Source organism: Cupressus sempervirens, chromosome 10 (genome assembly GCF_028749045.1).
Source record: "Cupressus sempervirens isolate cs-2001-9-10 chromosome 10, ASM2874904v1, whole genome shotgun sequence".
Taxonomy (NCBI): Eukaryota; Viridiplantae; Streptophyta; class Pinopsida; order Cupressales; family Cupressaceae; genus Cupressus; species Cupressus sempervirens.
The window spans coordinates 540738235-540882413 of record NC_143127.1 but is presented as its reverse complement, the minus strand read 5'-3'; the positions used below and the strand labels follow the sequence as shown (position 1 = coordinate 540882413).

Here is a 144179-nt window from a genome sequence, read left to right as displayed (position 1 = left end):
ATATCTTGTATTGGAGAGTATCTCTAGACCACATTTTGAGTGTGGATGTGATATGGAGACCCTACTGTCGGATGATAGAGTGGCCTAATATTCGATTCCAAACGAGATACTCATAGTAGTGAAAGCTACTAGAAGGTGATCAAAATAATATAGTGGTGTCATACTACTATGATTGGGTGATGAGATAGTCCATCCTAGTATAGGGAGTTCCTAGAGAAGTACTTTGCTATGTGCATCTGACGAGGTATTTTCAGAGACTCAGTGCCATATGTCAACCATCGGTAATTAATATAGAGAATAGTGATGCCAATGATACAAAGGATATAGAGGTACCCTCAGATGTGACCTACTCAGGCATGAGCTGAGATTACATCAGGTCTAGGTGCTTCAGAGAGGACATGTTGGGATAATGGTACAATAGAGGAGGATAAGGATATTGGAGATGAGGAGGATCACATCTCCAAGGGAGATCCCATAGAGAAGGAGAGAAAGGAGGAGAGAGCAAAGGAAGAGAGTAGAGGAGATGCCCCCAGCTAGTGACATTGGTGCAAATGTACACATCTATCACATATCACCATTAAGATCACAATGGCCCCCATGTACCCACATAAAGACACCATTGGTAAGGCCTAGACACAATGAGCGTAGAGGGAGTAGTCACTCTATGCCCCCACCATCTAGACCTTTTAGTGATGTCCAAGAGGGAGACCCAAGTATGAAATAATAGAATATAATTAAATAAGTAACTTGATTTGAAAAATATATGAATTTGATAAATGTAACTTTTATTCTATTGCTAGCATAGTGGAGTGGAGGAGTTTTGTATCTAAGGTTTTGAAGGATACATGCATATCTTACTAACTACTAGTGAGAAAGTGAGAGTCCTCTCTTGGCTATAGAGATCCTGGAAGACATACTGATATCTTTGCAATTTTCCAACAAGAGTTAAGTATGTGCAAAGAAAGGGAGGAGAAACTAATAGCTAAGCTATAAAGTGCCCGAGAGTTCTCACATGGTATGAGAATATCCAAGAGCCATACACAAACACACGAATCTACATCCTCCTATTATAGACCAGAGAGATATGGCAGCCATTGGCCATTAGAGCACAGTGATAGGCATAGTGATAGATAGGGTCATTGGCCACATATGTATCAAAACTTAAATCACTTTTTGATGAATGAAAAACTTTCTTTACTAATTAGTGTATATGAGCAATGTTAGTATGCTAATAGAAACCAAATTTAAATAAAGCTTCTACAAACTAAACAAAATTCATAAACTTCAAGATAGACTAAGATGAACTCTCAATTGAGAATATGAGCCATTAATGGGCTCTCTCAATGAGAAGTTCTCTTGTTGAGTGGCTTTGTCTAAATAGATAGGATGTATGCTCAAGCTTATGCTTCAAAAAAAGGGCTTCAAATGGAGTTGGAATTTGGGTGTGAGTGTATGGTTTTGATGTAAAATGGCTTCTTAAAATGGCATTATGACTTTACTTCATGGATTGTGTTGTTTTGCAAAAGGGAAGGATCCAATTTATAGGCAAGAGGCTTGAGGGATTGAGGGCTAAGATGCAAGGATGGGGAAAAGCTCATGGAGGGCTCAAATTGCATGAGAAGAGAGCACATGGATTGTGTTTCCTTACAGCCAATCAGGGAGTGACACATGTCACAGGGTGAGAGGATGGAGGAAAGGGGAAGGATGAGTCAACAAAGGAGGCTCAAGGGATAAAATCTTCATAAAGACCCTCATAATGGCTTGTAAGAGCAATGAAAGGGCTTGGAAGAGTCATTTATGGCCTAGTAGGCTTCATAAAGTTTTATGGTTGGGATATTTTGAGGGAGATGAGAGGAATTTCGACTTGGGCTTGATTAGGAAGGTTTTAAGCTTACTTAAGATTGTGCAAATGATTAGAGGATGGATTAGGATGGTTTAGGATTAGCTTAGGGATAGGCAAGTGGATGGCATTTAATGAGGGTGGGTGAAGGAGGAGATATTTGCTAACTTTGGCTTAGGTTAGTAAGTCTTAACCCATGTTTAGGGAATGTGACAAGGTTAGGAGGGGATTAGGATTAGGTTTAAAGACATCTTCTAGAAGAGTCTAGACTTTGGATGAGGATAAAGACTTTCTAGAATAGTCTAGAACTTCCTAGGATGAGGATGAAGACTTTCTAGAAGAGTCTAGAACTTCTTAGGATGAGGATAAATTAGATTTTTAGGAAATAAATAAAGTTTTATTTATTTCAAGGGTTTGGGTTGAGGAGATATTTATTAAAACTTTTTTAATAAACATGAGGATTAATATTTAATCTTAATTAAATATTTTGAGTTGGGATTAGGGGTAGGAAATGATGGGATTAGCCTTTAGTCATGATTAAAGAAGGATTAGAAGATTTTGGAAGAGGTTAGTGGTCTTAAGGAAATTGGCCAAATTTTGGGCAAAAAATAATTTTTTATTTATTTTGGGTTTTTTGGTCAATTTATTAATTAAATAATTAATAAATAAGGAAATAATGTTTAAATAAGATTTAAACATTTTTGGGAGGGATTCCTTAATTAAATATTTTTAATTAAGATAAAGGGATTTAATGGTATAAAAATTAATTAATTAATTAATTAATAAATGATGATGTCATCAGAAATTTTTTCAGAAAATAAAAATACTTTATTTTCTAAAGGATTTAGGTGTCTACAATTAGTTCTATATTTGATATAAAACTTAATAGAAAGAAAGAAGGTTACATAAATATATTCAATATGTGATTTTTATAAAGCTAAATAACCCATAAAACAAAGTCTATAAGGAATATATAAATACAAAAAGAAAAGAAAGAATAAAATTAAGGATAATAACATTTTAGATGCATATTATTAATAGGTTCCTTAAAAAAAAAACCATCCATATCAACAAGGTTATAAGCACCTAAATCAAAATCTAGAATAACAACAAAAGGTCAAAGCCAATTAGGGCTAAAATTTCCTTTTTCACCAGGCAAAGCATTCACATTTCATTGATTCTCATATAAAACTAAATCACCAATAAAAAATGTTCATTCAATTATCTTATTATTGTATTGCTTGTGTATAGATTTATGATAAGCATTTATATGTTCTAATGCATTTATTCATTGTTCATCCAACATTTCCAACACTTATAAACATTGTTCCTGAAAAGTATCTTTGTCAATTATCCCATGAAATGAAACATGCAAAGAAGGTATTTCTAATTCCAAATGCATAATAACATCAATACCATAAATGATATTGCAAGGGGAAGTACTTGTGGTAGTATGACCACTCATCCTATAAGCCCATAAAGCATATGTTAATTGAGTATGCCAATCTTTCATATGCTTGTTAATTATTTTTCTTAGAATCTGCTTAATGATTTTATTTGATGCTTTAGCTTGACCATTAGATTGAGGATAATAAGGAGTTGAAAATTTATGTTGAATTTGATATTTCTCCAAGAATTTTGTGACTTCTTTGTTTTTACAAGAAGTACCATTATCTAAAACTATCGCTGAAGGTATACCAAATCATGTTATGATATTATTAAGGATGAAATCACAAATAACATCCATAGCTGTTGAATGAAGAGGAACAACTTCAACCCACTTGGTGAAATAATCTATAGTAGTTAGAATGTAAGTATGCCCTTAAGAAGAAGGTGGTGAGATTTTTCCAATAAGATTAAAACCCCAAATACTAAAAGGCCATGGAGAAACTTGATTATGAAGCTCACGAGTAGGAGCATGAATCAAATTACTATGTAGTTGACATTGAGGACATTTCTTAACAAACATAAAAGAATCTTGTTCCTTCATTTGCCAATAATATCCCATTATAATTAATTTATTAACTAGAGATTTTCCACCAAAATGCCCTCCACAAGAACCAGAATGAGCTTCTTCCAAAGCTACTGAAATTTCAATTCTATTGAGACATCTTAATAACAATCCTTCGTAAGAGCATTTGTAAAGCATATCTCCTAAAATGATGTAACACACTACAAGCTTCCTAATATGATTATGCATGTTTCTTGTTGCTAATTTAGGAAAATTACCATCTTTCAAAAAAATGCAAAATATGGAAATACCATTCATCCAAATGCAGATTAAAACAATTAGAGGTAACCTTTTTAGAAATTTCATTGTTTTTAAGAGTTTGTATAGTAAATTGAAACTTTTCAGCATTATTTTCAAGGGACACCAAACAAGTTGTGCTTGCTATTGCATCCACATGTCGGTTATCTTTTCTAGGTAATACTTGAATCATATAAGAAGAGAATTGTGAAAGCACATCAAGAGCCAAATCTCTATATTGTATCATTTTATCATTCTTAGTTTGATAACCTCTTTTAATTTTTTCAACAATCAATTGTGAATCTCCATATATTTGCAAGTGTTTGATGTTAAGGGATGAAGTTGCTCGTAAACCAGCTATAAGAGCTTCATGCTCCACAATGTTATTAATACAAGGAAAAGTTAATTTTTATGATAAAGGGATTGGCTTTTTTAGGAGGAATTAAGATAATACCAACACCATAACCTATTGTACATTTAGATCCATCAAAATAAAATTCCCAAATATCATCTTGTTGAATAGTTAGAATAGTATCATCAAGAAATTCTATTTAAGTAGAACATGTTTTTGAATAAGGAAAGAAGCTTCAAATAAATAATACATTAAATCTTGTCCCTTAATAGACTTTTGAGAAATGAAATTAAGATCAAATTCTATAAGTAACATCACCCACTTTTCCAAATAGCTAGAGAGATTGGTTTGTGAGAAAAGATGTTTCAAAGGTTCAAACTTGACAGTCACATTGACTTCGGCATTTATAAGATAATGCCTAAGTTTCTGACATGCATAATCTATAACTAGACATTATCTCTCCAAATATATGTATCTTATTTCATAATCAAGTAAAGTTCAACTAATATAATACACAGGTCTTTCCTTCCCATCATCATCATCATTTTGAGCTAACAATGCACTCATGACCTTTGAAGTCACTAAAGTATACAAATGAAATGGCTTATCAAATTTAGTTGGTTACAAGATAGGAGGATTTGCAAGGTACTCCTTAGATTTCTCAAAAGTTTTCTTACATTCATCATTCCAAGAGAAAGTAGTATCATTTCTAAGCAAGGAAGTAAAAGGGATTGTTCAATCAGCTAACTTAGAAATAAAGTGACGAATAGCTTGTATCTTTCCTTGTAAACTACATAGCTAAGAAATATTCTTAGGAGGCATATTAACAATAGCATCAATATTTTCAGTATCAAATTCTATGCCTCTCTTAGATATTATAAATCCTAATAATTTACTAGAGTCTACTCCAAAAACACACTTCTTAGGATTCAATCTCATGTTATAGATTCTAATCCTTTCAAATATTTTTTGTGATATAGTAACGTGATCTTCTCTTTGTATAGACTTTGCTAAGATATCATCCACATAATCTTCAAGGATCTTATGGATGTAATCATGAAAAATCAAAGTCATAGTGCATTGATAAGTTTCTCCTACATTCTTCAACTTGAAAGGCATCATGACCCAACGAAATGTTCCCCAAGGTGTTATAAATGTAGTTTTAATTGATCTTCAGGAGAAAAAAAGATTTGATTATATCTGGAAAAGCCATCCATAAAAGATAACAAAGCATGACCTGTCGTTGAATCCATGATCATATCAATATTAGGTAATAGAAAATCATCCTTTAAGGATGCCAAATTTAAATCTCTAAAATTAGTACACATCCTTATCTTATTTTTTTCTTTTGAAATAGGCACAATGTTTGAAATCCAATTATAGTAATCAATAGAATGAATAAATCCAGAATCCAATAATTTTTTGATTTCTCTATTGACTAATAAAGCAATCTATGGATTCATCTTTTGAATTTTTTGCTTCACAAGTTTTATATTTGGTTTCAAAACAATATTATGGGTATGTGTAGGATCATGGTGTGCCAAAAAGTGGCGATGTGAAAAAAATAGAGTTTGAAAATGTCTATAAGTGTTTCAAAATTTGCTTTGACTTTTTTCCACCCAACCTGATACCAAAGCTAAAAAGTTAGGACCAAGTCTTATCGACTATTTGATTACATATCAGATACCCAATAATATCGAGTATCCAATTTCATAACTGATACCCAATATCTATGACTTTGACTTTAAAAAAAAAAAACCCGCATTGTTTTATATTGTGTTTTGTTGTTGTTTGGAGCACTTGTTTTTGATATCCAATCTTAGAATAGGTATATGATATTAGTGAGTATTTTTTGTTTTTTTTTTTAATGTTTTCAATAAATTTTAAAATAAATTGGTTATTTTAATTGAATTTGTTAAAAATTAGGTCTTTTTAATAGAAATTGTTGAAATTTAGGTTGTTTTTAATAGAAATTATGTTTTTCAAATTAATAGGAATGGTTGATCGAAATGATGATATTGAGGCAAGAAATAATGCTCCTCATAACCACCTACCAAATGATCTAGTGCCCCCTCAAAACTACAAATGATCCCCTACCCCCTCAAAACCCTCCTTGAATCAAAGATTTGATATTTAAAAATCTTGCTGAATTGAGGGCTTTGCAAACCACATATAATACTATACCCACATTGGCTCCTATGTTATCTATGTTAAACACCATAGTGGATAATATTGAAACTCTTACCAATGAACAAAATGTCTCTCTTTGTTGGCATGATGAAATGCATGCCACATTTGATGATGGGTTGGACTATGATGAGGTTGTGGCCCTCAATATAAGTAAATATGATTTGGTTGCCCTTTTGCAAACCCAAAAACTAGTATACAAGTCAACCGCAAAAAGCCCAAACTATCAATTAAATGGTGCACAAATGATGCTATACGTGAGAACTTTTGGGATCATTGGTGGATGGTTTTTGACATCCCTCCACACAACAATTTAGAGGTGCCATTTTATTTCCTTAGAAAATTGTATGCAGCATTTGTGTTGGGCCTCAAGGTGAACTATTGGAGCATGAAGCCCAACATGGGTGTGGGAGGAGGAGCTCCTCAGGATAGACCCTTTGCCTAATGGAAGAAAGATGGCACTTTTGTCCCCCTACTGATGTCTCCCCCCTCCTTGAGTGTAGCATCCTAATATCATTGCAGAGGCTAGCTCTTAGACTATTATAGCCATCCATAGATTGAGTAGCCTATTGATATCCCAAGCTAGGTTAGTGCTACCTCCCTGTGTTGATGATGTTGATGCAAGTTCATCATCGATGAGCTCATCACATGTTTGTGTGCCCCATACTTGCATAACGTGCAAGCATATTTGTCTAGGTCCCATAGGTGATATTTCTAAGTATCAGTTTGTATTTAACGAGGATACACCAGACACACGTACAAAGGCTACACACCCTAACGCGAGAGAGGAGGGGCATGCAGAGGCATGGACTCCTTCTGTGTTGGTATGTGTATACATTATTTTGTTATGACATATGCATTTTAAAGTTAATCTTTATAATAGAGTAATTTTAATTTTTAACCCATATTGACTTATACATATATGTGATCTTCATTCATGTTTAGTTGATGACTAAGAAGGAGCTCAGACAGGTTGATGATGTCATGCTCTTAGCTATTTCATTTGGCCTTGAGACATCTATAATACATTATGTTGTGTTGTCATTTTTTTTCTATTTGATATTGTAGCATATATGGTTTCTAATCTTCCTTTTTTTCTTGCAGGTATCACCTATTAGTGGGGGATAGAGTGCGAGGGATGAGGCAGGACCCATTCACAAGGGAAAGATAATTAGGTGCTTTCTATTTGATTAAATATCAATGCATTCTTGTAAAATGTTTGTGGTAATAAAAGTTAATTACATTCTTTATTGTATAGGGTGTGGCTACTAGTGATGAGCCCATGCAAATTCCTGTTGTAGACGCTTTGGCATTTCCATTTGCATTGAGAGCCCCATTATAAATAAGTATCATTTATTTTTTATTTTTCTTATTTTCATAAATAAAATCAAAACTGACTTCCATGATATTAACAACTAGTATTTTGTATCTCATAGGAAACACCTAGTGCACAAGAGGTTGGATGGCAGAGTTTTGTGTCTTTGCTAACGTAGCCATTATATCCTAAGGAGGATTTGACACAGGTAAGTTGTAGTTTGAATTCTTGATTATATGTTATAAATTTAGCATGCTATGAATTATAATGTTATAGTTTAAGTTGTATATTCACCTAACAAACATATTTGAACATATACAGGCCACAATCAACAAGGTACAAACATTGTCGAGGACATATGAGAGGACTCCTGACCAATACAAGAGGTTGATGAGAGAGGTATTTATGATAAAATTTTAATATTATAAATCTTCATTAAAAAAAAGATCATTATGCATTTGAGTAATTCAATGTTAGATACAAAAAATCATATAAATTTAGTAGTCTAACTTTGGGTTTTCTTTTTTTGTCTATGTAGGAGGCATTTGATCCACCTAGTGCAACAAAGAGGTTGCATTTTGATCATCCACCAGCAATCTAGGATAGTATAGTTGTCATAGGATGTGTCATGAGACATTTTGAGATGGAATATGCCATATTGTTTATAGAAACATTGATATTATATACATTCCAATGGCATGATCAGCCACATTTTGTATATGGATCTATGTATTTTGATATATATTTGTGTAATTTGTCTATGGATACATATATTTTGATATATATTTTTGTCATTTATGTGCATAGTGATATACATATTAATTTAGTATAGTATTGCTCAATTCATCATGGATCATGCGTATTGTTCATGTTTATGGAATATCATTTATTTTGATCATGTTTGTTATATTCAATTCAAATGCAATGATTTGTGAATAAAAATTTAACAACCTTTATTATCAAATTTTGATGCAATGTTTAATTTGAAATGTTATCATATATGTTTAATTTGAAATAATATCCTCAATTCACCTCCTTTACCTTGGTACATCAACCTTACAAAAAAAATGAGAACACGTGCTATTATGAGACTTTACTACACATTTGTCTTACCAAGCCCACATGACATTTTGGCAATGTAAGAAAGATTCAAGGCTTCCATCAGCATCATGACATTGATATGTATGAGTTTGGATCAGCCAACAACTCTAAAATAACTAAAAATCAGTATCTCAAACAAATTTCAACTAGATGTTGTTGTTAGTACATTAAAATCATAGTCATAGCAAGGTCATTTCACACCTTATATAGGTGTTTCCAACCTTGTATGGTTGTGCTCAAACCCCTAACTAACTCTTTGCACTCATTTTGCAATTTTGAAACTTTTGCAATTTTAAGCAATTTTTGCTATAACTTAAAATTCTTAATTAGAAAAGTTCACCAAACTTGGAAAGGGGTCCTATTAGGTTAATTTAGACATTCCAAGATGGTTTTTACCCTTGGTCAACTTTTCTACCACTTTGGTCAACCTCACCCCTATTGAACAACTTATAGGCATAATAGCAATTTAGGAGCAAAAATCCACTTAGCAACTAAGTTAACCATACCTAAGGACTTAATAGGCCTTATTAAATCACTAGTGAACAAGAAAGAAGCACTAGATACAAACTAGACTACCTAGGTACTCCTCCTCTAGGGTGGTAGTGGACAATGGAGGCTCTCCACAGCCAGAACAAGGGTGTTGCCCATCCAGAGCTAATGGAGCTAACAATTCAATGCCAAGATCAGTGTTTTCAAAGTTATGTTGTGATGCACCTATGAACTGAAGCACAATGCAAGTTTTGGCATCGAACGAGATCACTATGCCAAATCCAAATGGAATGTGATCTCTCAAAAATGAGATAGATTATTTTAGGCCTCAGCATGACCATCATGTAGCATTTGACATTTCATCAATAGCCTTCATGAGCTCCAAGTTACGACCCTCAAAAGATTAACCAATGATCCCTCTCAATGCATTTTAGGACAACATATGTCACCCATTTGCTTGGTTTGAATGTGTTGAGAGGGATCATAGGTTAACCTATGACCCCTCACAATGGATTTCATGACAACATATGTCCCTAGGGGCCCTAGAGCCCATAGGGACTGATTTGGGTTGTTCCAATGTGTTGAAAGGGTCATAGGTTAACCTATGACCCCTCTAAATGCATTTCATGACAACGTATGTCCCTAGGGGCCTTAGAACCCCTAGGGATGCATTTGGTTGGTCCAAATATGTTGAAAGGGGACGCATTTCATGACAACATATGTTCTTAGGGGCCCTAGGGCCCCTAGGGACCCATTTGGTTGGTTCGAATGCATCAAGAGGGGTCATATGTTAACCTATGACCCCTCTTGACACATTTCATGACAACATATGTCCCTAGGGGCCCTAGGACCCCTAGGGACACATTTGGTTAGTTTGAATGCATCGAGAGGGGTCATAGGTTAACCTATGATTCCTCTCAATGCATTCCATGACAACATATGTCTCTAGGGGCCCTAGGACCCCTAGGGACACATTTGGTTGGTTTGAATGCATCAAGAGGGGTCATAGGTTAACCTATAACAACTTTTGATGCATTTCATAACAACATATTCCCTAGGGGCCCTAAGACCCTTAGAGACACATTTGGTTGGTTCAAATGCATCGAGAGGGGTCATAGGTTAACCTATGACCCCTCTCAATGAATTTCATGACAACATATGTCTCTAGGGGCCCTAAGACCCCTAGGGATGCATTTGGTTGGTTCAAATGCATCCAAAAGGGTCATAGGTTAACTTATGACCCTTTTCAATGCATTTCATGACAACGTATGTCGCTAGGGGCCCTAGGGCCCCTAGGGACCCATTTGGTTGGTTTGAATGCATTGAGAGGGATCATTGGTTAACCTATGACCCCTCTCAATGCATTTCATGACTACAAATGTCCCTAGGGGCCCTAGCGCCCCTAGGGACACATTTGGTTGGTTTGAATGTGTCAAGAGGGGTCATAGGTTAACCTATGACCCCACTTGACACATTTCATGACAACATATGTCCCTAGGGGCCCTAAGACCCGTAAAGACCCATTTGGTTGGTTTGAATGCATTAAGAGGGATCATAGGTTAACCTATGACCCCTCTCAATGCATTTCATGACAACATATGTCCCTAGGGGCCCTAGGACCCCTAGGGATGCATTTGGTTGGTTTGAATCTGTCGAGAGGTGTTATAGATCAACCTATGACCCCTCTTGATGCATTCTATGACAAAGTATGTCCCTAGGGGCCCTAGGGACATATGTTGTCATGAAATGCATCAAGAGGGGTCATAGGTTATTCAATACATTTCATAACAATATTATATTTCATAATAATATAATATTGTATATTTTAATATAATAATAATATAATACTATATATTTTAATATAATAATAATATTTTATTAGAATATATAATAATAATAATCATATATATTACTAGATATTATATTTAATAATAATAACCATATATATTATTATATATAATAATAATCATATAATATTACTATATATATTTAATAATAATAATATTTATCATATATATATTACTATATTATATTTAGTTAAAATAATAATTATATATAACTATATTATATTTACTAATAATAATCATAATAATCATACATATTACTATATATAATAATAATACTATTACTATATATAATAATAATTATAATCATATATAATAATAATAGTCATAATCATATGTAATAATAATGCCCACACTTCCCAAATTTTCATTTCCCTCTAATATGAGTTGTTTCACTCCAAAAAAATTAATGTGAGTGGTTTCCTTCCAAATTTTTGGCAATTGGAAAATTTGGACTTTTCAGGTACCCAATTTCGTATTGGGTATCCGATCTATAATCGGATACCCGATTAGGCTTGGTATTTACCAAACCTATTTGGTCAACTCAAAAAATGTGTTTGAGAAGGGTTTCACTGACACTCAGACTATGAGTAGCCATTTGACAATATTATTTTCATCAAAAATTCAATGAAACAAAAAAGTTTTTTTATAACAATCTCAAGATTTCATCGATATAATTGCTATCAAATTCTGAGTTTGATAATTATTTATTTATTAATTTTCAATGAAGATGATTGTAAAGTGTTGATTGACATACTAATTGAAAAATAGCTATGACTTTCAAACGGTATAACATTTTTGAAATCCAGGCATAACATAAATAGGCATATTCAAGATGACTGGACCTACTTTAATAGTAAAGGTAATAATGCCCAAAATTATTTTTGCAATATTATCAAATCCATGTATAGGGACATTATCAGGTTGAATAGTAGTAAGATCAACCTTCATGCTACAAACATTAAGCCCAGATCCTTTATCAACAAATATTCTTTGAATGATACTCTGATTAATAGAAAAAACAACCATAATAGCATCATATTGATTCTACACCTCAAGAGAAGGTAAATCATTATCAAAAAACACAATAGGAGGTACAGAAGGCATAGCATGCATGCAATCCAAAATAGAATGAATGTTTTGTTGATTAGGAGGCAAAGCAAGAAGAGTAGATAAAGCTTTTTGCAATGCCTCATAATATGTCGGAGAAGTTTGAAGTAACTCCCATAAAGATATCTTAGTAGGAGTAGAACAAAATTGATCAACTAAGTTATACTCCTTAAAGGTAGAGGAAAACTTAGGAGCTTGAGGAAGAACAGGTTGAGAAGGCGGCAAAGAAACCATGATAGAGGGTTGAGGGTTATTCCATGTGTGATAAGCATGTGAAATGGAATTAGTGTTATCAAAGAAATCCAAAGGATCTCTAGCTTTACCCTTAATTGTTAGTCGAGGACATCCTTTTACCATCATCAAAGGTGTAGGATATATCATCTTAGGTTTGTCAATGTTGCATATAGTGGAACATGAAGGCACACACCCTATGGTAAAGGTCAATTGAAGAGGTTGTGGAGGAGAGTGTTCAAAATAGGAATAGGATCAATGGAGATCTTATCTGGACCATTTTCATCCTCACTACCATGTACCTCATTAGGGAATTTATCCTCTTTTACAATAAAAACCTCATCAAAGTATTCCAAAGAAGAATCATACATATTGAAATACAAAAAGCATGAAAATGTAAATGTTTTTGCATTTTTAAGAATTTTTACAAAAAATAATTATTTTTGAAACATACAAATGAAATAAATCTAATTAACATGCAAGATCTAACACAAAATGAAAATCTAACACCAAAAAGAAAGAGTTGTCTATCGTGGGTTCACTAAAATGAATAGGGTTAAAATGGATCTCTAACAATGTGTAATACATTCACCACTATTCATATATTGTTTTAGAGTTGATATGGAAAAAGTAATGGATATGCTTGAAATTAAACAAGATAAGATACCTACTTTAAAATAGCACCAATAAGGAAATACCTATTTTTTGATGCCTATGCATAGTTTCTAGAAAATCTGTAATTTATTCTGGCCTGGAAATGTTGAGATAGAGAAAGCCCGAAAAACTTTTATCTTTCTAATGGTAGGTCGACCTTGACCCAGTTGGTGGGGCACAATCTTACCCCAAGGCATGATTGTGCCCCAAAAAGTCAGCCTTGACCTACACTATTCTGATGAAAATTTCGTTCACAAATCTCAGAATTTTTTTGAAAAGGGTATCCAAATTTGTACTACAATCTTTGAAACAATGGTTTCATATATCTTAAAATGGGGTTTTAGGGTAGCTATATAGGGTTTTACTTTAGTCAAACCCCCATTTTAGTGATTTCCACCTCCACAAATAGTCGAATATAATAGAATGTGTGTGTGCATTGAATGTGTAATGCCAAGATCTAATCTACTAGATTGAAACCCTAGCATGAAAATGTGTGAGAAAGCAATGCATAGACTTGAATAAGATAAGAAAGTATACCAAGCCCCCAAGGTTAAATTACTCCTACCAAACTCATAATCTGTAATTGCTACCCCATTATTGTATCTTTGAATGCTTGAACATTGATAATGATGGATCAAGGAAGATTAGATCTCTCCTGCTCCAAATAGATGTTCACAATGGTATAAAACTACTTGATATCCACAAAAGCTTGATCTTCTATATCATTCTCTTGCAATCTTGCATCTTCATAGCATCCTCTCTTGATTCTAGTTGTCCTTCTAGTTCTCTCTAGCTGTAGATAGATGCAAATGAGAGTCTTTAAATAGAGGCTTCAAGGTGAGGTTCCTAGAGTAATGTGAGGACCCATAATTCAAATTTGACCTCAAATTATGGTCCAATCATAATAACCAACTAAGGAGGGAAAATAATTAAATGAATCTTGTATTAAGCCTCTTCTACATTCAAAATTGAAAGCTCGACATTGATTTCGGGGTCCTCCAAGACAAGAATTTGAAAAGGGGGATCAAATCTCGAAGATAGTCAAGGTTGACCTCAACCCTGACCTAGGTTAGGGACAAACTCAACCATGCACTAGGTTAGGGTTGACCTAGTTGACCTTTTGCTAGGTCAGGGTCGAGCTAGGGGTCAAAACCCAACTAGAGCAGAAAGCAAAAAGTCCTGAGGATACCCGAAAAACTAGAGATGATATAAGAATATGAATTTATACCAAGAATAGACACACAATCATAAAATAAATATGATGAATTCTATGAGGACCTATTCCTAAATCCTACCTAGGAAATAGATCCATAGATGAGGGAAATTAAGGAGAATCTTCAATATCCTAACCCTAATTTCACCTAGAATGAAGGAATCACGTGCAGAATGCATCCTAAATGCAAATATATCATGATAAATGTACTAAAAGAGGGTGCTAAACCTACCAAGATGGAATTTCTTCCATTTTAAGATGATACAGCTCAAATTTCTAAAATCTACACAGAGTCTTATATCTCCATTATTTTTTCTCTCTAGGACAAGATTAGAGACCCATGTGGACTGTCTGATGGGTTTTATGATTCCATCATCTCTCATTTTAATTTGTTCTTCCTTCATTTTTTGGGCTAACATTGGATCAATGGGTCTTTTATTTTAACTAAAGGGCTTAGCATTAGGTTTCAAAGGTATCTCATGCTAGAAGAGGTCTTCTCTATAGGCTTTTAATTCATCATAGGACTAGGAAAATACATGTCTAGAATTTCATAGTAGAGATATCAATTCTAATATTATTTTAGGGGATAATCTTCTACAAATAAATATTTCCTTTGGATAGTGCTTATTCCCAAGATTAGTTTTCTCTACTTCCTCTTCTATGGCAGTTGGTTTATAAGCTTTGAGACTTTCATGCTCATCAAAATATCTCTCTAATGTAACTAATCCCTTCAATATCTTATTTAACTTTAGTTACACCACTTCCTTCTCAAACAAAGTTTCCTTTCCATCTTGAGATTCCACAAATCCATTCCAATCAATGCTTTGATCCTGATATTGTTCTTCACAAGTCAAAACCTTGAGTAATTCTCTGTCATCATAAAAAAAAATCTTATTGTGCACACTATTTGGTACATATGGCATGTTCTTCATTTTAACCTATATAATTTCCTCAAATGGAATGTTAGTCTGTCAGATGGCTATATTAGCCATTAAGTTGGCCAAAGAATTGTATACCCTATCAACCCATTTAATTATTAGTGCATCAAAGAATTCAATTAAGTCCCAAACATAATTTCTATATCACTTTAACCTATAATTTTTGGTGATAAATCTATTTCTAATCTAATAAAAAATCACCAAAGACATAAAGAATCTTGATCTTATGCATTTTTGCAAGATTCAATCCTAGGATTAATGCTTTATATTTAGAGATGTTGTTGGTACACTCAAACTTAAGTAAGAATGACTCCTTGAAGCTCTTACAAGAAGGAGATATGAAAATAACTCTTGCCTTATAACCTTTTTTAGTTTAAGCTCAATCAAAGTACATCTTTCATATCTCACCACTTTCTTCCTACAAGTGCACTTCTTTAAGATTATCAAAATTTTGGGTAGGCTTATTTGTACTTGCTTGAAAATTGTCCATATCGGCTAGACAAAGGTTGATTCCACACATGGGATCAAAATACTCTACCAAATATGTTGATCTTGGTTTTCTTTCAATTTTGACATTTCGTCCATTTATTGGGATAGTGGCATATGACATATCCACTAACTAAATTTTATCATTTTCTAGATAGAAGCATTTCATAGTAGGCTAGTACTTCTACTACTGTGGAGTCTATCTTATATGATACTTTTGGACATGTGGGGTTCATCTAAAATAAACACTTCTTAGTATTCCAACTACAGACATGGACCAATTATCCATTGCATAGTGTAAGAATGCTTTCTACACCCAAGTTTAAAACTTTGAAAACTCACTCCATGCAGGAGAGGTTCCCTAAATTGTCCTAGTGTTTTAGTTGGATTTTATTGCTAATGATGATTTTGTAGATTATGCCTTGTGAAGAAGTCAGAGTCCCAAGGTTATGTTGAACCTGACCTTGAACCTTAAATTTTGAAAGTTCAAATTCAAAGATTCAAGGTTCAAAATTCAAGTTTAGTCCTAATAATTAGAGGTTTGAGTTTCACACCTACCAATCAAGTGATAAAGAATTTCCAATTTGAGTTCACAACTTAGATTTGGAGTATATATTGAAGGTTATGAGTGAGTGATTTAATTCCACCAATTCATCACAAGTTTTGTTTCAAAATCCAATATGCAAATTTGATAGGTTCGGGTTCAAAAGCACAAATTTCTAATTCATGGGATATGAATTCAATGGTATGGGTGTGAGACCAAAGTAAAAATACTATTAGTTCCCCATGCATTCATCCATATCATAAGGCTCCAAGCTTAACTTCCACTATTGTCTTTGAAGATGTGAGTTACTTACAGGTCAATGTAATATAATAATTTATAAATTTGGAGGATCTAAAAGTAATGTTTGTATCAATCCATAATATCAACTTCCATTATTGTCTTTGAAGATGTGAGTTACTTATAGGTCAGTGTAATATAATAATTCATAAACTTGGAGGATCTAAAAGTAATGTTTGTATCAATCCATAATATATGGAAATCCATACTTGAAATTGACACTTAAAATTCCAATTGGAGCAACCCAAGCTATATCATGCCCACACATACACAAGTTTGCGGCCATTGGTTCATTGATAAAGGAAAGAATAATTGTGATGATAAAAGCCTCGCATTTGAACCATAGGATAGAGATGAATATTAGTTCAAATCACTTCATATTGGGTTCAAAAAATGGAAAATCACATCGAGCTATTTGATAGAATGCCAACTATTTTTTTTTCAAACCAACATGATCCCCAAAATAGGATAGCATTGATTTAGTTTGGACCAAATTGTTCAAAAGTCATAAAACTATATGTATCAATAACATATATGATGAGAAAGTGATCAACCTGTGGCTCATGGGTTAAAATAAACTATATGTTGATGAACCAGTGATGGGGCTCACTGTAATGGAAAAAGATTAAAATTCTCATGATGTGATGAATATAAGTTGCTTCCTCTCTCATGGTGGTTGAAGTTTATGTTGTTGAGCCATGAATACAGAAATAATGCAAAAGTACATGATCCATCTGACAAATGTCCAAGAATATGAATTTAACATAATGTTTAAAGTCCATTTGGTAATAGTGTGTATAGTCTAAAAGAAGAGATGATAATTATGGCATTGTGTCAAGTTTTTCTAAAATATCGTATATCGAGCTCAAATGTTAAAAGACAATAAGCATCACCATGAACCGCAAGGAAGAATTGGGGCATTAATCTAATGGGTAAAATGGGACATCTCTCTAATAATCACTAGATTTTTGGATTCATGGTCAAATTTATAATTTGAGTTGTGTACACAAGGTCTTAGAGACTTCCAATGCCAATACATAGAAGCACTATTGAAGCAAGTAAATGAAGTTCTTAAGCTAATGAACCAACCCAATATCCCACATAATTTCCAAGGAAGTTGTGCTTATAAAACCAAACTTTGTACCAATGAATAATGTTTCTTTGGCTTTTGATATTTGAATAAGGTGGTCGGTGACAATATGATGTAGAAGAGATATGAAAGTGATACCTCAATTAATAGAAGATGGATCGAAAGATCCCACGGTTTGTATCCTATTGGGGTCATATTTTCATTTTTCATGAAATCCAAATGCTCCAGTTACCAAAATAATATCATGGTAATAATAGCTTGATGGAGTATACAAGTACAACATGTCACCAAAGTTGAAGCCCATGAACAAGATTTAGGATGTATAGGAGTGTGCATGGTTTGAAATATGTGATACATAGGGAAGACACATTCCCATGAAGTTCCTCCCTCTAACTACATAGTAGCCAAAGTTTGATGCACATGGTCATGGCTATGAAAAAAGATTCCCCTAGTGGCCCCCATATTATGATTGAGAAAATGTGTAAAGGTTATTAGTGCCTTAATTCACAATGATATGTTGATGCAAAGCTAGTTCTAATGTGAGATTCATCAAGTAGAAAGATGAGAGTAGAAAATTTGAGCACATAATAAAAAGATGCCTAAGTGGTCAAGTTAAAAAGGAATTGGAATCAAGAAGCTCAATGTAATCATGATGTTTGAGCTCTGCCCCTCAACTGGTGTTCCAACATGATCTAGATGAATAGAGATATCTCTCAAAACTATTCTACAAAATGTGTTTCAAATTCCAAAATTCAAGTTACAGATTATGGGGATGATGATATCAACATCAACCTGGAAAAGATTTATGTGGAGGTCCATGGTATTTTGATTCATATTACACAAGTCTTCAAGGGTCATAGTGCCAAAACATCTTTTGAAGCATCGATGACAGTTGCACGATGACACCCAAAAAGAGAAAAATTAGAAAGGTTGGAATGATTCTTGAGATATAAATAATTATGCCCCATATATTTAAGATTATCATTTCTAAGTATGAGTAAAATATTAGAAAGCCAATAAATTTCTAATGATTAGGAATGGAATTAGTTATTGGGTCACACAAATCTCATTAGGCATAAAATGAGATTAAGTGTTTTCCAAGATTCAGTTACAAAATAGATAAGGAGGACTGTCTATTTATTCCAAAGTTTTAGAGGGGAGAGGGGTTCTTCTTCTTTTGTCTTGGGAGTTCTTTAACTATAGGAAGAGGGGGAGAATAGTATCTCGATTGTAATAAAGGGAAATATAGAGGAGTTATTTTACTTTTCTACAAAGATTGTGATGACAAAGATGAAATGATAATGGTGTAGTTTTTTCATGCTTTTAAATAAAAGGAGAATATGTGTACATGCCAAATTTTGAGGTCTGGGTACTTATTTTCTTTTGGTCGAATGTGATCTTATGGTCTTTTCTATCTTATTTCAAACACAATTTTGTCATATCATAGCTTGTAGAATGAGATATTTAATTCCTTTTGTTTTCATTTGCATGCAAAAGGCTCAATAAGTGGTCCTATGGATGATGTTGATCTTTCCTTATTTATCTTATCATATTTGTATAATCATGTTCATTCCATGTTTATGGATGACTGTGAAAATGCCTTAGTATCTTTAGGCTAAAGATACACTTATCATTTAATTCATTGCCTATTTCTATAAGGGGGCTAAACCTCACAATTCAAAGGAGGGTTATCAATCCAATGATAACTTATCCAATTGTTAGTAGCAATTGTGCCTTCAATTGGGCTTTTTGAGTCATTATTTATATTTTTTCTCAAAGGACAAATATGTTCACCATGTTTTCTTTCCTTGAATATCTAAAGGTACCTCCTTGAGGACAGAGGTTGGCAACTCTAATTTAGTTTGGTAAAAGAAGTCTGGTGTGTTATGGCTTTGGTTGTGGCCCAACCATGGGGGGCTCAAATTGGGTCATTCATTTTACCCCAATATTCAAACCTACCTAAAAGATCAATGGAATATCTCCCAAAGTTTTCTAGTAATACAACTCAAGACTTGGATGATCATATTAGAGTGGTTACGATTACATGTGGGATTCTTGGTGTCTAGGAAGAGAACAACTTTGTAAGATTATATGTTGGGAGCCTCATTAGAAGTGCAACAGATTGGTTTTAGAATTTTCTAGATAGTTGGATTACTTATTGGAATAACCTTGAGGTAAAATTTCTTCAAAGGTTTAGGCTCATTGTTGATGTTGCCAAATTACTATTAAATTTCTTTCAAATACAGATGAAGGAAAGTGAAACTATGAGATATTTCATTGATAGATTCAATAAATGTGTTGATAAGATCCCTCAAGCTTGTCAACCAACTAAAAATAATCAGTTGTGCATTTTCATTTCTGCCCTACAAATCGAAATTAGATTCTTGCTTTACCACCTAAAAGTACAAAGATTGCGAGATAGACAAAAGGAAGCTATTAGGTTAGATGAGGATATGATCATTAGTGGAGTAAAATGTGCTAAATCTTTGCAAGAATAAATTTTTCTATATGAACAGTAGTATCATCCAAAGGTAAATCCTAAACATAAATTGCTTGTTCTCAAAATAGGAAAACCAACCTCTAATGCCCCCTTTTGTCAAAATCCGATAGTTTTTAATGAAAAATATTTCTTAATACCTCTTGTGATTGAAAAAAATCCCAACAATGTTTCTAGAATATATCATCTACGTGTTGACTATGATGATGAGGATTTTCAAAAGCCCACATCCACTAAAAATAATTCCTTTCATATGAAAAAATGTTGGTGTTTGTGCATTGAAGGTAATGATTAACATATTTTTCAATCAGGTGATCTAATGATCAATTTTCTAGATGTGCCTCTTGTAGAGGAAGAACTCGGTGAAATTAAGTTGAATGCAAGCTTACCAATAGCTACCTCTTATTCAATATTTGAATATTTTTCTTTTAAAGTTCTTAATGTAGTTTCAATTGTTAATATTGATTAGGAAAGTATGGTGGATCAACATGAAAAAGGAAAGATTCATGGGGAAGAAACAAAAGGTATCCCCAAGTTGATGAAGAGGCAAAATATAAAACCTTTTTATTTGATTATCCACCATGATCTTAAGAGAAATGGTCACAACCTAGAATACTAGAAGAACAAGAAGACTCTCTAAAAGGCATGCTTGATCATGCTACACAACTAGAAATAATAGTGACCTACTCAAGTATATCTTTTATACAACACATATTTACTAATGTTGAATCAATTGGGAACTTTTTGTTGGATGCTTATTTTTTAGCATTAGCGTCTTTTAAATTTGATACTTTTGCTATGTATTTGGCCAGTGACTTTGACAAAAAAAGTGTAATGGGTCAGCAAGATGAAGAAAGGTGTGGGGGTGACAATACTAAAACGGAAAAATTCTTGCATGTTGATTATAAATGATTTTAGTTTTATCACATAGAAAATAATGAAGGGTTGCTACAGCCCAAAACTAAAAAAATTAAAATATGCACTAAAGAAAACTCTTTTACCCTTATACTAACATCTTGCACACAATCTAAGTTAGTAGTGTTAAAGTTTGATGATGAAGATGGGTTAATTGATACCATTTTTATATTGGAGTCTTTTTTTTAGTTTAGGCAGATATGGACCAGCTCATTCAAAGTTGTCTCGAAGTGTTGCAGCCATAGTTCTATAGGATGGAATGACCTTATTTGGGCCTAACATGTCATTCCAAAGGTCTACCCAACACTTCCTCACATCTTCTACTCAATGATTTCTTGGAGTGACGCATCTCATTTGCCAACCTCTTTTTCACTCTAGCACATACTTTTATCAATTCGTTAATGGTTTTCCATGAGCATCCAAGTGCGTTCTTCAAGATCTGGGTTGTTCACCCTATCCTTTGTACATAATTATTTTTTTGTGCCTAGAAGTAGCTTGCTTTGTCGATTTCAATTTTAGTTTGCTGGTAGCTTAGGTTGTTTTGGTGTTGTTCCCCTTTTCTCTCTCTTTGGAAGCAACCCCCATTCCTTTATTTCTCTTGACTCTGTTTTCCCAATGGCTAAGCACTGGTCTCCTACCAGAGGCTTTCTAGATTCTTCATGTACTTCATAACCACATATCCCTAGTTAGAGCCAACTATAAGCATGATTTCAACACCTAAGTTTAAAATTTGGAAAATTTACCCCATGGAGAGACTCCCTAAATTGTCCTAGTTCTTTGGTTGGTTTGTATTGCAAATGGTGATTTTGTAGACTATGCCTTATGAAGAAGGTAGAGTCCTAAGGTTATGTTGAACCTAAACTTGAACCTTAAAGTTAAAAAGTTCAAAGTTTCAAGGTTCAAAATTTAGGTTTAGTCCTAATAATCAGAGGTTTGAGGTTCAAGTTTCATACCTTCCAATCAAATAATGAAAATTTGTCAATTCAAGTTCACAGCTTCGATTTGGAGTATATATTGAAGGTTACAAGTGAGTGATTTAAGTCCACTAATTATTCAATACAAAAGAATGAGCTCAAGATACTGAGTTTAAAGGCCTCCAAGTTTTGTTTCAAAATCTAGTATGCAAATTTGACAGGTTCAGGTTCAAAAGCACAAATTTTCTACTCATGGGATATGAAGTCAAAGGTATGGGTAGGAGACCAAAGCACAAAGACTAGTAGTTCATGTGAATTCATCCATATCAAAACACTCCCATCTCAACTTGCACTATTGCCTTTAAAGATGTGAGTTACTTACAAGTCAGTGTAATATAATAATTCATAAACTTGGAAGATCTAAAGTAATGTTTGTATCAATCAATAATATATGGAAATCCATGTTTGAATGATTCTTGAAATATAAAAAATTATTCTTCATATATTTAATATTATCTTGTTTAAGTATGAGTAAAAATATTAAAAATCCAATAATTTTCTAATGATCAAGAAGGGAAGTACTTATTGGGTCTCGCAAATCTCATCAGGCATAAATTGAGATTAAGTGTTTTCCAACATTCATTTACAAAACAAAATAGGAGGATTGTAAATCTATTTATTCTAAATTTTTAGAGGGGAGAGAGGTTCTTCTTTTTTGGTCTTGGGATTTTTATAGCTATAGGAAGAGGGGGAGAATAGTATTTGGATTGTAATAAAAAGAAATATAGAGGAGTTATTTTACTTTTCTGCAAAGATTGTGATGATAGAGATGAAATGATAATGTTGTAGTTCTTTCAACTTTTAAATAAAAAGAGAATATTTGTACATTCCAGACCCTAAGGTCTAGGTACTTATTTTGTTTTGGTCTAATGTGATTTTATGATCTTTTCTATCTTATTTGAAATGCAATTTTGTCAGATCATAGATTGTGGATCCTATGGCTCATAGCTTTTGCATGCAACAGGCTCAATAAGTGGTCCTATGGTCGTTTGTTGATCTTTCCTTCTTTATCTCATTGTATCTTTATAATCATGTTCATTCCATGTTAATGGATGACTATGAAAATGTCTTAGTATCTTCAAGGTAAAGATACATGTATCATCCAATTCATTGCAAATATTTCATGAGGGAGTTGTACCTCAATTCAAAGGAGGGTTATCAATCTAATGATAATTCATCCAACTATTGGTAGAAATTGTGCCTTCAATTGGGCATTTTGATTCATTATTTATATTTCTTCTTGAAGGAAAAATCTTTTCACCAACACATAGCACATTCCATAAGGTGTATCTACTATTAACCCTAACTCGCTCATAACATCTGCATACATAATATTACTACAACACCTGAATCAATCATACAATTTATTGATTAGTCTATAGAGTCAAGTAAAATGAATCCTCTTGTGGTGAGTTCTCATTAATATTGGTTCCAAGATATATGATTGGTGACCCATTAATAGTTTCCCTTTTTGTATAGTCTTCATCAAGAATCTCATTTGCCTTAGATAAATCATTCATAATTTCTTTCACATATTCATGAATCTTAATTATTTCAAGAAAAGGAACTACATTTTTTATTTGAGATAAAGGATTGGAAATTAATGAGTGAATGCTTAATTATTTCTTACACATTAGTTTCTTATTAGGAGGGTTTGATACATTTGAAATAATCATTTCATCTTGGGCATGATAAGAATTTAATTTTGTTTTATCCTATCCTTTTGTAAATTGAGATGTGGTCTCTTAATAGGAGCCTCTAAAGGTTTTCACATGTTCTAATTTATAGTTTTATTTCTTAATCTATGATTGCCTATGGCTTAATCCACAACTCCTATTTTTTAAGCCCTCATTTCTTTGTCATTTGTTATTCTTATCCTTGGGATTTCATCTTCATCAAAGAAAATATGTTGTGAAGATTTTTGCCTTTCTCTCACCACATTGACATTAGCAATGTACTCATCTTCAAAAGAATCCTCATTTCCTAAAATAGGTCTTGATGATCATGTATTCACAGTAGGTTTTTGAACATCTTGATGCTTTCCTTCTTTGAATATGTTTTTTGCAATCAAGCACCACTTAGGCATATGTGGAAATCTACAGACTTCACACTAAGGGTTGTCTTCAACATAATGATTACTTTTCTTTAGAGGATCAGGAGTTTCATTTCTCTTTATTGGTCTACCATCCTTCCAAGTTGTGTTGTACAACATGTCCTGGAGACTAAACCTGTCTTGCTTGAAGTAAGTTCTACCATTCATGTTAGATTTTAGGCCTTCATTTTTTATTTTCATGGCATGAAAATCCTTAATCATGCTTAGTAAGATATCAATTTTATCTTCATCTTTACTCTATTTTTTTATGAAGGGTGCTCCCCTTAATACCTAAACACACAACAAAAACATAGAAACAACATGAATTAAAAGAAAAAAATATGGGGTTCTTATTATCACCACAAATGTAGCATTATAGAATTACAATATGAAAACCCACATAGATGCCTTCCTTACATCATTATGCAAGAAAAAGCTATGTTTATCACCTTTAATTGCCCTAGACAACCTATGGGCCTTCCTTATATAAGCACTTTTACCACTCAAGAAGGTTTTAGAAACTAATCCCTAACCCTTGAAGTCAACCAACATCACGTTATATCATTTCATTACACTTTATTGCATAGAATCAACTCAAGACAATTTACAAATTAAATTTTCAAATGGGTCTACTTTTGGAGACCATAACTAGCAAACCATTGACTGGATGGGCTATTATGAACCCATTCTGAAATCCTTGACTAGAAATCTAGAATGGTTGATTGCAAAAGCATTTACTAGCCAAGGTTTTTTTTGTTTTAGAGCCATTGATGACTTCATCACTAAACATGAAGTTTGGATAGCCAAAACTCATACTAAAAAATCTACTATAATTGCACTAATACATATGATATGGTAATGAAACTCATATGATAGGTTGATATGCCTAAGATGAACATCCATGTATGATATTAGAACAATCTGATCTAAGAATCATAATATCAACTTACTAAAATTAGCAAGCTCCCTCAAATAGCAACTGTACATAGGAATATCCCTTATTGAAAACACAAGTATGGAAAATTAGAAATAGAAATATTTATGGGTGATGTAAGATTTCCCTTACACTCAGGACACTCCTACATCAGATACCCAAGGTAATTTGACTAGTGACCCTTTCATGTCTCAGGTAGTCAAAGGAAACCAACATGGTCAACCTCCTCTCATGTTATCCATGATGAATCCTCCACTAGCTTCCCTTTCCATCTGACTAGATACTTTTCATATGTTTTTTTTTCCCTTGTGCTTCTTCCCATGCGACTGTCCAATATTTCCTCAATCTCCTTTGTAACTGAAGTAGATGTTGGAATACTCCAATGTGCTTCTACAACTTCATCATCACCTCTTTCATTATATTTTTTCAAATTTAATATGTTAAATACTAGTGAAATATTCAGTTCAACAAGCAACTCTACTTCATAAGCATTTCTAGAATCATGCTTTTTTACTATCTTGCATGATCCAAAATTCTTCATTTTCAACTTATTATATGTACCTACTAGAAATATCCCCTTCCTCAAATGAACCATGACTCCATCTCCAATCTAAAATTCCTTATACCTCATTTTGACATATGCCTTATCCTTATATTATGTACTCATTTTGTAATGTGTTACACACCTCCTCATGGATGCTCTTTAGGTGTTCAACAAAATCTTCCACTTCAACACTACTTATTTCTCCTTTATCCAACTACCTTAATTTAGAAACATTTCTAGGACTTTTCCCATGTACAATTTGAAATGGTGATTTACTAACACTCCTATTGAAAGAATTATTTTATAAAAATTATGCCTGTGGTAAGATCATATCCCATCCTTTTGGATTATCTACAACCAAACATCTCAGGAAATTCCCCAAACTATGATTCACAACTTCCATTTTTCCATTAGTCTATGGATGATGTGATGAACTAAACTTAAAATTTGTCTTTAATTTCTTTCACAATATATGCCAGAAATACCCAACAAACTTGGTATCTCGATCATAAACTATGCTCTTTGGAAGACTATGTAGTCTCACCACTTCTTTGAAAAACAACTCTGCTACATGAGCAATATCACTAGTCTTCTTGTAGGGGATGAAATGTGCCATCTTTGAAAATTTGTCAACCACCACAAATATTGAATCATGCCTTCATTGTGTCCTTGGTAAAACAAGAATGAAATCCCTGTAATCATCTTCCCATGGCTTCTCAAGTACAAGTAATGGCTGATGTAACCCCATATTTTTCTTGACTTTTTTCTCCATCTAACATTATCTATGCAAACTTATTCACATCTTTCTACAAATGTGCCCAATTATAATTCTTAGCAACCAATGCAATGGTTTTATCTCTACCAAAGTATCCAACCAATCCTCCACTATGCTTCTCCTTAATAAGATTCTCTCTCATAGAACTTCTAGGGATGCACAACTAACTTCCCTTGAACAACATGCCATCTTGGATTGTGAAATGCAACCACTTTTCCCTATCAAGTGTGACATGTTTTGTATAAGTTTTGCAAGCCTCACCAAAATTCGGATCCCCTGGATACAAATTCTTGAGTTCCTTGAACCCAACTTCCTCAATCTTCAATGCCTCAATTCTTGATAATAAATGGAATACTTTCTTTTGGCATCATTCAATTTTGCACTAAAATAAGCAATAGTTCTACCTTCTTAGCTCAAAACATCTTATATTGCAATACCACTAGCATCATAGTCTACTTGAAAAAACCTTATAAAGATATGGAAGTACTAAAATAGGTTTACCCATAACTTTTTGTTTCAACATATTAAAGCTCTTATCTGCTCCTAAAGTCCACTTAAATTTTAAGTTCCTATCTCCTCTCATTATTTTAGTTAAGAGTCCACAAATACTTCTAAAACCTCTTATAAATGTTCTTAGGAAACTAGTATGTCCATGAAAAGGTCTTACCTATATTTTACTCCTTGGAGGAGGCTATTCAAAGATAGACTTGACTTTCTCAAGGTCCATTTTCAAACCTCTTGATACTAAAAATCTTGAGCACACCAACTCCTTCACGAAACTACACTTCCTCAAATTTATCAGCAATTTTTCCTTCGGCAACTTATCAAACACCTTACGAATGTGAATTGAATTCTTCTCCAATGTCTTATTAAAGGTCAAAATAGCATCTAGGTAAATAGTGACAAACTTACCCAGAAACTCTTGCAGCACCTCATTCAAGAGCCTAATGAAAGTGCTCAGTGCATTTGTTATCCCAAAAGGCATGACTAATTACTCATACAATCCTTCCCTTGTCTTGAAGGAAGTCTTTCACTCATCTCATTTTCTAATGTTAATATGATGATACTCACTCTTCATATCTATCTTTTTCAAATACACAACTCCACTCAAATAGTCCATAATATCATACATCTGCGTGTTAGTATAGTTTTTAATTTCCTAGTAGGTTATTTATTTCTCCCTATATTACTAGGTTTTTTCTACACTTTTATTAATCTCACTTAGGTTAATAAAGCATGTCTTATTAGGTGAATGGTTGCGAGGTGTCACCTTGCTACATGTGAGCATCCATTAGCTATCTTGGGAAGATACTTTTCTATCTTTAGTCTGATAGATGGTTGCTCCTCACTGGTCAGTGTTGCCATTTGTTTAGTCTGATAGATGGTAGCTCCTCATTGGTCAGTGTTTCCACCTCCTCCCTCTTCCTAGTCTATATAAGCATGCTACCTAGCTTGTATTTGCATCTCTTGTTTTTGCATCCTCTTAATGTTATTTTACTTCTAGCATTTGTAGTACTCTCTTGCAGACTAACTCTGTGTTGCTATTTTGATTTTGTATCATTTGCATTCATAGTTTAGATATCTATTCTTTGCCCTGATCTGAGTTATTAATCTTTTTAGATTCTAACATGGTATTAGAGTTATTCTATGTGCAAAAGTATATTTTAGTTTCCTTATTTGAGAGATTTGGGGGGGCTAATAAATCTTATCATAAGTTTTTGAAAAACCTAGTATGCTCTTCTCTTGCATCTTTAGATGATCTTAAGAATCAAAAAAGTTTGACAAAAACATTTTTAATCTCTGGGGTTTACATGCATTTTATGAAATCTAGGTGATTGCAGCATTTTTGGTTATATTGGCAACATTTTTGGTTGTTCCAACATGTTCAAGAGGCTTGAGAAAGTTAGATTTGGCTTTCATTTCATCGAGATCAGAGATCATCATACAAGTTGGGAATTAAGGTTTCAATCTCAAATCTGACAACCAACTTGCATATTTGGTATTTTCAATCAATATTGCAAGTTCTAGCATGCCATTTATTGACTTAGGTAGTTGATTCAACCTTTGCATGTCATTTTTGGTTGCTAGGGTCATTTTTTGATACTAAAGGCATTTGATTTACACTAGAGCTACATCTTCTATACATCAGTAAGAAAAACTCTTTTTGGATTTCGTTCATAGCACAAAAAACCATCTAGGTATCTTTTAGTTTTTTTATGCAATCTATATATTTTTTAGAATTGAGCATGGAAAGATACAGTCGTACCCCTCTCTATTGGCAATCACAAATTTGAACGCAGTTTTCAAATGCCTTGTTCTTTCTCATACAGACTCCGATTCTAATGATTCTTGTTATGATTTTGGCTATTTTTTATGCTCTATCCACTAGTGTAGTCTTTTTTTTATTTTTATGCATAAATTTTTCATAAACTACATATTCTTAGTCATGACTATGCACAATTCTTGTTTTGGAAACTTCAGAGGATCATAATTTTATCATACAACCTCATATCAAGGTGATTCTTTTTTTTAAAGTGCATGATTTTTTGAGTAGATCATAGTGGTGCTATTTTTTTCTTTGAGTATTGTTTCAAAGTTTCACTTTTAGCATATGCTCTTCGTGAGGGTTTTGTAATGCATTGAAATCAAGACCACTTACTATTTCTTGCTAGTCATAGTTGTAAATGCACTAATATAAAGTGCCAGATCATATTTCTTTGGTTGGGGGGGGGGGGGGGCGGGGGGGGGGGGGGAGGGGGGTAAGGCAGGTATTTTATTTGATTGAGTAAAAAGGGGGGGCATTGTCATGGCTGTCTTCTCTTCTTTTTAGCATTTCTTCTTTGCATTTCTTCATCATGAATCAAACAAATATGCCCATCCTAACTCAATACAATTACTTTGAGTGGAAATCACGCATGACAATTCACTTAAGGAAAGCTATATTTTTAGCATTTCTTCTCTGCATTTCTTCATCATGGATCAAAAAAATATGCCCATCCTAACTCAATACAATTACTTTCAGTGGAAATCATGCATGACAATTCACTTAAGGAAAGCTAGATTAAATAGGATGACTATGGGACTTGAAACTAAACCTGATAAAGATGAAGATGAGCCTAAGTGGTTTAACAAATGTGATAAGGCATATGAAACATTGTGTTTGTCTATTTCTCCTGACTTGTTATTTCACATTGAGTCTTTGGATACACCAAGTGAAATATGGACAAAACTAGAAACACTATTTGGCACACAAGATTCAATGAGGGGTCATATGTTGGAAAATGAACTAATTAGTTTAAGTCTAGGCAATTTCAACACAATCCAAGATTTCTTCACTAAATTGAAATCACTAAAGTTACAATTAAAATAATGTGGAATTAAAAAGAAAGATGAATAACTAATTCTTAGTATTCTCTCTAAGCTAAGTTCAGAATATTCTATGTTTTTCTCTACTTTCTATGCTACTAAGGGTGCACTTGGTACTCAATTCACCAGGCCATCTTTAGATGATTTTATTGCCAATCTCACTCGAGAATAGGACAAGCTAATCTAGATGGGAACTCTTAAGTCCTCTAAGTCACATGCGTTGGCTGCCAACCAAGGCACAAAAGAACAAAAATGACAAAGTAGTAACAACAATAGTAAGGATAAGAAACAAAAGAATAGCAAGGAGAAGAAGGATCAGATACTAGTTGCTTCAAAAGCAAGTATTGATACCCCATCTTCCAAGGTCGATAAGCCTAAGAAAGAAAGGGTCCAATGTGCCTATTGTAAAAGACCTGGTCATGATGAACATAAATGTTTGAAGAAACAAATTGATCACTTGACACACATTCTTGAGAAGGATAATATCAGTGTTCTTGAGCCTATCAAACAAATTTCTAATGAAGGGTCTAACAAGGCAAAAGAAAATAGCAAGGGGAAAGGAAAGGGCAAGGCCCTTGTTGCAGTTGCTTCCTCACCATCCACTTGGGTTCTTGATTCAAGTGCTTTGCACCACATGGCTTCATCCAAGGAAGAACTTGTATCCTTGGAGCTGTGCACTATGCCTTCTATTTTGTTGGGTGATGGCACTCCTATTGAGGTGTGTGGGAGAGGGTATGTTGATGTGGGGGATGGCACATTCCATGATGTTCTTTGTGTACCCTCATTATAAACTAATCTCTTACTTGTATATTAGATCACTCACACAGGTTTAGACAAGTGGGTTGAGTTCACTTCCGATTCAGTGGAGATAAATGAGTTGCATAGTGATTCTATAGTTGTAGTTGGGAGAGTAGATCATCGGTCATGAATCCATCTATTTTCTCACTTTGTTCTTGATCCTCCTTCAACTATTTTTCTCACTCACTCTAATGATGTGAGTAAATTATGGCATGAGCAATTTGGCCATCTTAACTTCTGTTACTTGCATCAATTCAACTAGCAGAGCATGGTTACAGGGTTGCCTTTAGTTAAGTTCTCAGGTGGCATTTCCCAAGGTTGCATTCTTTGTCAGCATCCTAAGGAAAAGTTTGACAAAGGTAAGGCATGGACAGCTTCATAGATACTAGAGTTAGTTCATAGTGATCTGGCTAGTCCATTCAGCATCCTTCTTTTAGCAGGGCTCAATATGTCCTCCCATTCATTGATGACTTTTCTTGATATACTTGGGTGTACTTTCTCAAACAGAAGATAGAGGTATTTGATCATTTTTTAGGACTTCAAAACTTTTGTAGAGAAGCAATCCGAGATAGCCATCAAAGTTTTACACACAGACAATGGTGGTATGTTAACCATAAATTTGAGAGATTTTGCACTTTTGAGGGGATTGATTTGTACCATTTAGTTCCATACACTCCTTAGAAAAATGGTGTTGTAGAACAAAAGAATAGATCCTTGAAGGAAATGACAAACTATATGATTCACTCTAGATCTCTTACACCACAATATTGGGCAAAGGCCATTAACTGTGCTTGTTATATCAAGAACCGTGTTCCTCACCAAGTCTTGAAGGGAGTTACTCCTTTTGAAGCTTGGAGCGGTCACAAACCATTAGTTAAGAATTTTCAAGTTTTTGGCTCTCCTGCATGGGCCCACATTCCTACAAAGAAATGCAAGGCCTTGGATCTGCAAAGAAGACCTTGCATATTTGTAGGTTATCCTAATAGTGTGAAGGGTTATCAGTTTCTCCACCCTACTACACATGATTTGTTCATTGAGAGGAGTGTTCAGTTTGAGGAGGGATCTCCAAGATCACTTTCTATCACTTCTTAAACTCCTTCTACTTTGATATTGGAGTCACTTGGAATACATGAAAAATCTTCTAATGAGTCAGATTCACCTGAGCAGTCTTCTACCTCCACTTTCAATGCAAAGAGTGATTCAGAGGACTCACCTCATTCCTCTCCTAGTCATCATTCAAAGGTTGATGATTTCCCTCCACATTCTCCATCTTCTAGTCCACTTTGGGCTAGACAAACCTTGCAATGTGCAGGTGATTGGGTTGGGGATCCATTAGACACCAAGCGGGCTCATTCATAGTTCCAAGATGCTCCACATGTCTTCATTGCTACTACTCTAGATCCATAGTCCTTTCATGAGGCTTCTAGTATTTCTGAGTAGGATATAGCTATGCAAGAAGAATATAGTTCCTTGATGAGGAACCACACTTCGGATCTTGTTCCTCTTCCTAAGGGAAGAAAACTTATTCGATGTAAGTGGATCTATTAGACAAAATTTGTAGTAGATGGTTTAATTGACAAGCATAAGGCTTGCTTGGTTGCCAAAGGATTCTACCAAGTTCTTGGGATTGACTACTCTGAGACTTTTGTGCCAGTGACCCAAATGAATTCCATTTGACTTATTCTTGCCATTGTTGCAACTAATCATTGGGAAGTAAATCAGATGGATGTGAAGAGTGTTTTTCTTCATGGTGACCTTCATGAGGAGATCTACATGGAGTAACCACAGGGATTCCTTCAGGATTCTTCACTTGTGTGTCATCATCAAAATTCTTTCTATGGCCTCAAACAGGCTTCTCAGGCCTGGTATGCCAAGATGGACTCCTTCCTTCTATTAGTTGGGTTCACTTGGTGCCATTCTAATCCTAATGTCTACATTCTGCAATAGGGTGATTCACTCCTATTTTTAGTTTTGTATGTTGATGACTTGTTGATCACATGAAGTTCTTTACCCACCATTAAGGCTGTCAAAGTTACCCTTAAGGAAAACTTTTTATGACTAACTTGGGCTTGTTACATTACTTTCTCAAGATTGAGATCTTTTAGTCTCCTTCCACGATCACCATCACATAGTCCAAGTATGCTCTAGATTTACTCTCGAGGTTTCATATAGCTAACTGTAAGCCTGATCTAACTCCCTTCCTTTCTAGAGTCAAACTTGAGACTCAGTGTTCTTCTCCACTTATTGATGGCACTTTGTACTGACAACTTGTTGGGAGTCTCATTATCTAACTCATACAAGACCTGACATCTCATATGATGTAGGCATGGTCTCTTGATTCATGCAGGAGCCTCATGAGCTACATTGGAAAGCAGCCAAGTGGATCCTTCACTATATTTAGGGTTCTCACAGTTGTGGGATTCACTACGCAGCAGGTATTGAGCTTAATTTTGGTGGGCTACATAGATTCAGATTGGATGGGTGATTCTCAGGATCGCAAGTCTACTTTAGGTTATAGCTTTTCACTTAGTTCAGGTCATGTTTGTTGGTCGAGTAAAAAGTAATCTGCTTTTTCTCTATCTTCTACTGAGGCTGAGTATTGAGGGGTTGTAAATGCTACCACTGAGGCCATTTGGCTTCAACATCTTCTCACTAAGTTTGGTATCCAAATGGGATAGCCATCAGCCATATTTTGTGACAACTAGAGTGTCATTCAATTCTCATGAGATCTAGTCCATCATTAGCAAATCAAACACATAGAGATCGACATGCACTACATGTGGGAGCTCATCCATGGTTACATCGTCGACCTTCACTATTGTCTGACTTTCGAGTAGTTTGTTGATATCTTCACCAAACCCTTCAATGAGAGAAAGTTCCATGATTTGAAACTAAGGTGAAAGGTGTGACTTATCTGATATAACCATTTCAAGTCTTTGATTGGTTGAATTTGAATTGTTTTCCAGTTGCTTTTATAGGACTAAGGTGTTTGTATGATTTGTTCTTGGTGATATCATGCTATGACATATTTGACTTAACCATTTGGAGTCTTCAATCAGTATTTTTGGGATGCTTTCCAATTGCTCGTAGAGAACTGATGTGTTATTGTGAATTATCTTTTGATGCTTTCCAGTCACTTCTATAGGACTGAGGTGATTTTATACGATTCTTTGATTTATACTTTTATGAGCCTAGGGTAGGTTATCTAGATGTAATGTCGGGAAGTGGCTTGTAATGGAGGCTGGGGCCTTAAGTCTTTGCTAGGGTAACCCATTGTAAGTTGTTTGATAAGTGAAAAGACTACACTAAATGTGAATAAAATAAACCTAATAATATTCTTTGTATGTTCTTGCCCAAGCCTCGAGTGCTAGTATAGACTAGGATGGGAGTAGAGAGAATGCTTGGTTGTGACCATGCATCGTTAGTATGCCTTGCTAGTACGAGAGGATACTAGTGTTGCATAGGGATCACTAGGGGGTCAGGGTCCTAAGAGACTGCTAGGGTAACTCTAGCATGATTCATATGATGACACTTGCCCACTTACATAGTAGGTTTCCTACATGTCTTTGTGTGCCTTTGGGTATAGATGTCGATTTATCTTGAAACCTTTGAGTTAGATTACTTTTAGGGTTTCCTAGACTTAGAGGTTATTTTTTATATTTGGATTGACATCTTGTTTTGGACTTGAGACTATCTCCTCAACGTGGTGGGAGTGGGCCTTTTTGGGTTACCACGTGGTTGGATAGTAGTGCTTTTTACTCTTACTATTGAGATCTATCCACAGATGCCATGGCTAGAGTTTCCTTGTCTATATTTCCTTTCATTCTATCTTCATGCATTATGATGGATGGTTGTATCTTTATGATGGATAGTTATGTCTTTATGATGGATGGTTTCACTTATTGAATTGTATTTTGTTTCATGGATCTGAAAGGGATGATGTAACCTACTTTTATAAATGTATATTCTTTTAGCCTTTCATACCCTATGACATATACTATGGATGATTGAGCATTCCAAATTTTATTGCCATGTGGCATTCAGAACAAATTTATATTATTTAAATGGACTTTGGACTTTTAATTATTCTTTCATGTGGATGTGTTATTTATTAGACTTAGTATTAATAAAAAATTGAATGTGACTCAATGTCTTGAGATCCTTAAGGAATGTAATCTATTATGTTTGCTTATGTATGATTGTATTTTATTTCTTATACTACTTTATGTTTGATGTGTATGTTTTTCTTTCTTTTAAAAAAAATGTGGGAAACTTAATCAAAACTTTAGGTTAATTATTTTGGATCCCTTGGTAGGGCATTACAGATTTTGTATCATTTGCATTCATAGTTTAGATATCTATTCTTTGCACTAGTTATATGGGTTATTAATCTTTTCAGATTCTAACACTATGACAATGAAAACTTATACTTGATTGTGATCTTATTGATACCTCAAGATTCTATATGCATCCTCCACTCTCCATTCTTCTTAGGTGCTAATACTTCATGAATAGCACATGGACTCTGATTTTCTCTAATCAAACTCTTTTGCAACTTGTGAACTTGTATGTTCAACTCTTCACTTTTTGCTAATGTCATTCTATGTGTTGCCTTATTTGGAAAACTAGATCCTAGAATCAAGTTCATCTAGTGACTAATCTTTCTTACTGGAGTAATCTATCAGGCACATTATCTCATACAATATCTAGAAACTCTTCCAATAAATTTGCAACTTCTACAAGTACCTCCTCTACTTCTTCTTTACCTTCTTTTAGAATTCCAAGAAAATATATATGCTAACACATCATACCCTCAAGAAACTTCTTTCCATTAACAAAACATACCCTAGAAACATTGTATACCTTTTCATCTATAGCTTTCAATGGCTTTAGCTTATGCTTTAAATTCAATAGTGTTAACGTTTGTTTTAACTATAATAATTCGATTGGACTTAGCCAAATCTAATTTTACCAAACCTACATAAGTTCCAAAATTAGTTCCCATTGATCTAAGAATGTCCTCATACAAAAAAATTCAATTGGAAAATTTGGTAATAAATAGGATTTTCTACCTCAAATTTAGCCAATTTTTATGGGTAATAAAAGGGACTCCAATCTAGGAATTTAACGGGATAACCTTTAAAAACTAAAGTATTACCATATAAAAGTTCATACTTAAGATATATTTTATGATAGGGTAAATAAATCAATTCATTTTTCATTACTGTTAAGTTAACATGCTTACTTAGCCAATTTTCCACCTAATATGCCTACATCCTTAGACCTGTCTAACGAGCAAAAAGGCCTTGGTCTTGACATCTCCTCTGAATCTATCTAACCAGTTGGAATGATATATGTATTGCCTTTTTCTCAAGTTATGATTCTTCCTTTTGGAATCTAAGATTATCTATTAGTCCTTGAGATAGGACATCCTTCTTGTTTTTGGATTGTTGCAACATTGTGGAACCATTCTTTCTTACTTCCTTTTTTTTCTCCCAAAGATTCAATCCTAGGATTAACACTTCATATTTAGATATGTTGTTAGCACACTCAAAATTCAATAAGAATGAATACTTAAAGCTCTTACCAAAAGGAGATATGAAAATAACTCTTACCTCATTACCTACCTTATTGTAAGCTCCATTAAAGTACATCTTTCATATCTCACCACTTTCTTCTTGCAAGTCCACTTGTTTAAGATTATCAAAATTTTGGGTACGCTTATTTATACTTGCCTAAAAATTGTCAATGTTATCTTGACAAAATTTTATTCCACACATGGGGTCAAAATATTTTACCAAATATGTTGATCTTGGTTCTCTTTCAATTTTGATATTTCAAGCATTTATTGGGATAGTGGCATATGATAGATCCAACTGGACATATCCACTAACTAAATTTGATCATTGTCTAGATAGAAGCATTTTGTAGGAGGCTAGTACTTCTACTACAATGAAATATTTCTTATATGATACTTCTAGACATGTCGAGTTCATCTAAGATAAAAACCTCTCATTATGCCAACTACTGGCATGGACCAATTATCCATTTCATAGTGTAAGCATGCTTTCAACACCCAAGTTTAAAACTTTGAACAATCACCGCATGGAGAGATTCCCTAAATTATCTTAGTGTATTGGTTGGCTTTTATTGCTAATGATGATTTTGTAGACTATTCCTTGTGAAGAAGGCAAATTCCCAAGGTTATGTTGAACCTAATCTTGAAACTCAAAGTTCAAAAGTTCAAGTTCAAGGTTTCAAGGTTTAGACTTCAGGTTTAGACCTAATAGTCAAAGGTTCAAAGTTTGAGTTTCACACCTCCCAATCAAGTGATGAAGAATTGCTAATTTGAGTTCATAGCTTAGATTTGGAGTATATATTGAAGGTTGTGAGTGAGTGATTTAAGTCCAGCATTTGATTGGTGTAGAAGAATGAGATCAAGATACAAAGTTTAAAGGCCTCCAGGTTTTGTTTCAAAATCCAATATGCAGATTTGACAGGTTTAGTTTCAAAAGCACAAATTTCCTATTCATGGGATATGAAGTCAAAGGTATCGGTGTGAGACCAAACAACAAAGACTAGTAGTTCATGTGCATTCATCCATATCATAAGGCTCCAAGTTGAACTTTCATTATTCCCTTTGAAGATGTGAGTCACTTACAGGTCAATGTAATATAATAATTCATAAACTTGGAGGATCTAAAAGTAATGTTTGTATTAATCCATCATATATGGAAATCCATGCTTGAAATCAGTGCTTAAAATCCCAAATGGAGCAACCCGAGCTGTCTCATGCCCACACATACATAGGTTTGTTGCCATTGGCTCATTGATAAAGGAAGGAATAATTGTGATGATAAAAACCTCACATTTGAGCCATAGGGAAAAGGTGAATATAAGTTCAAATCAATTTGTATTGGGTTCAAAAAATGGAAAATCACATTGAACTATTTGACAGAATGCTGACTATTTTTTTTTTCAAACCAACATGCTCCCCAAAATAGGATGGCATCGATTTGGATTGGACCAAATTGTTCAGAAGTCTAAAAAATATATGTATCAATAACATGAAGGATGAGAAAGAGATAAAATGATGGGGTACGTCATGAGCTTACAACAATGATCTCCCTATGGCTTTTGGATGCCAATAAACTATATGTCATTGGGTCGATGATTGATCTCACTATAATAGAGAAAGGTAAAAAAGCTAATGATGTGATGAATATAAGTGAATTCCCAAAGCCACACCCACAAGGTTCCACTCGTGCCCAAGATGGACCATGCATGTATAGTAGATGTTTCTTCCTCTCTCATGGTGGTTGAAGTTAATGGTGCTGAGCCACAAATACAGAAATAATGAAAAAGCACATGATCCATCTAACAAATGTCCAAGGATATGTATTGAACATAATGTCTAAAGTCCATTTGGTAATGGTGTTAATAGTCCAAAAGAAGAGATGATAATTATGACATTGTGTCGAGTTTTGCTAAAATATCACGTATCGAGATCAAATGTTAAAAGACAATGAGCATCGCGATGAACTACAAGGAGGAATTGGGACATTAATTTGATGGGTAAAATAGGAAATCTCTCTAATATTCTCTAGATGTTTTGATTCATGGTCAAATTTACAATTTGATAATTATGGCATTGTGTCAAGTTTCGCTGAAATATCATGTATTGAGATCAAATGTTAAAAGACAATGAGCATCGTGATGAACTACAAGGAGGATTTGGGACATTAATTTGATGGGTAAAATAGGATGTCTCTCTGATATTCTCTAGATGTTTTGATTCGTGGTCAAATTTACAATTTGAGCTCTGGACACAAGGTCTCGAAGACTCCAAATGCCAAGACATAGAAGCAGTATTGAAATAAGTAAATGGAGCTCTTAGGCTGATGAACCAACTTGATATCCCACATAATTTGGAAGGAAGTTGTGGTTATAAAATTGAACTCTATAACAAGTGAATATCGTCTCTTTGACTTTTGATATCTAAATAAGGATTTTGGATACAATATGATGTAGAGGAGATATCAAAGTGATACCTTAATTAATTGAAGATGGGTCAAAATATCCCATGGTTTGTATCCTATTGGGGTCACAATTTCATTGTTCATGAAATCCAAATTCTCCAATTACCAAAATGATCTCATGGTGAACAACTTGATGGAGTATATGAGTACAATATATCACCAAAGTTGAAGCCTATGAACAACATTTATATGTATAGGAGTGTGTATGGTCTGAAATTTGTGATATGTAGTTTTGGTTGATTTGGTGTTGTTCTCGTTTTTTCTCTCTCTACAAGCAGCTCCCATTCCTTTATTTCTCTTGACTTTGTTTTCCTAATGGCTAAGCATTGGTCTCCTACTAGATGCTTTTTGGATTCTTCATGTGCTTAACAGCCACATATCCCCAATCAAAGCCAACTATAAGCATGCTTTCAACACCTCAGTTTAAAACTTTGAAAATTGACCCCATGTAGAGATTCCCTAAATTGTCCTAGTGTTTTGGTTGGTTTTTATTGCTAATGATGATTTTGTAGACTATGTGTTGTGAAGAAGGAAGAGTCTTGAGTTAATGTTGATAAACTATATGTTGATGGACTAGTGATTGGGCTCACCATAATAGAGAAAGATAAAAATGTTCATGATGTGATGAATATAAGCAAATTTCCAAAGCTTCACCCACAATGTTTCACTCATCCCAAGATGGTTCATGTATATATAGTAGATGTTGCTTCCTCTCTAATGGTGGTCAAAGTTAATGGTGTTGAGCCACGAATACAAAAATAATGGAAAAGCATGTGATCCATCTGACAAATGTCCAAGGATATATATTGAACATAATGTCTGAAGTCCATTTGATAATGATGTGAATAGTTCAAAAGAAGAGATGATAATTATGGCATTGTGTCAAGTTTTTCTGAAATACAGTATATCGAGCTCAAATGTTAAAAGAGAATGAGCATTGCAAGGAGGAATTGGGGCATTAATCTAATGGGTAAAATGGGATGTCTCTTTAATATTTTCTAGATGTTCGGATTTATGGTCAAATTTATAATTTGTGTTGTGGACAAAAAATCTCAAACACTCCCGATGCCAAGACATAGAAGTAATATTGAAGCAAGTAAATTGAGTTCTTAGGCTAATGAACCGACCCAATATCCCACATAAGTTACAAGGAAGTTGTGGTTATAAAACAAACTTTGTAACAAGTGAATATCATCTCTTTGACTTTCGATATTTGAATAAAGTAGTTGGTGACAGTATGATGTAGAGGAGATATCAAAGTGATACCGCAATTAATCAAAGATGGATCAAAAGATCCCACGGTCTATATCCTATTGGGGTCACAATTTCATTGTTCATGAAATCCAAATGATCTAATTACCAAAATAATCTCATGATGATAACAACTAAATGGAGTATACGAGCACAATATGTCACCAAAGTTGAAGCCCATGATTAAGATTTATATGTATAGGAGTATGCATGGTCTAAAATTTGTGATATGTATGGAAGAATGTCATGCCCAAAAACTCAGGGCAAAAACACACCAACAACTTTATTTTAAAGGTAAATAACCGCTATGTTTAATACATGTTACCTTGAAAGTTACAAAAGGTTGACCAAGCGTTGCAGTGATTTTTGGTTATTTTTAATAAGATGTAGAGTTGACATTTTGACCATACTATACAAGTTCAAGAAACTCAAGTCATGGTGTTATAGGAACACTAAGTTTGGGTTGAATAAACCCTAATTTTTTTACTAAGTCAATTTTAATTTGACCCTTCTGTAAGTCACATTATTTTAGTTCATAAAGTTTTGTATGTTCTATTAGGTTATCAAGTTATGTCATATTCATTTGGTGTGTCAGTCCAATCTCCTAGGTGAACCGGTGTCATCATTTCAGAATATTCGTCTAATTACCTTAATACTTTGTTTCCATTATTTAAATGAACTTTTAAACTAGTTAAAATCATTACATATATATATATATATATATATATATATATATATATATATATATATATATATATATATATATATATATAGCATTCTTTTCATCCTTAGATCACATCTCTAAACACTATCGAGTTATCAACCCAAGGGTTCTTGCAATATCCCTTCAATTTCACAACCTTGGAAATTCAATTTAATTGCATACTTAGGAAAACATATTAAAACATCAAAACACCATCTTTAAATTCTTCTCCATTAATATAATATAATTTCCTATATTATTTCAACATTTAAAAATCCTATCCACCTTTAAACATACACATCTAGCATAACTCTCATCTTATAACACTATCTCAATTTCACTCCTAAAACAATTGTTCATAACTTATCAGCTTCCTTAAAATCTTATTATAATCTATTGAAATAAGGTTTAATTTCCAAAAGCCTCATTAAAAATAATTAAATATAAAAACTACTACTAACTTATAAACTCTACCATCCCCTAACATTTTCATTTTAATATAATTAAATATTAAAAATGAAAATGAACACTTTTAATTAAAACCCAAACATTATTAAATAAATCCTATACTTCTCACTCATTCTAACTTTATTATTTAATATCTCAACCTTGTTACTAAACAACTAAACTTGGTTTCAATATTCTCACATATATTATTACGCACATCTAAATATTTACATCTAAATAAAATTACTTAACTCTAACTCACCAAAACTAATTGCTAAACTAATCCTAATTAATTAAATGCTTGAAAACCACTACTAAATCCTAACCCACGCTTTAACAATTTTTAACACTAATTTAATTACTAACTAAACATAACTTAACACACCCTAACACCCACTTACAAATCCCTAACTAACCATCAATTTCTAACTAACCTCACCCCACCACATGTCATCCTATCTTGGGTGGTCTCCAAAGCCTCCCACGCTGCCTAAGGCTGGAGGTTCTCTGCCCAAGGTAGCCAATCTTATCCCTCGTGACTTGAAATGCATGGGCTCTTGCTTGCAAAGGTTTAATGATTTTAGGATTAAAAAAAAATTTTGTAAACAAACATCACAACTCTCCAAGTCAATGTGCCATAAAGTGGGAGGACTGTGAAGTGGAATGTGACATTATCTTGCAAGTACACAGCGACAAGGGAAGTTATGGTTTTAAAGTTTAATGGGTGACTTTGAAAAGGTAATTGAGTGTGATGATTTTTTTTTAAGTATTAATCTCTTTCTTTTGCATTTTTTTATTTTCTTTTTTATTTTTCTTTCTAATTTATCTCTACTTTAAATTTGAGAGAGGATATTTCATAGAATATTCTTTGGTTTTACTTTTTGGCATTAATATTTTCCCATATATTTTCCAAGAACAATCGTGTCATGCCCAAAATTCAAAGGGCAAAATCACACCAACCAATTTTTTTTTTTTCTTTAACTTAAATTTAATCACACTACTAAGTTCAAAATGTTTAATTACACATGGTAATACATAGGCAAAAAGAGAACCCGGTATGTGATCTCCTATCGATGTCCTATCATTTCTGTTTAAGTTTATAATCAATGAGAAAAGAAGATCTCTATATCTGAGCATTTGTTATAATATTGATTCCCACATTTGCTTCACTATTACTTAAATTTAAGGCAATATATTATAATTAAACTGAAAGAATCAACTTATACTATGCTCGCAATACTACACAACTATCTAGATAAATCTTCAACACTTAGTATTTTATCTAAAACTCTAACTTAGTTTTACAACCCTTACTAATCCAAGACAATTTAAGATAGATTAACACTAACATTAGATTTTTAAAACGATATCGTCGCCAACATGAAACCATTTAACAAACGTAAGTTAACTAGATTCTAAATAGTGCAACTAATTTTAATAACATTAAAAATATTTTAATAACATTAAAAATATTTAAATTCAATTATCCCAACATCTGATCTAACACCCTATTGACTACCTACATCTAATACTACAGTAAAATCATTTAATAAAACAAGTCTTAATTTTATTAAGTTTAAAACCTATCTCCACTAACATAACTTTTAACATACTAGTTAGTTTTAAATCTATGAAGTTCCATCACAATTTAATCCATAACTTTCATTACTAACTAACACTTTTAATTAAGACTTATATATTAAACATAAGACTTGACTAACTATAACCGATTTAAAACTAAAGTCTAAAATTACCAATTTATTTAAAACTAAACTAAAATTCCTCATCCATAAAAAAAAGACTTAACTAAAACATACTCCACCCTACCTATCCCAACTACCCACCAACCCTACTACTCCCCTTGGCCACTTGGCCTCACGCAAACCCAAACCACTCGAGTGCTTTCCCATCACTGTGCACTTTCACCAATGCTTGGAAAGCGCAATCTGATCTACCCAAAAGAATGTACGCAAGGGGGTTTGGCTAAGAGGTCAACACAGTAATAAATTCCATCCTAAAACTAACTCTGCACACATGTTATCTGCCCTCCAATCAACGTACAAGGAAAGGCTTCATTTGTTGGGTGATGGAAAAAGGTAAGAAATAATGGGTTTTGAAATCTTTTGTTTATGAAAGTCAATGTACAAGATTTTCAAAACTACCCAAATATAATGCATGGAGAAGGTACGCCCAAATGGCAATAGGTAGAGAACATGAGTAGGATAGGTTAGCTAAGGTTTGGGGAAGAGGGGAGGGGCAGGAAGCATTTAAGTCATAAATTTTTATTCTTGGGGTCTAAAGATATATATAGGACATTACTTCCTTTCTTTATTTTTATATATATTTTTAGTATATTTCCTTTCTCTACTTTATCTTGGAGAGGTTGAAATTAAAGAAGCATCAAGAGAATATTCTCTGTTGTCACAAGGGGAAAAATTAACTTCCTCATACAAAATTCAGAGAGCCTTTTGGGCCCCTGGGAGATATCTTTTTTTTTAGGACCTTATTTTCTTAAAGTGTCAAATTTGTTTTGAGAGCAAGCTATTACTATTTTTTATTTTAATAAGAGGGGGAGAAGTGTTCTATCAAATTCTAAATGCGCTTAAGGCGACCATATCAATCACATAACAAGAAATATTATTAATTCTTTTTTAATGCTGTTTCATGATAATACTAATGAAATTCCAATTCAATACAAATTTCCTTTAGCATAGTTTGAACTTATAATTGCAGGATTTTATTACGTCGGGATATTAGATTTAAACTAAACCAAATGAATACAATTACAAAACATAAGGATGTTGTGCAGAGGTAAAGAAAATGTCATCACATCTACTATCCAGTAACATACGCAGAATTGAAATACTCAAATCTCATATGCAAGAAACATTACTCAATCCTTCTCTTCTATTAATCAACCTGGTTCAAGGCTCCATCGGGAAAGAACCAGTAAGAAAACCCGATGTCTTTGCCAATACATCCAAAATTCAATTACATTTTACAAGTATTACAATTCAAAAGAATTCTCTTCAAAATCCTTCAAAAGTGCTCTCTTGTAATACCTTCAAACTTCAGAGAAACACAAGGAGAAGACAAGAGCTGACCCGGTGAACCATCAACAACAATTCAAGCATGCGCCTTAACCCAGTTTTGCACAATAGGTCCAGACATAGAACCTGACTAGGGGGGAGGTGGATTTTCCCAATGGGAGACGTCAATCACCATGCCATAACATAGCCCTTTCGAGGCTAAAACTTCAAGAACTTTTGTTCTTCTACAAGGCCCTTTCGAGGCTAATACCACAAGCATTTCCATTCCTTTCCATATTCAAGAATTCACAATATCAAACAAGGCATGTGATGACAAGTAGGGGCCCATACACCCTACCCTCTTTCCCTCCTCTCACTATGAGAGGATACTCTACACCATTGAGGTCCAACTAAGGCCCTACCCTCGTACATGGCCACTTCTTTCCTATCCAAGGGTGAGTAATGCCAAAACAATCCCTATGAAATCCCCTAAAAAAAAACAAATCCTCAAGACAAGCATAAGAATGCATCAAGAACAACCAAAAATCCCTCCAAATCCATCCCAACACACACACAAGCAAAAACTAGAACAACACAATACTTTATACAAGATTCAAGCATGAAAAACATGAAGAACAAAACCAAAGAGTGAAGAACTCCTACCTTCACAAAATGTTATGGCAAAATGGTAAGTTGAGAAGAGCCTTTCCCTTTTTTTTTTTCCTGCAATCTTCAAACTTTCTCTCAAACTAGAGATTGGGTAACAACCCCAAAACTCCTCCAAAATCCTCTAAGTATCATCCCTAACTCAACTAGACTTCAAGCAAACTCAAGATGGAGTTTGAGTCACCAACACATGTAGATGACAATCAATTTTCACAATCCCTCAAAAATAGGGCTTTTGAGTGACCTTAAAAGTCAAACAAGGAGGCTAAGGGGGTGGAAAGCACTCCCCACCCATACCTTTACCCCGAGGGCCCTTAAATATAATGCTTTTAGGCCTTAAAGACTTAATAGGAACAATTAAAAGCTAGGAGAATAGTAAGACCAAATGACAACCTTCAAAGAATTAAAATACAAAGATAGCACAATTTAACAAGGGGTTCAGTTCCGTCCTTCCATTAGGTTTCCCGGATAAATATCTTGTACACTCATTGCAGACATCAGTAGGTTCAAGAATCACATGCATTACGTAATTTACGTATCAGGAAAATCATATCAATTAAAACATCCATTTTTCTAATAATCAATTGTTTATCTAATTCTACTCATTTTTCGACTGTTAAAATTGCATAATCAAAGTGTTAGTTTTGCATTCATTTACTTCATCGTCGTACATGTTCATAAAGCATTAAATGACGAAAACAATTATCTAAAAGTAAAGCATCACACATCATAAAATAGCATAATAATGTTCAGTGCATCAAATAGTGTCCTGACATATTGAATCATGAGTACCAAAATAATAATGTATTGTCTATGCTACGATGGATCGAGGCGAGGCCTCACAAATCAAAACATGAATCTTCCATTTAAGAAATCCTTTCTTATTTCTACACACCTTTAATCATTAGAAATTACATAATCAACATAACTTTATTCATTAATTCAGATTTAAAATACTAGAATAATCATTGTTAGGTCAGATTTAAAATACTAGAATAATCATTGTTAGGCATGCATATAATTAAACACCATAACATCATTAATAAGGAAAAATGAACTATATGGAAGCATACAACTTAATCATCAAGGTACCAAAATTGGCAACCTCATTATCAGGTGAAAATACCTCGCATCACTATTAGTAACAATTAATGTTTTAAATAGTCGAGGTGATGTAGCAATTCTTGAATCCTTAAGTATTAAGACATGGATATAAAAACTACTATAGATTTCATTAGGAAATTCGCAAAATAAGCATTTCTTCGTAACCATTTAAATCCCTTATAATGGCTTTAACAAAGAATTCATATTAATAATCACATACGAGGAGGGTCCTTACAAATCATTCTATGGGTTACACGCAATTGAGGGGATTTCTTATTTCCTTCCCTAGGAAGCATTACACGAAGATTTTTTTTATTAGGTGAGTATTAAGAAAACATAAGGATAGCATAATTTTGATATGCAAAATTAAATTTTCAAGGGGCATAGAAAATCAATTTAACAACTTAGGAAATTCATGGATTAAATGTATTAGTTCTTCTAGATCTTCATTCTCTTAGAAACATATTAGGTGGCTCTATTTGTCCAAATTTAAAATAAACAATGAAATAGATTTATTAAATTGAGTATTGATGTAATCATGAATAGTAGGATCCTATCTTTATTTGGTTTTAATACCTTAATGCACAAACCATGAGCTTACTAATATCAATCTTCCTTTTCATTATAGTAATTCAAAATTACAAGGGGATGGACTTTTAATATAATACAAACCAATATTTAAGATCTGCATTTGTTATTTCCATTTACTAACAATAATCACAATGAGAGAACTATTGAAACATTATAATAATTCAATGAAACTTTTCTCCTATAAGGAACTATCATTTTATTAATAACCTGATTCAAAGACTCAATTAGAAAAGAATTGAGGAAGAAAACCCAATATCATAGTTGTTTCATAAATAAGGTTAGCAATGAATTTTACATCAAGATCATTATCCTGAGGAGGAGTCTTCATAACATTTGAATCAAAAACACCAAAATTGTGAATCCATTCTAGCTCTATATCAAGGTATCAACTATACAATCTGCAAATTTACAACAAGGTAACCATGGAGAACTGAAACTGACCGATTGACAATTAGATTCAACACATAGACACATTCAACCAATTACTCCCATCCCAAGTTTGCACAACAGGTTCCTTACCGAACCAAGACTAGGGAGAAGGTGGATTTTTCTAGGGTAGGAGAAGTCAATCACAACACCAAAATAGATGCCTCTTCCAAGGCTAATAATCACAAGAACTTCCATTCTTTCACTTCTTATTTTCCCAAATACAAAATAGTTTTATTGACAAGTAGGGTCCCATATCACCCTACTCTCTCCCTCTTCTTATCATGAGGAAAGACTCTGCACTGACCTAGAGTCCAACTAAGGCCCTCCACCCATACATAGCCACTTCAACCCTATCCGAGGGTGAGTAATTCCAACACAACCCTTGCAATTTCCCTCACAAAACAAAATGTAAAACATGAAAGAAAAAAACAATTAAGAATATCATATTAGCCCATCCCTCACATGTTTCATCATACATACCAATACACACACATGCAAAATTCCTACTTAAGAAAATGAAAACACAACATGAAGAAGAAGACTTTAAAGGATCCCTAGCTTCACAAATGGTTATGGCAATTAGAATTTTGAGAAGAGCTAATCCTTCTTCCTCCTACAATCCTGGCTTTACTCTCTCTAAAATGTAGAAAATGGGTGAACACTCTTCAACCCTCAAATTTGCAACTAAATTGGCTTCTAAACTCACCCACCTAAAATTGCTATAACTCCAGACTTGACTAAGGCCTTCTAGGGTCTTCCAACTTAATCCTACCATTAAGAAAACCTTTTTGGTGGAGTGTAAACTTGGCAAACTCATGGTGAAGTTTAATTTTCGCACTAAAGAAAAAATGAGATATTTAGTAGGTCATAAAAGTCAACAAAAGGGTCTAGAGGGGTGGAAAATGCCTCAAACCCATACACATACCCTCTAGGCACTTGGATTTCATTAATTTTGGCCTCTAGGATCATTTTAGGACCTATTAATTAGCTTGAAATATTTGAACTTTCTAAAAACTCTAGAACTAAAAACTTACCACTAAACCCTAATTAGCGTAATTAATCCAGGTTACCAACTAATTAGTCTTGGGTAACTAACTTAATCCATCTCAAATTATCAGGTTACTCAGCTAACCCTAATTATCATGTTGATACACATATACAAATTACGAGTGTCAAGTGACACCATAAGATTCATTCTTATATAACATTAAACAATTTACGATTACAAAATGATACACACATACCAATTACAATACAAAACAACAGGAACGTGAACCCACAATAATGGGTTCCACTTTTGTGGGACAAAGAAAATCCAAAAAAATTGCAAAATGCGCTAATCACATTTATCATTTTTTCATGCAAACATATTAAGCATGTTCGCTGTGAACATATTTTACATTTATTAGGTATGTTCGCTACGAACATACCTCAGTAATATGTTCGTAATGAACATATTTTACGGTAACTACGACATTTTTAAATGTCATTTTCTTAATTCCACTGTTATTTTTACGATGTTGATTTTGACTTATATGTTAGAGCAAACATGCTTGACTGGTTAACGTGCCCCGTCATTCTCCTCCAGATTCTAGTTGTTGCACTATTTCAGGTAAATCTATATGTTATTATTTGAATTTTTTTAATGTTTTCAAAGCATATTTTAATGTTAATTTAGTATTTTTATTATTTATTTATGTTACTTAATTCTATTAATTTAACATTTATAATTTTTTTGTATATGTTTATTATATATTAGAAAAATATTAATATAGCATTAGAAAACAAATTTAGAAAAAAATTAGTGTTAAATTAGATAAATATTAGAAAAACAATAGTTTAGAATATTACAAAAATATTACAAAATATTAAAAAAATTAATTTCTAGAATATCAGAACATTAGAAAAAACATTACATAAAAAATATTAGAAAAAATATTACATTCAAATATTAGTTTCTAAATTAGAAAAACATATTAGAAAATATATTTAAAAAAATATCGGTTTGGAAAATATTAGAAAACTATGAGAAAATATTAGGAAAAAAATATTAGAAAATATTTAAAAATATTAGAAAATATTAGAAAATATTTAAAAATATATAAAAAATAATAGTGTAGAATATTAGAAAATAAAATTTAGAAAAATATTAGTTTTATTAGAAAAACAAATTAGTTTAATTAGAAAAAAAAAAAAGGAAAATATTAGTTTTATTATAAAAATATTAGAAAAAACAAATTTAGATAAATATTAATTTTATTAGAAAATCATTTTTAAAATATTACATTTTTTAATATTAGAAAAACATTAGAAAATATTTTTAAAAATATTAGTCTAAAAAATATTTAAAAACTATAAGAAAATATTAGAAAATGTTTTTAAAAATATTAGTCTTGAAAATTAGAAAATATTATAAAAATATTATAAAAATATTAAAAAACAACAGTGTAGAATTATGAGGATAATATTACTAAGTGGAATATTAAAAAAAGGTTAATTTCTTGTACAATATTAGAAAAATAAATTAGTATTATAACACTAGGAAATATTAGTATTTAGCATTAAAGAAAATAAAATAGTTTATAGAACATTACAAAATATTAGGAAAAAGCCTTTTTATATTAGAAAAACAATATAAAATATTTGAAAAAAAATTACAAAATATTAGAAAAAACATTAAACTTGAATTATTAGAAAAGAATTAGAAAAAACCAAAAAAAAAATAGTGTAGAAAATTTTAAAAATATTAGAATGAGCTAAATTTGGACATAACCCTAAAAATAACACTAACCATAACCCTAACCCTAAATCTAACTCTAACCCTAATTTGAACACTCTTTAACCCTAGACTTCCATAACTGAAACGAGCTAATGTAACCCTAGGTTGAACTGTAACCCTAATCTAATCCAAACCAAATTTAACCAAAACCCTTAGATCTCTAACTCAAACCCTTAGATCTAATTTCCTAATTGAAAACTCAAACACTAATATATACTCAAACCCTAGAATTTCTTTTTAAATCAAACGCTAAACAAACCCTAATCTTTAACTCAAACCCTAAATTAATAATCTAAATTGAAAGTTCCCTTTAAATCAAACCCTAACTCAAACCAAGTTTAAGTAAATAATGTACAACCATAACCCCAACCAAACCCTTTAAAATCTAGTTCACTCAAACCCTAATCTAGAAATCATTTGAACCTTTTAGATCAAACCCTAATCTTTAACTCAAATCCTAATATTAATAGATAACTAGATAACCCTAGAACCTAACCCTAACCATAACTGAAATCCTAATCTTTAAACCCTAACTCAAATTGAAACCCTAATCTAACTCAAGTTACCCTAGCTCAAACCATAGAATGAAATCCTAATCAAATCTAAATCTAACACATAACCTATTAATCTAACCATGTAAGTTCCCTATAAATCAACCAGGTAATCGATCCCTTAGATAGATCTCTATTTATCAAACCCTAGAATCACATGAGGTAATCTTTAACTTTCAAAAAACCTTTTAATCTAAACCATTTGATCTGTAATCAAACTCTTTATCTAAGTAATTTTACCATTGAGTATACTTGTTAAATCCTTTATAATGTTAACAAGTGAAGATTAGACCTCTTCATACAATGGTTGTAAGAGAAGGTGACAAGCTATCCCTTTTACAACTCTAAGATTAACTGAAATTTCACATTCAAGTGTACGAAAAAAATTAATTTAAAATGTAAGATATAAATGAACAAAAAAATCTTCAAATAGATTCATGTTTCATGACATTCCAAAAATATATTTTTCATTAACCATGGTAATCTAATGGATTCCAAAATATTTTTCCTACTTCCTCCAAACAATAGAATAGCTTTAGAAGACAAATAATGTAGGAAGGAAGAAGGAAAACATCTATCCTTAACACCTTTCAAGTCACTATGAGATCTTTCATAATATTGACTCCCCTAAAAAATTTCTCTATCAAGACAAATGTAGAAGTAGATAATGCTCAAAACTATTCACACTCAAAGGTCTTTGCAAGGATTTTGATGTCTTAGAGAAGTTTATTATTTATATGAAAGATATTATTTCTCATCATTTCACTTGGAGATATGAAGGAGAGCTCAAGAAGTAATATATATGTTTCCAAGTGATCACTCTTTTTATACCAATAACTTATCATCACCTGTATAAAGATTCTTAAATATTAATGTGAAACTCTTACACATACATAGGTTGCAATTCTTTCAATACTCTTGATGTGTCAAGTATAACTTTGATATCTTTTGATATCAAGTATTTTCGATCTTTGAGGACTCTCATTTTCCGTACTCTATAATTGTTTTGGTTAGAACTTAGCTAATAAGATCCTATTTTCTATGTTTTTATTTAGAACAAGTTTCACAATAGTATTTCTTTTTTTTTGTTCTTAGCCTGGGATTCTTCAAAAGACATTGACCATGCTTCCTTAAATTTCACTTCCATTCCCCCTATATGTTGATGATGGAACTGTAAGGAAAATTAGGATCTTACCTAGGCTAAGGCCTATAATTCTTCTAGCATTTTTCCAATATTGACCCACTTTTTCTACAAATTTAATCTCAATTCAATAAGAATGATAAAAAATATCTTATTAATTTGAATATTAATAGGATCACAATAGATTTTTTTAAATTAAGTTATCTATATATACATATATTTTAATTATGTTCGTAACTCATTCCCTGGCTTCCACTAGAAACCCAAGTGGTCCAGTATGAACTTGTAAGACATGTATATGTGATGCAAGTGTCAACTTATTCAAATAACTTATATTCGAGGACTTTTATTATAGACAACAACAAACTATAATTGTATATATTTTTGATAACTTTACTTTATGTTAGTTCTACACTTTTTTAGTTGTGAGCTTTAAATTGTATTTCTATATCATTTTCAAAACCTAATAAATATTATATCCTAACTTCAAACTCAAACTGTAATCTAAGTTCTCAAACTAGATCTAATGTTACAATCCTAACTGAAAACTCAAACCCTTATCTATCTAGAAATGCTACCCTTTAACTTTAATCTAACTCAAACTGTAACATGTAAGATTTTAGGTAATTAAAAACTCAAACCCTAATTTCTTTAACTCAAACTCTAATGTAATCCAAAATTGAAAACTCAAACCCTTTTTAATCCAAATGGAATCCTAATCTAACTCATTGAACCATTTAAGTCAAACCTAGGTACTAATCTTTAATTGAACTAAAGTTTTGAAAACTCAAGTTTCCTTTAACTCTAACTCTAACTCTCATATGTATGTGATCATATAAATTTTATTGATATGTACATGTTACATATTATCTAGACATGTGATGTATGTGATTACATATATATTTTAATTTAAATCGAAAATTATTTGTACTAGACTTAGATAGACATGTGTACATGTTATAACATATGTATTATATGTACAATTTACAAATTTTATATAAAGTAGCTCCATCAAATGTTGAACATATATGACTTCACATGAACAGCTTGCTCATCATCTTGTTGCAGCTCTTGCTATGGATCTTGATGTGGCTCTTGATGTAGCTCCTACTACGGCACCTGATGTGGTTCCTGTTGTGGCACCTGATGCAGTTCTTGTTCCGACTCCTCATGCATTTCATCATGTTGCTCATGGTCAAGCTCGTGATGTGTCTTGTGGTGGGGCTCCTATTGTGCCTCATCATAGGGCTCATCATTGGGCTCATGTTGTGGTTCCAAGTGGTGTAGGTCCTGGCATGGCTCCTAGTGCGGCTCCTATTAGAGGTCCTGCACTTACAGCTCCTATTGGAGGTCCTACACCTGCAGCTCTTGTTGCACCACATCCACACATCAATATCAATGCATTATTTGCATTTTTAGAGTAGGAGGTTGCTAGATTATAGAAATCTATATTATCTTCCGATGATGGTCTATACAAAGACATATGTTGCTACTATATGTAGGAGTTTACAAGATTTGACTATTAGATTTAGAGCTCACGATTCATTTACCCCTGACATATTAGCTTCCCTATCTAGGGAGCTTAGGGCTAAGATTTCAAGAGATGCATCTTTTGATGACATCAAGAGGGTGGCCCCCAAAGACATCATCAAACAAGACCTCTTTCCATCATATGAGGGTGCACAAGGTAGGGTGAGAGGCTACCGAGTCACACAATGCAGAGATCCTATTATTGTTAGCATGATTTATCCTCATTTTTTAGCCACACGTGGTTGTTATCCTAATAATGACCAAATACCTCTTTATTTTGTATACCAGTTATACATTGAGTTCCACATAGAGATCAACATCAACTACTTAGAAATTCTAGATTATTGTGGACAGGGGCATGGTCGGATCATAAATTTTCACCAGTATCATAGTGCATGGGGTCTGCCACCTCCAAATGTGAGACAGTTCATTGGACAGAGACTACCTCCAATGACTCTAGCACATGTGCCTATTGTAGATAGAGTTGTCATTTCTTTCCAAAGGGGAGCAATTGACAATATTAGACACATTACATTTGCGGCTGCTAGTATCACATCTGATTCTCTTGGTCGTTATATTCACAGTCAACGAAGTCATCCAAGTTGACCATCTTTAGAGGTATCTAGTAGCACTTTAGGCACCTCCTCTGATGACACATAGAGTTGTTGGATAACCAGTACCAGGCGATGTTTGTGCTCTTTCAGGATAGCATATGCATATGGATTTAGTGCTGTATTTTTTGGAGGATCTGTTACACAGTATCAACTATATTTCTGATACATAAGGGATGCCAATTCACTTAGTGATGGATGTCATTAGACAGCATTAGAGCCCTATAGTTCCACAAGCATAGACCACACTAGTGACAGTCAATACACCTTTGCATAGCTCATAGCATTTTGCACTAGGCTCACGACACTCTACAGATGGCTTGGGAATATGAGTTGGAGATGTTAGGATCATGGCTGAGGGCCTTGATGATTTTGGTGAGTAGTTACAAGGGCTTTGTGAGATGGATACTAGTCTGAGCATTGGCTTATCATCGTACATGGACATGTTATTCGGACCTAGCACTGATTCTACACCATTACCCAGCCAGTTACACAGTCCACTTCACTCATCATTAGTAGGAGTTGGAGATTTTGGTGCTAAGGGTGGTTAACTATGTGTTAGAGCTTCAGGAGATGATGCTAGAGTATTAGGATGCACCGATGTTTTAGGTAGTAGAGGTGCATCGATAGATGATATGATGGAGTCTGCTTTAGATCATCCTCCACCTCCAGAGACCTAGGTACACACACACACACACATAATTTATTTTTAAATTTAAATATATGAAATTAAATTTTTTAGCTCAGATAGATATTTAATTTAAGAACTATAATAAATCATGCAGGCACAAGTTGCTGAGCACATGATTACATCTAGTGTTGGGTTAGGGTATGTACATCAAAGAGATGATTCTATTGAGGCACCCAATAGTGCTCAGGTATAAGTTTTAAATAGTTTGTAAAGTTATTTATGTTTCAAACTAGATATATATGCACTTGTATTTAATTTGAACATGTACACGTGTGTGTGTGTGTGTGTGTGTGTGTGTGTGTGTGTGTGTGTGTGTGTGTGTGTGTGTTTGTAGGGCTCAGTTGATGCACCTCAGCCACAGGATGTACAGGAGACTCGATCAGAGGGTCATTCTATTCGTATGTGTCTTGAGGGGTCCCTCTAGTAGTAGTAGATTTATATATTAGATGCATGCATTTATATATTGGAGACTTTTTATATATTCTAGAGACATACATACACGTTTATTTTAGTAGCTCGATGGCATACATACATGTTTCACTATTTATTTGACTATTTAGTACTTCAGTAGTTGGATGGTCACATGTATATGAATTTTTATATTTTGTTACATTTAGACATGTTTATTCAAGACTTACAGTTTGCATATGTATGCATTTAAGTATCTAATCTATATTAGATGTTGATGTTTATTCTTGAGACATACATGTATGTGTGTTTTTTTAAAATTTTAGTAGAACATTCTTCATCAATTAGATTATAGATTTTAAACTTTAGAATTTATTTCATGATCATTATAAAACTTTATTATGAACATATTTAAACTTTAGATTTTAGATTTTATTGTGATCATTATAAAATAATCAAATAATCAAATTTGTTAAATCAATTTGTACAAAGTTAGAAGGATACATATTTGTTAAATTAAATTATCAATTAGTAAGACTAAAGATAAATATTAGTTTTATGTGGATAAAAATATGCTCCAGAACTAGGTAAGCTAGTACATTATTTTAAAAAACTTTTACATCTAATATTTAAAAACACATTAATAAACTAATTTAAACTAAGAGTATGACCCTACAATAAACTAACATTAATATATAGTTTTTTAATAAACTAATGATAACTAAGAACTTATGATCGTACAATTTTAAAAACATGTTTAATTCAAGATGAAATTCAATAGTTTGAAAAGAAGTTGATAAAAGAATTTTAAAAAACATATTAAATTATCTTTGATATATATATATATATATATATATATATATATATATATATATATATATATATATATATATATATATATATATATATATATATATATATATATATATCTAATGATTATGTAAGTTCTAGACAACTAACTTACATAGATCAAGCCTATTTAGATTAAGTTATTATTAAATTCATCCATGGTATGTAATTAATATTATCAATTTATATAATTTTTTTAATAAACTAATGATAACTAAGACTATGATCGTACAATTAAAAACACATTTAATTCAAGAAGAAATTAAATAGTTTGAAAAGAAGATGATATTTAAGAATTCTAACATATTAAATTATCTTTGATACATATCTATCTAATGATTGTGTAAGTTCCAACTAACTTGTATTGCCTATTTATATTAAGTTGTTATTATTAAATTCGTCCATGGTAATTAATATTATAAAAATGTATTTACATTTCAAAACACATTAATAAAATAATAAACTAAGAGTTATGACCCTGTACAGTAAACTAAAAACTTTAAATTAATTCAAATTATTATAAAATAAATCCCAAAGGTTAGTTCAACTATGATGTACACTTATAACATGTAATATCTTCTCATGTTCTTCACTGTCTAGTCTCCACTTGTGACGTGCACACTTAAGTTTGACTGGATGTAGACAAAGCCCGGTAGCAATGACCAAGTGGATGTATTGTAAAACCTTTTTGTCAAGTTGATAGTCAACAAAGTGTATTCCATGTTGGACTATTTTGTCTTGCTTCAAATATGTTCCCTCTATCACAATAGAACTTGCACCACAAATTTGAATATTTTAAAATTTGATAGATATAAAGTTATTTGGATATATATATTTATTCATATATGTACATGCACACATGTATGTATAATACCTATGGGGAACAACATTCCATCACTTTCTTTAGGATCATATAACTTTGTCCTCTCTACAGTACATTGCAATAAATAATAATTGATACCTTCATGATTTCTAGGCTTAGCAATCACTACAAAGACATCTCCTGCATAACAAGTATACATACATGTGTACAGTATATATAAGATAGTTCAAATTGATAATTAAATAACAAGTTGAAATTAACTAACAAGTTGAGGTTAATTTTTATGATACTTACCCACTTTTACTGATCCAAAGATATGATTATAATCATCAAAAATCAATGGAATGTCATCAAAATTTTCATCATCTTTATCAAATGTATTGGTAACATCAAGTGGTACCAAAATCCATGCACATGTATATCCACGTGTTTTATTGATGCATTCTTGATAGTCTTCATCAATGCAATTGTCACAAAAAAATGAGTATTCTCTTGTCTTCAATGTCCAATTGTAATTATCTATACTCATGATTGAATGTAAGGAACATGTCTTTTCTATCCTCTTGCAACCATGCTTGTTTTTCCTATTAACACCTAAAAGTTCATTAAATTGAAAATATGGACAAATTAAATTTAAACTTCAACGAATTGAAAGATAAAACTTAACAATAAAATTTTATAACTTAATTTCATAAAATTTAAACAGATATACACATCCATACCTGTTATCTCCCAAAAGACTCTATATGGTACCTGTCAACTCATTGTTGATGATGTCCCAACCTCGTTTGATGCAAAATGTATCTTACACCATTCAACAACATCATGTGCATCATTTACACAAACTCCCTGATAATTCATTTGATACTTTCACATAGCACATTTGATGCAAGCTCTAGCACCATCATATTCACCTTTTCCATGGCCACTCTTGAAGAAATTCCATATGTGTTTTATATTTTCATTGAGTTGATATCTACATAATGCATAAAATGATCTAGATGATTTGAACTGTACGACACATCCATCAAACCAAACATAATGTTTATCACCATTTATGTCTCTTTCTTTCAAATAAGAAAAGAACATATTGAAGCAATGTTCTACATAGTGAATGTCATGTTCTTTATCATCACTTAGTTAAAAATGATATTCCTTTTTAATTACTCGTGCTTGAACAGTACTCTGAACACCATCCAAATCTAACTATGCATGTCTATAACAAACATGTACCATAATAGTGACCTGCTTAGAAAAAAATAATCTGATTGAATTGCTTTTTGATGAACAAAGGAATAGTTCTCTGCAAAATCAACAACTGATATAATCGTTCCAAGTAGGAAATTATCTATCGAAGTTTGAAACTGTTGTGCTTGCCACTTTGCAAAAAATACGTGACAAAAATATAAGGTTGAATCAAATTCTTAAATCTATCCATAAATGTTAGAATAGGTAACTCCTCTTCAACATATTCCCACCTTTTTGTCTTTTTCCACAACTTTGTTACATTCTTCACATACTTGTAACTTTTGCAATTCAATTTTTTTGTTACATCAATATTTTTAATTTTCAAAGGAAATAGAGCTAATTCACCACATGTTTCACATAATCCTTTGATGCAATTTATTTAACCAGCTAGATCATCTATTTTGTCACATAGAATGGATGATATAAACTCACTTCTCCTACTAGGAGCAGTCGCATGAAAACCATATGTGTCTTCTACAAACTTTCAAAATACCTAATAGTGGAGATCAAACTCAATATTATGATGACAACAACATGTTTCAAACACTTTGTTTGACCTCACAAAGTATGGCTTCAATTTTTCAAACAACATTTGCCCAACTTTTACATTAGGATGTTCACTCCAAAATGACACATATAACTCATGCTATGTTGTGTCCAACCAATGTTTTATATGATATTCATATTGACCAAATGCAATCCTATGCCTGATAACATCTCTACTATTTTGATGAAGGATGAGTGTTATCAATCCAAAATGGTATGACTAAATTTTTTAATAACTCTTCAATCCTATCAGAATGAGGTGCTCTACACATGATTTCCCAATTGCCCTCCATAGTACTATCATCCACAATTAATCTTCTCTTAACAAATTCTCTAATTATTTTCCTACTAAAACCTAGTTCAGATGAAATTGAAGATATTTGTCTATTTTGGTTCATATTCTTATTTACAATAGACATCAAAATCACTTTTCTTGCCACGGACTTATCTTTAGTTCGAGAGTGTTTTCCTATGTTTCTCAAACCTTGTTTAACATTTCCAATCACATTAGTTTGCATCTTAGAAAATCTTCTCTTCTTTGATGTTGTGTCTACACCTAACAATTTCAATGCCTCTTGCAACTTCTTTTGTGTAAGCAAAAGTGAAAGCAACTGAGCTTGTTCAAGTTTTTCAGTGTTATCAAATTTAGTCATAATTTCTCTTATCTTCTTATTCATTGACCTTTTCTTAGACAAAATTAAGGGTTGAATAGTAGTTGCAAGTCTTCTCAATTTATCCACATCTATTTTAAGTAAATGATCTAAATTTTTATGAGAAATACCATTCTTTATAGATTGGGCAATATTTAGGAGTTCATCCATACCCGTTCTTGCACTTGATCTCGACCCTTCTCTGACTTCTATTACTAGAATCTCTACAAGGAGTGATCTTGAGCCTTTTCCAACATTCATTGTTTGAGATTCTACAACGAAATATTATGATCATTCTCCAACTTCTGTTATTTGAACCTCTAGATGGAGTGATCTTGAACCTTCTTCAACATTCATTATTTCAAATTATGTAGGGAGTGTTCCTGACCTTTCTCCCATATGCACTTCTTCTACTTTTGTTGAGCCTTCTTCAACATTTCCTTCACCTTGTTGATTATCTGCAACAAATTTATAAATAAATCAAATTAGATAAAAAATAAGATTGAAACATAATTAAACTTAAGACCATAATATATATATATACATACCTTGTTTAATTCGATGATAATGTGCAATAGTCCTTTGAAGATTTATTTATTCTGCTTCGTTAGATCTCTTCCTTGCATATTTTTTTTGCCTACCTTTCTTGATTCCCATTATAAAATTATTAAAAAAATAAAAAAATAGAAAAAATCACCCCTTGCCTCAAGATAAATTTCTTACAATAACTATATAAAAATGTCACCTGGTATAGCTTCACAATATGGCTTCACATTATTTTAAAACTGACCTGTCTACTGGTGACATCAGCATTTTTTTGAATGTTCGCATGAACATCAACAATGTGACATGTTCAGGAAAATATGTTAAATTGAATTTTTGGCTTTTAGAAAACTTAGGGGTGTATGTTTTTTGCAAACACATGTTCACAATGAACCCATTAAATATGTTCGAACATGTCAAATTACAAATTTTTGACCTTCTTTTCTTTATAAAAAAAAAATTGGCTCTTTTGACACCCAAAATTGAAAATTATTGATCTCCTACTATAAAATAAAAAATGCCAATTTGTGTTGCTTGGAGCAAGCTTTCCAATGACTATAATTGTAATACATATTATATTCATTAAGACTTTAAAATATGAGTTTAACTCATTAAAGGTTCATTACCAATTGAACATCACCTGACTTCGACACTTTGAAAAAATTAGTAAATTAGGTCAAAAAAATTTGAAAATAATCTAGGAAATAGGTTATTGAGATAGCTTTCTATTCAAAAAAAATAAAATTAGATTTATGATAAATTGAGTTCAAGTTATCTATGTCAAAATGAACGTATGTCTGAATTACAATTGGTGTCACTTCAAAACTTCATAAGCTATACAATATTCAACCAAATTGAATCAAACCAAATGCATCCTCTAGATATCGATGTTACAAATCCAATGCCAAAAGAATTACCTCATTATCTTTTCTAGAAAAAAAAGTTGTGTGTCAAATGGACTGTCACTCTTTAAAAATATTGAATTTTAACATGTACCACTTTTTGAAGGAGAAGAAAAAATTGATATAATTTTTTTTTTAATTAAAAAATATGGTTACAAAATAGGAACAGAGTACTACAAATCACTAGTTTATGTCATCTTGAAATTATTCATAGTTTTAGAGATATAGTCACTAAAACGTGAGGTTTGTTTCAAAAATATTAATTTTAGTGTCAAAATTGGTCAAAAAGTGGAACCCATTATTGTGGGATCACCCAGAATTTGCATCTTTCATTAGACTCAACCCTGGGTTTCACAGATTGTACATAGGGTCGATTATCGAATCTTCGTTAGATTTCCATGGTTAATAATCTTGCACACTCATTTCACACATAAGTAGTTCAATAACATCATATTCATATATTTAAACCAAATTCCATAATCACATTTATCAAAACATCAAACTTTCATTTAATAATCCTTTCTCATTTTTTCACACATTTAATCATCAGTAATTACATAATTAATATAACATAACCTATTCATCAATTCAAATTAAAATACTAGAATAATCATCATGAGGCATGCATATGCCTAAACATCAGGGCATATTGAACAATCTAAATGCATATAACCAAATCATCAAGGTATCATAATCAACATCATCATCACAAGGTAAAACACCTTCCATCATCATTAGTGTAAATTAATGTTTAAACAGTTCAAATAATATGGTAAGTCTCAAATCACAAAGTATTAAAATATGAACATGTCAACTGATCTCAATTCCATTAGGATGCCTGACCATAAAACGTTAATTCCAATTTAAATAAGTACATACGATGAGGGCTCTTACAAAGAACAAGTGCCCATGTGAGATCTGTGTGGTGGAAAGATGAGAGAAGAACCTTTGAGCATATAATATAGAGATGCCTAAGTGATTGGGTTAATAAGAAACTAGAATCAAGAAGCTCAATGCAATCACAATGTTTGAGCTCTGCCCTTCAACTAGAGTGCCAACACGATCTACATGAATCCAATAGAGATCTCTACAAATTGTTTGATGAAATGTCAACCATTCAAAATGCATTTCAAATTCCAATGCTCATGTCAAAGATTTTGTGGATGATTATGTTGACATCAACCTAGAAAAAGATTTGCAGGGAGGTCCATGTTATGTGGATTCATATTGCACAAGTCTTCCAGGGTCATAGTGCCAAAACATCTTCTCAAGCATCAAAGGCAGTTGCACAATGACACCTAAAATGAAAAAATTAGAAAGGCTAGAATGATTCTTGACATATAAACAATTATGCCCCATATATTTAAGATTATCCTTTTTAAGTATGAGTAAAATATTAAAAATCTAATAAGTTTCTAATGACCAGGAAGGGAAGTAGTTATTGGGTCCTGTAAATCTCATTAGGCATAAAATAAGATTAAGTGTTTTCCAAGATTCAGTTATAGAATAGAATAGGAGGACCATATATATATTTATTCCTACTTTTTAAAGGGGAGATGGGTTCTTTTTTGGTCCTAAGAGTTCTATAGCTATAGGAAGATAGGGAGAATAGTATTTGGATTGTAATATAGGGAAATATAGAGGAGTTATTTTATTTTATTTGCAAAGATTGTGATGAAAGAGATAAAATGATAATGTTGTAGTTCTTCCATGTTTTTAAATAAAAGCAGAATATGTGTACATGCCAGATCCTAAGGTCTGGGTACTTATTTTCTTTTGGTCAAATGTGATCTTATGGTCTTTTTAATCTTATTTCAAATGTATTTTGGTCAAATCATAGCTTGTAGATTGAGATATTTAATTTCTTTTGTTTTTCTTTGCATGTGAAAGGCTCAACAAGTCATCCTATGGTCATTTGTTGATTTTTGTTTCTTTATCTCATTGTATCTCTATAATCACATTCATTCCATGTTTATGGATGACTATGAAAATGCCTTTAAAGTCTCTTCAAGTTAAAGATGCACTTATCATTTAATTCATTGCAAATATTTCTATGAGGGAGTTGTACCTCACAATTCAAAGGAGGATTATCAATCCAATATCCAATTTTCGGTAGCAATTGTGCCTTCAGTTGGGCATTTTGAGTAATTATTTATATTTCTTCTCAAAGGACAAATTTGTTCACCAATACATAGCACATTCCATAAGGCGTATCTATTGTTAACCCTAACTCTTTCATAACATGTGCACACATAATATTCACTACAACACCTGAATCAATCATACAATTCTTTGATTAGAAGAGTCAAGTAAAATGAATCCACTTGTGGTAAGTTCTTATTAATATTGGTTCCAAGATATATGATTGGTGACCCACTATAGTTTCCCTTTTTTATGATCTTTTGATGGGATATCATTTACCTTAGACAAATCATTCATAACTTCTTTCACATATTCATGAATCTTAATAATTTCAAGAAAAGGGGCTACAATTTTTATTTGAGATAAAGCATTGGAAATGAATGAGTAAATGCTTACCTATTTCTAACATATTAGTTTCTTATTATGAAAAGTTGTTTTCTAAGGTCGGAGTAAAGTTCTAGTACAAGTGTATTGACAAGGATGTCAATCTTCTTAGTTTTAGGAAATTGTTGAGGGTATCTAGATTGTAAATATCTCCATCACTTGAGATATGTTGCAAAAGGTTCTCTTATTTTTTGTTTGATGTTGTACAAATCCAACATAGTGACAGGGTGTTGAATGTTATAGGAACACTGTTGAATGAAACATTGTGAAAGTTCATCAAATGTTTTGAGAGGAGGCATCAAGTTTGTAACATTCCATGGCTTGACCTCTCAAACTCCTAGGAAACAACCTCATGAGGTAAGTGTCTTAATGCATAAAGTTTGTCCTAATAGTGTAGAAGTGTCTCAGATGATAATGAGGATCACAATTTCCATCATATTTGTCATATTTGGGAACCTCTATATCCCTAGGAAATGGAAGCATGTAATGATTCCTATCAAAAGGAAGAGCACATATTGATTCAACAAATGAAGTTTTAGGTTTCTCTTTGGAGACTTGTAGTTGTGCAAGTATTTTTCTAAGTTCTTGTATTTTTTCCCTCAAAAAATCAGCCTCAGTGGGTTCTTGTTTTTTATTATCCTTTACACATCAAAATCTTGAGGGAGTTTCCATCCCTTTGATGTCATATATTGGAAGTATTGGTCCCCATTTTGTTCCAAATTTTTAAGAATTAACTTTTGGGCAACCTCATCTTGTTGGAATCCCATCACATCTTCAATAGTGACTTCATCATCACTTTTGTGATGTGATTCTGAATGTCTAGGTAGTGATGGGCATGCTACTGCATTGATTCTAGGATTCCTATGAGGGGTGTTGTTTCCATCATTTCCACTAAGGGGGATGGTAGAAAATGTATTGTTGTAGTAGCCTCTACTATTTTCCTCATTATGTGCATGAGCATCAGGCTCAGCTTGGTTATAGTCTTTTTATCTAGTGTGTATGGCCCCTCTTAGTCTTTCACTTTCTCTTACTTATTCTTCTAAAAGATGTTTAATCTCCTTGGGATGCATGGTGATCAAGATTTTTTCTTCACCCACAGGTGTATCAAAGGGTGTATCGAATGAGTTTTCAAAGCTATAGAGTGGATTATGTCAGATATTGGCTTCTTATGTTTGATTAGAGTAAGGATCTTCCACACAAAGTCGTTCGTGAGGGTGCCTAGGTGGAGTTTCCAATTGTGCAAAGGTGAAAGAAGGATGACTACCTTTATCAACTTGGAACCTAGTTGTGACTAACATGTAAGGATATGTCTTCATTTAGTAGGACAAGAAAAAAAATTCAAATTCAAAGCTCGTACAATCAAGAATAACAACTTGTCAAAGTAAAATAGATGGTTTTTCAAGAGTGCTCAAGAATTTATAGCACTACTAACTCAAGCTGAGAGAGTGAGAAAGAAGCTCAATAGTAAATAGCTAGCATAGAATGGTAACCGAGTTTTGACAAGTGACCATTAGTGATGCTTTGAGACTTACATCTAGCACACTAAACCCATCTTTTCAACTTAGAACAATTCCTAACACAAAGATTTGTAACCAAATTCAAGAAGAATCAAGCAACAATACCCCTAGATCAGCTAAGACACATTTCATACTCTATTTTAAAGACAAAAAAACCTAGGCAATACTTTTCAAAGAGCCAGGCGATATTAGGACAAAAAATAGTATCGTACAATAGACTTTATAGTATCCAGGAGACACTTTTGTTTCAAGCATACTTTCTCTCAAGTTGGACTACAGAGTTTACTATGGCTAGATGATAGAACTTGAAATAGTCAGGAGATACAAGTTTAGACAAATAAGGTCGTATGATATTTCTCCAAAAGTCATATAATAATGTGCTGGTGAATTGTGAAAAAGAGCAATTTTGACCCAAAAAATTTATGTTTCGGTTATACAATTGAATCATTTTCATATCAGAATGTTGTGTAGAAAGTATAGGACTTAGTTTATGTTAAAGAATAGTAAGTTTGCAAAAAATAGAGGTATTTTTCATGTCTCAAATAATTGAACAAGGGACAGAGCAACCTTAACAATATGAATTTGTGATATTAGAACCAATTTCTATCGATGCTAATGAGATGTTTGTTTGTGAGAACATTTACACAAGTTAGCACATTCAAAAACACTTGCCAAGCATATCTACCTAAAAGTCAAGGTTCATTACTCAACAACTTGGCCCACACTAAATGCTCCTTCACCTCACACCAAGTGGTTGCCCACAAGAGATATTGGATTAACCAAGGGAACATAGATGGTGAGTGTAAAATCTTGGGGTGATCTGAGTAATCCACTAGGATCAATCCTTGTACCAATAAATAGTTACTAACCTAGAGTGTTTACAAAGGGCTTTTGTATATAATACTCCTCTTGCACCCAATTAAGAGACACCTTGCCTTGTGTAAAGTAACAAACCTCGTGGCCACAAGAGCACCTTAAGCATTCTTGCTTAGTACTTTCCTCATGGTCCCAATCCCACAAGTAATCATACTAAGAAAAGACAAGTACTATGTCTACCAAGGTTTTGTGTCCTTGATAGCCTTGATTTTATAGTGGGTTGGAATAGTTAGGTTTGCTTGTCCCCACTTGGGTTTTTCTTCTTGATTACTCAATAGAAGGCCCTCTAAAGGATTCTAGACTAAACAAATTGGATCCACTTTTGAGAGTCAAGATTTTTGATTCACCGCGAGGGTGAAGATCATACTCTCCTATCTCAATTATTTCCCCCAAACATGCCAAAAAGCTTGATTAATCCCCTTAATTTTAAAATCCAAAGGTGGATCAAGACTTATGATTCACCACAAGGGTGAAGTGCATAATTTCCTATCACAAAGGGATCCCAATTACAAGTTTTATGTGCCTAAGAAATGAAAACAACTAGTAAAATGTCACATATGGAATAGAAGAAATACAAGTACGTGATTGGTTTCTATTCTTTTAGGTAGCCCTACAAACAACCGTTAGTAGCCTTTATGCATTTGAAGCTTGACATGCATTCTTTTTAAGGTAAGCATGCAAGTGTTTAAGGCACAACCTACAAGCACAACCATTAGTCCAACATGAGTTAGTCTCAAAATCACATAAAAATTTGCAAGTAGACCTCTGTCAGAATGTAATAAACCTATAAAACTTGATAGACAGACAACAACAACTGAAAAATTGATCAAAACACCCAAACAACAAGCAATTTTTAGGTTGGCTGATACTTTATGTTGGAAGAGTATCGTATGATACTTTGCAGTATACCTATACGATACTTTTTCTTTGTCTGATAGTTTTGCATATAAACTTGTGATACAACTTACTATACTGGGACGATATGGTTTAGTATGGGTGTGCAATACTTTTACTAGAAAAGTATCACTCGATAGATCTGACAAACATCGTATGACATTGATAAAGTATTGTCGATACTTGCAACTGTTAAAAGAAAGATGTAGATAGAATGCAGAAAATGCAAAAAAGGTGGAGCGAAACCAGAGTGTTTGGATCCATAGTGGGCACCAAAAATGTACACTATAAATGTGTCACACTCTAAACACTTCTATCCAAAGTATTATGAAGATTGGAATGCTTGAATGGCAGCTTAGAGCTCCCTATTCATGGAGTACAAAGGTGTCTTTCAAGCAATGTAAATAGCTCTCAACTGAGTCTTTGAGACAAAAGCCTTTCTAGTAAACCTTGCAATAGGAGGTTCCTAAGATAAGAGCAAGAATGACAATGTCCAATAGAACTCTCAAATCATGCAATGAAAGAATGAACTAAGCTATGATGAGATGCACAAATACAACTAGATTAAGAAAATGAGAGTGTTACAATATCCAAGCTATTCAAACTATGTGATTTAAGCTACCATAAGATGAACTAAGATATCATGCAAAAATGAATCTAAACTAATATGTCATGGATGAGAGAATTTAGACAAGAAGTAGAAGTTCTCCACAAGGTTCTCAAGAAATTGATCAAGAAACCTTTAACATAACAATACTCAAGAAGATAAATCCTTTGAGAAGGGGAGAGCTCTTTCTTTTAAAGGTGTACAAATGGTGGAGATCAAGATCAAGGGATGTACAATCAAGGGTACGGGTTGAACTTTGGCATATCATCCATGTGCAAGAGTAATTCAACCAATGAAAGAGGATTTGACTTTGCATGTGAGACAAAAAGCCTTTTCTTTTAATTTGAAAATAGAAAAGGGACTTTATGTGTGCACATTGAGTGGGTTAGAAGAATGGGGTCTTTAATTTAATTAAAAGGGGACATGTTCTTTTAATCAAATAATGAACTTAGGATAAACAAGTCAAACTATAGGTTATAATCAAATTAATTGATTTATAGAAATTTGGTCTAGGTAAATGACTCATTAATTTAGCCAAAATGTTGAGAAAGGGGGGATAATAGTCTAGATAACTATTTTTAGGTTATTATAATAGACTCCTTAAGAATGGTTGTTAGCTTTTCATTTACCTTTACCCAGTCCTTAACACAAGTTTGTCATCTCTAGTGACATGTTAGTCCACAAAATTTGAACTAGAATTTTTCAATAAAAAATAGATTTATAAAATGGAACCAAGGAATAACATTTCCATTATTTCATGACAACATAATGACAAGTTTTGACAATCACATTGTGTGAAGAAGATAAGCTAGAAAGAGTTGATTTTTATAGCCAAGTTTGGATAAAGAAAGTAGAGGAACATCACAAATAGCCTTTATAGCTAGTTTTGCATGTCCTAAGCACCTAAAGAGTACATCAAATCTTGACATCTTTCTAGTTGTCTTCATATGCTGCCTAATTTCTTATAGTTATTTCTTTGGCTTACGAGTAGTAAAGATAAGATTTTGTGGAATCCCTAGTGTGTACAAGGGTCAAAAAGTGGTTATTTCAAAGTATTATTTCAAACATACTTAATGTTGCCTCATTAACAATTTGCTTTTACAATTAAAAAAATTGCACAACTAATCCAATATTAATGCACAAATGCTCTAATGGTAACAATAAATTTGTACCATTGATCTAATTACTATTTATATTTTCTCAAAAATGGGCTATTGTTCCTCCATTAGATAATTTTGAGTGGACTTCTAATTTGCAAAATCCAATGCAAAGTTAGTGGAACCATGTGGAAAGTAAGAACACCATTTTTGTCATTGGGGAGTATTTTTGTAGTTCTATCGACAAAGGACTAGAAAGTTATGTTGAATAGTGTCAAAGTGGTACACTAAAAATATAGTACAATCATTGTCATGAAGTTTGTACAAATATACTACAAATAGAGAAGATATCATGGATCAAATTGCAAATGCTTGTGAGGCTCTAGGTTTCTTTCAAGTACCAGCAACATATATCATGCAATAACTTCAACTAGCTAATGTGAATATGTATGTATGTCTTTATACATACATATGGATGTACATTTATGTAACTATATATGTGTGTATGCATATGTGGATATGTATGTGTAATAATATCAGTTGTGAAAATGAATCACGTAAGTGTCAAGATCTCATGCATGCACTATTTGAATGATAAATTTATATGAGAACTATTAATTCCACTGATTGTTACAATATTTTTCAAGTATGTAAGGCAATAAATATTTGAGAATGGGTAGTGAATAATTAAAGGTCCACATTTTTTGTTTTTCTTAACATTGTCATTTAACTACTATTTAACTATATTTTTAATACTCCATTTTGATTTGGAAAATCATAATCTTATAACATAATTGTATATGGTTCACTATCATAATATGCAAGTGACTTACTTGATTTCATGCTTCCATCAATGCTTTTTTTCTTCAGATTACCTTGTAATAGATAACAACATTGAACACAGAAGATACTAGTTAACATACAAATAAAGTCTAATAGACTTTACTAGGGCCATGACCCAATTTATTATTTTATACTTTTCATTTCTTAACTATTTATTTTATGCATTTCCCTTTATTACTAGTTTTTCAAGGATCAAATTCACTTATTTTTTAATATTACTAAGCATTGAACAAGTCAATTATAAGTGTTATTATCCTTTACTTTGATTTTGTCAAGTGTTAAATCCAAATATCTTTGACTACTACTAAATCTTTAACAGGTGAAGTGAAAGTGTTACTAAGTCAATATAGTTTTGGAGTCTTTTGTTGTAAATATTTATTTTCCTTTAAGTTTTAATTGCAATTATTTTTAATCTTGAGAAGCAACTAGTAAATTTAAACTTAAGATTTTTCTATGTCAATATATTTATATACTTCTCATGCAGGGATATGTATGTATGTATGTACACACACACACACACACACACACACAGATATAAATATATATACATATATATACATATAGATGTATATTTACATATATACATATACAAATATATATATGTATATACATACACACATATATATATGCATATATATACATATGTACATATATATACACATATATGCATACACATATATATACATATATGTGTGTGTACATATATATATATATACATATATATATATATATATATATATATATATATGTGTGTGTGTGTGTGTGTGTGTGTGTGTGTGTGTGTGTGTGTGTGTGTGTGTATGTATGTATGTGTGTGTGCATGTATATATGTGTATATGTGTGTGTGTATGTATATATGTGTATATATGTGTGTGTGTGTATGTATATATGTGTATATATATATGTACATACATGTATATATATATCAATGTGCATAGATATGTATGTACATGTATGTATGTATGCATGCATATGTGTGTGTGTACATATAGATGTATATATACATATATACATACACACACATAGATACATACACACATATATATACATACATATGTGTGTGTGTGTGTGTACAAACACACACACAGATATATGTGTACATGTGTATATATGTGTGTATGTCTTTATACGTACATATATATATATATATATATATATATATATATATATATATATATATATATATATATATATCTGTGTGTATGCATATGTGGATATGTATGTGTAATAATATTAGTTGTGAATATGAATCATGGAAGTGTCATAATTTCATGCACGCACTATTTCAATGATAAATTTATGTGAGACATATTAATTCCACTGATTGTTACAATATTTTTAAGGTATGTGAGGTAGTAAATATTTGAGAATGGGCAGTGGATAATTAAAGGTCCACATTTTTGTGTTTCTTAACATTTTCATTTAACTACTATTTAACTATATTTTTAATACTCTATTTTGATTTGGGAAATCATAATCTTATAATATAATTTTATATGGTTCACTATCATAATATGCAAGTGACTTACTTGATTTCATTCTTCCATCAATGTTTTTTTTTCAGATTACGTTGTAATAGATAACAACATTGAACACAAAATATACTAGCAACATACAAGTAAAGTCCAATAGACTTTACTAGGACCATGACCCAATTTATTATTTTATACTTTTCATTTCTTAACTATTTATTTTATGCATTGCTCTTTATTACTAGTTTTTCAAGGATCAAATTCACTTATTTTTTAATATTACTAAGCATTGAACAAGTCAATTGCAAGTGTTATTATTCTTTACTTTGATTTTGTCAAGTGTTAAATCCAAATATCTTTGACTACTACTAAATCTTTAACAAGTGAAGTGGAAGTGTTACTAGTTAGTATAGTTTTGGAGTCTTTTATTGTAAATAATTATTTTCCTTTAAGTGTTAATTAGAATTATTTTTAATCTTCAGAATGCAATTAATAAATTTAAACTTAAGATTATTCTATGTCAATATAATTATATATTTCTCATGCAGGGATATGTATGCATGTACACACACACACACACACGTATATACTTATACATATATATACAAATATATATATACACACACATATAGATGTATATTTACATATATATACATATGCAAATATATATATATATACACACACACACACACATATACACATATATACATATATATACACACATATATACATACATATATATACATATATATACACACACATATATATACATACACATATATACATATATATACATACATACATATACATATATATGTATATATGTGTATATATACATACACATATATACATATAGATACATACATACATATACATCATATTCATATGTGTGTGAATATATGTGCATACATACATACATACATACATACATACATACATACATACATATATATATATATATATATATATATATATATATATATATATATCAGTGTGCATAGATATGTATGCATGCATGCATGCATATATATACATATATATAAATACATACATATACATATATACATACATACATACATATATATATGTGTGTGTGTGTGTGTGTGTACATATATATGTGCATATATATATTAGTGTGCATAGATATGTATGTATGTATGCATACATACATATGAATGAATATTTAAGTATGCATACATCTATTTGTATAGATATGTATGTATGGATGGATGGATCAATATGCATGCATATATATACATACATATACATACACACACACACACATATACATATGCATATACATACATACACACACACACACACACACACACACACACACACACACATATATATCAGTGTGCATAGATATGTATGTATGCATGCATGCATACATATGAATGAATATTTAAGTATGCATACATCTTTTGTATATATATGTATGTATGGATCGATGGATCGATATGTATGTACATGCATACATATGTCTGTATAAGAACACCAAATTTTGAAAATGAAATATGCATGCATTTTTAAATATTTGAATAATGGAATGACAATCACAAACAAATATGTGAGGATATTATCATCTTCAATTACAATCCTTTACTCATCGTCAATTTAGGTTCACAACCTTTAGGGAAATTAACATTTAAGATTGTATTCTCCTTCATCTATGTCAGATGTGTTGTCTCATTCTCATATATCTAAATCATAAATAGAGCATCAACTAATGATTGAGTTGTCTCTTCTTTCCAATAGAAAGCTCCTCGAACATGTATTATTGGGTGAGAATTTTAGTCTTCTAAAAGTTGTCCTCCTTCAAATGCTTCAAATCTTGAAAAGATCCATACTACCTCACATTTCCTTGTCCAAGCATACAACCATTAAAATTTAGAAAATTGCTCTAGTTTACATGGACTTCATAAACCATTAATTTATTATATTAGTTTGTGTAAGCATAATTCAAACTTTGAAAAAAATGCATAAAAATTGTATTAGAGTGGGAATTCATAATATTGGACTAGAAATGGTTCACCAAAGAAATGTTGAATAATCATTGCCTGATCCTTCAACCATTCCTCTTGATTTTGGATAGTAGTGGTTCCTTGTATAGTTACATTCAATTCCTCTCAGATGGCAGCTTCAAGTCGAGGGGAATGATTTCTTCCATACATGTTCTTCAAAAAATATTTAACTTGTTCATTACTTGTTTGTTGTGTGTTTATAACATGACTCGTTTTTGGATAAAAGTACAAACCTGTATCATCCTTTTATAAAAGAAAAGGCTAATAAAGTTAAAACCATTCAACTTCAATGTCATTAAATGCCATTAAATTGGCATTATTGTTTAGAGTTTTAAAATGATGTAAACTGATGAAATGTGTAGAAATGGGTGAAGTTTATGATTTTATTTTTTTAAATGTTTAATTGGAATAGGAATTGATATAATTTTCTAATTTATAGATGATTTTTTAGTTGTTGAAAAACATTGAAAATCAAGGGTCTAGTTTCCACCAAAAAATTACATGTAAATAAACTTTTTTCCCTTTTATCTTAGAATATGTTATAGATGACATATATAGCTAGTGAAATAAAAACTAAAATTTTGTTTTTGACCTATATTTTCTCTTTTATAACAATCCAAATTCAAACTCATCTAAAATTGACAATTTTCATCTCCCACCATATTTCTCATAACAATTATATTCCAACCAAAACAAAAATTATACATTTTGGAAGTGGAATCTCTCCTCTAGTGAACCATAGATTATTTATTTTTTAAATCATAGATGAAGTGTGTCAGATGTCCTTTTTATTAATGAAAAATCATGGGTTTCCTATGACCCTTAACTCCTTGTTGGGAGGAATTCAAATTTGAGTTCTCTCACCTACCTTCTCATTTAAGCTTAATGTAATAGTGCTTCTTGCCTTCTCTAAGGCTATCAATTCAACTCACCCACTCAATCACATGTATAGTCATGAGTATCTTTCCTTTATTTTGTGATCATGAAAACTTCCCTTCAACTTGTCTATGATAATAACAATCTCTTTATCTTATCTCCCTAATTACATGTCTTCCAGTTCTTTACTTCATTGTCATCTTGTACTTAGTCCAACTCAACTATGTGGATTGTGAAGAACACTTTGTCTTCACTAGTCTCTTTTTTTAATTTCTCTAGTCTTGTCCTAATGTGATTGGTATGAGCTCATGGTCTTCACTTGTTTCATTAGTTCCCTTTTGTACACCAATAATTGCATTAACATCAAAGAAAATACTTTATTTCATCTATCTCACTAGCAAGCTCCACTTGTCTCATGACTTAACTCCTTTTATTTAGTTATGCCAATAATATCCCACTTTGGCATTGATAGAAACCTTAAGAAATTTTGGTTGTACATTATGCTTACCATTATCTTCTCGATAACTTAGTACAACTCTCTTACTCCTACATGCTTAGAAAAATATAATATTTCCACTACTTGGTTGTTCTCCTTTCTCATCTCCCTGTGAGTTGATTGACTCCTTTTTTGGTATGCACTTCCCTCCTTACTACTCTTTCTTTATTTGGTTATGCTCCTTTTCTTTCCTTGTACTACTTATGCTTATTGCTTACTCTTTCGTGCTCATGATGTATCTCACTTTTCCTTTTCATTAGTTCCCCTACTTTTTATAACTACTTCTCTTCATTTCTCCCATGTCATCTTCCTAGTTCAATAGGTGGCCCTCTTTTTCTTTTATCACTTACATTCATTACTTCTCGCTCTTTGACAATAATATCAAAGGTGCACAAATATCATCATGTCTCTATGACTACTCCCCCTATGGATTAGTCCCCCTTGGGTCATCAATCTAATGTAAGTATAATTCTTGAAGTTCTTGGATTGATGTATGTTTGTGCTACTCTATTATGGGCATGATAGGGGCATAATCCCTAATCTTTCTCTAAGATACTCAAAAGTTTTAGTAAAGATATTTTCTAACTATCCTTTTATTGGAACATATTCCAACCTTACCTCTTTTTCTTACACTTTATCTCTTAGAAACTAATACATAATAGTAATGATCTTTGTTCTGGTATTGTCATATATAATAACCACCAAGTCTTCTAACTTCTCTTGAATGTCTTCTAGTAGTTGTTTGACCTAAAACAATTTGACTGTAGTTCACTGTTGTATCCATGCACTCATCTTCTATTATTGATAGAGATATACAATTTTGTTTCTTACTGGCCCATTTTACCTTTTTTTCCTCCAAGAAATAATACACCACTAGTTGTGTTATTTTTTTCATCTATGTTTCCGTCTCAGTCATCATTACTAAAGATACTAACTTCAAAGTTTCCCTTTTGAAGGTACCATAAACCATATTTCTTAGTACCCTTCAAGTATATGAAGATCCTCTTTACAATGGCCAAGAGTGACTCCTTACGATTGGTAGAAAATCAAGCCACTATCCTCACTACTTTTGAAATGCTAGGTCTATTGTGCATTATGTATTGGAGTTTATTCATCATGGACTAGTAGAGTGTTTCATTAACTTCTGGTCTTTCACCTTCTTTTGATAATTTACAATAATCACTATTGGGTTTCGAACTAGTTTGGACTCTTCTAGTCCAAAGGTCTTCAGAATCTCCTTCACATACTTGGTTTGACTAATGGAGATTCCACATTTAAGTTGAAATATTTATAGTCCAATGAATAACTTTATTTCTCCAATCATTGACATCTAAAAAAATTTCTTCATTTCCTCAACAAATTCTTTTCTCATGATGTCATCTCCTCTAAAGATGATGTCATCCATAAATAGTTCAAGAATTAGAAACCTAACTCTTGTATCTTACTTTAGATAAATGTTCTTTTTGTTATTGGTTCCTGTAAACTTGATCTTGGCTAGATATGAGTGTAATCTCTCATACTAACACAATGCATGGTAGGGGAATCTCCAATGCATCCATTGATCCATCTGTAAGTCCTCTGCAATTGTAAGTCAGAACCATTATCTATCACCTCACAAAAAAGAGATCTAGGACTCCAGAAAGAATAATCCACCACCAGATCAAGATCTTTTCAAATCAGTTTCTCTAATCCAAGGTCCTGGTGAAAACTACCTCAGCTTCGATGATCTATCTACACGCTCAAGAACAATTGTGCTCTGATACCATCTGACACAGTGCAAGGCAGGAGAACCCCCAAAGGAGATGTCCTAACCCCCTAAAATTAACCACGCAGTGGAAACACAACACTATATACACAATTTGATACCAAATCAACTCTTTATTCATATAATATAATTTTTTACATGCAATATGCCCAGCTATAAGGACTTTTGGGTTATAGCCAAACACAATAGAAATTACAATAAAAAGTTCTACAAGATCCCTCAAGATCCAATCCAAAACTAGCTAGTCTAAATCCACACACTAGTAGAAACCTCCAAGGAAGATCTAAACTTGTGCTTGCAAGCCCACCAAGCAATCTCCTTGTTTCCAAGCCACAACTACCAGCCCATCTCAAACTTGACTCGAGATCTAGGTGTAAATTACCTCACATTCAGTGCTTTGTCCACACACTTAGAAAAACCTCACTCTTTAGTGAGTCCATGTTGAACTTAGGATCCACTCCCATGAAGCAGTGACTTCATAAAGACTCAAAAAAACCCCTTACTTATACACAACTAAGCCACAAGTCAACCTAGCAATCACAAATTAAAATAAACCCTTACATTAAATATTTGCATAAGCCACAAGTCAGTTGCAACACAAATTAAATACCCATACACAAATTAAATGCCAAAAGCTGGCTCATGGAAAACTCAAGAACCACATAGACCAATACCAAACCAAGTGTTAGAAACCACCACCAAGCATCAGCAACTCCACCAAGCATAATTGAGCTCCTTCCTCAACCAAGCCAACTCGGTCAACATAGCAACTAAACCAATTGAGCTCCCCAATATATATTGAGTCCTCCTTTGTAGATCGAGTCCCTTCATTGATTGAGTAACTCAAAAAACACTATAGCCAAGCTACACTGAGCTCCCAGTGTGTGTTGAATTCCCACAAGCATCATCAAGCTCCTCTGATAACTAAGTGCCCCCAAGCCATGTTGAGCTCCTTTAACAACTGAGAACCTCTAGGATCACCAAGTTCATTCATCCACCGAGTTCTCAACCAAGAACTACCAAGAAATGACTGAGTAACCTCTACCAATCACCTCTTCTTCAACTGAGTATTAGTCCAAACACCCTCAAGAAACTACCGATCCTCCTCCCATGAACTCCAAAGTAGCAACTAAGAAAACCCAAGATGCTCCTGCATCACATACCATGCTTGTGGTGCTTGTTTGAATCCATATATGGCTTTCTTCAATTTACATACCTTTTCCTTCCCATCTTTTAATACAAACCCTTCTAGTTCTTCAATGTATACAACTTCAAGAACTCCATTGAGAAAAGAAAACTTCACATGTGCATTTGATACACTTTAAACCTTTTGTAAGAAGTATATTCTAGTAGTATCCTAAATCCTAGCCTTTCCATCAGTGCAAAGGTCTCTCCATATTCTATTCCTTCCCCATGTGCATACTCTTTGCAATCAAGTATAGTCATGTTTCGTATTACTTCTACATCCTCATTCATCTTATTTCGATACATGCATTTATTCCTATGGCATTCTTGTCCTTAGACTATGGAACAAGAGTCCATGTCTCATTCTTTTGTATGTGTTCAATCTCTTTCTCGGTGACCTTTATCTAATCTTCATCCTTCATGGCTTGTTTTCTAACCTTGGGCTTAGTTTGTGCAAGTAGACATGTGATCTCTCTTACCTGTCTTCTTTTATCACTCCAATGTCTTTGTCTCCAATGATCTAGTCTACTGAATGGTATCTTCTCACATACTCTTCCATCCCTGGTTCTATGTTAGTCCTTCAACAATTGGTTCATCAAGTTTGACAACTTCTACCTGAACATATTCTTGTATATCTTTTGCTCCTTCTTCTATTAGAGGTCCAATAAGTGGGGTGTATACAAAATTCTTATCATCTTTAGATTCTTTTCTACTTCCTTCATTATATTTTTCTAAGAACTCATCATCCTTCACATTTGTTAACTCTACTATCTTATTTTTCCTAATGTTCAAATACTAGTATTCCTTTCTTTCCATGGATTATCCTAAGAAGATACCTACATCACTCTTAGGCTCAAACTTCCCTTGATACTCATCCCTTTTTATATAACATTTACTTCCAAACACCTTAAAGTAATCCATTAATGGTCACTGTCTAAACCATAACTTGTAGCATGTCTTAGTACCTTTCTTCACTTGAACCCTATTCAAGGTGTACCCTAATGTACTTAGAACTTCTCTCTAGTAGATCTACATAACATTTTTCTAAATCATTAATTCTCTTGCATAGTCTATTATTATTTTGATTCTTCTCTCAGTGACATTGTTCTACTAAGGCCTCCTAGGAGCTAACATCTACCTATTTATACCTTTCTCTTCATCGTAACTTATAAACTCTTGTGAGGTGAACTCACCTCCCCTATCTAATCTCAGGCACTTTAGAACTTTTCCTTACTCCCTTTGCACTATAGCTTCAAAGCTTTAAACTTGTGGAATATTTATTACTTTTCCTTCAAGTAAACAACCCACATCATCCTAGAGAAATCATCTATGAATTACATAAAATACCTATCACCTAATACACTCCTAGTCCTCATGGAACCACATAGGTCAAAGTAAACTAACTCTATAAAAAAATTTATAAGAGAATGATTTACTAGAGAAACTCAAACTGGCTAACATACCTAGTTGATGGTCCTTAAACATTGCATTGTTTGGCCTAGTATTTAGAGGTAATCCTCTCACACATTTATTTATTTCTACCTTGACAATGCTACCAAAATTCACATGGCACATCCTTTAATGCCAAAGCTAACTATTCTCATTTTTTTTCCTTTAAGAAGCTATTTATTCTAGAATCAAGGTAAAACAAATTATCTTTTCGTTGTTCACTGGTTGCCAGCAGTTTACTTGTCTTATCTAGGATCCTACAAGACCCTTTTGTCAAACTCAAACCTATCATGTTTATTACTTATTTGAGCTATACTTAATAGGTTGTATTTTAATCCTCCCACTAAATACACATCTTCACAATTTGTAGAATCATTCAAGGATATAGAACCCTTACCTATCATGGCACATGGAGCTCTATTATTGGATCTCACCATTCCTCCATCACATTCCTCTACTTCAAGGAATCTACTCCAATATCTAGTCATGTGATGAGAACAACCACTATCTATGATCCAATTAATGTTATTGCTAGTGCTTTATATTAAGGCTCTCTCCACTCATTCTTCCTTTATTGCTAGAAATGTTATCTAGATCAAGACATTTGGTAGCTATACATCCTATTTTTATATAGTTAAAATGCTTGAAAGGAAGTATGCCTTTAAACTTCCCTTTCCTTCAAGGCAATCTTCTTGCCTGTAGAGCCTCTAGCTCTTCTTTTTTAGCTTCTTCTATAAAGAGGCTTTCAAAGTATTTTTTGAGTCTTGAAATGTTCTCAACTTATTTTCCTCTTCTGGGTGTTATTGGTACAACAAAGGCTTTGAATGCAGCCTCAAATTCTCTTAAGACTATTGTTAAAGTTACTTAGTTCAAACACAATTAGATTTCCTATCAAGGCATCAAGTGAAACTTCACCTTTTTCCAGTGATCTTAGTTCCTAAATGGCTGAGACCCTTATAAGATATTAAGGTTGTAGAGTCCTCGATATTCTTCTCACTACATGATCCTCTTCCAATCTACCTGTAGTTGCTCTTATGACAATCACTACATCTTTTATTCTCTTGTTATATTTCTTGATGTTCGCTCCTTCCTACATCCTCATGTCATTATAGTTTCCTCTTAGGCTATCAACCTTTTCCTCTGGATGTGCTTGTCACCTCCATAGACAACTTTAATCTTTTTCTAGATTTCATAGGTAGATTCAAGATCTTCTACATCATCATACTCAGCATATTAGAGTGTTCTTACCAATGCATCCATGGTAGCAACATGAATCACCTTCTCCTTTATTTGATATGTATCCAGTGGTTTTTCAGGTTGAATGTATTTGGTCTCAACATGCTACCAGTATGCATCTCCTAGAGTTTAGAGATGCAGCTTCATCTTTCTACACCAAAGGGCATAATTTTCCTTTGAAAACTTTGGTTCTTCTCTTTTCATCATTCTAATCTTTTTGTCAAGTTGTCAGACTTGTGTTTAAAGGACCAAATCTCTAATACCAATTATTGGCTCACACAATGATGATAATACTGAGAGGGGGGCTGAATACATATAATACTAATAACTTTAAACTTTAACTCCAAACTTGTCTACTAACATGCATATTTAGGCTCATCAGTTAGTGTATCACCTAATCTAGTTAGTGTAAAAGGAATACTAATACTAACAAGAGCATTCACACAACTAAACAAGTTAACACTTAAGATAGGACCAAAGAAGACAATAAGGAGGAAAGTAGACCAAGGATGGTAAACTCGTCAATTGCTTCTTACAATGACGAAGCTATGTCCCTGATGAGGGGGGATGTATGCTCACTTTGTGCTCAAGCTTCCAAAGGATGGGGGTTTTTACCATGTGTGAGTATGGATGAGGGTTTGAACAATAGGGGTATGAAGGGATTTCAACATTATGATGGTATTTTGGTATTTTTTAGGCTCTCAAAATAGCATTATAACTTTGCATAAAAAGTGGATGATCTTTGTGAAGGGAGAGGGTTTCATTTATAGGCCAAGGGGTAGTGAAATGGATGGTCAAGATGCAAGGATCAAAGGATGGTGAGGGAGGGTTAAGATGCATTCAAAGCGGAGCACATGGATTGTGCTTCTTTGGGGCCCATAGGAGAGTGACACTTATCACAAGGAGGAGGAGTGTGAGAGGATAGGATAAGAGTTGGTCAACGGAGTAATAAGGGAGGTTGAGTATGTAAGAGGGGTGTAAGAGTCATTATGGTATGTAAGAGCCATTAATGCTTTTGGATGGGGATGGAAGAGGATAAAGGAGATATTTTGACTTTGGCTTGGGTTAGCAAGTCCTAACCCTTGCTTAAAGTTGTGCACATGTTCAGATGGGGGATTAGTATTTGCTTAAAAAGGGGGTTAGGGGGGCAAGTGGCTTAGCTTTGATGGGATGGGTTGGTTAGGTGGCTAAGTGAAGTTAGTATGGGTGAATGGGTTGGATTAGGAGTAAAGGTTGGTAGGGATGTTCTAGGGGTTTAGATATTTTATTAAATGATTTATTTAATAAAGTGAGTGTATGGAATTAAATTAAATAGATTTGACAATTTATTTAATATAATAGAGGAATAGGGTTTTAATTGATAAGTTGATTTTGGGTTATCATTTGATTTTATCAATTGGACTATAGTTAATTTAATTTAATTAATTAACTAGGAGATGACAATTAACTAATTTAAATAATAAATATTCAATCAATAATGTCCTAGGAGATAACTAAATATGATTACCTAGTGATGTAATTAGATTTAGGTGTCTACAGTTAGTAGTTAAGAAATTGATCTTTAAACAAAAAGATAACATCATATAACACAATTTTTTCTCATAGAGCCCCAATAGGGTGAAAACCATGGTTATGAACCAGTGCTCATGAAGCTTGCACTTTTTTGGACTGCATCAGTCAAGACCTTATCCATATTAAAATATTACAAAGACACTTCCAAATGCCACCCAATTAAGGGATTTAGTGAGGACCAGTTAGAGTCTTTACCCTTTTAAAGGTAACCTATTTAGAGGGCTTAAAACACATATAAATGTGTTACCCTATTAAGATATTTAATACAAAAGACTGGTTAAAGTCCATCCTTGATGGGATTTATTATTGTAGTGGTGATAAAATAATAATGTATTTGATCTACAAAAGTGACTGCTCAACTTAGCTTGGTTTGTATCACCTTTATGCTTATTTGACCAATCTGCAACTTGCTCTACTCCTCCTTGGCTCTGCAACTAAAACCCAATCCCTTGCATGCTTAAATCTTCTGGTCTTTTACACTCCTATACTTTGTGTACCCAACTCGCTAGCTTCACTTTGCATACTAGTCTTTCATACTTTAGCTTCACCTTAACTCTATCCACCTTTCAACTGAGATTGCACATAGCCTAGTACCTTTTTTTCATGCTTATCAATCTGTAATCTTATATATTCTTTTGAAAAATGAAGGTTCATATGCCATCCTTTTTCATTCTACAATTTACCCTAATTCGTGAATTTGAAATTTGAATTAAACCATCTTCATCTTGCATGCTTTCCTTCTTCTAATCTACATTGGTTTCACACATGAAGTTTTTCAGGTTTACTTTCCATTAATGGAGAGTCATAGGTTTCATATGAAACTTAACTGCTCACTGGGAGGAATTCAAATTTGAATTCTCTTGCCTACCTTTTCATTTAAACTTGATGTGATAGCCTACATTCTATAAGGATGTCAAATAAACTCACCCACTTAGTGATGTGTACAGTCACAGGTACCTTTCCTTTATTCTACAATCATGAAGACTTCCCCTCAACTTGTCTGAGATACTACTAGTCTCTTTATCTTGTCTCCATGTTTACCTATCTTGGCTCTTTGCTTCTCTACAAACTGTACTTAGTCTAACTTGATTATGTAGGTCATGAAGACCACTTTATCTTCACCAATCTCTTTTATGTCTTGCTCTAGTCTTGTCCTACTATGATTGGGATGAACTCGTGTCCTTTACTTGTTTCATTGGCTTCCTTTTGTGCACTCATAACCAGATCAACATTGATGAAAATACTTTCTTTCACTTATCTCATTGGTAAGCTCCACCAGTCTCATAACTTTATTGCTTTTATTTAGTTATGCCAATAATAATTGAGATTGCCTACCAACCTGAACAAGAGAAGAGACTATGCAAGCTGCAAATAATAAACTAGTAGTAGTCAAACAAGAAATTTTTAAAGAATTTTACGTGGCATTGTATTTTTCTTCTAGAAATTTAGTCATTGGAGAAGTGGTTGGTTGATTTGAAATCCAATTTGTGGCAATAATCAATAGGTCATTTCATACAACAAATTGCATTTAATGTTTGCTTCATATAGTGGCTTCTTGATTTCAAAATTTTATTATTTGTGGTATTGTTTATTTTCTAATTGCATTGTTTATTTTATATGCATTGGTGAACCTTACACCATTAGTTGTTCATGTAGGTACTAATTGTATTTGGCTTTAATGTATGAAGATTTCATACCTATGTATGGTCAATGTGTAGATGAGAGTGTTATGAAAAGTGGTTATACACCAATAGTTACGCATGTTTGTAGTTGACCAAATATGTAATGCACCAATAATTGTGCATGTGTGCACATGAATGTAATATGAAATTTACATTTATACAATTAATGTATATTCTTGAACCAATATTTTTACTTTGTAAATATGTGCAACAATATTTTTTATAACAAAAATGTAACTTTTTTATGCAATGTGATGTGTAACAAAAACATAAGTGTACTAATTTAATCAGGCATTTCAAGTGTTTATTTGGTAGTTTAATGGTGAATAGTTATTGGGCATGCATCATTTTTTTTTAAAAAAAATTGTGGGTATTGGCTCTTAAAATAAACTTTTTCTTTTCTTTTTGTTGGCAGGTCGATCACAAAATTATCAGAGTTAGTAGACTCCCTATCAGTTACTTGGGCTTTTCCCCCACCTCTTCAAAAATAGACCATAAGACAACACATCATCTTTTTCCTTACCACGTATGCAATAATGCCAAATTAATTCATCTACCTATTTAACCATGTAACATAGTAAAAAAATAAAAATTCCATTTAGCATAGCTAATGAATTGGATCTATGACATCACACATGCACATCTCCATCCTTGATATCAAGTGTCTAGGATTAACAAAAAAAATTATATGTACATATAATTGCACTTTATAAATGAATTGATCCAGAGAAGCTTCATTTCTTATGAAGATATATTTGCATCTTGTAGTATGGATTTATATTTTGTAAGTCTTAAAATTTAGATATAAGTTGATTATTTTAATATTAAATCAATCTTTTATTTCATTTATAACGAGACGTCCTCAAACATATTAATTGCTTCTTGGTGCTAGAGAAAACTTTCCCTTATCTACATTTGTAAAACTCAAAAACACAAAAAACCATAGTATAAACTTTCTACTTTAATTCAACAATAGATATGAACATGCATACATAGAATCAAATTTATAAATGCACAATTTACAATTTATTGATCTCTCACTCTCTCCCTCAAAATTTATGTAATCTTGAACTTCATCTCTCACACCCTTCACCATGTTTTCCCCTTGTCAATTTCTCAACACAACTATCTTTCAGTCCAATACTAGGAAATATATTCATTTTTCCATTCCCAAACTAGTGGTTTGTATTTCTTTTCTAGTTTGTTTCTTCATATTCTCACACATTCTCATTTTCTATGTAGTTTTTTTATTTTCTTTTTTTCCAAAGCATTTTCAATATTTTTAATTTGCATCTCTTCACTTCTCCTCCTATGCATCAGAAGGCCAAGTCTCAAATCTCAAAATTGTTGTGAATTTAAGTGTTAACACACTTGATAAAGACTTTTGTTTCATTCTATTCAACTTTTGTTGTTGGAAAATGTTACAATTTTGAATTTCTATTGATCGTGTCTAAAGCCTCGTTGATATTTTTAAATAAATAAAAAATTAATCTAGTCTAGGAGACCATATTTCAATTAGGAATTTAATTCATGTGTCTAATATGTATTCCCACATTTTGATAACCTACTTAACAAATAGAACACCACATCTAACAAAGTTCCCTCATCCAATGTACTTTGATGGGCCTCCAAACTCTATCCCCAAAGTTTCATTTTGATTCAAGCAAGGAGGATATGGGCACCTTCTTATTTGTAATGGCTTGAAAGTTTTATAAATATCTTAATTTATAATTAATTTATAGTGAATGATAAACTTAATTTATAATATGTTTTATGTTTATTTACATTTGAAAAAATCTAAGATGCTTTTAGATAACCTAGGTGGAAATCCTATTCAAATGAATTGACTATAAATATTTTGTGTATTTATATTAATGAAATCCATGTGAGTTTCACATGATATGTAAGAAAGAATCTAAAGTATTTATAAGAAGATTTGAAGATTTGTCCTAAATCTTTCCTATTTGGAAAGAGATATTTTAGAAGATATTTAAACCTAAGGGCTTTGGATTTTATTTAATTTTAAACTTAAGGAAAGGGTTGGATTGTTAGAAGAATATTATATTTTGAAAATTAGAGAATTAAAAGTAAAGTGAAAGGAGCAAAAAAGTTGTATTTTTTGCATTGAAAGATTTATCTTTTTCAATTAGAAAGTAGATGTGATGAGCAAAAAATCTTCATTATAGAAGAGTTCAAGATTTTGATGTGTCTATGAATATTCTAAGGATTTATGTTTTTCAATATAATTTATTTTTCTTTGATTTCAAATAAATTAATGACTATAAAAAAAAAGTGTAGTGTCTCTCGTATTTGCATGTTGTACCTTGTTATATTTTGGTTTCGAGAGATACTTTGATACTCATGTTTGAGGACATTCAAGATGACCTAATGGTTAGATACAATATTTTGATTTACCATTATCATAGATGTTAGATGCTATGTTGTTCACTTTGATCATATTTACATGATGTGGCATGATGCTTTATGATGATATCTAGTTATTTTGTATTCAGACATATACTTTGTTTATGATTATATGATGGACTTATTGGATTCTGGATACTTTGACTTGATGCCACAGTTATGTACTTCATTCTTTCTTTGGGATTTTTTATGATGCAGTGAGTGATTTAAATAGATTATTTTAATATGATTTAATGCATTTATCACTTTGGCTATATTATTATATACAATTGTACTTGATCGTGTTGTTCAGTGTGCAAGATTTATATCCTCGATAGTGGCACATGGAGTTAGTGATTCATTTGTTCTTACCTAGCCAATGTCATCCATGTATGGTTGATGTATCCTATTTAATTGATTAATTAAACCCTCTGGTGATTTAATAAATATGGACTCATTTGCATTATGCGGTTAGACCTGTGAGCATGTTTGCGCATTTAGAGGTTCATAATTGTCACGAAGGTTATTAAGGAATTTTGTGATTTAATAGTTCTGAGAATTTTATATTTGATTTAATTATTTAAATTCCTTGCAACTTTGTCATAGTTGACTTCCATTTAATTTGAATTACCCGATTTTGTCGAGGTTGAAAAGGGTTGTTTTAGTGAGCCAATTAATTTCCCAATATTATATTCAACTTTTAAAAGTGAATGTATATCCCAAAAGAAAATTATTTCCTCACTTCAAACTTGTGAAATAGGAATTTGGAGAGCGAATTCCAAAATCCTCTCTAAAGGATTTACTGTTTTGTTCATTGTAGTAGCTACAAGTATGGGATCATCACGAGGTTGAGCTCATTGGATCTGGCTCTAAAGACCTTCGTTTGCTGGGATTTTTGGCAATGACCGCAGAACAATTATTTTATCATGTGCATTCCTATTTTAGCCCTTTCGGCTATGAGGTAGGGCTCTCATGTTTTATTGTCTCTACTCCATTTTGGAGTATGTTTTAGGTAGTAAACTATTTAGAGGCTGAGAACTAGTGTTCCCCTCTATTTATGCATGATAGCTCTACCCGATTGGATAGGTACGAGTGTTTATAGCTTCTTTGTAGTTGGGGGTTTGGGGTTTCGTACCATTTTGCTCATCATTTTTGCATACAAACTCCAAACCCTAATTTTATTTGATATTTGTGGCTTGTGTACCCAATTTCATAATGGGTTTTAATTTCAAGGTTTTTTGATGTTTTTGGTTTTTGCCTCAAATTGTGTATCACCCTACTTTCTCAAGTTTTCTTGGCACTGTAGTTGGTCATGGAACTAGGTTATCCATAGGGATATCTTTCTAACCTTTGATGTATTGTCATTATATTGGGATTTGTGTTGAATCTATACTCCCAGATATAGGTTGGTTGAGTGATTTGTTATACTTGGTTTTTTATTGGTACTCATCAAGCCCTTGTTGTTTATGACCATCATGTGGTTAGTGTGCCCACACATGAGCATGTGAGTGTGCACTTATCAGGGTCTTGCATGTCTTGAGCTCTTGATTTCTTATCGGTTGAGTTATGTTCATTAGGGTTGGGTTGGGAAAACAACATTGCCTGCGGGCACTCATCATGTGATGAGCATGGGTATGTAGGGTAGGTTGGTTGAGGGGCTTCTCTCGTAACCCCAGGTCGTGTTCCCAGCGAGGTATACATGAAGAAGTTTCTAATAAGTGATAACTAAATAAATACATGGGTAATTAACTAAGATAAGAAAATATTGCATACCTGCACGACTATTTCGAAGGTGTGTACTACCCATTTGATTATCCAAGGGTAATTATTTACATGGCTCCTCCGGTGTATTGAGGACTATGGCCTCCTGAGGGAGTGGTTTCATTGGGTGTTAGCTTGGGCTCCGCAATGCTAAGAGACCTACTCTCCACTAGAGTCCCTACATAGTAGACCCATAGAGTGTCTAACCAGGACCTATTGTATTGCATTCTCTCATGATCTTGGTTTCAATCCTCTATATTGTTTGGCGTGAGTGTAAGCCATGGATGATTGTCTTATGTGTGTTTGATTGTCAAATCACTATCTCTATCAGCACAATGAGAGTGTGCCTACGGATTCCACATGGTTGGGAGGCATAGCTACCTTTACCACTACTGGGGACTGACATATAGAGTTGGCCTTTCTCCATGTTCAATTCTTGAGATGGATGCTAACATGGTTCTTTATATCTTTCAAAGTATGTTTTCATGTGATTTATGTTTTAGTTCATAGAGATAGTTGATTTATGTACATGTATGTTCACTACAATGTTGCTTTCCACATGATTACATTAGATGCTTGTCTTAAATGTTATGGTTTGAGATGTTAGATTTATGAGATCTTCCTTATGCTTTCGAGCGTTTACTCCTTGACTATTGTGGATCTAGTACTCCCCGATGTGGGGGTTCTAACTCTTTTCCCCTTATATTTGATCATCGGGTTGTTTCTTTGCAATCCTGGGTGATAGAAGTTTAGCATTGGGTGATACTGGAAAAGTATCACACACCTTAGAAAGAAATATCATGCGATACTAGACAGTATCGCACGGTATTAGTAAGTTCTATCATGTGACATTAGTAAAGTATCGCATAGCAGTAGTAGATTCTATTGTGGGACATTGGTAAAGTATCGCACGATAGTAGTAAGGTTTATTGCACAATATTGGAAAGTATCACATGATAGTTATAAGAAGTATTGTGCAATAGTGGAAAGTATCGCCCAATAATATTGCACAATGTCTTCCAATACTAGAAAATATCTCTTGAGTTCTATGCAAAAGCCTGCTTGAGAAAACAACAGGTATCTTCGAACTTGTTGGTTGAGATTCGAAGGGTGTTTTAAGTACCCTCTTGGGTTGTGCCCCTTCCTAGGTCTTGACAGGTCAAATATTAATGGTTTCTTGTTTGTGAAAACTTTCATAGTTGGTTTTGGACGCGTTGGTAAGTAGTGATGCTTGCAGATTTGTTGGATGCCTGGATTGCTTGGTTTTGTCTTTTATTGCAATCTTATGATCGATTGCATGTTGTTGTGTTTGATTCCATGCTTGTTCTAACAAAAAAATTGTATTGGCTTTTATTTATCCTTGTTCCAAGGATCTCCGAGTAGGACATTACAACAAGGGTCATAGTTCCTATCATGTACATTTTGTTTTGATGCGATATTAAGACATATTGAGAGCAAATATGAATTCAAAAAATGAACAAAATGTAGCATCAATATAATTATTATTTTTTAAATGTAAAAGCTAGCTATGATGAAAGGGGGATAGCTTAAAACATCTATCATTAGCAATTAAATCTACAATGCATCATTAATAATAGTTTAATAAAATTGTCTATTGATATTTGTTGAAATTTATGTGGCTCTACCTGTTCTTTGCAGTGGGAGAACAATTGTAGGGACTGCTACATGTGTTGCATGAGAAAGAAAGAAATTTCTTTGTAAAGCAATTATAATGACAAAAAACTATTGCTTGTGTTCCTACAACTTGTATGCCTGCAATTTGAATGTTTTACTTACCCCCCATCCTCTCTATTGTTGCATCGACTTTTAGTTTCTCTATTCTTTGCTTCTATAGCTTGGATGTTTTATCCTCAATCTTTGCTTGTAAATTTTTCCTCCTTTCATTCTATCATCACCATTTGTAGTCTTAAGATGTTTGCAGGAAAATCAGATCAAACCTTTTGAGAGTGTGTGAGAGCAGATCATAGAATACTATATGTGCCTTGCAATAGAAAATAATACTAGGATACTAGAAGAAGAAAATAGGATGACTTAAACATCATGCACTAAGGTTTAATACCTAATTTAAATGTGTTAAATAGTTAAAGTCGACTTAGCCTTTTCAAGCTTAATTTTTTTCTTAGTGTGTGATGTTTAAGAGTGGCCAAAGAAAACTGGATGATTGGAAACTCTGAGACAATTGCTACATAAACCATCTTTGTTCAATTACAAGATGGAATGATGTTAAATTATTACAAATTGATAATAAGAGATATCACCTCTAATTGTCCCTCCGAAGATGATCTCTCAAATGTGGTACCTCTTTTTTGTTGAAGCAACACACATGGTTTTAGAAAAAAACATGATGATAGCAAAAGCATGTAAGTACTAAATTGAACTAGAGTCCTAAGTAACGAATGATCTAAGAATGTGTCCACTTGGAAAACCAAGTTGTTTATCACTTCAACACAATCTTTAAAACACCAGTCATTTGTATCAGGCCAGTCCTTTGTCTTTTGACATTTGATCTTTAAATACAAGAGCCAGTAGGGGAAATGACCCAATAGCCATCTAGGCTAACTTCGTGCACCTACAGTTCTTAATCCATATGTTAAAATTTGTCGATTTTTTTGGTGAGCCTCTGTAGGTGAGTGAAGAGCTTAAAGCTAAGCTTTCAGCTTTCCCACATTTACAAAGCTCTTTGTAGAACTCGTAGAGTGCGAGGTGGTCTAAAAGTGCCATTTTAAAATGTTTGCCTAATACCCGCCACTAAGACCCCCCAATAGCTGCTATAGTATTTTTTGGACAAATGGACAAATCAACAATCAAGAAAACTAAAAAATGAAAGAAAAGAAAAAAGCGAATGACTATTGGTGTTCATGGTGTTTTGTTTTGGTATGTTTGTCTGACAGGTACTGCAATTTTCTTGGGAGGTAATTAGGGGGAAAGGTAACAATTAACATGGTGACATTGTGTACATGGGTGGAAACTGGCCCGTTTCCCCTATAGTATAGATGACTGTGAATAAATATACTGATATATCACGATGATCGGATCTCTACTATTCACTCTGTTGGGAATACCTTTGGTAACAATTGCATTTACATCATCAGTAGTTGTTATATTCAATCAAGAAATATGTCACAAAATTGTCTCAAGAGACATGAAAACATAAACAAACAAAAAATTGTGAACCAAAAAATGAAAGTAAAAGTCATTTCACAACTATAGACAAATAAGGATCTAATACTAGGTATGCAATAATACCATATATGGTAGTAGCCACAAATAAAACCACAACATGGTAGTGCTTTCATTTGACAAGAAAACAACAAAATTGTCTCATAATGAAGTAAACCACAACAAAAAGGTCAAAGTGTTCTCTTCAGTTTTGTTGCTCATTGTGTTTAAGGTCAAGTGTTGTTATAAATGGTTGATAGGGCAATGTTTTGGTAGTCGGGTATTGAATCTTAATTTTTTATGCTTCCCTTGTTAGTAATTGTTTAATTTGGCGAAGGTTGTCAATCAAAATCAAAATAGAGTCACTTCTAATTCCTTTTCAAAAACAAAATGATGTGATCTAGAAACCATGATGAGGTTATATTATAGTTTGTCAATTATCGGATGAAATTCAAAAGCAGTAAAAATATTATGAGGCCTTGGAATCACCTTTTCTAAAAGATTTTTTGTAGGGTTTACTCACCAATTAATTGCCTAAGACCTCAACCCTAAGCCCCAACAGCTCAAAAGATGAAACCCCAAAGTGGGAGCCATATGAAGCACTAAAGATTTTGATCTCCGCATACATTTTGTACCCCAAAATTCTCAAGAAGTTGTCCAACCCTAAAACAAACTTGACTTTGGATGTGTCAAATAGGGCATATAGTGGTGTGCTAAACATAAACAAAAAAAGGATGCACAAACTAAAAAGATATGAAGAGATGCACTTTCTCACTAACATTGCAATTTCATTACAATATACACAGCAACAACAAAAAACTTTAGAATAATAAAATGAGTGTCTATGCTGCAAAAATTATCACAATTTCTAGATTTGGCAAGAAAGCTTTGAATAGGTACAACCACTTGCTTTATAGGGCATTGGCAAAAATTGTAAAATTAATAAGATGTCAAAAATCTTCCCTGTGTTTGCACAAAATTTAACACAAATTACAAAATTGTGAAGCAACACCACTATTTTTCGTGATAGTTCAAATTGGGGGTCGGGAGTGTAAGATGGGAATGTATAAAATAGAGTATTGGTAGTCCTAAAAAACACATTAGATCTTGAATTAGATCTTTTCTCCTTGCCTTTTTTTTTTGACATTTTTTTAAAATTTGTAAATAGATAAATTTACTAAACAGTACATTAAATTAATAGATCTGAAAAATACGTCTACTAAATTATACAATAAATTATAGACTTATATTTGTTTATTGTCAAATTTGAAACTAATTAGACACCTACCATGACCCAAAAAAAATTAAAAAAAAAAACTATTATGAAATCTAATGAGAAGCACTTTCCTAAAACCATAACTGAAATATTTCTCTCCATCAATGAAATTGAACTTGTCATAGATCTATGTCTCACTTTCACATGATAATTTCCGAAACACACACACATATATATATATATATAATTTCAACTATTTATTAGTGAGGAGCCCCCCACAGGTAAAAAGCCCTTACCTTTTCTTGTTGAAGAGGGGTTTTGTGAGAGCATCAATGAAAGGTGGGTCGTGCTCTTGAATCCAATTCGAAACGAATAGAGATGACGAAATCAACACATGGGAATCAGCAATAGTGGGGCATCCGCAGATGTATGTATGGTCTCTATCCACTGCTGAAGCCTCGAATCCACGCAATGAAATCCTTTTCTCCCTGTTCGTAGTGCTGCGTGAAGAGAAAAGGGAGTCGATAAATCTCTTTCGCACCCGCCTTTCACCAAAAACTGTACTTTTCATTATCTTTTATTAGCTGGGTATTCGATAGAAAGGTCCTCGCTTTATTCTTTTCCTATGATTGAAATCTTTGGTATGCAACATCTTAATATGGATGTTTATGGCAAGATTATTATGATTTGTTTTTTATGATTTATTATCATCTGCTAATTAAGACACGGATTTTTAACTAGCTCAAAACCATTGATCAAAAGAAATATTTCAATAATGGTTTTAGTGAGGTGCTTATGATTGGAGCTTATCTTTCTTATGTGTAAATAAATGTTTAGATCTCTATCATACTACTTGTTAATTGTTAATCTTTGACATTAGAGAACTGTGTAAAAAATGTTGAAAACAATTTGAATGACATTTTTTTCCAGTTTTGGGAGGACTGTAATATCAATTTGAGTAAGTGGTACTAGCCAACATTTATAGTAGTACTTTAGGGCCCAACATTTTTGTAATTTAAATATTTGTAGTTGATCAATTTCATAGTATCAAGTTGAATATTATTGTAGTGAACATACTTGTGTGGTGTTTTACTTAAACTCTATAGTGAAATGTTTGAGATTCTAACACTTCTTTGCATTGAAGGATTATAATAGATCGATCTGTGAGTGTTGACCCAACACATAGAAAACTAAACTAAAACCTATGCTAAATCCAATTTATAAATAAAAATCTTATATCTCCACATTGGGGAATACCAGATACACAAGATTGAGGCCAATTCACTCAATTACATCAATTCAAATCACATGATCAATTTTTTTAGCACTAGCATAATGTTTTTTTAATTATTGCATGTGATGCAAAACAACATCAACACATTGTTGTAATGCCTGGGTAGATTAAAATAGAACCTAAACATCATTTTACAACATGAGTGTTTTTGTAATTAGTGTTTATGATACAACACAACACCAACATATTGTTTTAGTACCTAGGTAGATTAAAATAGAGCCTAAACATCATTTTACAACATGTGTGATGGTTGGTGCCTATGTAAGTTAAGATAGTGCCTATGCACTTTTGTCAATTGTTTTGCATTTTTCAAAGGAAACTTGTGGCTTTGCATCGTCTATTGATTTTGCAGATGAATTACTTCTTATGTATGATGTTTTTTTGAAAATCAAATATTTCTAATGTTGTTTATAATTATTTACTTAATTTGGCATATTGATGTCAATCTAATAGGTTAACATATTGATAAGTTGATTTTTTGTCTTTAATAACTAAAGCTAGGCAATTTGATTTTCTCAAACATGAGCAAGTAGATGATATGATTGTTGACCCTAAAGGAAATCTTAGTATTGTCTATTAGTGCAAAACACTTAGTCATTTACAAGGCAGAGTTGGCTAGTCAACACTACGACTGACCCACCATGAAGGCTGAGCTATAAAAAGACGAAGTGCACAAGTTCAGTTTGTGTTGATTAGCTTATAGTTGCCAAGCATTTCAGAGAGAGAAAAGTTTAAGTCAAGCAAAATCTATGTCAAGGATCAACAAGAAGAACCAAGCACAATCAAGCATTAGGAAGGTATATGTGTTGAATTATACAATTTGTAAAAATTAGTTTGGAATGACACAAAATCTTATTTAAAATATTTTGCCGAGAATGAAACATATCTTTACAATCAAGCTGGAGAACAAGGAGGTAATTACGCCTATAATTTTGCATCATTAATCCCTATGCAATATGAAGAACCAATCAAAAAATTGGAAAGCTTAAGCAGAAGAAAGGATGAATGTGGATCATTGATTGCAATCTAGAAGCTTTGTAAGATGGCTTTGAAAGAAGGGTTTCAAGATAAAATTGTGTAAGGTTGACAGTTGTCTGCAAGCAAATTGAAGGAAGTTGAAGGAGAATTAGCAAGTTGTGAAGGAGTAAGGCAACCAAAAAATATACTGATGAGATATTGTAGATCAATCACATTGAGGGGATTTTTTATTGGATAGAGAAGATTTGTTATCAATATTTTAGTGCAAACCGAAGGATCAACTTATTGTTACATTCTAACAAGTGTATCAGTTAAATCTCTTAATAGAGTGGTCCTAACATGCCTATTGTAAATCTCTTAATAGAGTACTCACTTAATTATGAAGTTTAAATCCTTTTATAAAGGTAGACTTAACATTCTTGAAAGCTTTTAATGGAGTAGATCCCTCACAGGGTAGATCATCAAAAGTGATCAAATTATATCTCTAATAGACACTTTGTTACTGCAGTAGTGAAGATTTTTTGGGTGCCATCCCCACCATAGTTTTACCTTCACCTTGGATGGTTTTTGAATTACCAAATCTTCCATCAAGTGTTGATTACTTGTTTATGTATTTTATTCATGCTAATATTTGTTAGATCTAGTATTACATGTTATTGCATGGTATTTTATGATTAAGGTTAATGAGGAGTTGGTAAATTATGTTTAGTATGGTTTATGTTTCAAGTGGTAAAAGTTTTGAAGATCCTAATTCATGCTTCCCATTCCTCTCAGCATCTCACTTTCCCATTAGATTTCCCATAATTGGTATCACAGGTCAGATTTCTAAGAAAGAAGTCTAACCACTTGAGAGCCAAAGGTTTTGGAGATGGAAGCCTACAAATTGGGAAAGGTGATTGAGAATCAGAAGCTTGATTTACATATTGCATTGGAACAAGTTAAGGCTACAAAGGAGGAGTTGAGGAAATCCTTGAAAAGAAGGAAGGATATGGTAATCCAACAAAATGACACACAATACTAGAAAGAAAGCATTAAGGACTTATGTAATGAAGGGAGATCCAATAAATCTGATGCAACAATAACATATATATTGGAGAAGAAGAACATTCTGAATGAAGAAGTAAGAGCATTAAAAAGAGAACATGAAATGCACTAAGACTCTGTGAAGTTGTGGAGCAAAAGTAAAAGGCTAAAGAAGATAAGGCAATGGGTGATGCAAATAAGAGGAAAATAGCTACAAGACTTGGTGAAAGTGTTACTAAAGTACAAAGGTTGATACACAATCAATTTTACATGGTCAATCAGTTATTAAGTGTTAATCAAGAAATTGCAAGGAAGGTGGAAAAGATTGTAGATCTGAGATCAGAAAATAATCAACTAAAAAATGAATTGAGAGTTGAAAAAGAAATCATTGAAAGAATGAACAGATCAGGAGATGCCATGAAACAACTTGATGAATAGTTAATATCACAAAGAAGAACTCATGATACTACTCGATTATGTTATATCAAGTTCATATCATTTGCTAAGAAAGGTGAGTCATCAAAGAAAGGAGAAAAAATGAATGGGAAACTAAAGAGAAAGAAGCCCACATGTTATCATTGTGGAAAATTAGGTCATACAACAAATGTTTGTAGGAGAAAAAATAGTATGTCCAATCTTAAACCTGGGTTTAATGGTTATTACTTTAATTGCAACAAGTATGGACACCAAGCATATGATTGTAGATCAAATATCAGTAAGGCTCCAACTACATCTAGATTTGAAGGTTATTGATATACATGTCAAAAGTATGGTCACAAGGAAAAAGATTACATATCTAATGCAAAACATGGTTGGACACCTAAAAATCAAGGCAATGCAAATAGGCAAGGAAGTGCAATAAATTGAGGCCACAATACTTTGGTCACTTGTCATTTACGTGGCAAGTACGAACATATTGAAGAAAATTATGCAAGAACACACATCAGAGGAAGATCAAGAGATTGGAGGAACTTTGGTTTGGTATGTTTTAACTATTAAAAGGTCGGTTGTATACACAAAAATGTATACATCTCTAAGTCCTTCTATCCAACGGATCTCGTGGATTGAGATCTTGAATGACAACTTAGAACTCCCTAGTCATGATGTGCAAAGGGTGTAAAAGAAATGTTGTGGCTCTCAAATGAGCTTAGATATGCAACCCCCTGCAAGGTGCACCATGAAATGGGAGATTCAAAGATAAGAGAAATGGTTCTAGTGTCCAAGAACCAATATGCAATGCTATGCAAATGAAGCTAAGCTAAATAGAATGCGAGAAATGAAAACTAATTAATAAGAATGAGAGTGTTACAATCCTCCTATTAAGCTAGATGAGACAAATCTAAAGAATAAAAGAATCTATATTAATGCAAATGAGCTATGGTGCTACTATGAAATAGAAGTGATGTCACAAGGTTTTTAAGAGCTCTAAAGAGTACCTAAGATTCTTGTACCATAACATTAGTACAAAGCATGAGTGATATGAGATGAGGAGAGAGCTCTCCCTTTTAAAGAAAAATGGACGATGGAGATCATGAGGAAAGAGGGGTCAAATCAAGGATGGGGAATGAATGTTGAGTGATCCATGTGCACAAGTGTTCCCACCAATTATAATAAAGAGTTGACTTTTGTGCCCCATGTAAGACAAAAGGCTTTTTCTTTTATTTTTAAAGTGGGATAATGCTTTATGTGTGCACAACTTAGGATAAGTGGGGAGTGAAGTCTTTTATTTAATCAAAGGAGGACAAGTTCCTTTTGATCAAATTATAGGATAAAATTGAATAAATTATTTTTTGATGATTTGATCAAGAATGAGTGATTAATAAATTATGCAAAATTTCTAGTAAGGGAGTTAATAGTCTATATGACCATTTTGGGTGATTACAATTGCCCCTATTTGACTAATGTGTGGTCAATCTAGGAACACATTATGTCAAATAATGAAGAATCTAAGAAAGCAAATAGAGAGATGTGACTTCAAAGAAGCAAGTGCAGAGCAATAACAAATCCTGAATGCACAACCTATTAGTTGCAGTATTGAACACTAGGGGAGGGGGGGAGAGAGAGAGAGAGAGTATCATACCTAAGACGAGTAGTAATATGTCAAGAAAAGCAAGTAGATGTATCAAGAGAAAATGGAAATGTTAAGTATATGCTTATGAGAAATAGATAGCCATAGAAAAGCAATGTGCAATAATAATAGAATATTCTTGCCCCCTCAGAATCAAAATTGAAATGAGATAGAGGAGATGCAGAAATGAGCTAAACATGATCAAAGTGAGATAAAGCAAAGTTCATGATGACAGATAAGTGATTTAAGACCAAAGAGTGACCATCAAGCAGTGAATTTATGCCCCAAATTGACTAAGTTTGACCAAGAAGAGAAAGTATCAAAATGAGGTCAAAGCAAGAAGAAAAGGCAAAATGAGATGAAATGGAATGATTAAGAAGAGTGGGAGAGGGTAGAAATGATGAATGAATGAAGAAGTGATGAAGCCTTGACGAGATTCCAAGATTAGGCCTCAAAAGGTCACCCAACTACGTAGGAGAAGGAACAAATTTTAAAATGCAATTTTGACCATCAAGATGAACTCAAATTTTGTTCCATCCTAAAAATAGATCTAGGATGTCAAAATTAGCCAAGGGTGCAATTTTTGCACAATTCCAAGAAGTTCAAAAATTGGATCAAAATTGAGTGAAAAGGTACAAAAAAGGTCCAAGGGGTCATTTTCAAATCATTTGTCTTATTTGATTTTTGTGATATTAAAGCTTTAGAGAGAGAATATGATGGCCCAACAAGGAGTTCCAACCCATCGACATCATTTTGAGTGTAACCAATTGCACAACTGACCTCCACAATACGCATCATCGATAAGTTTTCATCATTTTGAGAATTTTATGAGAATTTTAACATGCTTTTCTGTGTCTAGATAGATTTTCAAAAAAAAAGTCTTGTGATACTTTATAAAATATCACACCATGGTTATGCAAACTATTGTGTGATACTTATGGCATGGACATTGTATCGCACACACAACATATATCGTATTGACCTTGCCCATGTATCAAACGATAGTGTGTAAAGTATTGAATGACAAGATTTTATCATATGGGTATAGGGAAAAATATTGCATGATACTTGTTTAGCCACTACATGAGTTTTATGCCATTTTTGCGTTTGTCATCATTTTTGTGGACTATTTTCTTTCTTGATCAACTGAGTAATGATGTGTTTAGTGTCACTTTGATTTCCATCTGACCGTTATTGACATTTTTACGTATTTTGACTATGTAGGAGGTATTCTTAGTCCTTAATATTAGGGTACCCATCATATTTGGTTTGAGACTTGTACCACATCTAGATGATACATATAGAAGTAGATTAGAGACCATGGCATTTGCATGGTTGTTGTGGATGTCCCGTATTTGGGGAAAGCATGGCCTCCTTACATCTTTAGTAGATTGGTGGGATAGTGATCACACCTCCTTCCACTTACCCACTAGAGAGGTCACTATTACACTGGATGGTATGTATCACATCCTTCGAGTACCCTATCATGGAGACCTAGTGAGTGTGATGAGTATGTCTATTGGTTGTATTGTACTTAGTCTCTATTGATGTGAGTGCTTATTCAAGTTTATGTGTCACAAGTATATTACGAACAAATAGTGATCACACCTCCTTCCACTTACCCACTAGAGAGGTCACTATTACACTGGATGGTATGTATCACATCCTTCGAGTACCCTATCATGGAGACCTAGTGAGTGTGATGAGTATGTCTATTGGTTGTATTGTACTTAGTCTCTATTGATGTGAGTGCTTATTCAAGTTTATGTGTCACAAGTATATTACGAACAAATAGTGATCACACCTCCTTCCACTTACCCACTAGAGAGGTCACTATTACACTGGATGGTATGTATCACATCCTTCGAGTACCCTATCATGGAGACCTAGTGAGTGTGATGAGTATGTCTATTAGTTGTATTGTACTTAGTCTCTATTGATGTGAGTGCTTATTCAAGTTTATGTGTCACAAGTATATTATGAACAAACCCCAGATAATGGCATTTGTCTTTTGCCATTATCTAACTAGTTAGGAATAAGGTTGGATGTCTGTTGCCAATATCTCAACCTAACTTGCCATTTAAACACATAACAACACAAGTGTCAAGTGACACTATAAAATATACATTTAACATTACGAGTGGCAAATCAATTTTCACAAAAAGAATCTAATGTAAAACACTCATTCACATTAGGTTTACAAAGTAAAATACTTAACAATGAGGTTAAGATCTCTTCACTAGATCTAACCTTGGCATTCTCAATTAATACAAAGGTATAGTCTTGGTTCTCCATTTTACCATGGTTATTTCCTGCACACTCAAACCACATATCAATAGTCCAAGATAAATAAATCATATGCATATATAAATCCTTAATCAATTCTATATTCATAATTAAATCAAAACATAAGGCATTTCTCAATTGAATTTCAAATAACATTTTTCCATTTCTAAACCATTGTAAATATATAATACCACCATTATCGAACTAAACATGATATGACCCTTTTGCAACATTTCATGATTTCCAAATATATATAATCCATCTAACATTTGTATTCAAACATAATTTCCTACTCATTAATAAAATAACCAACCAAGTACATGAATGTAAATAATCATCAAGCATCATAAATAATCACCATAAAATAAAGTGTCCCATAGTATCAAATAGTCTGAGCAACAGTCCAAAACAATCCAACATATAACAAGGTATCAAAATATAAATTATCTAAAATTAAAATAAATTGTTGTGTTATGCTATGATGGGTTAGGGAGGGGCCTCACAATGGCTCTCCTTTGGGGCCTGAAGTTGGTCATTGATGTTGGGTGGAAGAATGTGGAAATTGAAGGGGACTCAAAGGTTATCTTAGATATTGTGAACGGCCTTACGAAAGTGGGTTGGGCTTTCAGGAGGGTGATTGAAGAAGTTTGGCATATGTTAATGATCCTCAAGTGGTATGACTTGCAACCTATTTATCAAGAGGGTAATGTGGTGGTCGGCGTGATGGTTGTGATGGGTTTGAAGATTCGTGGATTATGATGTTGGAGAGATGTTGAGGTGTTACCAAATTCAATAATATCTCGGATGACTAAAGACAACCCCTCATGATTGGGTTTATGTGAAGTAGAATAGTTGTGTATGGTAACAACTCAATGATGCTGAGTTGGATTATGGGGCTATGTCACTTCAAATAGATGGTGATAAATTATGGAGAGAGTACTCCCAATAATAAAGACATGAGGTTCAAGAGGGAAAGAAAATTGAAGTACACTTTGGGTGTATATTTTATGATTATTCTATTAATGAACTTGTACCTGCCTCCAAGTAATGATTCAAATTTCAAAAGGCATTGGGTTCATGGTGATGATAAGACAGAGTGGAATAGGGGAAGTGGCAAATGACACATGACAACATGGATGAGTAAAGACACATGGTTTGATGATATTAAAGGCATTTATGAGTTTGTACTTTACTTGATAGAGTTTCATTTTCTTCCTAAGTGTTACTGTAGGTTCAATTTGTGTTTCTGGTCCAAGACTCGGGAGGGTGTAATCAATGTTGAGAAGGAAGTTGCAATGGGGGGTGACCTGCTCTGTATTGAGCCTTCTACAATTGAAGATAGTGCTAGAAAACCTCTCACATGGTACATGTTAAAAGAAGGGGGTCTGGTCACTTTTATGGAGGCAATGAATGGCTACAATGAGAGTTGTTCGCTCCAGTTCATGAATTCTTGGGATGATAAAAGAGTGACAGTGAATGACATCACTTTTTAGGTGTCTAAGGAAGTCATTGCTTTTCCTACGAACCTTTCTTTGATTGGTAGGAAATGGCAGAAAGTGACCAGAGTCATAGACAAAGCAAGTTTGAACTGTTTCTTTTGAGAGGGAGAAAAACTTGTTCATCATCGTGGTGGGTTTCTAAGGGAAAAGCTTCCAGAGCCATGGAATGAGGTTTGTTTAGTGTTGATGAAATACCATACTCTTGAAGGGGAGGTATGGGGTTTGTTATTATTACCATTTCCCCCTCCTTAACCATTTTAGGAACTATGATAACCTTTCTATTCCTTTCTTTTTGATACATGACTTAGTGGACACAATTGCAGATGTGAAGGGAAAAATTAAGAAGGGCGCCAACTTCACTATCCTACACCAAGGTTTCATGTGTTTTCTCTACCATTTCCATTTGGTGCTGTTACCTCCTAGAATTGTGGAGGTTGGTAATATCCTTGCTTTTCATTACCCTTTCCCTCCCCATGTTCCTCTAATAATCACTAGCACTAAGGCCCCTACCCCACAACCCTCTCCTAGCGTTTCCCCTGCTAAGATTAAGAGACCCCCCTAGTGTCCCTAGGGAAGAGGGAAAAAACTAAGAAAGGGATGGAGGTGGGTCTAGTTGAATATGAGGAGGTCAGAGGTGATAGAAGAGGGTCCGAGAGACTCACAAAATTGAAGGCTAAGAGGAGGTTGAGAACCATTTTCCCACATGATGATGGAGAGTTGGATTCTAAAGATGTGGTCCCCCCCTCCAAGCAAAGGATGAAGCAAAAGGCAACAAGATGTAGAGTGGAGAAGGACAAGGATGTAGATATAGAGGTTGATATTTCAAATTCCTCAGTGTCGGGCTCGAGGGATGAGGATAATGGGAGCAAGGAGGTGACTCATGTCTCTGTGTCCCTCATGATGAATAGGGTAGATCTTACTTTGGATCAATTCCTGGTAACTGTGGATGACAGGGTTCCCACTCCCATGACGACCTCCTCCTCTACTCAGGAAAACACTAAAGAGAAGAGGATTTATGACTCCCTGGTTTTGCAAGTTAACAACATGGAGGTGGGGAAGTGCAAGTTGTGCTACTCTCTGGAGGAAATGGTGGTGGTTATAAACACAGAGGTCAAGGGGCTAAAAGAGAAAACAATAGTTCTAGAGGAAAGGTTTGGCCTTATGTCTAAGTTCACCATCAAAGTGACTCATGTGGTGGCTACCACTTTGCAATTGCTTCAAGGTAATCAAGAGGAGGTCTGTACAAGGAGGACTCCAAATTACTATTCAGATTCTTGGTAGAAGATTGGGCTAATGTCTTCCTCAAGGGGAAAGACAATGGGAAAGCTAGCTAGTTCCTTGTCCCTTCCTCTGGTTTCTTTATGTGTTTTCAATTTCTTGGGTGGGTATTGATTTGATTAGGTTTAAGGTAGTGATGCCTTTGTTTAAAAAAAAATTATGTTTGAATTGGTGTTGGTTATGGTAGTCTGCTATTTTGTCACTTTTTAAAGTTTTGGCTAGATACCCTTATTGGGATCCTAGGTTGTTTGAGTTCTATTTTTGGTGTGTTAAGCTTGGTTAGGGTTTTTTTTTTTTTCTTTGTGCTCTGATGGTAATATGCTAGTAATTGGTCAATAAGACAATTTTTGTAAGGGCCAACCCCCTCATTTTGGTTGCTTAATATTTCAAAAAATAGGGCTTCTTCTATCTTGGCTTTATCAATTTTATTTAACTTTTCATACTTGATAAATTTAAAACCTGATAATAATATCACTACTTATATTATCACATAATTCATCAATTCTTTTAGAAGGTTTATGTCCAACAACTCTATAATGACTGGCATCATCTTCTTATTCTTTTTCAACTATGAGTCTTCTTCTTGGTTTCTCCACTTATTTTCTCAACTCTGCATTGGTTGCAGTAGGCTTTCTCTTCATTGAACTAGAACCTTCACTCGGTTTAACAATTCTTTTCAATCCCTTCTTTTGTGTTTTGGTCTTAGCCATAGTGGTAACTGCCCTTGTTCTTGGTCTTGTTTGACTAGGAGTAGGGGTAGGCTTAGTCACTACCTTCTTCAAGCTCTCCCTAACTTAGGGCTTGACAATTATAATATGTTTTCCTTTCTTAGCCTTTGGCTCAACCACTACAATCTCTTTACCCTTATTTTTCTGCATTGTCATCCTCCTCTTCACTTTCTCCATCATCATCATCTTCACTGCCAATCCTATCTTCACCTTTGCCTTGTGTGATTTGCAAAGGCATTTCTTTTTCAACTCCTTCACCTAGTGTCTTCCCTAAGTACTTAGTCATCCTCTTTGTCTTTTTATTCATTGTGGTAGTTTTTAATTCAATTGTAATCTTGGAATTTGCAACCTCATACTTGCCAAAAGGTTCATCATTCTTGTCAACCTCCTCTGCTAGCAATGCAGTAATTGCTACAAATACTTCATCTATGTCGATTTCATAGGGCAAGGGTCTTAAGCATGCTACCCTAGGAACCATAACTTGTACATATGTATAATCAATGTCTACTAGAAAATAAACTTCATCATAAAATTTATCAACCAATGATTTAGGAATTCTAGTCCTTTTCTTCATCTTCTGTTTGAACTCTTCAAAATATCCATCCATCACATTATTGAAGTTTTCACCTATCTGATGAATAAAATCATTGATCTATTGTGTAACAGGTCTACTTTGATCCCAAACAACATTTCCAATTATAGGAAAGGAATTCTGAATATAGAAAAATATATAGATAATTAATGATCCAAACTTAGAAATTGTGTTTTTGGCTTTCCTGATGGTTAACCGATTCTCAACTAATTGGGCCCATTGGAGCTCAGCAAGATCATAAGCATGATCTATATTCACAATTTTCCATGCCTAACCAACTACAATGCATAGGACACTATAATGTTAGCTCAACTGATAAAATTTATGTGTTATGAACCTTACTCCAAATTTAATTTTTGGATTAGTAATTGTAAAAATCATTAATCCCCTCTTGTTCTAGAGTGCCAAAGTATTCACTTCAATCACATCTCATCTTTGGCATTGCATGGTCTCCTTTCTATAAATCATAGGGTAACTAGTTACATTGTGGATGATTTTCCTTATGATCTTAAGTGGTCCAATTTCTAGCCACAATTGCATGTCATGAATCTTGCTCAATACTATTTTTATCCATTCAACCCTAAAGTTTCTTGGAAAATTTAGGGCATGAGTTAACCCTTTCTCATCGATGTTCTTATTTTGTTCCTTTGATACTCCTTCACACAAATTCTCATATGCCAATCTCAACTCATAATATCCCACTTCTCCAAGCTTACACATGTAGCATGACTTTACATCATGAATCATAATCACTCTTGGTGGAATTGATGACGAGGCACCCTAGGAGTCACCCTTCATCACAATTTTAGGGACTGCCTTATACTTAGGTGGGGGACATGCATCATTCTTGACTAATTGAGCATTACTAACCTCTAGTCCTTGCTTCCTCTCACTTTTTGATGAATTGGTTGCCATTTCTTCAAATTAGGGTTTTGATCATGAACTTCTACGCAACTCAGTAACCACAACTTCTTCACAATTCACAATGACTACTAACGACACACTTTGAATCTCCTTGCAATCTCAACTAAAAGCTCTCCAAATGCTTGAATTCACTTAGCTTTCTAAAATCTTGAATCCTTGGTGCACGAAATGACTCTAAATATTCACTATATACCTCATAAATTTGATTTTAGGGCCTCATTAATATTTTGTACATGTAGTGGGTGACATATAGTTGTCTCGATCAACACAGGATAACTTTGTGATAATACTTCCACATTAGACCAATTTAGTCAATGACATGGCTTGGTTACAACTACTATTCCATATTGGCCTCTTAACACTTACATAAATTTTAATGCTAACACTTGGTCAATACTAATAGTTCAACTTCGTATCAACATACATAACTTTGTTCAAACATCAAATTTGTCCTTGTGCATCCTTTAACATGTTGATATGGACTTCAATGCATTTAATCTTAGGATCAGATGTAAGATTTTGCACATTGAAACATGGTTCTACACATAACTCTTTACTTAGTTTGTAGTAGTGGGGATCACCTAATCCATTCGATTGGGTGATCCCAACATCATTTGCATTGCTACTTCCTTCTTCCTTCTTTCTCTAGGTTTGATTCATCTAGCTTCTTACTTGTTCAACTCCAACTATTACTTTTTCCTTTTCTTGCTCACAGTTGAATATTGGTACTCGGTTCATGCAGTTTCTACTAAAGTGGCTAACCTTATGATAATGGTAACATGCTATGCCACCATTCATCCAACTTTTGGATTTTCCTTTGAAATGTGTCATTATGCAATTTTCTACAATATGACTATACTCTCCACATAACTAACTATAATCCCAATTGATCTTGTTACCTTGCCTTGGTACATTGCCTTGATTCTTAGGTGTCCAATTCTGCTTTGCATTAGATCTGCAATCTTGTGCTCTATGACCATATTTTTGACATGAATAATAATATCCTTCAAATATAGAAACAACTAGTGTCTTACTAACCTTTTCTCTACACTCATGTGTTTGATGTCCTTGTTTATTGCATTTGAAATAATAACCATTGAATTTGGGCTTAGGATTTGACTTACCAAACTTGCTCCTATAGGCATTTGTTTTTTGGCCTAGTTTTCCATAGTGATAACAAGTAGGCTTCTTATTCTTTGGCTTTGCATTCCTTTTCTCTCCTTTCTTAGATGAATCTCCTTGCTCAGTTGATGATATATGCTCGGTATAGTCTAGTCCAGAAGTATCATGAGGTCTTCTTTATACTCTCATATTCTCATCAAGCATCCTTATTGATTCTTTAGATTTGTTCATCATTTCAATGAACTCCTTCTTAGCTTTCAATTCATTCTTCAATCTGTCATTCTCGGATTTCAAATTTATGATATCAAGTTCCTTTTTAGGATTCTCTTGAGTAGCTCCTAGTAGTTGATTGATCATGTTAAATTGATTATGTGTCAAAGTTTGTACCTCAATAATCTTTTCATCGAACGTTACAATCATCTGCCTCTTGTCTTCTTCAATCACAACTTTTTCATCTCCAACCTTTTTCTTTTGTTCAATGACTTCACATAGCCTTACTAATATCATTTCACTCTCTCTCTTCAATGCCTTTATCTCTTCATTCAAATTGTTGTTCATTTCTAGTAGATCTGCAATTGATACATCAATTTCACTAGATCTTCCTTCATTGCATATTCCCTCAACACTTTCTTCCTTTTATTGTGTGCCATTTAAAAAAATTTCCATCTCCTTCCTTTATTTCAAGAGTTTCCTTAGTTCCTCTTTAGCAACCTTGACTTTCTCCAAGGCAATATGCAAATCAATCTTCTTATTCTTAATTGTCTTTCCTAGCTTGTATGCTTCCATCTTCAAGATCTTTCTCTCAAGTGGTTATACTTTGGATGAACCAATGTTCTAATACCAATAGTTGGAAATCTAATGGGAAAGTACGACACTAAGAGGGAGGGCGGGTGCGGGGGTGAATCAAGAAAACTAAAAAAGTTTTAACGCTTCAAATTTTAATAATATCTAATAGCTTCACCATTAACCCTTATCTTAATACCATTATAAACCAAAACAGACATTCATTGCAATGTAATAACAAATATAATATCTAATTGCATGAATACCACTCACAACAAATAAACAACTCATAACACATGACACAAAGATTTGGTTGCACATAAACCCTCCAAGGTGAAGGTAAAACTATAGTGGGGATGACACCCATAAAATTTTCACTACTGTAGCAACAAAGTTTTCCCGTTAGGGCTATAATTTTGATTACTTATGATGATCTACCCTATGAGGGCTCTTCCCTATTAGGAGATTTACTAGTATTATTCAGTCTACCTTGATTAAAGAATTTTACCTCACAACTAAGTGAGTAATTTGTTAAGAGATTTATAAAGGTATTTTAAAACCACTCTATTAAGAGATTTACACCTTAAAATACCTGTTAGAATGTATCATTACCTTATCCTTGAGTTTTCACTATAATGCTAATAACATATCTCCTCTATATAGTCATTGATCACTTCTCTAATATGATTTGTCACTAACTCTGCAATTCATTGCAATGCCCAATCGCTCTTCCTAATTCATCTTCAACTTTGCATGCATCCAATCTTGAAACTCGTAACACTCTCTACCTAATTTCCATCACTAGATCATTCTTAAATATTTTCTTTAGAAGCATCCAGATTTGGATCAATAATCTAGATTCATCCTTTTTGCCCCTTATTGCTTCTAATTTTCGTATTAGCTAATATTCTTGCATAGGGATTAGTGATCCTTAGTTGAACACATAATCACCTCCATAACTAACTCCTCCATCATATAAGTACATCTTCAGCTCGACAAAAATGGTTTACCTCAATATTTTTGCCATTACAAATAATCATGTCAAATTGTCTTACTTGGAACTTGAATGTTCTAACAACCATGTCTAATTTGCATGTTGTCACTCGACTTCAACTCTTCTCAACATACTCTATTTTACGTGGTCTCTATTAGACTTGACATAAGAATGAACTTGACATGTATACTGCTTCTTGACAACCTGACTAATACTGGAGTACTCGACGACCTCTAACTTACTTGACAATAACTACTGCTCAACACAAATTGAAATATATACAAGTCCTTCATTACATTACTCAACCTATATAGGATTACTCGATTGCAATGATGATCGACCAACCTTACCTAATGAACGATTAAGTATTTTGCACTAACTAACAATACCATGATTGCCTTGAGAATCAACACTCATAGGGTAGATCATCAAAAGTGGTCAAATTGTAACCCTAATAGACACTTTGTTATTGCAATAGTGAGGATTTTGTGGGTGTCATCCCCACCATAGTTTTACCTTCACCTTGGAGGATTTCTATGTTACCAAATCTTATGTCAAGTGTTAATTACTTGTTTATGTATTTTATACATGTTGATAGTTGTTAAATCTAGTACTACATGTTATGCTATTACTGATGTTGCATGATTAAGGTTAAAGAGGAGTTGGTAAATTATGTTGAGTATGGCTTATGTTTCAAGTGGTGAAAATTTTGAAGATCCTAATTCACCCCCTCTCAACATCTCATTTTCCCATTATATTTTCAACAACGATGATTCATCAACTCTGTATCATTAATCTTTACTACACTAATTGATTGAATTGTCCTTGATCTCAAAATATGATGAAAGATCAACCCCACAACTCCCATGAATCACTTGCATGCAAACACCTATCATAGAAAGAGAGAAGCAAAAACCATGGAGGTTGGAATTCCTAGATCCATAGATGAGACATTCTTGATGAGCAAAAAGAGAGATTGCTATTATCAAATGTGAATGAATGTTACAAAGAGATCAATCCTTATAAAAGTAGATCAAAACCCTAATAGGTAACTAGTCTAGGTTGCATGATAATAATTAATAAAAGAATTAATTATTATATGCCCAAAGTTTAGCTTAAGTAAACCAGAGATAATAAGTGACTTAATAACTAAATCAATATGATTTAATTAATAAGGAAAAACTTTATTAGTCTAACAACTTTCCTATCAAAAATTGTAGACACACAATATATAGATACATGGTCATTTGATATGATCCTTAACTTATTTCAACATGGGATATGTGTTATTGGTTTATGTAGATTATGGTATCTTCTTGATATACCCCAGTTTAAAGTGAACAATCATCTATTGATAGCTTTGGTTGAGCGATGATACTCGGACCATAATACCTTCCATTTACTAAAGGGTGAGATGACTACTATCGTTGAGGATGTTCATAAAATTTTGTGGATCTTGATAATGGAGGAGTTAGTTTATTATGATTAGGTATACAATGGATAGGTCTCTCATTTTTTCTCAAACATGACCATTAGAGACGAGACTATTCTATGGCAGAGGATGAGACAATAGTATGATCTACTACCTTCCACATTGGCAAATTTCATTGGTAGATTCTTAATGCTTAATAGAAAGGGTCACAACTTCACTATTGGATGATGACACATTTTGGAGGATATGATCACATAGCCTAGATGATTCACTTGGGGTTCCTACATTTCAACCTATTTATACCATTATTTGTACCATGTGGTGTATAGGCAAAATGTTGCATTTTTTGTCAATATAGTGTTATTGTAGATATGGACCTTGGAGAATATCTTGATAGTGAGGCCTATAAAAAATAGAGTTTGACCTATCTGCTTTCCACACATTTTCCCCTATCAGTAAGTGATTATCTAGCATAGGTTGGGAAAATTAGATTATTGGTGATGCATGCTTCACTACATGGATTAAAGCCATGGGCTGAATATCCTATCGAGATACCATTAATGTTCATGCATAGGTGGTTGATTAGTCATACTACTTTGATTGCAAATAAATTAGGCATCAATATTTAACCTTCATAAGTTAAATAAATTATATAGGTTGCAAATAAAACTCTAAAAATAATAATTATTTTCAAATACAAGAAAAAAAACCCAAACTAGTAAAAAATAGAAGGGGATAAACCTAGTGAAATAACAAATTTTGAGCTTTCATAGTAGTTGTCATAGTTTAAACCTTGTAGGATATAGCTGCAAACAAACTCGCCTATAGTTGTAAACAAACTCACAAAGGAAAATTCAAGAAATCAACAAATGATTATAGATTTTTTTTAAAGGAAATATATTGTAGACAAATCGTTTCAGTGTAAATGTAGTTTCAACATTTGAGCATTTGAACGATAAAATTTTACCCAATTCAGCTAGGCACAAACCCCTTACACTCCTATGCAATCTATGTTCAAACAGCTAAAAATGAACAATGCATAAAATAAACATAAAGAAATAGAGGTTCAACTTTAAAACAAGCAATCTGTGAAACCCAAGATAGAGAAACAAAGAAACGACTATAATGTTCATTAATGATCACACAATTTCCCTTGAAGTTGCATTAAATGACATAATAGTGGACAACCATGTCCTTTTTCTAATTTTTTATATTAAATTTTGAAAATGTGAATTTTTACCTTACCTTTTTGGTTGACAACCAAAATTACAAATAAATAACATTAAACTTAAAGAAATAGAAATAGGCTTACAAACTTTAAAATACGATTGATTTGAAAAATATTTTTGCATCTAATAGTATGAGAAGAACTAATAATATATTAAAAACAAATCATCATTTTATACAAAATAGATCAATAAAATATGAAAAATATAACATATATTTTTACTTAAAAATATTAATGTTAAAAAACATTTGCCAAAATTTTAAAAACAAACTATATTGACCTTTTGACTTCATATTTTATTTAATTAACTCACAAAGTCTATATAACAATAAGAAAATAATAGGACAAACTAAATAAACAACCTTTCTACATTTAAAAATAATAAAAATAATTTTCAAGAAAAGGAACATAAAAAAATTAAAAGTCCAACTTAATAGATAAGTACAACACATCACAAATAGGTCCACAACAATAAAAATTGCATGGAACACCATTACAAATTCCTTGCAAGATTGAGGTGAATGTCATCATTTAGTGTGTTAAAGAGTGAGTAAAAAGAAATCTAAAGAAGGTTTAATTTTTAGAAGAATGGTGTGTTAAAGGGTGGTTGTTCAATTTATTGGGCACAATTGACGAGGACGATGACATGTTCCTTACTTACACTAATACTACTCAATTGACCTAATGGTGAAGCAATTGTACTTTTGAAAAAAACACACATTCAAATATGAAGGGGATAGGGCATCTATACTTCATTTGTAGCACAATTAGGCTCCCCTACATGGACATATGTAGATATATGTAGTCTCAATAATATAAGACATATGTATACCTAATAACAGATTGTCTCCTAATATGACTTTAAAAGATTCAATTTTATTACTTGAAACTCAAACCCCAAAAATATGATATAAAAGAGGAGACCCTAATTTTGTAGAGTGGACTATTTGACAAGAAGGATATTAAGACATTGACTCTCAATTACACTTTCATATACTATAAGCCATCCACTTAGAACCACAATTTCTAATATCATAGATTATAGAAGGATCCATTTATATTTTCTTAAATTAGAATCCTTTAAATTAGATATATGCAACTAAACTTGAATTGTGCAATACTCAATTTTGACAAAATTGTTTTTAGACACCATAGATATTTAGTATTTAACTTTGAATTATGTTCCTATATATTATAAGTCATATATAAACCTACAAACAAATTGTCTAGTTTCATAGACTATAAAAGATTCATTTCTATTTCATAAAGTTCAAACCATATTTATAGAGTTCAAATAATCAATCCATTTCTATTTATTGAAGCTGAAACCATACGAATCTGATAAGAGGCTAGATATGAATCCGCCATTGCACAAGTTTGATAAAAAAGGGGCAGACGAAACAAAATCCCGAAACAATGGTTTAAAAAGTGAAATCTGAATTGCACAATAGCCATTTTTTTGTGAGTGACTCTGCACGGTATTGTAGACTCCAAAACAGATAATTTGATAACATGACTCGTGAAAGAATCCATTTCTATTATCTGAAACGCAATACTCCAAAAGTATGATACAAGGAAACCTCTACGTGAACCATGTAGTTCCCTATTTTAAGAGGGATGGATAGCCATTCGTTGACTCATCTACTAATAAAACAAAAACTGAAATGAGATCGAGAGACTCGGCAAAGGGACGGTGGGCATTTGCTGTGGGAACGCGTGGAGGGGATTGAGGGCATCCATCCGTGGAGTCATGTGAAATGGATGGAACAGAGGAGATAGGGGCGCCAATGTCGGCGCCAACGTGTAGGTTCCGGCGCATGTGACCTTCCATGCGCCTTCCCCATTTCATTGATTCGGTCCCCCTTTTTAATATTGCCCTTTTAAAAGTTCTTATTCATTGTCATCTTCTTTTGGCATCATCTGATAGTACTGAATAATTGGAATAATTGTAGAAGAATCTTTGCAGGCCTCTATCTCTGAGCATAATTAGAGAGGATTGGAGTTGACGCTGTCTGCTCGTTTCGTATGGGAGAGGAAGCCTCTGTGAATCCTCCTATGCATGTTCTTCTCTTATCCTTTGCTTTGATTAAGACGCAAAGGGTCTTCTACTTGTCTGCACCTTAACAATGGTAGCCTTGGTTACACCCACCACTCGATCTCGCCAGCGCTACGTCAATGGCTGCCGCCTTGTGGCTGGGTCAGTGTTTATACCTCTTGCTCTCTGTTTTTCTGGTTCAGTCATGAACCCACTATCTTGAATTGCTTGTGGAGCTATTATTTCCTCTTCTCCTTTTGGGGGAAAAGTAGCTTAGCAGTTCTCTGTTATAATAGTCCAGTCTCTTGGGCTTGTTACGTCTTGCTAAAAGTATTTCTGTAGTAAAATCTGTAATGCAATAAGCAAAAGAGAATTTGTTAAGAAATTTGGGTAATTATTTTGCGAAACATTGAATATGCTAATTTTTAGAGAATTGGGGTAATTTTTTTTGTAAAATTTTGAATTCTATGCCAATTTTTAGAGAATTGGGGTAAATTATTTTTGCAAAGTTTGAATTCTATGCTGATTTTTTACAGGATTTCCTTCCCTTTCTTAATAGCCTGTTTGCAATACAGTTAGAATTTGTTTGTTTTGAAGCTTGAAAATGTTTTGAAGAGTTTCTTGTCAATTTGTCAGGTGCATCCCATACAGGTATAGTGAATCTTGTGATGCCTGCAATGTCGATGCACAGGGAGCAGTGGAGGTTCTTATGGTCACACCACACAGAGGCGAGGGTCTCTTGTTTCCAAAGGTGAAAAAGAACGCGAGAATCTCATGCATTTTTTCTGTTATTTTGGTACATTTTAGTGCATTTGGATACTTGGACTATTATTCGGATGTAATTTTTGTGGATATTCCGCTACGTAATTCATCAATGCAATTTTACATTTTTTTCTTAGCTTAATGTGGATTGGTTTATTAAGTTGTGCCATACCAAGTGCAGGAAAATAATTCTTATGTCCTAATTATGTGTTCATTTTTATTAATTTGAAAGGAAGCATGCATAATCAGATTAGAAAGTAACATAAAAAAATTTATTTGACAACAATTGTGCTACTTGCTTAAGCGTTTGTAGTGATATGAACAGTCAACTTGTCACAATCGTAGCCCTATCTAAGCCATATGATCATTAATATAGTCTCTTACGAGTTGTTGTAAATGGCAGGATTGAAACCACAGACTGATTTGGAGTATAAGGGTTACACCTCTCTTACTGTTAATTTCTCAAAGCTCTTGATATTTGTTGTCCGTATAGGAGAAGGATTCTATCTTCAGAATAAAAAAGAACAGTTTAACTTGATATTGTTGGATATTCACACAAGAGGAGGGTTCCATTGATCTAAGTTACTGAGAGTAAAAGAGAATATTTCTCCCAGAAAACGTTATCAATCCAGGCATCGTGCCTTATTTAAATTTCTACAAGTTGACATGCTCACTGTGACAAGAGTTCAAAATTATCTCTGCCAACGTTTGTATAGAAAGAATTGGACTTAACACACCATATCAGACATCTGCAACTACTAATTGACAGCCTCGAACGTCAATGAAGTTGCAATTATAATTAAAATCTATCATTATCAAGCAACACTGTTTAGATTGCAGTTCGGTAAATGATTCTGCTCAGAGTCGGAGTACTTGAAGTTTTAAAATAAATTCAAGTTTGTTTCTTCATAATTCATAAACATGCAAAATTGCCTTTGTTTCTGTTTGTGCCTGGACATCCAGAGGACAGTTGAGGAACTTTTAGGAACATTCAAATATCTCATAGACATTTCTCAACATTCGATGCTGTCTTAGGGACATTCAAAGTTTTCAATTTTTTTGGGGATGTCCTCTGCTTTCTTGTCATCTTGGAAATGCCATGGGGGCAAGGTGCCAACTTTATGGTTGGACACATCACCATGGAACACTTTATTTAATTGGTACTTTCAAGTGGGGCTGAATCTATCTATGACTTATTATTGTGAGTGTTTGGATCACTCAGAATAGCTTTGTTTCTGTTATGCTTTAGCAAGTTGTCCTTTGCGAGTGCTCAAATGTGTTTTAAAAGATTGCCTAATACAAGGTGGGAGTTTTTATGAGAGTTTTTATAAAAACTGATACAACCTTGTTTAGATTAATTAAGTTTGTAATTTCTACATTGTATGAATGCAAGGTTATATAATATAAACTTTAAAAGAATGCCTAATGCAAGGGGAGAGTTTTCATGAGAATTTTTTATAAAGACTGACATGGCCTTGTCAAGATTAAGTAATTTTGTAACTTCTGCATTGTATGAAGGGAAGTTTGCATAATATTTTATATATTTATTGTCTTGGCCAAGAAATTTGGCTGAGTTAATGTGCATGCAAGTTATTATTGTTTTCTTACAAATCAATTTTTGTGCAGACTTCACCTTAATAGGATTGCTAGTTGTTGGTTAAAGTTGTTGCTTTCTCTATCTATTATACTTTACGTTTCTCATTAATTATTTGGATTAAATCTCTTATTTTGTAACTCTTGTTTCCTTCATATCAGGGAGGATGGGAGACCAATGAAACACAAAAGCAAGCAGCTTGTCGGGAAACTTTAGAAGAGGCCGGGGTGAAGGGAAAAATTAAGGTATGGCTTCGTACTTTCACTGCCATCTTTTTATAGGCACCTCAGCATATCATATCCCCTGTTAAGAGAAATTTGTAACATTGGAACTTGTGGGCACACCACAGAAAATTTATGTCAGACATTCTGTGGAATTCCGATCAGAAATTCAGTGGGGAGGAGGAACAGGGAATCAATAGTTTTAGCTGATAAGAAAATAAAAATTAAATCTTCTTATAGACTGACAGGAACTGCCAACAGGGAAATGCATAAATCAGTACCATTATGTCCTCAATATGTGAATATATATTTAAGTACCAACCAATTTGCATGCTTGGTAACTACAGGAACTACAGCTTGTTATTGATTGGAATTTTACTATTATGTATTGCAAAGTTGATACTTGTTTTGGGTTTCATTTCTTTATGCCCACAGAATTGTTTGGGTTCATGGGATTTCACAAGCAAAAGATGCCGAGATGAGCATGGTTCACGAGGTAAACGTAAGGTTTATGTGTATCTGTTGCATGTCACCGAACAATTGGAATCATGGCCTGAAAAAGACGTTCGTCAACGGAAATGGGTCAGTTGCATTTGTAGCTCAAGACATTTGTCTATTATTTAGTGCTCAGATAATTCTCACATTTATTAGGTTTGTCATACTAACTACTTCCAGGTGCATTGAGTGCAGTTATGGATGCTACTTATAACAAAAAGTGGGAATATATCTCTTGTGATTAAGTCTATTGAATAACTCACCAAGACATAGACTGACTGCTTTCAGGGTCTGCTTGACCCTACTTATGAAAACATATAGTTGTAACTAAATACATTTAGTATGAGATTTATTTCTCTCTCAGGTGCTACTTTTTATTGTTGGCCTCAAACCATAATTAGGTGTTTTAGTTTTATTATCAACTCACTCAATGCTTTTTATACATTCTTTCACTTTGTTCATCACTTCTGGACCTGGCACTTAACATCTCCACATCTGTAAGCCTTTGGACTAAGGAGTACCAATGGTTCTAATTTTTGATTCCCTTAACTGGAAACATGTTATGTTTGCTGAATACCTTATGCTTCCCTGAAATCAATAGCTCTCGTAATGACATTCCAAATCATCATAGAACCCAACAAGATTAATTATGCATTATGGCTACATATCATACGCACATATTAAGTCAAAGTCTTGATTATGACCCACCAATAGTATAACAAAATGTTGAGATATCTTGCCCTCTCTTGATCAAAGTCCCTTGTATGTTAAGATTGCGAAAAGATCAGACAGTTGACTTCAAGGATCCTTTCATGTCAGGTCTCGATCGTGGATAAGCTCAAGGGTTGATGTGATTTGCTGTTAATCATGAGGGGCCTTATGTTTGTGTATTGAAGTTGATTTCAAATCATACCAGATGGGGAGCTAATGCAAGATGTAGCAATAGAGTACTTTTTTGTGGGATTTCACAAAATATGCAGAAAGCAAAGGGAAAAGGGTTTAGGAATTCTACTGTAATCTAAGGGTAATGACAACAGTAGGTAATGCTTTGATGGATAAATTCCAAAATAACCTAGCTCTACTTTGCCAAGTTATAGTACAACTACATGAGAACTGGTGCAATCTTCAAGGGTTTATGCAGGTGATTTTCATATCACAATGAGCACCATCAAAACAAACAATGCACACTGAATGGTAGAAGTTAAGCACATATAAAAGTGGGCTTCAGGTTAACTTTGCACAACTACTTGCAATTAGTAATTGTCAAAAGTATAGACATTGAAATTCATGAAAACGACATTGCATTCTCCATTGAAATTGTGATGTCAGAAATAGGTATAATATATAATTAAATTATAATAATAAGAATTGTCTTTAAAAAAATAATAATATCAAAAGAATAAAATAAAATATATAAGATGGTGTGATTAAGGACAAATGAAATCTAATAGTTGTTATGAAGAGGATCAGTTAGCAAGAGTTGTGCCCATCTATAATGAAGGATCACAATCCTTTCTAATAGCAAGATATAAGAAGATGTTCTCCATCAGTCAATTCAGCACAGAATAGGAAAGGAAAATAATTATTTATATCTGATATTCAAAATACATATTAACAGTGCCTTTTAAAAAAGAGGATTCATTTTTATTAAATAGTTGGTGAGTATCATATGACAGCATAGTGATATGCTATAGTTTATCTATCAATCAATGACGAATAGTAGAATATTATATTTGCATTCTATAAGGCTGGATATGTGTTAAAGATAGCTTAAACCCTAATTAGGTTAGTGGCTTGGACCAATACAATAACCGATGGCCCAAAATTTGCCATATCAACCCTAATCAGGTTAGGGAAAGAAAGAAGGAATCTACATGAATAAAGGAATTACATTGATTAATCAAGAGGTTGCCACCATCTTAGTGGGTAGTAAATGCCTACTACATGTGCCCAGTTAGGAAGGGAGTGGGGTGAATGATTGCCCACTATGTGTGCCCACTATGCATTAAATGCATCTTTGCCCATAATAGTCTACCTTTGACCTTGTCATTCAAATGCATGGAATTTGCTTGTTAGTGTCTCCAACTCGGCCATGCCGACGCTTGGTGCCGAGCGTTTGTATTCCAAGATTGGAATCGCCCTTTTAGAGTTGTTCAAGATGTCCTCCCAATCCGGTAACATGTCCTGAGTTGTGTGCATGGTATTTGAAAAAATGGAGTTCTCAGAAATGTCTCTATTGAAGTAATTCATCTGAAATAATTATTTCATTCTTTGCTAACTTCTGTGATAACAATGAGACAATTGTGTTGGAGATCCCTTGCTTGATATGCTCTGGGACCCTCCTCAACCGAGCAGATTCCTTGGTGAAATATTCAAACATTACCTTGGCTGTGATTGCTGCACTGTACTATCAAAGAAAGTCATATACATCCCTTTCATTGACAACTCCACCATCGATCAATGTTTGCTAGGGAGTCTTCATCAAATCCTTCAAGTTTGAGACCACCTCATCTTGATAAATATGTTCATCCTTCCATTGCTTGTCCATTTATTGTATCTTGGAAAGGACAACCAGTGCTCTGTCATGAATCTGCACCAAGTCTTCAACATGTTTATGTGCTTCATTCTGAATGCCATCTATCCAAACTTTTGCTCCCTGAGCAATTGGTGCAATCCTATCAATGCCTTCCACTGACTCAGTCATTATAATCAGAGGAGGAACAAAGGAAAGGCCTTCTTCCCTCACTGGATGAGGTAGGCTTTTTATGTATTTGAACAAGGCCTTGACCTCACCTTTTTGTTTTTGATATTTACCTGGCTGATATGTTAGATCAAGGCCCTGTGTGAATACATATTAGCCAAGTAAATATTAAAAAGAGGCATGACCAAAAACTAGGGAGGACAAAACCTTTCTGTAGCCTGCTCTCGGGAGGCATGACCTAGATCAATTTCCATCACATTGTACTCATCTATAGTAATCTGGTCTTTTGTTTTATCTACTGAAGGTGTTGTGAGTTTACTGAATCCAGACTCTCCACTAATGACCTTTGCAAATTCATGGCCTTGCCCTTCCCTTCGGATTGGTTGACTTGATTGAGAATTTCATGCAACTTGAGTGTTGGGTCAACCTCCTCCTTGCAACTTTTTTGTAGCCTTTGCCTCAACCATTTTGTGACATCAGCATTCTGATCACTCTGAATTGTCAATTGCTTCTGCTCTTGTATCACCCTAATATTATTTTCTTCCTTGGCTTTGGGACTTTCCACTGCTATCTCAGGAACTGTTACCTCTATGATAGGGACTTATGCTCTATAGCAGTGAGACTTTCCTTAGTGGCAACATCTTGTTCTGTGCTTCTTCCTTGTGCAAATCCCCTTTGGCACTGATACTCAATTTATCCTGCACTGGCCTAGCCATGTGATCCTCTCGCTCTGTTCTTCTTCTTCTTGTCTCCACTTCCTCTCCAGTGAAAGGACTTCTCTCTTGTAGACTCGGAGTTCGAATAGGTGAAGATGAAGTATTTTTGGAACTTCGCTTCTTCTGCTGAGGTTCTTCTATATGAATATTTGGCCTACTCCTTGATTTCACTCCTTGAGAAACACTTTTCCCCTTTCTTTGTTCAGTACTTTATAATGCGATTTCTCCTCCTTCCATTCTTCTTGATAAATGTTTTGACCTTTCATCTTTCAATGGTTATAGCCCCATTAACTTATATTTCAAGGTTTCCTTGATATGTTCAACCTATCAAACTGTTGATCAATCCACCACTTAGCAAAATCCAAGGCTAGTGCAGATAATGTATCAATGTCTGAGATCTCCTTCCTTGACCAATCATATGGATGAATCCTTTCTTTCTCTGAGTTATATCCCTTCAGGGTTATGTTTAGATCTTCCTCCATTTGATCTGGCACCCAAAAGATCTTGCCTGCTCTGATAATGTTCAGTAGCAACCTAGAACACATCCTCTTAACCTCGTTTTCATTTGTTGTATTGGTGCGAATATTCTTGAGGAGCATTTGTGTTCATATCTTTCACTTGCCACTATTTTGACTTTGTTTTATGGATCATAGTTCGATCTTCCTGCAAAAAAACGCAGGTGGAAGGAATGCATCTTGTCTAATGATCTCTTAGTTGTCAAGCATCAACACATTGCAACCTTATCTTCTCCTATGGAAATAGGAAACTCCAACCTTAACTTCCTCTTTCCCTTTTCAATTTTGTCACAAACTGTCAGTTGTCAGGTGATCTCCAACAGGACCATTTAATTGGTGTCGCTGACATCTGCCTACTTTGAAACAATTTTGGATTCCGGATAAACCTTTTTAGCTCTTTCTTGATTGGTTGCTTCTTGGTCACACTGGCTCCTTGGGATTCCACCATTTCACCTTCCTGTAAAACAGAAAATAAGCTTTCATAAGGGCATGCAAGGAATGGGAAAAAAGCAAACCAATCTTGTCCATGAAGGAGAAAAAGTTAGAAATTGATAAAAATTCTCCACTTTATCTCTAGAATTGGATTTGTCCACATTGCAAAGAATGATATAAAAACGTATATATTTGATTGAAAACACGAGTGCTTTACGAGGCATAATTTTCTTCTAGGCAAGCCAATAGTTAAGGCCTTTTGTCAGAGAACAAATATTGGCATTTATTGAAGAGCAAGCAAGAGTAGATGATTTGGTAAGAACAATAGCTACGGGCGATCATCCTTTGCTATAGAATAAGAAAGGATTGTAGGTCTCTGCATCACCTTCCAATCTTTAACCCGTACAGGGCCATATATTTTTGTTTGTGATTGAAGAACAACTACGACACTTAGAGAGTAAAAGAATTGCTGGAAACAAAATTTCATCATGAGGATAGTGAGATTGTTTAACAAAACATACATAGATGTATATATGCTAATGGATTGGCATTTAATGTTTTTTGCCTCCTTATTGGCAAAAAATGGTGGGATCAATTAGTGATGTTCCAAAGGCATTCAAGGGCCTAGGTTATGAGGTGTATACTACCTTTTTGGGTAGAGGTGAAACATATAGAGGACTCCTTGAAGCCCATCCAGGATTCTTGGGTCAAAACAAGGGTGCCCATCATATCTAATGGATGACACATTCAATCGCCCATTGATCAATGTTATTACAATGTCCCATAAAGAGGCAATGATTTGAGAGTAGTGGATTAACATTCTAGCATTCTTTGCTAACATGATTTGAGAGTAGTGGATTAAGGGCAGGTGAAGGATGGTCCATTTATTGCTAACATTCTTTGCAAAGCTATTGAGGAAGTTGTCTTGAAATGCTGTTCAAGTTGTAATAAACAATGCCAAAAACTGTGGGGCTATGATTGTTGCGTAATTAGCTAGGAGCTTTATTCACACATTTTTGGGACACCTTGCATTGTCCACTCTACATAATGCTGCAAAAAATTTGCAACAAAGTTGAATGGATGGATCAAATTGTATGCTGATGCTAATGAGATGCAAATTTTCATCACCAACCACCATATGTCACAAGGCATATCTAGCCAATTCTTGAGATTGGAGTTGGTTTAGGTAAATTAAATAATAAATATGTTTTACTTTGGTAACTTTTTAATTTAGTTTTTTATTATTTATTTTGAGGGTGGGTGTTGTGTTCCCTCCAACGCAATTGTTTTGAGACAACTTGTGAAGATTCTTGAGGCACTATCTAACATGGTAATCTGGCCTAATTCCCTAATTGGAGTGTGTGGAGGAATCTAGCACTACAAAGGCAGGAAACACTAGGAAAATGATACTAGAGGTGGGATTGTGCTTGGTACCTCATTAGTTTCATTGAGCCTATATTGAGCATGATCCAATATACAAACATGGATAGGCCTTGTTAGGCTGAAGTATGTGATGGCATTGACTCAATGATTGAGAAGTTGAAAGTCATCATAAATGAGAAAGAGCAAGATATTGAAGAAACATTCTTCAAAGAACTACGATAAATCTCATGGTGGAGAGATCAAACCAAATGACCTCTCCATTGCATTGTTTTGCTTTTGCATTGAGTCCTTACTATTGTAGTAAACATCTCCTTATTGGCACAAGAGTTGCTCCATATAGAGATCTAAACATTGCTCGAGGATACAAGGTAGCACTTTGTAGATTCTTAATGGGACATATGAGATGCAGTGAGGTCTGAATTTATGAGTTTTGTAAGCACAAATCATTGTGGTCTTGATGTTCTTTGAGACACTTATAGTTGGTGGGGCTTCCATGTAGAAGCATACCAACACCTACAACCTCTTGCCATCAAAATTATGCTGCAAGTAAGTCATTAGTTTTCTTTTAGAAGGAGATTGCCCATCTTGCTTTTGGGTTAATTGTTTTATTTATATTTTAATTTTATTGATGACTTCACTCTTCAATTTCAAAATCTTGATAGCTTGCCAGTTCATCTTCATTTGAGGGGAATTGGAGCACATACTCTGTCATCCTCCCAAATAAGGCACAATGGAGAACCCTTAAAAATGGGGACTTGGAGTTTGTGCATTCTAACTTGTCTTGCACACAAAGAAATATCCTACAAACAATTAGAGGTAAAGTAGTGTGATATTGAGCCAAAGCATGCTTAGTTAGATGCGTGCATTTCCCACCTTATTGAATTTGGATTTGATGATGACTATGAGCTACCTATTGATCATGTGTTTGAGAAAGCTAGTAACTGTGTCACTGCTAATGGCACTATTTGTGGTTCATATGATATTTTTGATGACCCGTATGATATTTGGTAAGTTATGGCTGGTTTTGACACTTGACATTATTATTTTTGAACTAAAATATTCATATGGTGGCGTATTATTTTGCTATGTTATTTGACTGTTACACCCCACCCCCAAAAACAAAAAGTGCCTGAACCTTGAGCCCAAATCAGAGACCAAACTGGGATTGGCAACCTTCGCTAAAATCTAGCTAGATTCTCATTACCTCCTAGAAATGCTTCAATATTTTATTTTAGATTTATCAATTTTCCTTGCCTTCTATGCCTTCACTTTTTCCATTGCCATGGAAAATTTCAGCGGTTCTCTACAATTATATTTTGTTCACTTGTTCAAATTGCAATTAATTTGTTTTCAAATGTTGGAGCCTTTAGTTAGGCCAGAAATAGCCTGAACCTTGAGCCCAAATCAGAGACCAAACTGGGACTGGCAATCTTTTCTAAAATCTTGCTAGCTTCTAATTACCTCCTACAAATGCTTTGATATTTTATTATTATATTTATCAAATTTCCTTGCCTTGTATGCCTTCACTTTTTCCATTGGCATGAAAAATTTTAGCGCCTCTCTATTATTATATTTTGTTCACTTGTTTAAATTGTAATTTAATTTGTTTTCAAATGTTGGAGCCTTTAGTTAGGGTTTTGAGCTTGATTTATGAGGGCTAACCCAATTGGGCATCTACATCAGTTCAAGGACAGTGCCAAGGAAGCTATCCAAAACAATTACATTGAAAATCAGAGAAAAAGTTAATCTATTTGGAACACTATCGATTGGAGGTGGAAAGTCAAATCTGCCATTGAAGATAAGAGAAAAGTTAATCTATTTGGACTACTATTTATTAGAGTTGGAACAGTCAAATCTGCCCACCCATTCACATAGCCACATGCTAGCTCAATCCCAATTTTGTCTTCGTAGATGATTTCAAGGGTGCTGAAGGGTCTCTCATCATGTACTGAGAAGATATTGATTGATTGAGCTCATGTTGAGGGGAAGATTGCCGCTAGCTTTCTATGGATGAACCATCCAAGTACCTAGTCATATAAATTCATAGTGTTCTGCTTCATTTTAGTGATTCCGAGGATGTTGAAGGACCTTTCAACATGTATTGAGAGGATATTGATTGAGATTGAGCTCATATCGAGGGAAGATTGCCGCTAGCTTTCTATGGAAGAAACATCCAAGCACTTGGTAACATAGAGTCTTAGTTCTCTGCTTCATTTTAATCTGTGATGCATGCAATTATTGTTTCATATGAACTCGTTATTGTAATTTTTGAAATTGGTGGAAAGATTCAGGGAGACAAATCTCAAATCTTGAAAAGCTAGCCCTTTGAATTTCGCCCCAACTTTGTAGCAGTTCTTGATGTGAATCCAATTTGAGTTTACTTGATGTTATCCACATGATGAAGTGCAATAGGTCTACATAAAGTTCCTTAATGATGTAATCTTTGTGCAATACAAGATTTTCCTTTTGCTCGAAAAATTGGAGGCTCAGATAGTCATGAGCTGATTGACATTGATGATGTTGATCCATATGCCAAATATACTCTCCATGATAGATTGGTCTCTTTGACTAATGAATAGAGGAGGGTGTTACAAAAGAAAAAGTAGGATGTGTTGGATTGAATGGCATCACGACTTATGATGATGTCAAGCTCGAGTCATTATCTTCAAGATTGGAGGAGGATCCCAACAACTGGGGAAGATTATGCTATGAACTTCGCTGCATTTGTGACTTTATACTATAATTTTCAATCATCATGTGATTCATATTTTTAATTTTATTATTGGCTATTGTAAACCTTCTTAATATTCAAATTTAATAGAAAATATCTGCTCATGTAATTTAATTTGCATGAAATTGATGTTTTTTAAAAGAGATTAAGAGTTTTACTGAGTTTGGAAACAAAATCGGGTTTGATAAATTTTTCCTAGTTGCAGGCTTTCAAACTATAGTAAAAACTAACAAAGATGGTCAAAATCATTTTGACGATACTCACAGAAAACTAGGCAAGATTTTAATACTCATCTTTCTGCATGGCTATTATTTCCACGAAAAACTTGCCAGACTCTTCTTGCCATGTGTTTGCCAAAAGCTCGCCTAGTTTATGGCAAGAACTCTACAGCAGAAGAATATAATGTATGGAACGCAAAAAAGCACACGTGCACACAAACACACATAAATTATGCCATGAAGAGCATATATATAGTGACTGCTATTTGAAGTGTTTGGAAATGAGGTCTCAATTTTCTATTTTTCATATTATATTTCCCTCAAATCATTTATACATGTTTCTTTTTGAATTTGAAGGGTTGGCCATATCTCATAACTTTTATCTTCTACTTGTGTCTGAAGCTTATCAATTTAGTCATGATAGGTTGTCAACAAACTTAAGGCAAGTTTCCTGTTTTTTGGCTCATATATGCTGCCACAATAGTGTATCGGTGGTCTTGTTGCCAGTTGAATTTTGTCTAAATGCTTTAAATTATGTTATTAGAATTTCTACGAAAAAAACAAGATTTTGATCATGTTCCCTTGTCTACCATGTAAATCATTAGCGTCTTAAAAGAACCACCTATATCAATGTTCATGATTACGTGCACATTCCTCATGAAAGCACTAACATCTGTCTTAAGAATATTCAGTAAGTAAGAGGAACGTACAGTTCTAATGTACGTTGATAATCTTTCCAGCTTCAACAGTTGATATGTATTGTGTGTGGAAGACACATTGATCTAGATCCTTGTGCTGCATGGGGACATATCCTCTGCCTTGGCACCCTCTCCCCAGTGCCGAAATGTTTTGGGGACTCGGGGACTTGGGGCTCTATTGCCTAGGACAGCCCTAAGACAGCCCTTTATACAAGCAGTGACTCAAATTCAAGCTCCAATTTTGATACAGATCTACCAATTGCATCCTTGATCAGGGACAGCAGTATATTTTCTCTGTTTTTGTCATTTTATAGTTAAAATTTTGAGCCTTTGGGCATTTTGTTACAATTCTCGTATAAAGTATATGTATATTGACAATGAAAGCATTTGAATTTTGTTAATGCATGTGATATTTTAATCTAAGTAAATGTCGTATATTAAGGTTCGACAATGTCTATGAAATTGGTGTGTCTCCATCTACAAGATAGATGGCATTCTGCCGTTATGTCATGGTGGTTAGAATGATAGAAAGCATTGGTAAGCTCTTTGTCAACAGGATGACACCCTGCCATTGTGTCATAGCATCTAGGATAATAAGGACATGCATTGTATCATGGAAGTTAGGGTCCTTGGAGTCTAATGGCTAAGAACATCATCTTTTATTTCATGTTTACTATGTTGCGTGATGACAACTTGGAGATGACTCCATGATGCTCTCTTTGTTTCCCAGGTTACAATGGAAGAAGCAATGAAACTCTGTAAGAAATTGTGGATGCGGAAAGCGCTTGAAAGGTGTACATATTTTTTCAAGGGTGGATATGCTGATTATTCGGCCTCAGATTCACCGTCACATGTCTTAGAAGATGAAGAATATTCCGAGCAGTCTGCATGCGAGGAAATGGTCCCCGAGTGTGCAGATAATAATGTTGCCAGTGACGATGACGTTCCAAGTTTCACAACAGAGGAAAACACAACTTCTTCCTCTGATTGAGAGGCCTTAATTGTATTCTACAAGCACTGTATTTTCTTCATCAGGTTGCAACTGGTTGGCGTTTTTAAACGCGTCCTGACATATAGAATTGCAGTGTATTTTGTAAATTTTCTGAATTTGAGTCAAATGATGTTTTTTCGTTGTCGTCTTTGATGCGTGCCAGTGGATAATTGAATACATTTCATTGAGAACGGTAGACTTGGTCATTGAAGGAAATACTATATTTTTAGATAATTATCGGTTTTCTCTGGTATCGATTATATGTCATTTTCAAGTGAAAACAGTCCCGAATCAAACATACGAAATATATGTTAAAACAAACCCGAGGTGGACAAATGCACTATATTAATATTGTAAAAGGGGTATGTGGACTAAATTTGAGTGCGACCGGAAAGCGAGGGGTTTGGAAATTTGAAAGTTTTAAATTAGGTTTTTATTAGATAAGCAGGTAGAGGGTCAGGGCCCTGAGCCCTGATCCTTTACAAATGTAACAGTTTACATCACAGGGAAGCGGTTCCCTACATTTCAAAATAACCAAAAATAGAGCATTCAACCCAGCACATCTAAAGTAAATCCATCCATATCTAGAATAAAACCCACAATACTAATCCACATCCCCATAATCTTAAGATTCATATAGATAAGTATACGGGAGTTTATCACCGATAAAAGCCATAGTGACAAAAGTCAGAAGTCCAAAGCTTCATCTAGGAGTAAAAAACTGAAAAAGCTTAACTAAGCATTGTTTAGATGTCAGAATTCCAGTTAAAGATAAAAGCTAAGAGCTCCATCTAGGAGTAGAAAACCAAAAAAGCTTAACTAAGAACACTATTTAGATTTAAAGAGGGTTTCTATTAGGCCCCAATCTTCTTCGCGTTCCTTTAGCACCATGGTAAAAAACTTAACTAAGAACATTGTTTAGATTTAAAGAAAGTTTCCATAAGGCTCCAATCTTCTTCTCGCTCCTTTAGCACCATGGTCCAAGTTTCCAAGGGTGCAACTTTCGCTTCTCTACTATTGCCAATCCTCCTTATCCGTTTCTTGAACTTACCTGTTGGATATTTTTGCCTTCATTCAACCCGTTAGAGATAATCTGAGATATATTTAGTGGACTAAAATCTGTTTTAGTGGGTTAAAAAGTCATGTTATTTGCGGATAATTGCTATTTTAGACAATTATTTTTGCCCCTTGCGAAATGGTGTACCAGTTAGGTTTTGCTGCGTGGCTTAATTGTGTTCGATGATGTGTGCCAGTGTTTTCTCAAAGTCTGCATCTTCATTCTTCATCGATGGTTGTGTTTTCCCCTGCCATGTTGCGATCAACTTTTGGGAGCAACATGACGAACCGGGGGATGAAGAGGGTTAATACGATAGTTCCATGTGGCGGGGTTAGCGTTTTGTGTTACCCGATTTTGCGGTTTCTACTACTGGTTTGTGAAATCGCGCTAGTCGTTTGATATAAAAGCTTTCTTCATGGACGGTCGAGTTTTTAATCTTTCATTGGGGGTTTTTGGTGCTGCATCTAGGCTGTCCATTTAAACTAGAACTTTCTTCATCTATGGATCATAATTTTTTATTGGTAGCCCAAATCTTTTACCATGCGTGGCGGAGTTGCTCATAGGTGCATGGGTTGATTAACATGTTAACTATCCTGACAATTTCTTGTAAGTGACAATTTGAATGTTTGTAACCACATGTTTTCAAAGTTGGTTATTTAATGTAACACAACATCAGTGCATCCCCATGCCTCTTTATTAATTTCTACGGATATTTCTGTTTCTTTCATTTGTCAGTCACATTCATTTTGCCCATTGTATCACTTCTAAGAGCCAAATTGTTACAAAATCATATTTTTATCTGATAATAATTTATTTATCCCTTTAACTTAACTCCACTCCACTGTGACCAGAGTTTGAAGTTCAAGTTTAGATTTGAGTTATGTCTAAACTCTTTAAAGGTAGTTCTTTGTACATATTATGGGTTCTTCTCTATGATAGGGAGGTTGGCTGAACCAATCACAGGTTCATGCTACTACTCTTCTTGAAAGATTTCTAGGGTGTCTTCACCACATCACTTGTCACCTATAGGATCTTTACTATCTGTAGATCCCAATCCTTCCAAACACACCCTATACCTTTTCTTGGGATTCTTGGATCATATGCCAACCCCTTGAGGATTTTTGGGGCCTTGGGGTCACCACCTTCCTTCAGTACCCTAACTCAAATTGAGTGAAATTAAGGGTTGTTGTGCACTCATTTTTAGGCCAGTAAATGGATTGGTGTGACCTCTCCCTCTTCATCAAAGCTTGCAAGACTCCTATTTTCAAATTCCTAATGGAATTTTGGCTCTAGCTATGCAACTTTGTAAGTTATGATGTTTGCAATTTAGTCATCTAGTTGGACTCATCATAGGGTCGCCTAGGAAGAAACATTAAAAATAGCTCCTCTACATTTCAAGGCCCATGCTTATGTATTATATATGTACATGGAGTCTACTCACTATTCCCAAGAGGCCATTCACAATGGAAGGTGAGAAAGTGAGTTAGAACCCCATCTTTGCAAATTGCTTGGACAAAACCAGTGATAGTGCCAAAAGAAAACTATTTACAGAAGGAAAGCAAATATGCAAGAAATTCCTAACTAATGACACACAAAATCAAGAAAACATCTAAACTACTCCAAACATGTGTCATAGTGCCAACTTCAATCTTCTAACTACCCACTATAATGGAAATACACATAAAATGCACACAAATCACTTTAAAACTCCAATATTCTAAACTTCTCTCCCTATAATGGGTGTTGAACCCTACATTTTGTTCAGGGCATGTCTTATGTAGGGTGGTTAGATAGTTACCCATTTAGGGCTCTTGGTCATCGATTTGCAACATTTGGACAATGTTGTTCAAGCATCATCTCAAAGTTGCAAAGTTGCACAATGCAACTTTTACATCTTTTTGGCAATTTCTTGCAAAACTTAATGAGTTCCAATGCTCATTAAACCTTACCAAAGACCTTAACAATGATTGAAAAATGGTTCTAACACATCCTAGACCCCACAGGGCTCATGTTGATGTCATCATCAACTTTATGCAAATCAGGGGGCTTTACAACTTGTTGATCCCTAATTGCACCTACAAGTGTCCTAAGACTCTTCAAACAAAACCCTATTGCACTCCTACCATGTTCCACATAACCTTAAACAAAATACTTCCAAAATGCCCTAAAGGCATGCACACACACAACAAAACAAAACTTGGATTGATTAAGCAATCCTTAGGTGCTCTTGCACCACTCTGGTTCATTTGTAACAATATTATGTATTGTATTTGAAATTCTCTTTTGTCTTGTAGTAATAAAAATATCTATTTTAACCTTTTCTTATCATTCTACTACCTTGTGCATTTCTTTTGCCTTGTGGTGAACATTCATTGTCTATATTCCTAGTTGGTTGTCCTGATTAACCTGCTCATGAATGTTGTGTCGTGAATATGTTTCCTTGTAACATTTTATTAGTTTTAATCTACATGAGTTTTAGAAGGGTAGATTAGAGTTATGTGTATTTTGGTATTTTATTTATGTTTTGTGCAGTTATAGGTAGTGTAACTATGTCTCAATTTGGTGCATCATCCACTCCTTTCCCTTTCAACATTCAAATTTCATGTTTTCCTTCTCTACCACTCACGGGAGGGCACTGCCATATCATGCGTCGGTATGGACCTTTTCAAACTTGGGTCCCCATAAAGCGGTATGGCTCGATGCTAGGTTCGCGAGGTTGAAACTTAGGTGTGATACACTTTATGAGCCGGTATGGAAAAGTCTCATGAATGAGCTCTGTCTTCAAAATTTCTAGTTTAGGTGCATCTTGTTTGCATGTTTCACAAGGTTGCTTGTGGGTCATATGCCAAGCATGGGTGCAAACTTTTGTGTTAGCATTACCAATTGTAAAATCCATCACAACTGTGTTCATGATAGAATTAGTTATGTGAATGAAAGAATTGAAAGATTTGTCAATAATTCCACACTTATTATTTACCATTTTCCCTAGTTGATCCAACTTGTCCACAATACCTTGCAATAGGTTGTCATGTATATTATTGTCTTCCCAAACACCAACACTAATTTTTTCTTCCTATCTTTTTCCTCATCAATATAAAGTTCATCTTCTTTATCAAATTCACTTTCATCATGGTCTTTTTTCGAATCCTTATTTGAGCTTTCCACCCAGGTGGTCTCATGTTCCTCTAATTCTTCTACAGTCGTTCATTAATTTCTAGTGCCGTTCTTTGCATACCATGCTTTCTCAGGATCCCAAGCTGTTATGACACACTTTATTCCCTTGCTACTCCACCCCCCACTCTCCTCTCTCGATTTCATCTCCCTCACCACCCATGCCTCCACTCTATACGACATCCCTGGCCAACCCCTCCACCTCACCTCGCCTCCCCACTACCACCACCTTTTTACTCCCTCCAACATTCTTGAGGCTGTCAGATACATGAGATGCAGCAGGGCACCTGACGAGGAGGGTTTTCAAGTTGAGCTCCTCAAGCTTGGTGCCTCAGTGTTGTGCTCCTTTCTTCCCACTCTTTAACAGAGTGGTCTGCACTAGCTTCTCGGACTCCTGGTTGAGGCATGTGATATATTCAATCCACAAGTCTAGGCTGACTTTTGACCCCAACAACTATAGGACTATCATGATTGGACACACCTTTTCCAAACTCTACGTGACAACACTAAACACTATCCTTACTAGAGAGCTTGATAGGAGGGCTTGCAGAGCTAGAGGCCAAGCTAGGTTTCAAGCAAGTTACCAAACCATGGACCACATCATGATGTTATGGGCTATTATTGAGGAGGCTTAACACTGCTTTGTGAAAGTTTATTGCAGTTTTGTAGACTTTCATAATACTTTTGACACTGTCTCATAGGTTGCCCTATTCTCGAGGCTCTGAGACATTGGGATTTCAAAGATCTTATTGACAACTATTATGAGGTTATACGAGAACATTGTGGGTAGGTTTAGGACTCCCAAGGGTTTCTTCGCTCCTATGCAGAGCACTATTGGGGTGAAACAAGGTTGAGCTCTTTCCCCCACACTATTTAGCATTTATATTGATGAGCTTGAGACCTTCCTTAGAGAGTCTTCGGTCCCAGGTTATGGTTGTTACTTACACCAAGTTTTGATCTCCATTCTCCTTTATGATGACAATGTGATCCTTTTAGCATCCTCTCCTGAGAGTCTTCAGAGGCTCCTAGATGGTTTGGATTTCTTCTATGACTTGTGACAACTAACTGTGAACCTGAGTACGACTTGAGTTATGGTATTCAACTGACTGAAGAGCTCTGATCTACACTTTTACTTTCAAAGGTAGGAGATTGAGATCACCTCTTCTTACACGTACCTCAGTGTCAAGCTCTTGGGACATCACTTTAGTATGAGGCCGACCATCCAAGCCAGAGTTAACAAGGGGATGTGCTTCCTTGCTATGCTTGAGAGACAATGCTTCATACACCTCTTCTAGGACACGATGTCCAAGTTGTCCCTTCTGGACTCCTTAGTTAGAATGACAATGCTTTATGGTTTAGTGGTATGGGGACTACTCTTCTTGACTCAGATTGGGTCTCTATTGAGTGTGTTCAGACTCTGTTTCTCCCACACATTATCAGATGCCATAGATTTCACCCCCCATGGCATTATTATGGAAGGATTTGGGGCTCATCCTTTCAGACTAGGTGCCATTTTTGATTTGGTTTGGTTTCTTCACTAGCTTCGTGGCTTTGTGGATTCCGCACATGGTTGTCATAGATATGCTTATTTGGCCTATTGCTCTTCTGTTGCCATTGTTGCCTCGGATCCCTCCCTTAGAGGTCGATGTTGGTATGCTCAGGTGACCTCTTTGTTGAGCTCAATAGGGATTGATATTGACCACCTCCCTCCCTTCCAATTTTCCCTGGATACTCCCGCTCATCTCCTCTTGTCACAACAGGAGTTGAATGGGCATGTCAGGACGAACATTTACAGACAATATATCACTGCGACTTGGAGTAACCCAATTGGGGGGTTATGTCCTAAGATGGCCTTTTACATTGAGCATTTCTTGGTTATCACTGATGGGATTATTACACAACCTAGCTACTTTTTGTGATGTTGGTGTCATGCCTTATGCATCTTCCTTGGATCTTTCAAAGTTGGCTCCCACCGATTACGGATCCAGATTGATCATCATATGGGCAGAGAGGACCAGATCTATCGCTTGTGCTCCTTGTCAGAGGCTAAGACTTAGAACCATTTCATCTTTGGCTGCTCATCCTACTATGAGATCAGAGGGATATTCTATTGTCTATTCAAAGAGTGTAGTTCCCTTGCAGCTTTCTTTGTGTACACGGATTAGAGGTGTTTGGCGCTCTATCTCAGGGAGGTGATGCAGTTTTGATACCATACTTTACAACACTTGATCCCCTACAAGGCCTTGGATCAGCTCCTCACCACTACATTCTTCTCCCCCTTCTCTATAACACAAGGGGTGAAGTGGATCTCCAGTGCCTCCTATACCCCCATGGCTGGCCACTCCAGATTAGTGAGACCTCGCACCAAGTTTACTCTTACACAACTCGCAGCAATGAACCAGAGTTCCTTCCTGCCTAGAACCGTCTCGTTCGGTGTTGGATTTCCTTCAATAGACAAAGGATCCCTAGTTCTTGCCTCTTTGTTGGCTCCTTTGTTGCTTTGTTTCTTTTGTTTCTCCCTTGCTCTTTCCCAGACACCATTTGGTGTCTTGTTGTCCATTGTGTCTTGTTGTCCTATCATAGCCATTTTGAAACCATTTCAGTTTATCCCCATGCTCAAGAAATTTGTTAATTAAGTTTTAATAATTCCCAGAGCCATTCTTTGCCACCCTCATACTCAAGTATTCTAGGATAGTTGTGTTTACTATCATTTTAGGAGACGTAATTTCCAAGCTGCCCACTTTTACTACACATAAAAACCAAGAATTTTTGAATTTAGACATTAGCATGTTCTTATATATGTACATGACAATGCAAAATATGAATAAATTCCAAAGCTCCATATTCTTACTTAAAGCTTCACAATTAATCGGTTCATACCTTTTCTAGGGGCCATCATTAAACATCACAGGTTAAGGAAACTATTAAGCTTGGAAAAAGAAAATCAACTTTGACTATTTAACACTTTTAGCCCAGGAATTAGTTGTTAGTCTGTCACATTTAAGCCAAATGCTTTCTTAGAGCCACCCATGACAATAGCGAGATTTCTTTCTTTTGATATAGGTATTGCCATCTCTAACAACTAACTCCTTAATTTTTTATTTTTTATTTTATCATTGTGGAGTCTGATGAAGCCCAAATTTTCACATATTTGAGGCCTCTGTTTGTGAAGTAATTTTGAGACTTGATTTTCTGATAACACTATAATTTTGAGACTTGATTACTGATATCATAGTGTTAAGAGTATTCTCAAAAGATTATCATTGATGTCTAGAAAGCAAGGTGCAATCATTGACAATCATTGATCTCTAGAAAGTAAGGTGAAATCATTGACAAGTTATGAAATATTTTGTGATAAGAATTAAAATCTACAGAGGCTCGGATAATAGACTCTTCATCAAAGCAATAATAATCTAAGCATATAAGGATAATTCCAATAGCTGTGAGATCATCCATTCACTCCCAAGATTTAGAGCACATTTACCCATGTAACATAATATATTAAAGCATAGTCAATAGGATGGAATAATTGTGTGTGATAAGAAAAAGGGAGCACAAAGATAAAGCATTGTTGAAGATACATATGGAGATGTGCTAGATTTAAAATGCATAACACTTGTAGAGGGCCCAAGAGTCATAAGTTTGGAAGGAGCCGCAACCTCTACTTATTGTAATGATGCCAATTCAAACTCCCATACTAAGCATTGACATTGAATGAATTGGTGCTGTCTATGCAGAGGCCAAACTGCACTTTTATTAATTAATTGAAAAATTACATATAATAGTTTTATGAATTTTAATTTATTAAAAAATGCAAACAAATTGGTTATGTAGGTGCATTTTGGCCCCTCCATAACCAAAAACGAATGAATTATTCACCAAGTACCGATAGTAAAAAGCTCAACAAATGCTATGCAAAGGTGGCAGGTGTTAGAAGAGTCACAGATGACAGCAGAGATCTTGTGCATTTAGACATTCAATCTTTAAAGGGTCAAAGCATATGTTTGAAATTGGTGTGAGAGTTCTAAGGGGCCTTCAACTGAATTTCTTGGAGTGTGAGTGCCCTTCTAGATAATGCATCTGCCAGCTTGTTGAGGACACCCTTCTTGTGCTTGATATTGAAAGTATATGCTTGTAGGTATTCAACCCACTTCATGTGCTTATGACTTAACTTTTCCTGTGAATTCAAGAAACTAAGTGCTTGGTTGTTTGAATATACAATGAATTCCTTGGGAAGCAAATAATGCCTCCACTTTATTAGTGATTGGACCAATGCATACATTTCTAGATCATAGGAGGAGTATTTCCTCTTAGCTTCACTCAACTTTTTAGAATGAAAAGCTATTGGTTTTCCCTCTTGGCTTAGAACAACCCCAATTGCTACATTGCTAGCATCACACTCAATATTGAAAATCTTTTCAAAGCTTGGCAACACTAAAATAGGTTGAACAACTATCTTCTCCTTTAGTAACTCAAAGCTCTTGTTAGCATGCTCATTCCATACAAACTTAGTTTTCATTCCTCCCTTGATAGTATCTAACATAGGAGCACAAATTGCACTAAATTTTCTTATAAACCTCCTATAGTAGTGTACAAGACCATGAAAACTTCTTACCTCTATTGTTGACCTTGGAGTAGACCAATTCATGATAGCTTCTACTTTGCTTGTAGCCATTTTCAGTTGACCATGTGCTAGAACAAACCCAAGGTACACTAGCTCTATTTTGATGAACTCACACTTGTCCAAGTTGATCATCAACTTATCATCATGTAGCTTCTTGAAAACAATGTCAAGTTGCTCTAGGCGCTCACTCCTTGTCTTGCTATATATTTGTATATCATCTAGATACACAACTACAAACTTTCCTATGTAGTCCTTGAGAACTTCATTCACGAGTCTCATGAATCTGGAGGGGGCATTAGACAATCCAAATGGCATTACAAGCCATTCATACAACCCTTCATTGGTCTTGAAGGATGTTTTACACTCATATCCTTCATATATCCTTATTTGGCGATAACCACTCTTCAAGTCTATCTTGCCATGGTACTTGGCTTCACTTAGACATCCATTAGGTCTTCAATCTTAGGGATGGGGAACCTATACCTAATGATTATCCTATTTATGGCTCTTGAATCCATACAAAGCCTTCAAGTTCCTCCTTTCTTTTGTGCAAGTACAGTAGGTATGACACATGGACTAATACTCTTCCTAATTAGGCCTTGGTTTAGGAGTTCTTATATTTGCCTTTCTATTTCCTCATTTTGTTGAGGGGTCATCTTGTAGGCTACTTTGTTAGGTAGGGTAGGTCCTAGGATAAGGTCTATCCTATGGCTTATGACTCTTTTAGGGGATAAGGCTAATGGTTGTCCATCACTCACAATACATTGTTAAGCTTTCAACATACCTTGAATCTCCTCAGGTAACTTTGCCCTCTTAGTGTCCTTGCCTTCATTTCCCTCCTTTGGTCTCAACACTAATGCAAAGCCTACAACTTCACTTTCTTCCATGGTCTATAGGAACTCCTTTTCACTCACCATGAGTACATTTGGACCAGTTGTCTTTGTTTTAGCATCTTCCATCAATGATTGTATTTTGAAGGTCACTTTGTCTTTCTTAAAAGTATAGGAGTTCTTTCCTCCATCATGGATTGCTTGGCGATCAAATTGCCATGGTCTACCTAGGAGCAAATGACATGCATCCATAGGTAACACATCACCTAAAACTATATCCTTATACCTTTTAATTGAGAACTCCACCCATGCTTTCTCATTTACTAACACATGTTGGCCTTTATTTAGCCATGTAACCTTATTAGGATTTGTGTGGGGCATTCTTGTTAGTTTTAGCTTGCTGTTTGCTTCCCCTGACACAATGTTGTCAGTAGATCTAGAGTCAATGATGACTTTACACACTTTACCCATCATTTTTCACTTTATCCTGAATAAAGACCTTCTTTGGCTTGGTTCATCCTTCACTAGCTCTTTGATCAAAGTTCTCCTCATCATGAGGTTCTCCCCTTCTTCAAAATTCAATGGTACTTCAGCATGCTTAGCTGCTATATTGGACTCATCTTGTACTAAGTTTGTCCTCTTGTCACCTCCTTGTGTTGAACCACCTTTCTCTGGACAGCTATAAGTAAGATGCCCCATTTGATTGCAATGGTAGCACTTCATATTGGAAAAGTAATTTCTTCTTCCTCCTTATCCACCACTCCTTCATCTAGAATTAGAGTTTCTTCCTCTACCACCTCTACTTGAACTTCCTTCTTGTTGTTCACTGAATTTCACCTCACCTTGAGCCCTTGAATCTAAACTTTTCCCACCATAGCCACCTCTTTGACCTCTATTATCCTTTCTCTTAGCTTTACCTTTAGTGGTTTCTTGCTTCCTCTTGGTTTTCTCTTCAATCTTTAAGGCCATTTGATAACACTGCCTAATGGTATTGAAATTTACTAGGCTCATCTATTATGGAATAGACCATTTGGGGCCATTCAAGTATCTTTCCAGCTTGATGCTTTCATCTTTAACTACCTTGGACATCAAACATAATTTTTGAAATTCCTCAGTATATGTTGGACATCCAAATCTTTTTATCTAAGATTTTGTCTCCTCCTATGAAGCTAAACTTCAAAGTCATTAGGAAGATAGGTTTGCTTCACTTTGTTTACCATACCCTTCCATGTAACTATAAGACCTTTTCCATCCTTTTCTCTCTCAGTTTGCACAAACTTCCACCAAGTAAGAGTTGAACCTCTTAATCTAGACTTGGCCACCATAAATTTGTGTGCCTTAGAGATACCATCACATTCAAAATGGTTCTTAATGTTATCAATCCAATCCACAATTGAATCTAGATCCATTTGTCCACTAAATAGTGACACTCCATCTAAAGCTTTGCCACTTAATGCTTTTAATGCCTTTAAAAATGGCTCTTTAGGAAGAATAGGGTTAGGTGTTGGTTCTTCTTCTTCCAACTCCAGTTCCTTCTCCCTTGCTTCTTTTTCTTCCTTTAGGTCAATTTTCTCTTTGACCTTATCAGTTTTGTCTTGGACTTCACCCAAGAGTTGCTCCATTTGGGCTAGTCTCTCTCTTAATGACTTGTTGTCTTTTTCTTGTTCTTAAACCTTCTTGGCTAACCCAATGTTAGTCACTACGGTTGTATCTTCTAGCTCGCCACTTGGTGTATTTTCTCCCATTGATTCAGTAGATTGCAACATCAACCACAAGCCTAATCAACTAGGCTCTGATACCAATATGGTGTGAGAGTTCTAAGAGGTGCTTGCACTGCTTCTCATGAGACCTAGCTTGTCTCTTCTAGGCACCTAGTCCTCCTTAGTCCTTGATTGGTCTAGATCATTAACTAATACCAATCCAAAATCCTCTTTAAGATTTTGATCCTTTGTGCTTACCCTCATAAGACTAACACTCTGGTTTTAGTACTCTTCTCCACACTCACTTAGAGAGCTCTAAGTGCAATTTGCTCACAAACTTCATTCTTCATTGCAGGGTCATCCATCAACACAATGTCATTCCTTTTTCTTGCATTTGAGTGCATTTAGAAAACTCTTTAGACTTCTTCCTTATCAATTTTAAGGTTTTTCCCTTAGGAAGCCTAATTAGGCCTAATACCAATTAGCACTTGGAATTGATTAATTCCTCTTTCTTGCAAAAACTCCCCAAACAAACTGGTAAAAAAATTCCAATTCCCAACACCCTTTTGGATTTCCTAAAGGATTCTATGGGACTTAGACTCCTAGATTGTCTGTACAGATGTTTCCTATAATCTAGGTCTAATAGGGCTAAAAAGCTTATTTCCTAGGACAAGACTATAAACTTTTTTATAAACTCACTCAAATGGATTGGCATGACCTCAATCATCATGAAGTATCAAGATATGACTATTCCTTTCTTGTACTATACTTGTTCCATACAACTCTTCTATTCCCTGCACTTAATCATTAGATTTTGCATTGTCAAACCACTAACTAGGCATTCCTAGCTTGCCTAGGGCTTGAGTTTAAAAATAGTTCCCAAAACTTCCACAACTTCTAATCCTAGACATATGTACACTAATGAATCCTCTAGCTTTTCCATCTACCCTTAGGTATTTCCCATGGCTAGATTTCATGGGGAGCCATTTCTTTACAAACTGGTCAGCACAGATCCAGTGAACTCTCAAAACCAAAAACAATTTATTTAACCCTCCAAAACTACTCTAATCAACTTGCTTATTGAATGAAAAAATCTTAATACTAAACCTAGAATATTATTTAATCACCAAGTCGAGCCTTTCGATCCATTTTAAGGTATTGTGATCACAAAAACTCAAATTTTTTTAGATTAAGGTAAAAATAGGTTTTGAAGGGACTCGAAACCCTTTAACAAAAGAAAAAGATCAGCATTAAGAACAAACTAGGTTTTACAAGGACCTAAAACTTATAGTAAAGGAAAAAAACACAAAAAACTAAGTTTTAAAAGGACCTGAAATCGCAGATTTAAACCAAATACACCTAGGTTTTACAAGGACCTAGAACCTAAAGTGTTAAATAGAAAGATGGAAAATAAAAAACAGAGCCAACAAAACCACCCAGACCAACAACCAACACACCAACGACCATGACCAACACCTACAACAGTTCCTTGATACTCTTCTCCACCTCCTTGCCTGATTTTGTAGTAGTCTAGATAATATCAACCGTGGCAGAATTCTATTCCAAAAAACTCAATTTTTTTTTGTAACACTGTTCAGAATTCTATTCCACACACCAAGTTAATACAATGTATCTCTCCTTATATCAAGATTAGAGTCTTGGCTAATATATGATGCCATCTCCATCATTCTAGGGCCCGTTAGTCGAGCACCATCTCCCAGACTTTAGGGAATATGATGGTAACAATTTTGCATGCAACTTTTGCAATTATTGCCAATGTTGTCATGACAATATTTTTGCAACATTTGACAACTTCTTAATAAGCCATGATCCTATTTCTTAGGACCTCTATCCTCATGAGATTTTGAGGAACCAACTAGCTTAATGACCCTACAGGATGATAATAACAACCTTAACAATATTTATGTGCCTAAGACACATTAAAGACTTTATCTCATTATTTCCTCTACACACTTAAGAAATTGAAATAACAACTAACAATGGCTATTTGTGTGACATTAGTCCTAATGACTACTCACCTAGCCAACATTGCAAATGACCTTCTAAGGTTTAAAAGAAAAATAAACTATGCTCTTGACTTGGCTAGAGTCAAGTACAAGCCAAAAATCATTCAAACAATGGAGGTGGCCTAGGTGTGCTCCTTCACCAAAAATCTTGGTGAAGTTTGATAATTTTAAAGGAAGCTAGTGGAAGAGAATAGTATAGTGAAACTAAGAAATATACGTGTGAATGGTTACAGTTTATGAGGATTCAAAAGTTCGATAATTATACTAAAGCGCTAATAATAATGATCTAAAGAGGTACAATTAAAATTACTATTAGATTGTAGTGACTGATCAGGGAAGTACTGTACATACTCCATAATTCCTTGGTGGGGTTTAAGCCTGGGCTGGGCCCTGAGCCGAGGTTTGGGGATGGTAGAAAAGATTTTTTTTGGGGGTTACTATATCGGCATTTTATGGCTGACATGTTGTAACTAATTTTAACCCTAAAGTAGAAAAATACTTTTATAAAAGGGCTTAGGGTTAGGGATTGTTTCATAAGATGTGATGCAAAAATTGCTTCTTGCGGCAATATTGAGCTATAAGGGATTATGGATTGTAATCAGGTTGTAATCACTGGATCGTAATAATATTGGACTTGTTGTTTGGTGGACATAGGCTAGGGACTGGGTGAACCATGTTAAATCTTGGTGTCTTATGTTCTCTTTTGCGCAATCTATTTTTTTTGATATTGTTTATATTTGCATGTAGTTTTTATTTCTGTTTGTGTTTTTATCTTAACAAGTGGTATCAAAGCGAGGTTTTTTTTAATTTTAATTTTTTTTAGTTATCCTCTGCAGGAAAGTCTCACGGTTGAGTGGGAGCAATGGCAGATGAGGGTAAGCTAAGGGTTGACAAGTTTAATGAGGAGAACTTTCAGTTATGGAAGATGCAATTGGAAGATTATCCTTATCAGAAGGATTCATGGAAGCCGTTGGAAGGAAAAACCAAGAATTAGGGATCTATGACAAATGACGACTAAGATCTTTTAGACAGAAAGGTGCTTGGAAGCATTCGATTATGCCTGGCACCATCGATGGCATTTAATATTACAAAATAGAAGACAATAGAAGAGTTGATGGAAACCCTAGGAAATTGTATGAAAAACCCTCCACTTCAAACAAGGTATTTCTCATAAAGCGTTTATTTAATATGAAGATGACAAAAGGTGGATCTGTTGCAGATCATTTAAATGAGTTCAATACTATTACTAGTTGTAATTACCTAAAAATAATCTAGACTATCAGCCCCCTTCTCAGCATTTTGGCTAATTTAATTAATCATTTACCTAGACCAAATTGCTAATAATCAATTAATTTGATTATAACCTATAATTTGACTATGCTATCCTAAGTTCATTATTTGATTAAAAGAACATGCCCCATTTTAATTAAATAAAAGACTCCATTCTTCTAACCCACTTAAAGTGCACACATAAGGCCCTTTTTCTATTTTTCAAATTAAAAAAAAAGGCTTTTTGACTTCTGTCTTATATGGGAAGTCAACTTATATTCTATTGGTTGACTTGTGTGTGCACATTGATCACTCCTCTTTTCGAACTCCATCGTCGATCATCCATCATCTTCACCTTGATCTCTATCATCTGTATGACTTTAAAAGGGAGAGATCTTTTCCCCTCAATCCATCCACCATTTGAATATTGTTATGCTGTAGGTTTTTTGATAGGTTTCTTTGGAGTTTTGAGGAGAACTTCAATTTCTTGGCTTCATTATCTCATTCCATCACATTTAGCATAAGATCATATGGCATTTTTAGCATAGTTGCATGCTAATGTAGTTTCTTTGCAATATCTTAGATCACATAGCATAATAGTGGGATTGTAACACTCTCATCATTGCCTAGAATAGCTACACTTTGCATTCTCATTCTAGTTTAGCTTCCATCTTGCATTTCATCATTGAATAACTCCTTATGGACATTTGCATTCTTGTATCTCATCTTTGGAATCTCCCATTGCATGGTTTACTAGAAAGAAGTGTATTTCTAAGGCTCAACTGAGAGCCCTCTTATTCTTGAAACATACTCTCTTGCACTCTATGGATAGGGAGCTCTAAGCTAGCATCCAAGCATTCTAAACTCATGGAATCCCTTAGATAGAAGGGTTTAGAGCGTGACACTTTTTGAGTGTACACTAGTCAGTTATCTTTTGTGGGTATTAATTTTGATGAAGAAATTAGGGCTCTCTTGATTTTGTGTTCTTTTCTTAAAAGTTGGAACTACTTGGTAATGGCTGTGAGTAATTCCATTTTTGCATCTAATACTATAGAATATGATGATGTGATCGGTGTTATTTTGAGTGAGAAAACTTGTAGGAAAATCTCAAGCGGATCTACATCTAGAAGTAATTTAAACACACAAAGTCGAGGTAGAATGACTGAGAGAGGAAGTAATTTGAAAAATATGAAAAATCAAGAGGAAAGTCAAAAGGGAAGAGGTCTCAATCGAGACGACCAAATGACTACTAGTACTGTGAAAAACCAGGGAATAAGAAGAAAGATTGTTGGACTCAAAAGAAAAATGAAGGAGAAAAGCAAGATGGAGACAAGGAGGCAAATGTGGTAAGTAACATATCCGAATAGGATGCTTTGCTTTTGTCTTTAGAAAGTGTTGATGATTCATGGGTTTTAGATTATGGTGCTTCATTTCATGCTACACCTCATACATGTTATTTCATCGATTACGTCCAAGGGGATTTTGGGCTTGTTTATTCGGGGGATAATGAACCCTGTCAGATTGTTGGAAAGGGAAAAGTTAAGATTAAGTTGTAGAATGGGAATTATCGGCTATTACATCAGGTAAGACATGTTCCAAGGCTGAGAAGGAATTTAATTTCAGTAGGGCAACTCGGTGATGAGGGTTGTGTAGTTACTTTTAATGATAAAAATTGGAAGGTTTCAAAAGGTTCGTTTGTAGTAGCAAAAAGTGTGAAAGTAGGCACCTTATATCTTTGTACAAGTCATACTATTCCTTCTACTTTGATTATTTTAGAGAAAAATAAATGTTCAGGAACAGTTGCTGCAGTTGAGTAGGGAGGACAAATAGCTATTGTAGATTTAGATACAGTGCTATGACACAACAAACTTGGGCACATGAGTCAGAAAGGTATGAAAGTACATCATTCAAAGCAAGTTTTACCAAGTTTGAAATGTGTTAATATGGATATTAGTGAAAGTTGTGTGTATGAAAAACAAAAGAAAGTGAGTTTTGTGAAGACTGGGAAGGAAAATAAAAGCAAGAAATTAGAGCTTTTGACATACAAATATATTGGGACCAGCTTAGGTATCTTCTCTTGGCGGCTCTCATTATTATGTTACATTTATTGATGATGTAACTAGAAAAGTATGGGTTTATTTCCTTAGACATAAATCTAATTCATTTCAAACTTTTATGAAATGGAAATGCTTGGTTGAAAATGAGACTGGTAAGAAATTAAAATGTCTCAGATCTGATAATGGTGGTGAGTATTGCAGTCATGAATTTAAAGATTATTGCTCCACTAATGGTATTCATAGACAAAAAACTATTTCAAGGACTCCATAGGAAAATTGAGTGGCTAAACACATGAATAGGACTATAATGGAGTGTGCAAGGAGCATGAGGTTGCATGTTGGGTTGCCCTTAAACATTTGGGCAAAGGTTATTAATACTATTTTATATTCGATTAATAAAGGTCCCTCTACTCCTTTGGTTTGTGGTATTCTAGAGGAAGCATGGATTGTTAAGAAGGTGAGTTATTCTTTTCTGAAAACCTTTGGTTGTGAAGCATTTTCTCATATAGATTATGAAAATAGAACCAAACTAGAAGCTAAGTCAAAGAAATGTGTATTTGTTGGATATGACATGGATGAATTTTGTTATAGGCTTTTGGATTTTGAAAATCATAAAATTGTAAGACGCAGGAATGTCATATTCAATGAGAAAGTCTTGTACAAAGATCTATTGTAGCAACATGAGAAGAAAGAAGATGATTATGTAGTGTTGGATGATAGTCCAAAAAATGATGTTTTAGCAATTCCTCATGATGTGGAACAACCACAACAACAAATACCATACACCCCAGTGAATGATAGATGGTCAACAAGGCTAAGTAGATCTCTAGAAAGATTTTTTCCCTCTTTGTACTCTATTTACTAACTGATGCTAGTGAACCTGAATGATATTATGAACCTGTGCAGGTGGATACTAAGCTTCAGTGGGAGTCTACAATGAAAGAAAAAATGGACTATTTGCTAAAAAATAAGACATGAGATTTATGCAAGTTGCCTTTTGATAAAAGGGATTTATAGAATAAGTGGGTTTGCAGGTTGAAAGAAGAGGATGGAGGTAAGAAAAGATTTAAAGATAGGTTAGTTGTAAAAGGATTTGCATAGAAAAAATTGAATTGATTTTGATGAGATATTCTCTCTTATTGTTAAAACGACTTCTATTTGTACTATTTTAAGTATTGTGGCTATTGAAGATTTGCATTTAGAGTAGCTTGATGTTAAAATAGCCTTCCTTCATGGTGATTTGGATGAAGAGATATATATGGCTCAACCATAGGGATTTGAGGTCAAAGGTAAGGAGAAGTTAGTGTGCAGATTGAGAAAATGTTTATATGGCTTGAAGTAAGCACCTCGACAATGGTATTTGAAATTTGATAGTTTTACGCATGAGCATGGATATAGTAGGTGTCATTTAGATCATTTTAAAATTTTTTTTAAGAGGTTGGATGATCAAAGCTACATTATTTTATGTTTATATGTTGATGATATGCTTGTAGCTGGGTCTAACATGGATCACATTAAAGGGCTGAAATTCTAGTTAGCACATGCATTTTCTATGAACTATTTAGGGGTAGCCAAACAAATCCTTGGTATGAAGATTTGTAGAGATAGGAAGAACAAGAAATTGAATTTATCTTAGACTGATTATATTGCAAAGGTGTTGCAACGTTTCTCTATGGAGAATGCTAAAGTTGTTAGCACACCTTTACCTGGTCATTTGAAGTTGACTAAGGAGATGTATCCAAAGACATAATAAGAGGATGAAAAAATGTCCAAGGTTCCTTATGCTTCAGATGCATGAAGCTTGATGTATGCTACGGTATGTACAAGGCCAGATGTTGCACATGTAGTGGGAGTCATTAGTAGGTATATGAGTCATCCAAAAATTGAGCATTGGAATGCAGTCAAATGGATTCTCAAATATTTGAGAGGAATATCCATTAAGTGTTTACACTTTGGGGGCTCTACTACTGATTTATAGGGACATGTTGACTCAGATTTGGTAGGGGATATTGATACTAGGTAGAGTACTACAAGTTATGTATTTACTATTGGTGGGGCAACTATGAGCTGGGTTTCTAGATTATAGAAGGTGAATACTTATCCACTACAAAGGTAGAGTATGTTTCTGGTATAGAGGCAACCAAGGAGATGATATGGCTTCAGTTCTTCTTGGAAGAATTGGGACACCTCAGAGGGATAATTATTTTTTTACAAATAGCCAGAGTGCCATTCATCTTGCGAAGAATTCTACTCTGCATTCAAAAACAAAACACATATAGTTGCAGTACCATTTCATTCGGTCAGTTTTGGATGATGGATAGTTAAAGCTAGACAAGATACATTCATATGAAAATCTAACAAATATGTTTACAAAGGTAGTGACAAGGGAGAAGCTGAATTCCTCTTCAACTTTGGTTGGTCTTCTAGACAGAACAAGAATAATAGAATAGCAGAGTCCAGGGTGGTTTAATCCAATGGGAACCTCATGGAGTAGCAACATAGCTATAGGATCAGTCTCCAAGTGGGAGATTATTGTTTAGTGTGGAGCCTGATCAATCCCCAAGTGGGATATTGTTAGATTGTGGTGACTGATCATGAAAGTACTATACATACTCCATAATTATTTGGTGGGGTTTGGGGCCAAGGTAGGCCTCGAGTGGGGGTTTGGGGGTAGCAACCCC

The 144179-nt window shown here is 33.9% G+C and overlaps 2 protein-coding genes across 3 annotated transcripts; one reads left to right on the top strand and one right to left on the bottom strand.

Annotated features, from left to right (window-relative positions):
• Positions 1-61073: 61073 nt before the first annotated feature.
• LOC149535034 (uncharacterized) lies at positions 61074-91625 on the bottom strand. The gene is made up of 2 exons (XM_089806933.1): positions 91339-91625; positions 61074-61663 (listed from the first exon to the last, which is right to left on the bottom strand). The coding sequence occupies exons 1-2, from the start codon at positions 91611-91613 to the stop codon at positions 61633-61635; spliced, it is 306 nt and encodes a 101-aa protein (XP_089663059.1). The 5' UTR covers positions 91614-91625; the 3' UTR covers positions 61074-61632.
• A 19285-nt stretch (positions 91626-110910) lies between these two features.
• LOC149535033 (nudix hydrolase 16, mitochondrial-like) lies at positions 110911-124911 on the top strand. 2 transcript variants are annotated; one of them, XM_089807343.1, is made up of 6 exons: positions 110911-111074; positions 111238-111468; positions 111943-112057; positions 113824-113907; positions 114319-114465; positions 124503-124911. In XM_089807343.1, exons 2-6 carry the CDS (start codon positions 111398-111400, stop codon positions 124761-124763), a joined length of 678 nt encoding a protein of 225 aa, XP_089663469.1. In that variant the 5' UTR covers positions 110911-111074; positions 111238-111397; the 3' UTR covers positions 124764-124911. The 2 variants fall into 2 exon arrangements, with proteins under 2 accessions (XP_089663469.1, XP_089663470.1); XM_089807344.1 differs by lacking the exon at positions 110911-111074 and having other exon boundaries at positions 111146-111468.
• The last annotated feature ends 19268 nt before the right edge of the window (positions 124912-144179 follow it).

Coding starts and splice junctions, on each gene's coding strand:
- LOC149535034 (XM_089806933.1), bottom strand. CDS start 91,613: ATGAAAAGTACAGTTTTTGGTGAAAGGCGGGTGCGAAAGAGATTTATC. Junction 61,664..91,338: donor CCCCTCTTCAACAAGAAAAG/GTAAGGGCTTTT, acceptor TTTTCATTTTAG/GTGTCATTGTGCAACTGCCT.
- LOC149535033 (XM_089807343.1), top strand. CDS start 111,398: ATGGTAGCCTTGGTTACACCCACCACTCGATCTCGCCAGCGCTACGTC. Junction 112,058..113,823: donor AGGGTCTCTTGTTTCCAAAG/GTGAAAAAGAAC, acceptor CCTTCATATCAG/GGAGGATGGGAGACCAATGA. Junction 113,908..114,318: donor GGGTGAAGGGAAAAATTAAG/GTATGGCTTCGT, acceptor TTATGCCCACAG/AATTGTTTGGGTTCATGGGA.